The sequence below is a fragment of the Monodon monoceros genome, unplaced genomic scaffold, assembly GCF_005190385.1.
Source record: "Monodon monoceros isolate NGI ecotype Baffin Bay Population unplaced genomic scaffold, NGI_Narwhal_1 Super_Scaffold_10, whole genome shotgun sequence".
Classification (NCBI taxonomy): Eukaryota; Metazoa; Chordata; class Mammalia; order Artiodactyla; family Monodontidae; genus Monodon; species Monodon monoceros.
Genome location: NW_021703766.1, coordinates 53,005,058 through 53,128,904, shown reverse-complemented (window position 1 = coordinate 53,128,904; position 123,847 = coordinate 53,005,058). Strand labels below are relative to the sequence as shown.

Here is a 123,847-nt window from a genome sequence, read left to right as displayed (position 1 = left end):
ATTTTTCCAAAGGATCCTGCTGTGGTCTGTTTGTGTGCACTCAAAATTCAAATATTGAAACCGAACCCCCAAGGTGATGGTATGAGGAGATGGAGCCTTTGCCAGGTGATTAGGTCATTGAGGGCAGAGCCCTCATGAATGGGATTATAATGACCTTTCAAAAGAGGCCTGAGAGAGCCTTGCCCCCTTATGCCTTGTGAAGATACAACAAGAAGTCTGCAACCCAGAAGAGGGCCCTCACCTGACCATGCTGACACCTTCATCTCAGAATTCCAGCCTCCAGGAGATATAAATTGATGTTTATGAGCCACCCAGTCTGTGGACTTTTTTTTTTAATAGCAGCCCAAACAGACTGAGATAGACCCCCAACTACCTCATTGCTTTAGCGTCCCTCTGCAGTTGTGATAATGCACTAAGGTTGTTCGTTGTATGGCTCAGTCACTACCCTATCCTCATTGCCAAGACTTCCAAGAAATGTAAAGGGTGTAAGATTTTACCCCATTTGCAAACCAAGTTACTTGCCAGTTTCACAGATGCTGGCACAAGACGTGAGACGCCTGGGACTGAGACAGAATATTATTATTTGTGGCACAAAAGGCAGCAAGAGCTTCAAGTTCACACCTGTTCCCACTGCTCCCACAAGCCCCGTGGGGGCCATGCAAAGAGGTCCCAGTGGATGCTGCACACAAAGTGGGGTTTCGTGTCACAGATGGATAACATTATGCTTAAGAAATCCTTATCTTTTAATGTGGATTATAAGTACACCAACCAACCTTTCCCTCTGAGGAAGGCATTCTCTTTATTATATTAGTCAGGTAATGAATCTGCCCTTGCCCCCAAGACAGACACGACTGCTATCTTCCAAGGCTGTTATACAAAAACCCTTTCAAAATAGTCCAGAACAGAAGCTGATATAAGACATGAAAAAAAAAAAATTGAGAGGCTCATGGAGAACTGTCTCCTGATAAGGTGCACCTTCCCCTTCAACTTTTGGGAGGAAGTGAGTAAAAAGATTCATTGAAGATTTCTGATACCAAGACTGACCCTGGTTGTGTGGTGCTGTGCGATTGTTAAAAGACTGGACAAGTAAGAAAGAGACAGATTTATCAGGAGACTTTGTGGACGAGGTGACATTAACCTGGGTGAGCAGTGAGAGGTGAGAGCAAATGAAAAGAAAGAATAATGTCACATATTCTGAATAAACTGAAATTTGCTGGCTTATCAGAAGAATGTATGATTCACTGTCCACACATACAACAAGTCAATTCTGGATGGATTGCTGATCTAAATTTTAAAGCTAAATAAAAATTTTAAAGTAAAACAAAGGCAAACATCTCTTGTCGTCTTGGAATGGGAAAATATTTCTTAAACAGAATAATAAACATTATAAAGGAGGAAATACTAAGTTACATTAAAATTAAGGCTTTCTCCTCTTTGACACACACACACACGCACACAGGAAGACAGAGAGAACATGAGATAAAGGAAATCAAGAACGGCATCATGTCCAGCAGTTATATAGAACTACTACAAATCAATAAGAAGAAGGCAACACAATAGAAAAAAATGGATAAACTAAGCTAAAACATACATTTCAAAGAGGTTTCCCAGTAAAGAGAAATAAATATGTGAAAATATGCTCAACTTCCATAACAGTGAAGGAAATAAAATTACTACTTGATACCATCACATACCAATCAGAAGTCCAAAATAAAAATGAAAATAAAAAATTGGAAGTGTTGACAACGATGTGGGTAAACCAAGAATCTCCTACACTGCTGGTGAGTGTGGAAATTGGGCCATTTTCCAAACCTCTTTGGCACTGTCCCTAAAAGGTAAAGATGTAAATCTGTCACCCAACAATTCTGTTATTACATATATAGCCAACAGAAATTAGTATGCGCCTCATCAAAACATGTTCTCAATTTACATAGCAGCACTATTCCTAATAGTCCCAAACTGAAAACAACCCATATGCCAACTAACGGTGGAATGATTAAAGTAATCGTTTTATATTCACATGAGAGAATCCTACACAGCAATGCAAACGAATGATCAATAACAACACCCAGCAATAAATTCACAAACAGCATGAGAAATGACAAAAGCCAAATACAAAAAAAGTTTATGCTTCATCACTTATTTTACATAAAATGCAAACAATCTAAAGTGATGTATACTGTTGGATGTCAGAGCAGTGGTTACCCTGAGGAATAGTGAATAGGAAGGAAGAGCAGAGAGCTTCTGGGAGCCTGACAATATTCGATTTACAGATCTAGGTACTGAGTACCAAAATGTGTTCACTCTGAATTTTCATTGAGCTCTGCACGTATAAACTGTGCATGTGTCTTTACATTTTTAAAATACATATTGCCAATCAAAAAGATAGGATACACTGTCAGAATGACTATCATCAAAAAGATCACTCCTGGGCTTCCCTGGTGGCACAGTGGTTAAGAATTCGCCTGCCAATGCAGGGGACACGGGTTCGAGTCCTAGTCCGGGAAGATCCCACATGCCGCAGAGCAACTAAGTCGTGTGCCACAACTACTGAGCCCGTGTGCTGCAACTACTGAAGCCCCCAGGCCTAGAGCCCGTGCTCCACAAGGGAAGCCACCGCAGTGAGGAGCCCGCACACCACAACTAAGAGTAGCACCTGCTTGCCGTAACTAGAGAAAGCCTGTGGGCAGCAACGAAGACCCAACGCAGCCAAAAATAAATAAATAAATGAAATTTATTAAAAAAAAAAAATCACTCCTGGGTACATATCTGAGGAAAACGAAAACACTAATTCAAAAAGATATATGCACCTCAATGTTCATAGCAGCATTATTTAAATAGCCAAGGTACGGAAGCAAATTGAATTACCAACAGATGAATGGATAAAGAATATTGTGATATAGATATAGATATATATGTTCACACACACAATGGAATACTCCTCAGCAGTAAAAAATAATGAAATTTTGCCATTTGCAACAACACGGATGCACTTGGAGAGTATTATGCTTAGTAAATATGTCAGACAGAGAAAAAGAAATACTACATGATATAACTTATATGTGGAATCTAAAAAATAGAACAAACTAGTGAATATAACAAAAAAAAAAACAGGGACTTCCCTAGTGGCGCAGTGCTTAAGAATCTGCCTGTCAATGCAAGGGACACAGGTTCGAGCCCTGGTCTGGGAAGATCCCACATGCCATGGAGCAACTAAGCCCGTGCACCACAATTACTGAGCCTGCACTCTAGAGCCTGCAAGCCACCACTACTGAGCCCAAGTGCCACAACTACTGAAGCCCAAGTGCCACAACTACTGAAGCCCACACGCCTAGAGCCCATGCTCCGCAACAAGAGAAGCCACCACAAGGAGAAGCCCGGGCACCATAACAAAGAGGAGCCCCCGCTCACCACCACTAGAGAAAGCCTATGAGCAGTAACAAAGACCCAACGCAGCCAAAAATAAAACAAACAAATAGATTAAAAGAAAAAAAAAGAAACAGACTGAAAGATACAGAGGTTACCAGTGCGGAGAGGTAAAGGGGCAGAGGGTAGGGGATTAAGAGTTGCAAACCACTATGTATAAAATAAATAAGGTACAGGGATATATTGTACAGCACAGGAAATACAGCCAATATTTTATACTAACAATAACAGGAGTATAAATTTTAAATACAGTGAATCATTATGTTGTAGATCTGAAACTTATATAATATCATAAATATTACAGAATATACCTCAATTTAAAAAAAACTAAATTAAAAAAATAAAAAGTGGAAACAGTTAATAAGTAAATAAACAAGTAAACAAATAAATTCCTCTTTGGAGCCTTCTGAAAAAAAAGATGAGATACAGAAAATAGATTATTGTTGCAACATCCTCATATTGTAAAACTGGCACTGTGATTAGCTTCTAAATATATGCTGTAATTTCGGGGTAAAGCTAACAAATAATGAGTATACAACTTTTCAAAGAAAAGATATGAATTATAATGTAGAATTATATTTAAAAATTAATAGAAAAGAAGTTAGCATAGATAAACTAAGAAAATACCCTAGGGGGGACTTCCCTGGTGGTACAGTGGTAGAAAATCTGCCTTCCAATGCAGGGGACGCGGGTTCGATCCCTAGTCAGGGAACTAAGATCCCACATGCTGCAGGGCAACTAAGCCCGCGCGCCACAACTACTGAACTCGCGAGCCTCAACTAGAGCCCACGTGCTGCAAACTACAGAGTCCACATGCCCTGGAACCTGCGTGCCACAACTAGAGAAGAGAAAACCCGCAGGCCACAACTAGAGAGAACCTCGTGCACCGCAACAAAGGTCCCGCATGCGGCAACTGAGACCCAACACAGCCAAAAATAAATAAGATAAATTAATTTAAAAGAATACTCTAGGGCTTCCCTGGTGGCACAGTGGTTGAGAGTCCGCCTGCCGATGCAGGGGACACGGGTTTGTGCCCCGGTCCGGGAAGATCCCACATGCCGTGGAGCGGCTAGGCCCGTGAGCCATGGCCGCTGAGCCTACGCCTCTGGAGCCTGTGCTCCGCAACGGGAGAGGCCACAGCAGTGAGAGGCCCGGGTACCGCAAAAAAAAAAAAAAAAAAAAAAAAAAAGAATACTCTATTATTATACTATCAATTATAGTATTAAATTTACATAAACTAATTTTTAAATTTTATTATTTATTTATTTTATTTCTTTATTTTTGGCTGCACTGGGTGTTCGTTGCTACGCACGGGCTTTCTCTAGTTGCGGCGAGCGGGGGCTACTCTTCGTTGCGGTGCGCAAGCTTCTCATTGTGGTGGCTTCTCTTGTTGTGGAGCTCGGGCTCTAGGCATGTGGGCTTCAGTAGTTTTGGCTCGCGGGCCCAGTAGTTGTGGCTCATGGGCTCTAGAGCGCAGGCTCAGTAGCTGTGGCGCACGGACTTAGTTGCTCTGCGGCATGTGGGATCTTCCCGGACCAGAGCTTGAACCCGTGTCCCCTGCATTGGCAGGCGGATTCTTAACCACTGCGCCACCAAGGAAGCCCAGCATAAACTAATTTTTTAATCAAAAATTTTTATTATATTCTTGAATGTTTTTTCGAGATATGGCCAAATAATAGAATTAAAGTAGGAAAATGAAAAAACATTTCCTGGACTGTTAAGAAGCAACTAGCATGGCAATATACTCCTCAGATAACATACACTTTGAAATTTGTCATTGTAATTAGTACTATTTTAAATTTTTCTTAATGTACAACTTTCCAGTATACTGACTGATGGATAACAAACATGACTGACTTTATATGTGTATATATGTGTGTGTATATATATACACACACACATACATACATATATATATGTGGATCACAGACCCATATATACACATTTGTAGGTATGTGTCTACCTATATATTTTTCTTCTTCCTTTGTGATCTAGTTTCTGGTAAATATTTAAGTGTCTCATGTGAAATAAAAATATTGATTTCTCTCAGTGATACAAGGTTCAATCTATATATCAATCTGGTCAAAATAACTCTTTTGCTTTTCAACCTGTTGAATTCTCAATACTGTCATTGGCTTCAGAATATCAATACAGAGAAAACCATATAAAAATCTCTCCTAATTTTGAGGCAATATCCACATTGCTGATTTAAAATCAAGGAGCCCCAGGGAATTCCGTGGCAGTCCCATGGTTAGGGCTCTGCGTGTCTGCTGCAGGGAACCCGGGTTTGATCCCTGGTTGGGAAACTAAGATCCCACAAACTGAGTGGCGGGGCAAGAAAAAAATAATCAAGGAACCCCAAACTACAAATTCCACATACACAAAATGGATCCATGTCTTTCCCTTTCAAATGGTTCTTCCTGCAATGCTCTGAATTTAATGGAAGTCTCCAGCAGAAACTAATTTCATCGCTTTAGGGACACAAGCAATACCTATAAACCTCTTTCTTGACAACCTGCCCAAGTCATCTTCACAAAAGAGAAAAATGTGCCTTCTACAGATCCCAATTCCCTGCTATTCACATCTTTTTTAATTGTCACAATCACCCGATATTACTTCAAAATATGGTAAAATGCAATTTTATGCTCTCCTTTGCTGACTCCAGTTCAATCTGGTCATTTCTACCTGAGAATGTTTAAACATGCTCACCTCCCTATATAACGTATCATTTCAAATACATAACTGCCGTCTCTCTAAGGACATAATGGACAAAAACTCATGACCGGCTCCCAAAAGCTTGACTCAAGGACTGAATTTCCCCTCCAGCACTATTGTCTTCAGTTTCAGTAATGATCTGCCATACGCTCTTCCATTTTCACAGACGTTTTCTTAATATTCCGTGTCTACTACATTTTTCAGAAATGTGCTGTGATACATTTAAGTTACATACGCTCCTACACTTCTCCAAAAGATCCAGATTGTTTCAGGACCTGAGGTTTATTATTGCATAAATTCTGAGCTCCTCCAGTAAAAGTACTAGTAAAACTTCCATAAGTATTTACATGATAATTATACATTTAACTACAATTACTATTATAACATTGTTTACTTTGAAGAAGATGCTCCCATGTCCTGCTTACCATCCTCTGGTAAGCCACTCACAATGTCACTAAGGACTCTGAGAGAAGTGAGTGAATTACCAAATGAATACAGTCCAAATACACACATTTTTACATTTTTCTCATAGGATTAGGAGAATTTTTATTCCTTACCCCAGCAAAGCAGAGCCTGGACATTCTGGAGTCACAGCTCATGAGCTGAAAAGGTCTGACAGCTGGGAAACATGAACTATTTATTGCAGAGGTTTTCAAAAAGAAAAACTCAATACTGTTAAAAGAAAAGACAAAATAATATTATTGATGAAGGAAAGGGTGTTGAAATAGATAAGGTGCTCACCAGCAGAAGGACAGTTTTGGTGGCTCTGGACTCAAGGGAGGATACGGAGGAGACACTGATCCTATGAATGTTTTGGACCCTCTGCTTATGCCTGTACAGGATGAAAACCGTGGAGCCACTGGCCAGGATCATGAGCACAAAACATAAGACATCAGGGAAGGATAGCAATGCTGCATACAATGCATCTCTGGTTTGGTCGTGACAAACAGCAGAACAGTGTCTGAAACTTTTTCTGTTCGTGATGCTCTTGTTTCTCAATATTCTACTCATGTACATAGGATAAATGACATTTACCAACATGTTCAGGATCCAGCACAGGATAACTGGAGGAACAAAGCACCTGTGAGCGTTCACTTTAAGCTTTGCCCACCTGGAGGTCCGGGGACTGATCTGATGGCCTGGAAGACACTCAAGAGGCAGGTGGTGCCAATGGACATTCCCCTGCCCACCGCACGGACATACGGGAAAAATCTGCAAGTAAAATCACTGTCCATGTGGTGCCACCCAAAATTTCTCACTGTGGGATCCAGTAGAAAACAGAACGAAGATGTTGGCTGTTATCACATTCCTGACAATAAAATCTATGGTCCTCAGCCTACACCCAGTGCAATAAAGCAAGAAATAATGGTAAAGAATACAGAAATTCCCCAGGATTCCAAATATAGTCTGTAATAAAAAGGTCGTTCCTACTGCCAAATGCCTCGCAGCCATGCTGTCAGGTCTCAACGACTGATGCTTGTCTTCTGAGCTAGAGGATCCTGAATGAAAATATGAGGCGTGGACCACAGGTACCAGGACAACTGAAATCCAACATTCTCCACTTACCAATAATTCTTACTTTGAAGTAATTACTTAAGTTTTCCTGTCATGTAAATGCTTCCAAGGGTTGAACGTATATCCATTAAAGAACACTTGCAATGTACAGATCACTAGGATGAAACCACACATGCGTTAACTTCTTTATTCCTCACAAATTCACGAGTCAGACGCTATTATATTCCTTATACAGATGAGGCAAACTTCGGCACTGAAAGGTGAAGTGTGTCCTCTAAATTCACTCACTGGTTAGGGGCAGATGGTTAGTGGGGATTTGACCCTGGCTGGGGTGCACTGAATCCAGAATACACTCAAATACTGGTCACCTGTGTTCCTCCAATAAGCCAGATATAAATTTAGTTTTGCTTTTGCACCTTGTCATTTCAATTTATATTGGTGGCATTTTATTTTAAAATTTTGGTAGTGACATGTTTCCACGTATTGAAAAAGACTTACTCTATATGCAAATACAAACTCTGAAAAAAGCTTTAGAGATTCAACTAAATGTAAATGTACTGACTGCAGTATAACTGCAGGAACCTGCCCCCATGACAAGGTGGATTTAATGAATACAAGAATGGCTCAATATTAGGATGGAAACTGAAAGACTCATTTACTTTCATTCCTGGACGAAAGTACAATGGCACAAGTCACAGGAACTATGGGAAAGGAAACACTGATACCTGATAAATAAGTGCATGGTAGAAACAAAATTATCATTAATTTCAGATATGTATATATATTTATTAATACCTGAGTCAAATAAAAATATTAGCAGTACGGCAAGATTTGTGAAAGATATGAAACTACAAGACACATGCAAAATCGAATGTTATGGTGAGCCACTTGTGTACTGGATAAATGACATACATTTTTTTGATCGGTATTATAATATTTAAAAGCAGCACAAATATCACAAGATATTTCAGAGCCTAAAACTGGTATCTGAAACATATAAAGTTCCACTTCTCTTAAATTCTGCTTCCCTAACTTTACGTGGGAAGAGCCTCTCCATAATTAATAGAGACACAATTATTAAACCTACTCAGCACTTCATACAGCAGTAGTTACAGAAAACGTTTATAATATATTACAGCAACGGCTGCTAAACACATTGTTTTTGCAGAGGATCAGATGATTCCTACAGATTCATCCTACTCTTTGTTACAAGTCTAGAGTACTATGGCCGTACTTCTCAACCTAAAAACTATGTCTATGATTCCTGAAAAGTAGACTGAAACAGCAGATGGACTGGGGAAATACAGTCCTTAAGCACATGAAAAATCAGATGTCATTATCACTTGGATTAAACCACAAAAATCAGTTAGCGAGGATTACATACATTACATTAGGAGCCACCAGGGATTGGTGAAGGTCTAGGACACCGTCTCCGTCTACTATCTCAGTTCACACCTCAGGATTTATCCCACTTTCCTGCATGGCTTTGGTGCTGGACCAGGTTCATATACAGGACATTCCCTTTGTCCAATATGTTCACTTACCAGATTCCTGATACAAATCCTTCCTTTATAGATGCTACTTCTCATACGAGAAGTACAGAGAAAACTATCAACTTCTTCCTGCTGCCTGGATGGTGGGCTCAGTGCGAAGGTCAAAGCAATCAGTATACATGCAAGAGGGGTAGCTCCACCCTGAGATGAGTTTGTGATCCTGTGACCTCCCCTCCCCTCAGAACTGCAGTTACCACTTCACCTGGAGCAGTACTGGCAGGAACAGGCTTGGGAGCTGTGATTATTTTTGAAAACAGTTTCCCAGTTGCTAATTACCAAGGACAATTATAAGTTTCTAGCCAATATGTCTTAAGAGGCTGTCGGAGGATTTGTGACAAGCCACTTACTTTCCATGATCTCTGGAGGCAGACAGGGCGCACATGTAGGGAGCAGGAAGTACTTAGGTAAGAGACTGGCTGTAAGTATGTGTCTCAATGGAGGTTCTGCTTCACTGAGAAATTCTGCCCAAGAGAGTTCTTTCCTAATTTTATACAACTGAGCTAGCTGCACCATCAATTAACAAATCAGCAAAGAAATGGAATTTGTCCAAATATCTGAGAAGGTTTTCAAAACAGATACAAGTAAAAAAACAGATACAAGTAACAAGAAGTGCGATGCCAACACTCTACATTAGATATCACTGCACTTATTTGCACAACTCAGTATCAGTGAATATGTAAATTGTTAGGAAAATAAACTTCACTGATACTGAACTACAGTAGTTTTAGAAGCAGAAGTAGATAATATCCATAGAAGAAAGAGAGAAGGTTCCAGAAGAGACCCTTGCAAATAAAAGCACCAGCATCAGACGGTTTACCAGGGAGATTCCGCTATTCCCATAACTGTCAGATAACCCAATGCTACTCCCTTAATTCAACACCATCAAGAGGTCAATATGGTCCTCTACACTCACTGTTGTGCAAAATTTTCATTAGGGAACTGTGATTGCTTTTTTAATTAAGAAATACATTCCCGGACTTCCCTGGTGGTGCAGTGGTTAAGAATCCACCTGCCAATGCAGGGAACACGGGTTCGAGTCCTGGTCCAGAAGATCCCACGTGCCGCGGAGCAACTAAGCCCGCGTGCCACAACTACTGAGCCTGCACTCTAGAGCCTGCGAGCCACAACTACTGAAGACGGTGCGCCTAGAGCCCATGCTCAGCAACAAGAGAAGCCACCTCAATGAAAAGTCCTCACACCTCAACGAAGAGTAACCCCCGCTCACCACAAGTAGAGAAAGCCTGCGCGCAGCAACGAAGACACAATGCAGCCATAAATAAATAAATAAATAAATGTATTTTTTAAAAAAAGTTAAAAAAGAAATACATTCTGGAAGGGTCAAGGAAAAAATATTGATATGAGTTGAATTTAATTCTTTAGGTTTTACCTACACACAAGTCAACTCTTTGATCCAGGGTCACTATACATTCACTGCCAATTGTTAAGTCAGTTGTTAGAGCCATAATGGAGGACAACCCATCCTATACGCACACGCACACAAATTCATTTACACGCACATGCAGGGTCATTCACACACTCCAACATATAGTCACACACGTTCACATACTTATGCACATACACAATCACTCACGTCCTCATACAGTTTCAACTGCACATTCACAAGCATTAATGCACACACTGAACACATGAAATTTCCCTCTCATGTGTACAGATACTCATAAATATAAACACACACACAGAAACCCAGAATTATACTCTTTCACAAAAGCACAGTCAACATGCACGTGTGTGTGTGAATGACGTGATCTTACACAGAAAAATAGTTGTATCTCCAAACTTCTGGATGCCTGAAAGGGGGAGCCTTCCTACAATTTACATTTCTTCCAACCCTGCAACAATCACAAGGACAATATTTACTATAATGCATAGCACCTAAAATGTGCAGTGAACATTGCCACCTAATGTCAAGACACACTCCGGGAAACGTAGAGTCTTTGGGGGAGTGACTGTGTGAGGGTATGTGATAGAGTGGAGTATGAACAGGCCACAGGGAAAAGGAGCCATAAGGATAAGGGGGTGGTGAAGAGAGCCTGGGGGCAGAGGGTTATAGAGAGTGCAGGGGAAGAGAGAAAGCAGAGAGAAAAAAAAGCAGAGTTTTTAATGTTGGTTAAGTATTAAAGTGCAAGGCCAGGGATTAAAATAGAAGTGGGCAAAGTGGGCAAGGAAGTTAAGATACTGGGAATATGGGGACCTGCGGGATAAGGGGTACAGAGTCATGGGAACAAAAGTTCCAATGGGGATGAGAAGTTAATGGGCAAAAGTGAGCAAAGGTCAGTTGTGGGATGGGTTTCAAAAACACGGTGTACGGAGATGACTTCAGATGGGGTAGGCAGGTCCTGGTAGAAGCTAACAGTCCCAGTGAGATAGAGTGTGGGAAAGGGGATGGAGCCCAGGGGAAATAAGGGGCACAGGACATGAGACAACTGGATGGACAGTGGGCATTGAGTGAACCGAGGAGTCCAGGACAAAGGGTCAGGGACTACAGGGCTGAGGACAAAGGATGCAGCATGTGGACTGGGTCCATGGTGGTGACGATGAGAGGTGAGGGCCAAGGCAAACGAGAGTGCAGGCGCACAGAATGCACAGGGCATGGGATGAGATCTCTGAACTGGGTGCGGATGGACAGCAAGAGGAGGGAGGGCATGGACGATGGACTTTGCTGGGGTGATGCAGCTGAGGAGGGTTAGACTGAGGTCCCTAGAATAGTGGTCATGGAGGGGTGGACATCGAAAAGGTCCCAGAATGTAGGTAGAGAGTGCAATACGGAACCCTAAAGGAGGTGGATGGAGGTCGGAGAGCGGGAGGAAGTTGAGTGGAGGCCTAAACATCACAGGGTGGCGATGAAGGATGTAGCAGGGGGAAGACAGGTAGGGTGAGAGGATGGATGAGACAGGAGTGATGTAGGTGGCAGAGGGAGACTGGAGGCCTCTAACTGATTATGCCTTCCATCTAGTCCCTCATTTATGATCAAATCACAGCAGTCATCTATGGTTCCTTTTTTGTTTTTTTAATTTATTTTTGGCTGTGTTGGGTCTTCATTGCTGCGCACGGGCTTTCTCTAGTTGCGGTGAGCAGGGGCTACTCTTCGTTGTGTTGCACAGGCTTCTCATTGCGGTGGCTTCTCTTGTGGCGGAGCACGGGTTCTAGGCACACAGGCTTCAGTAGTCGTGGCTCTTGGGCTCAGTAGTTGTGGCACGTGGGCTTAGTTACTCAGCAGCATGTGGGATCTTCCCGGACCAGGGCTCGAACCCGTGTCCCCTGCATTGGCAGGCGGATCCTTAACCACTGTGTCACCAGGGAAGTCCTGGTTCCTTGTTTTAGTGACCTATATTTGACACATAACACTGTGTAAAGTTAAGGTGTACAATGTGTTGACTTCATGTCTTTATAAATTGTAATCTAATCACCACTGAGCGACAGCACCTGTATCACATAATGATCACTTCCTTTAGGTCATTAGAATGATTACATTGGATGAGTAAGACACAATATTGCGGACTAGGCTCACTATGCTGTGTGTTGGATCTCCAGGCCCTAGTTGCCTACTAATTTCAACTTTGTACCCTTAGACAACAACTCCCCTATTCTCCCACCTCCCACCCCTGGTAGCCACCATTTTACTCTGTTTTTATGAGTGTGGCTTCTTTAGATTCCACATATAAATGACATCACACAGTGTTTGTCTTTCTCTGTCTGAATAATCTCACTTAGCGTGTCCTCAAGATCCATCCTTGTTGTCTCGAATGGCAGGTTTTCCTTCTTTGTCATGACTGAATAATATTCCATTCCGTGTGTATATTATACAAATATATATTCAGTCATTCATTGCCAGACATTTAGGCTGTTTCCACATCTTGGAGGGGGTGAAAATGATGTAATAAACAAGGGCTTGCAGATACCTCTTCAATAAGCTGTTTTCGTTTCTTATGGTTTTTAATTTCAGCTCATGGGCAAAAACCTTGCTCAGATAAAATGCCCCTCAGTACCCTTCAATGGAACCTACAAGAGAGGACAGCATCTAAAATTCTGGGTGAAAAACACTCAACAGTATTTTCTCTTTTCTTTCAGGGTACCGTGTATCAGATCAAACACGGTGGGTCTGACAGGACAGGCAGGGTGACGGGGGAAACGGGGGCGTGCATGGCTCAAGGGAACTAGATATCCTTTTGAGGTTATGACAACGTTCTGGAACGAGGCAGTGGTGATGGTTGCGCAATACTGCGAATGTGCGCTAGGTCACTGAATTGTACCCCTGAGAATGGTGAACTGCACGGTATGTGTATTTTAACTCAATAATAATTTTTACAAAAAAATCCTGACAGGGTACAGCCAGGCTGAAGAATCTCCCAGTGGAAAAACCTGGGAAAATCTGAGCACCAAAATGGAAAATTACAGTAATATGATATCACTTCAAATGAAAAGGAATCCTTGAATCCACTATCAAAAGGTAAAAGAAAAACCTCTTCATTACCGAGCAGTGGCAATTAATAGACATATGAGATGGGAGGATGTTAAAAAATGACTTTCAGTCATCGTCTGACGATGCATTCAGATGAAGTATCTACAGTGGATGCTACAATAATCTGGTCAAAGTATTTAAGCTGTTCAGGCAACTTCAAGGTACCACTCCAGGGATCATTATCACTTACACAGGGAAAAGTCACCTCTAAAATAAGTAAACCTAGTATGCAGTCATAACCAAATAATCGAACCCATCACCAATAACAGAAAATATTCCTAATCTGTGCCTCCAAGGTGATGCAACAAGAAGGTTCCACCGTCATCTGGGTGTAGAAGTTTTACTCAAATGTTAAACCTGAGTCTCAAGATGAGGCACACGATCAGAGAAATCTACACTGAAGGGTGTTCTGCAAAACAGTGAGCGTGTATTCTTCAAAAGTGTATCACTGAAGAAAAAAAGAGCTGCAAGTATTCTAGATTAAAGAAACTAAAGAATCAAGACAATGGAATGCAATCCTCATACCATGACTGGATCCCAGATTTATGAGAGCGGATAGAAAACACACCATTGTCTCCCTGCGTGAAATCTGTTTATGGACTAGCTATTCAATGATGGTGTTACAATAGCGTTCATTTGTTAAGCATGATGGTTCTATTGTGTTAGATAAGAGAATGACCTCGAAATAAGGAGGTAAATATTCAGATATCAAGAGGCAAATTGTCAAAATGTGTACAAATTATTCGCACACGAAACAGCAAAAACAAACAGGTGAAAAAACTTGTGATAACAGTTATGTTTGCAAAAAATAGTAATGTTTGGTGAATCTAGATTGAGTATGCAGTAGGTTCAACGTTCTGTAGGTCTGTATTTCCTGCTGTATTTTTAAATTTCCACATGTTTAAATTTTTCAAAATGAAAAGTGATAATTAAATGAAAGGTGGGGGCTTCCCTGGTGGCGCAGTGGTTGAGAGTCCACCTGCTGATGCAGGGGACACGAGTTCGTGCCCCGGTCCAGGAAGATCCCACATGCCGCGGAGCAGCTGGGCCCGTGAGCCATGGCCGCTGAGCCTGCGCTTCCGGAACCTGTGCTCTGCAACGGGAGAGGCCACAACAGTGAGAGGCCCGTGTACCGCAAAAAGAAAAGAAAAAAAAAAAAAGAAAGGTGCAAGTATGTGGGTAAACAGATGGTAGGGTATTACATTTTACAGCCAGTTGCAAGAGCAATTTAGCAATTATGCACCCACAGTGAGATTGTGAATCATGTTGGTGAAGCAGTCCCATCCCTCAGAACCACTGAGATAATCCATGTGTGTACAAGGCAACACGGCCAACTAGCCACATCCCATGATGTGCCAGCTGACATTCAACTCTTTAAACGTATAAACAGGGAGTGTTTTGACAAAGATGTCTCATTAATAATCTCCACTGAGAAAACAGGAATCTCCAACACTGTTGGTGGGAATGTAAACTGGTGCAGCCACTATGGAAGACAGTATGGATGAGCCTTAAAAAATTAAAAATAGAGCTACCATATGATCCAGCAATCCCACTCATAAGCATATACCCAGAAAAAATGAAAACTCTAATTAGAAAGGATACATGCACCCAAATGTACACACCAGCACTATTTGCAACAGCCAAGACATGGAAGCAACCCAAGTTTCCATCAACAGACGACCAGCTTAAGAAGATGTGGTGGGCTCCCGTGGTGGCACAGTGGTTAAGAATCCGCCTGCCAACGCAGGGGACACGGGTTTGAGCCCTGGTCCAGGAAGATCCCACATGCCGCAGAGCAACTAAGCCTGTGCGCCACAACTACTGAGCCTGTGAGCCACAACTACTGAAGCCCGTGCGCCTAGAGCCTGTGCTCTGCCAACAAGAGAAGCCATCGCAATGAGAAGCCTGCGTACTGCAACAAAGAGTAGCCACCGCTTGTCGCAGCTAGAGAAAGCCCATGTGCAGCAATGAAGACCCAACACAGCCAAAAATAAATTAAAAAAATTTTTTTTTAAAAGATGTGGCATATATACAATGGAACATTGCTCAGGCATAAAAAAGAGTGAATTATTGCCATTTGCAGCAACATGGATGGCAGTGAAGTAAGTCAGACAGAGAAAGACAAACATTATATGATATCACTTACATGTGGAATCTAAAAATAATACAAATGAATCTATATATAAAACAAAAAGACTCACAGACTTAGAAAACAGATTTATGATTACCAAAGGGGAAAGTGGGGAGATGGATAAATTAGGAGTATGGGATTAACAGACAAACTATTATACATAAAATAGATAAGCAACAACGTTTTACTGTATGGCACAGGGAACTAAATCCAATATCTTGTAATAAATGACAATGACAAATAATCTGAAAAAATATACCTATATACATAACTGAATCACTTTGCTGTACACCTGAAACTAACACATTTTAAATCAACCAAACTTCAATTAAAAATAAAAATTAAATTGAAAAATAATCTCCATTGAGTAAATCGTGATGTTTCAGACAATATTGTAGATCTACTTATATTGGACTAAAAATATCTTCATCATAGATCAGTGACTGAGGAGAGCAACTGGAAAATAAGTCCAGTGTGACAATATATGTGTGAACACTGACCAAAACAGAATACTTTAAAAAATTCATTTTTATGCCATTTTAGATATAATATTAAGTATACTCTAAAACTACATTTTAAAAAAAGTAACCATAAAACTGAAGAAAACTGTTACACTTGAAGATCAAAATGGCATCAGTTGTGGGAGAATAAATGGGAATTTTACTTAACTTTATTGTTTTATTTATTTATTTATTTATATATTTTTTTCGGTACGTGGGCCTCTCACTGTTGTGGCCTCTCCCGTTGTGGAGCACAGGCTCCGGACGCGCAGGCTCAGCGGCCATGGCTCACGGGCCCAGCCGCTCCGCGGCATGTGGGATCTTCCCGGACCGGGGCATGAACCCGTGTCCCCTGCATTGGCAGGCGGACTCTCAGCCACTGCGCCACCAGGGAAGCCCTATTGTTTATTTTATTATTGTGTTGCTATGCGGACTGGATTTCTATTGTTGCTGAAACAAATTCCCATGATATTAGCAGCCCCAAACAACACTCATTCATTTTCTCACAGGTCAGTAAGGCAGAAGGCCAAAATCAAGTTGTCCGCTCTCCTGGGCTCTTAACGGGAGCCTCTGGGGGAGAATTCCTTCCAGGCTGATTCACGACTTCGGCAGAATCCTTCACAATCTCTATGCGGCTCCCTCTGTCTTGAAAGCCAGCGTCAGCACACTGACTCCCCCTCCTGTTTTCGATCTGTTCCTCTTCAGGTGCATCTAACGGGCCTTTCTCTTCTTTAGGGTCATGTGACTACACATGGCCTACCCAGATAATGCTCCCTATTTTAAAGTCAGTTGACTAGTAACCTTAGGTACATCTGCAAAGTCCCTTTTGCCTGTAATGTAATATAAACCACTAAGGGGTAACACCAGGGGATGCAGATCTGCCTACACCGCTAGGATATTTTTCCAATGAAAAGCATTTTTCATTGTGATCATATCCAGAAAACTACTGCCAGCGGTTTCACTTTAAGCTCTGCCCACCTGGAAGTCCTGGGACTGAACGTGATGGCCTGGAAGATACTCAGGAAGCAGGTGGTGGCAATGGACACACCCCTGCCCACTCTGCGAACATAGGGGAACATTTTGCATGCAAAAATCACTGTCCGTGTGGTGCCATCCATAATTTCTCACTGTATTGTGAAATCCATCCGAGAACAGAACCAAGATTTTGGCTACAATCAGGTTCTTGACAATCAAACCTATGGTCCTCAGCCTATACCCAGTGCAATAAGGGAAGAGATAACAGTAAAAAAGAGAAATTCTCTCCAAAGAAGATATACAGACTGCCAACAAACACATGAAAGGATGCTCAACACCACTAATCATTAGAGAAATGCAAATCAAAACTGCAATGAGGAATCACCTCACACTGGTCAGAATGGCCATCATCAAAACATCTACAAACAATAAATGCTGGAGAGGGTGTGGAGAAAAGGGAACCCTCTTGCACTGTTGGTGGGAATGTAACTTGATACAGCCACTATGGAGAACAGTATGAAGGTTCCTTAAAACACTAAAAATAGAACTACCATATGATCCAGCAATCCCATTACTGGGCATATACCCTGAGCAAACCATAATTCAAAAAGAGTCATGTACCACAATGTTCATTGCAGCACTATTTACAATAGTCAGGACATGGAAGCAACCTAAGTGTCCATTGACAGATGAATGGAAAAAGAAGATGTGGCACATATATACAATGGAATATTACTCAGCCATAAAAAGAAACGAAATTGAGTTATTTGTAGTGAGGTGGATGGACCTAGAGTCTGTCATACAGAGTGAAGTAAGTCAGAAAGAGAAAAACAAATACCATATGCTAACACATATATATGGATTCTAAAAAAAAAAAAAAGTCTGAAGAACCTAGCGGCAGGACAGGAATAAAGACGTAGATGTAGAGAATGGACTTGAGTACACAGGGAGGGGGAAGGGTAAGCTGGGACAAACTGAGAGAGTGGCATTGACATATATACACTACCAAATGTAAAATAGATAGCTAGTGGGAAGCAGCCGTGCTTTATGACCACCTAGAGGGGTGGGATAGGGAGGGTGGGAGGGAGACGCAAGAGGGAGGGGATATGGGGATTATATGTATACATATAGCTGATTCATTTTGTTATACAGCAGAAACTAACACAGTAATGTAAAGCAATTATACTCCAATAAAGATGTTTAAAAAAGAGAGAGAGAGAGAGAGAGGGAAATTCCCCAGCATTCCAAATACTGTCGGTAATAATAAGATCGATCCTGCTGCCAAATCCCTGACAGCCATGTTATCAGGTCTCACTGACTGACGCTTGTCTTCTGAGCTAGAAGATCCTGAATGCGAATATGAAGCATGGACCACATGTACCAGGTCAACTGAAATCCAACATTCGGCACTTAACCATAGCCTTACTTTGAAATATAGTCTTCCTGTCATGTCAAGGCATCCAAGGGTTGAACGTATAACCATTAAAGAACACTTAGAATGTATGACTCACTGCTATGAAAGCCACACATGTGGTAACATCTTTATTCCTCACAAATTCCTGAAGCAAACACTTATCTTCCTTATAAAGATGAGGCAAACACTGACATAGAGGTTAAGTGTTTCCTAATATTGAGCCATTCTTGCATTTATTAAATCCAAATTGTCATGGGTGGGTACCTGCAGTTTTATACTGCAGTCGGTGCATTTACTTTTTTTTTTTTTTAAGTTTTTTTTTTTAAGGTCTAAATTGACTCACTGGTTGGGAGAAGGTGGATAGTGGGATTTGACCCTGACTGGGCTGGTTACAAGGACAGTGCATTCAATCCAGAATATACTCAAATACTAGTCACCTGTGTTCTTCAAATAAACCAGATCTAGATTTAGTTTTGCTTTTACACCTTGTCATTTCAATTTAGGTTGTTGATATTTTATTTAAAAATGTAGTTAATAAATAAGTGGAAACTTGTCATTAAGACTTATCCTATTGCCAAATACAAACTTTGAATAAAGCTGTAGAAATCTTACTTAAATGTAAATGCACCGGGGGCTTCCCTGGTGGCGCAGTGGTTAAGAATCCACCTGCCAATGCAGGCGACACGGGTTCAAGCCCTGGTCCGGGAAGATCCCACACGCCTCGGAGCAACGAAGCCCACGTGCCACAACTACTGAGCCTGTGCTCTAGAACCCGCAAACCACAACTACTGAGCCCGCATGCCACAACTACTGAAGCCCACACGCCTAGAGCCCGTGCTCCGCAACAAGAGAAACCACCGCAATGAGAAACCCGCGGACCGCAACGAAGAGTAGCCCCCACTTGCCGCAACTAGAGAAGGCCCACGCATAGCAACAAAGACCCAACGCAGCCAAAAAATAGATAAAGAAAATAAAAATCTTAAAAAAAAATGTAACTGCACCGACTGCAGTATACAACTGCAGGTACCCACCCATGACAATTTGGATTTAATACATGCAAGAATGGCTCAATATTAGAATGGAAACAAAAAGATTCATTTACTTCCATTCCAGGACAAAAGTACAATGTCATAAGTCACTGGAACTATGGGACAGGAAACACCGATGCCTGATCAATAGTGCACAGTAGAAACAAATTATTACTGATTTCAGGTCACATGCATAACTATTTATTAATACCCAAGTCAAATAAAAGTATTAGCAGTAAGGCAAGATTTGTGAAAGATATGAAAATACAAGACACATGCAAAATCGAATGTTAAGGCGAGCAACTTGTGCACTGTATAAATGCCATACATTTTTTGGATCAGTATCATAATATTTAAAAGCAGCAGAAATATCACAGGACACATTTGAGCCTAAAAATGGTATCTGAAACTTACAAAGTTCTATTTTTCTTAAATGCTACTTCCCTAACTTTTAGTGAGAAGACTCTCTCCATAATCAATAAAGACACAATTATTAAATCCTCTGAGAGGGAGGCTCAAGAGGGAGGGGATATGGGGACACGTGTATGCACATGGCTGATTCACTGTGTTAGTACAACAGACACTAACACAGTATCGTGAAGCAATTATACTCCAATAAAGATTTTTTAAAATAAATAAATAAATCTGCTAAGCAATTCATACAGCCAGAGTTAGAGAACGCATTCACATTCCAACAATGGCTGCTAGACACACTGTTTCTGCACAGCATCAGCTGAGTCCTGTAGATTCATCCCAGTGTTTGTGACAAGTGTGGAGGTATTACGAGCTCACCTCTGAAACCTGAAATTTATGTCTGCAATTTTTGTAAAGTAGACTGAACAGCAGACTGAATTGGGAAATACAGTCCTTAAGCACATGAAAAATCAGACTTCATCATCACTTGTATTAAACCACAACCATCACTGTCAGCGAGAAATACATACATTACGTTAGGAGCCATCGGGGATTGGTGAAAGGTCTAGGACCCCATCTCTCTCGACTACCTCAGTTCATGCCTTAGGATTTATCCCACCGTCCTGTATGGTTTTGGTGCTGGACCAGGTTCATACACGGGAGATTCCCTTTAACCAATATGCTCACTTCCCAATTTCCTGCACAAATCCTTCCCTTATAGATTCCACCTCCCTAATGAATATAGAGAAAACCCACCGCCTTCTTCCTGCTGCCTGGATGGTGGGTTCAACACAAAGGTCAAAGCAATCAGTGCAAGAGGGGTAGCTCCACCCGGAGATATGAGTTTGTGATCCTGTGACCTCCCCTCCCCTCAGAACTGCAATTATCACTTCACCTGGAGCAGTACCGGCAGGAACAGGCTCGGGAGCTGTGATTATTTTTTAAAACATTTTCCCAGTTGCTAATTACCAAGACCAATGATCACTTTCTAGCTAATATGTCTTAAGAGACTATTGGCGCGTTTGTGACAGATGCTTACTTTTCTATGATCCCTGGAGGCAGACAGGGCTCATATGTAGGGAGCAGGAAGTACTTAGGTTTGACACGTAAGGGACTGGCTGCAAGTACATGTCTCAATGCAGGTTCTGCTTCACTGAGAAATTCTACCCAGGACAGTTCTTTCCTAATTTCATACACTGAGCTGGACCATCATCAATTAAGGTATGAACAATGAAATGGAATTCGTCCAAGTATATGAGAAGGATCTAAAAAGAGATACAAATAACAGAAACATGATGCCAATGTCTATATTAGATATCATTGCACTCATTTGTACAACTCAATATCAATGAATCTGTAAATTGTTAGGGAAATAAATTTTACTGACATTGACCCTCACTAACGATAGGAAGCAGAAGCAGACTAATATCAATAGAAGAAAGAGAGAAGGTTCTAAAAGAGACCCTTGGGGGGTGGGGTGGGTTGGGGGAAAAAAAAGTAATAAAAGAGACTCTTGCAAATAACCGCACCAGGATCAGATGGTTTAAGAGGGAGATTTTACTATTCCTGTTACTGCCAGATAAGTCAATGCTACTCACTTAATTCAAGACCATCAAATGGTCAACAAAGTCCTCCACACTTTTTTTTGTGCAAAACTTTGAGTAAGGAATTATGGTTACCCCTTAAATTAAGAAATATATATCTGATGAGTCAAGAAGGGAAAAAAATATATATTATGGTTGAAATTAATTCTTCAGGTTTTCCTACACACAAATCAACTCTTTGATCAAGGTTCACTATGCAGTGATTCCCCAACGTCAAGTCAGTTGCTAGAGCCAAAACAGTGGACAACCCATCCCCCCCAACTCATTTACACAGATGCAAACACACATGCACGCATACTCACACACTCTAACATACAGTCACACACATTCGCACACATATGCACACACACAATACACAATCACCCACGTGCTCATGTAATTTCAGCTGTACACTCACAGGCATTAATGCACACACTGAACACATAAAAATTCCCCCTCACATATAAAACACCCTCCCAGAGCCATAATAGGGAAGATCAAACCTGACTCCATATTAGATCTGTTCTTTTTTCACTTTAACCTTTGTGCTCTGTTGCCTGTCCTTAGTCATGCTGGCTCTGCACTTTTTGTAAAAGAATGTTACATATATCCTGAAATATACAAGATAGCCTATTCTCAAGACTCTGACCTTCAAGAGTCCATTCATATAGAGATAAAAACTGTCTTGTTGGAGGTTTCAGAAACATCTTGACCTGACCTACGTGGACAGTGGACAGCTACAAGAACCTACGTGGATTCTGACACCAAGAAGTTTGCAACAACTAACCATGCCCCTCCCTCACCTTGCCTTTAAAAGGGCTTTGCTGAAACTTTGAGGAATTGGGGGTTTTGGGGGCATGAGCCACATGTCTCCTTGCATGGCCCTGCAATAAACCTTTCTCTGCTCTGAACTCCGACGTTTCAGTTTGTTTGGCCTCACTGTGTGTTGGGCACATGAACTTGTGTTCAATAAGAGAACCAGACCTTGCTGTGGGCCCTGATGGAACTCCCTTGAACCATGGTGTTGAGCCCATGCATGAAGAAGGATGGGCAAGTAAAGAGTTATCAAATGCCCCAAAGGGGAGAAACAGGGTCTTGGATATTATTACCTAGACACAATTGCTGGCCCTGCCTGTTTCAACCCCCAGAAAGGGACATTTAAGTAATTCAGAGTTGGTGTTTCCAATGACCAAGACCTATGCAGAACCTGGTCTGCATGCAGAGCAGCCTCTCCCCACAGCATTGCTGATTTCAAGGAATCTTCTCCAAGATATAGGAGAGGGTAGCAGGAGTGAAAAGTTTGAGGTCCAGGGAAAGTCAGCTTGCTGAAGTGTAAGGCTGGTACTGTACATACACAAAACATACAACGTACAACATAAATGAACAAATTTCTGTCATGGAAGCTGTGATACATTTGGTCTTTGTCCCTGGTTTCTGACACAGAGCTGCTAAAACCCTTGTTATGTTTTGAATGATAGAGGTGAAAGGAGCCTCTTTTGTTATTTCTAACAAACCCCTTTCAACCACGTCTGAGGTTCTGTTAATGAGGTGACTCTTGGTGGGCCCCTAGAGAGCTTCAGGGTGGGAGCTGATTGCCAGAGGAACCGACCAGGAGACTAGAGGGTTGCAACTTTCAGGCTTAGCCCTGTGCTCCAGAAAGGGAAGAGGGGCCGGAGATTGAGCTTATTCACCAACTGCCAATGATTTCATCAATGATGCCCACAGGATGAAGCCTCCATAAAAACCTCTGAACAATGGGGCACAGAGAGCTTCAGGCAACACATCCACCTGCAGGGAGGGTGGTGTTACCCAACTCCATGGACACAGAAGCTCCTGCGCTTGGGCTCCTTCCAGAACGCACCCAATGTACTCCTTCATCTGGCCATTCCTTTGTATCCTTTATAATAAACTGGTGGTTTACGGAAAATGTTTTCGGGCATTTGTGAGCATTCTAGCAAATTATTGAACTTCAAGTGTGTGTGGGGAGGAGTGAGTGGAGGAACCCCTGATGTAACAGCAAAGTCAGACAGAAGAGTTGTTAGCCCGGGCACCCAACGCTTGAGACTCACATTTGAACTGAGGGCAGTCTTGTGGAGTCTGAACTTGACAATACGAAAGACAATCTACAGAATGGGAGAAAATATTTGCTAATGATATCACTGACAAGGGGTTAATATCCAAAATATATAAATAGCTCATATAAATCAGTATCAAAAAAACAAACAATCTAATCAAAACGTGGGCAGAGGACCTGAAGAGACATTTTTCCAAAGAAGACATACAAATGGCTAACCGGCACATGAAAAGATGCTCAACATCGCTAATTATTAAAGAAATGCAAATCAAAACAACAATGAGATATCATCTTACACCTGTTAGAATGGCCATCATTAAAAAACCTACAAACAACAAATGTTGGAGAGGGTGTAGAAAAAAGTGAACACTTGTACACTGTTGGTGGGAATGTAAATTGGTGCAGCCACTATGGAAAACAGTATAAAGTTTCTCAAAAAACTAAAAATAGAACTACCATATGATCCAGCAGTTCCACTCCTGGGTATATATCCGGAAAAAAATGAAAACACTAATTCAGAAAGACACGTTGACCCCAATGTTCATAGCAGCACTATTTACAATAGCCAAGATATGGAAGCAACCTGAGTGTCTGTCAACAGACATATTACATATATATATTATGTACATAATGGAATATTAGTCAGCCATAAAATAAGAATGAAATTGCCATTTGCAGCAACGTGGATGGACCTAGAGAATATTATGCTTAGTGAAATAAGTCAGAGAAAGACAAATACTGTATGATTTCACTTATACGTAAATCTAAAAAATACAAACAAACGAATGTATAATAACAAAACAGAAAGAGACTCAGAGATATAGAAAACAAACTAGTGGTTACCAGTGGGGAGTGGGGAGGGGCACATTAGGGATATGGGATTAAGAGATACAAACTGTTATGTATAAAATAAGTAAGCAACAAGGATATATTGTAGAGCATAGGGAATCATAGCCACTATCTTATAATAACTTTTAATGGAGTACAACCTGTAAAAATACTGAATCACAATGTTGTACACCTGAAACAAAAATAATATTGTTAATCAACTATACTTCAATTTTTTAAATAAATTGTCCAGAAAGTTTGAAATATTTTAAAAATATTTTTAAAATAAATTGTCCAGAAAAAGAAAACCACCAAGGTGATGATGAATGCCACGGAAGAAACAAGGAGATGGAATTGAGAGAAGCTGAGGGAAGTCAACTTTAGATAAACTGATCACCTCTGAGAGTGAAACATTTGAGCTAAGACCCATAAAAAGGTAGAGGGTGGGGCAGCAGTGTAAGAACTTGGGGGAAGGAAACTCCAGGCACAGGGAACGGCAAATGCAAAGGCCCTGAGTCAGGAATGGATTTGGCATATGGAGAAATGGAAAAAATACTTGTAAGAATGGAGGGGAAGACAAGTGATTGGGGTTTGGCTTAAGCACCCAGGGAGACTGCAGCGCTGTTTCAAACCTGGGGGATACTCAGAGAGGAACAGGTCTAGGGGAAGACGAGTGGAATCAAGAGCTTAACTTTGTACCTATCAAGATTGAGATATCTGTAGACATTCAAGTGAAGATGTAAAGAGAACAGTCTTTCAGATAAGACTAGAGATGAGCACAAAGTTCTAGGTTGGAAATGAACATTTGGGAGTCATTAGCCTTCAATATTACTTCAAGCCTAGAACAGAAAAAGGATGTTAGGTAAGAACTACAGTATGGCCTTTAGTTAAAGATAACGTATCAGGGCTTCCCCTGGTGGCGCAGTGGTTGAGAGTCCGCCTGCCGATGCAGGGGACGCAGGTTCGTGCCCCGGTCCGGGAAGATCCCACATGCCGCAGAGCGGCTGCGCCCGTGAGCCATGGCCGCTGAGCCTGTGCGTCCGGAGCCTGTGCTCCACAACGGGAGAGGCCACAACAGTGAGAGGCCCAAGTACCACAAAAAAAAAAAAAAAAAAGAGGAAGAAAAAAAGGAGCTATTTGGGAGAGAAGATAATTTCCATTTCTATTTCTGACATTTACACTGAAAGCAGAACATCACAGAGGAGGTATTCTGGAGGTAAGCAAATCTAGGGCTAGAGGTCAAATGTGAGAATATTTGCCAATCTGAGAAACACCAGCATAGAACCAATAGCTTAAGCTTTCAAATTACTGAAGGAGTTACAATAAAAGAACAGAAAGTAGAGAACAGAAACGTTGAAGATTCTTGGAGCATGAAGATCCAGAAACCGGGCAAGTAAAAAGTGAATCAGCGCAGAAGGATGTAGGTTAGTTAGGGTGGTGTTACCTGGACCCAGACAGGATTGGTTGTCAGGAAAGAAAAGGGACACTGTTAACAGGCAGGAAGGTGCTCTAGTCCATACAGAGAATGAAGTTATCAGCCTGGGCAGAGGCATGGAAGGAATGGAATTTTATACCAAGCAGGACCTCAGCTGTGGAGAGGAAAAGGAGTAAGAGGTAGGCCTGCTGCCTGTTTTTGTAAATAAAGCTTTATTGGAACACACACACACACACACACACACACACACACACACACACATGAAATAATTTCTAGTAATAGGCTAATGATGTGTAAGTTAATAAGCTAAACAAACAATATACATTATTTCCATCCTCCCCAATTATTCCTATTTTAAAACAGGTAGCTAGAATAGAAAGTAGAAAGATCACATATAAAACAATAGATCAAAAAAATATAAACAAAAAAATAAACAAAATAAAATAGACCTATTATCTTTGTTAGCCACTTTGCTAATTAGGATAACATAAATTCAACAGTATTTCTGGAAAACTTAAAGGGAACTTCCAGTAGATAAATATAAACAAGGTGTGCCTTCTAAACCACGGCATAAAAGCTAAAAAATACATAATCTATGTAAGAGGAACCATAAAGCAAATTAAACTACAAGGAAACAAAGAGAATTAAAAAAGAGTAAAACAGGAGTGAGAGACACACAGGACAGGGTTGAGGCAGCAAAGGCAAAAGTAAAACTCTCCAAGACAAGACAAAGCTGACTGGAATGAATAAAACGAAAACAAAATCCAGCGATTGGCTGGTTCTCAGAGACACCCACATCCTCAAACACCAGCCAGGGAAGACAAAATGTAAGAAACAAAGTATATCAGGACCAGGCAAATGTAGATAACGGAATCAGGAAGAGTAATAGTAACAGTAGCAGGTAAAAGAATTTAAGATGAGAGCCATTAAATGGGGTAAAGTAGAAATTTATAGAGTAACATGAGTTAGAAGTTATAGTGTGGCTGCTTTACATAGCAAATAGTAGGGAACTAAATCACATAAAACAAACGCTGTTTAAAAAGAAAGACAAAAACAAGGATGTGTGACAGAAACACCACTGAGAAGATATTAAAATACCACTAATTTTGTGACAAATAATATAGGAAAATATTATATATATGGCCTAAATATTAAAACTAATATTGACATCAGCAATATATCAAAGTAGATAAAAGATGTACATATTGAAAATATACATGGTTTTCAATTATTCATATTTGCCTTAAAAGAAAAGACCACACATGGTACCACAATGAAAAGCAGGATAAATTCCTCAAAATACAATTAGGAATAACAAGAAAGATAGCAACCAAAAAATTCCAAACAAATCATAAAATTAAAAATTATCCTAAATGTCTCTTACGTGAAGTAAGAATAGAATTGGCAATCACTGCATATTTGTAAAATGACAGTAAATATTTAAATGTGAAAAATTATGGTGAAGAAGCATGAATATAATCAGAATAATTGTGATTATTTCTATGATTACCAAGTGGAAACAAGAGAAGGATCATACCAAAGATATCACTTGCCTACATGAAAACTAAAAACATGTTCTGAGAAAGGATAATTGAACGTTTGATATATGTCTTATCTTCAGCAAGTAACATACAGTTTTAATGTAACATCAGACAAACTCTCTAGGCGTACCAGTTAAAAGTATTTTGTAAAACAATAGTTTGCATGATTCAACATTCACAACGTACAGCTGAGGTCCTTCCACCACCCAGTTCCTCTGTTCCTAATTTTGTGAATCCTCACAGTGATATTCTACAAATATACAAGCAAATATCAGTTTAGATTTCCTTAGGCTCTGATCATTTAAAAACACTTTAAATTTTTGTAGGGATGAGGTCAAAGCAAAGGAGGACGTGAGGGAATTTCCTGGTGGCGCAGTGGTTAAGAATCCGCCTGCCAACGCAGGGGACATGGGTTCGAGCCCTGGTCCAGGAAGATCCCACATGCTGTGCAGCAACTAAGCCCGTGCGCCACAACTACTGAGCCTGCGCCCTAGAGCTCGCAAGCCACGACTACTGAAGCCCACGCGCCACAACTACTGAAGCCTGTGTGCCTAGAGCCCGTGCTCCGCAACAAGAGAAACCACTGCAGTGAGAAGGCCACGCACTGAAACGAAGAGTAGCCTCCGCTCGCTGCAACTAGAGAAAGCCCGCGTGCAGCAACGAAGACCCAAAGCAGCCAAAACTAAATAAATTTATTTTTTTAAAAAGGGACATGAAGAGAAGAATGGGTTTGAGGAGTGCCTTGATGGGAACAGCTGGTAAGCTGTTGAGGAACTGGGAGGAATGTCACAATATGAAGCTCCATCTGGTTATAAAGGTTGGAAATAAAGGTTGGAAACTCAAATCAGGGATCTCCAGGGAGTCCCTCCCCAATTACTAACTCCACAGGTTTCCCAAATCAACAACTTCCATGAGCTCACCAGTCAGACACCAACTCCATTCCATGACCTGCCCCAATAATAGTCATAAACATTGACTCCTGTACCCATCAGTGACCCCTCCAAGCTCCTAATGTCCCCCAACGACTCCATCACTGCCCCCAATACCTCATCCTTGATTCCCCAAACCTCCACATTATTAATGCCCACAGACTCTCCCATAATTGACCTCAAGACGCCCCATTACTAACCCTACAGTCCTATCAATGACCACACAGGCTCCGCCAATTACCAGTTCTCACAGGCTTCCCAATCAGCGACCTCACAAACCTTCATCCCTTATTCTCCAGGCCATGAATTCTGAACCCCCAGATTCATCATGCCATAGCGGACCCCCCATTCCCTCCGTCACTGAACCACAGATTCGCCCAATTAAAAACTGCTCAGATCACCGATTTCAACAGACTCTCCGATTATGGACTAAACAAACGGCCTATCAACCCAATACACCTGCTTCCTTGACCCTCACAGACTCCTGCCACTGACCGCACCGACCCTAATCACTGATCCAACACTGCACCCCACAGAAGTCTCTCCTCTTACCGGGTCTTCTCACGACGTGGCTGGAACCACCACAGGCTTCCAAAGGCTACTTTCCAAAGCAGGTCGCCTGGCAACGCCACAGCGCCTCTGCTGCGCATACTCAGTACTACCTGTGAGCCGACAATGGCCACCGGTCACGTGAAGCACCTCCAGGGGCCTGGATTCTGCACGTGGGGTGGGCGGGAGTGGAATGGCTCTGCGGGGCAATATGGCGGCAGCTGTGGAGCAGCCGTTTTCCAAGTCGTGCTCTACAGAGAAGTAGCCTCTTCCACCGGACATCTCAGCTCTGGAGCGTCCGTCTCCCCAAATGCCATCAAAAGTGTGGCACACGTGCCGACTCTTGACAATGCAGCTTGGTCTTCTTCCCCGTCAGTTATGTGGGACCAAGACTTCAAACGGCCGTGGCCACTGAGTCTCTCGTCACAGGAGGTGGTGGCCGTCTTGAAGGAGGTGTACGTGTCCAACAGACTTTTATCCTTAGCAGAGAGAAGCCTGGTCGAGGAGGGGCAGACCGTGGGAATATTTTTGGCTGGAGAAAGCTCTAGAGAAAAGTACAGGGTTATGGAGGAGCTAAGGTGGTGAAACTGGGTCCCCCTAAAATTGAGGTCCTCTACTGAAGCCGAATCCAGCCTCTGTACCCAGACACCGAATTAATCTCGGAGACAGAGTTCCTGGTGAAGTAGAAAATAGCTCTACTGCTTTGCCAGGCAAAGGGCGATAGAGCAAGGCAACACCCTCAAAACTGTGAGTCCCTACGTGGAAGGGGTAGTGAGGACTTTTATAGGAATGGTTCTGAGAGGGCGTGGACCTTCTTTTGATTGGTCGGTGGTGAGGTAAGTGGGAATCAATTTCCGCAACCTGAATTCAACAGGTGGGGGGCCTCCGTGCCTGTGAGCAGCTTGCCTTAACTTCTCCCACCTGGAGGGGGTTTCAGTCTTTGCAAAACAGCTCAAAGACACTGCTAGGTGTAGCCCTTGAAGGGGAACAGGACTCTGCCCCAAGGCAGCACTATTGTTTCTAGACTATTCCTCCCTTGTCTCTGCATCTCCTCCCTTCCCTAATTAGCATCTGTTTAAACCTGTCCCTTGGAACTAAGGGAAGGTCCTGAAGTCTAAATGAAGCCTATTTTCTGTAAGCGAGAAGTGGGGGACACGGTTGGTGGTGCAGTGGTTAAGAATCCACCTGCCAGTGCAGGGAACACGGGTTCGAGCCCTGTTCCGGGAAGATCCCACGTGCCGCGGAGCAACTAAGCCCATGCCCCATAACTACTGAGCCTGTGCTCTAGAGCCCACAAGCCAGAACTACTGAAGCCCGCAAGCCCGTGCTCCACAACAAGAGAAGCCACCGCAACGAGAAGCTTGTGCGCAGCAACGAAGACCCAACACGGCCAGAAATAAATATTTTTTAATTAAAAAAAAAAAAGTGGGGGACACGGAAAGGCTTTTGTGCCCAGGAGCCCCGTCCTGCTTGGTGTGATACTGAGTTTATGATTAAGCTCTCTGTCCAGAACTTTATTCCCTTTCTTATACCCTCTGACCTCAGTCCTGAGCTAAGTGAACACTAATCCACCAGAGTCAAATGACTGAGATTGCTGTTGTCAATAACATCCTTAATGTAATAAAATTGCTGTTGTAGATATCATAATTAACATTAACTGAGGTTGTTGCTTCAGGGCAAAATGAGCTCAAAGACCCTCGGGCCATGGACCACCTGGCCAGAGAATCATAAACACATTCTGACTCCCAAAACCATGATTAAGAAATGTCACAGATATGTTACAAAATGATGATTAATCCTAGTTTCTTTGTTCTTCACCTTTACAACATCCCTAACACAAAGACCAAGATAGAGTGGATCTGAGACTCATCTCTGCCTCCCTTGCTTGGCGCCCTGCAAATAAACCATTACTTTGCTACAAACACCTGCTGTCAGAGTTTGGCTTTCAGCGCCTCAGGCACACAAGCCCTTGCTCAATTACAATGTGGCAACCCAAAGGTTCCTCTGAGACTAGTGCCTTTGGTCGGCTGACCCTCTGCCAGCGCAGGACTTTCCTTTTGAGGATCCAGCAGCTGCCCAGCCACTTTGGCCCAGGGATCTGGCCGGGGAATTCCCTTCTCAACCGCGCATCAGCAACCCTAGGCAATATTTCAGGCTTGCAATAAAGGAATGGTTTCTCGATAGGAAGACGTAAGCAACCGCACGATAGTGTCAGCCTAAAACTTTTATCCTTGTATACTGGTGCTCTCCTAGGCCCATTGCCCATATTGCAGGGATTGGGTTTAATAAAAGAGCCTAAGGTTGCTTTTGGAATTGGTTTGGCTTTAAAGCTTTTGAAACTGGTTTGACTTTAAATCTTTTGGAATTGATTTGGCTTCTGTCTTGTGTGTGCATGTGAGTGTATATTTGTGTTAAACAAGGTGCACTATTTTAATTGGTGGATATGGGGGGGTTCAGTTTCTAAAAATAGCCCTTTAGGATGCATCCTACAAAATGGGACCACCTTTAGTTCTGGTTCCATGACTAAAGCCAAAGTTTTGTTTGTTTGTTTGTTGTTTTGGTAACACTGCGTAGCCACATTCTTTAGACTGAAGAAAAATGCCCATGACAAGCCTCATTTGACAATCCAAAACTGGTTTTGCCAGTCTAAACATTTTTTTTTAGAATTCTGACCCTAAGGGAGCAAGTCCTTCTAGAACTTGCTTTTCTTTCCCTGTGAGATGTAAATGTCTTCCCAGGGCTCTCAGGAGGTCTATCTTATCTAGACCATCTCCAGTTCTTGAGATTGAAGGGAAAAAAGGGAAAAGAGGCCTTTTAAATTTAAATTATTCCAACTGTTAGTTATAAAGTAGTGAATTTTATATTATAATGCCTGATTCATGACTAAGTTTTAAAATGAAGCTAAGAGATTTCTGTCTGTTTGGATGTATGTATGTATGTAACATGTGCATTATAAATATATGTCTTTACCCTTACCAAAATTAATTTATAAATGAGCTCTATTTAATTGGCTTAAAGGAGGTTAAGTGCTTATATAAATTCTCAGAAATGTAAAAGAAACTAACCCAAATGAATTTCAGGTTTGTGTGATGTGGGAAATAGTCAATATTAAATTAATATCTGGTATTAAAGTTAGCTTAAGCTTGTTGGGTTAATATAGACATGTCTTTATTTTTATTTTTTAATTAAAAAATATTGCTTAAAAATGTAACCATGATCGGAGCTTTCAGTAAGTTGTACTCTTTCTGCTGATGGAGGGTTTGAAATATTGTGAGAATGACTAAAGTGCGATAGACACAAAATGAGCAAATGCTGTTGAAAACATGGTGCCAGTAGACTTGCTCAACAGTGTTGCCACAAACCTTCAATGCGTAAAAAACGCAATTTCTGCCAAATGCAATACAGTGAAGCACAATGATATGAGGTATGCCTGTGTTTGATTTCACAGCAATAGTGTGCTGTATATATTATCTGCACTTTGCAGATGGAGAAACTGAATCTCAGTGCAGTTAGGCAACTCAATCGAAGATAATTTTTTTAAACAGAAAGCAGTAAGTTGAAACAAATATGTAGAAAAACATTTAAACTTGCCCTGATAATTAAAGAAATGTAAGCTAAAACCTCAAACTACCATTTTTCACTTAAACATTTTTTTAAATTGAATTATAGTTGATTTACAATATTGTATTAGTTTCAGGTGTACGGCATCGTGATTCAGTATTTTTAGATTATACTCCACTTACAGTTATTACAAAATCATGGCTATAATTCCCTGTGCTATACAGTATATCCTTTGAGCTTATCTATTTTATACATAGTAGTTTGTATCTATTAATACCCCTAATTTGCCCCTCCCCTCTTCCCTCTCCCCTTTGGTAACCACTAGTTTGTTTTCTATATCTGTGAGTCTGTTTCTGTTTTGCATGTACATTCATTTGTGTTATTTTTTAGATTCCACATATAAGTGATATCATATTGTGTCTTTCTCTGACTTAATTCACTAAGCATAAATATTCTCTAGCTCCATCCACATTGCTGCAAATGGCAGAACTTCATTCTTTTTATGGCTGAGTAATATTCCATTGTATATATATACCACATCTTCTTTATCCATTTGTCTGTGGATGGCACTTGGGTTGCATCCATGTCTTAGCTATTGTAAATAGTGTTGCTATGAACATTGGGGTGCAGGTATCATTTCAAATGAGTGTTTTCGTTTTTGTCTGTATATATACCCAGGATCATATGGTAGTTCTGTTTTCAGATTTTGAGGAACCTCCATACTATTTCCCATAATGGCTACACCAATTTACATTCCCACCAACAGTGTACAAGGGTTCCCATTTCTCCACATCCTCTCCGATATTTGTTATTTGTAGACTTTTTCATGATAACCATTCTGACAGGTGTGCAGCACTAGATTCTTTAGCTAGAATCGTACAAGACAATACAGTTGCTTTAGATCATATTGTATATGTAGTGGCCAATAGCTCTTGTTATATGTTAATACCACATCAGAAGTTAAAACCTGCTTCGATAAAATTAAGCAACTGGCTACCTGGCTACACATCTCCCCAGAAGTGCCAGGTCCAGACTGGTTTTCAGGCTTATTCTCCTGAATTCCTCAAGGAATAAGATATATTTTCCAAGGTTTATTAAAGTTTGGGTTTCACTCCATCTCCTACATCTAATTGGGTCTGCTGCACCAGAACGGTGGACCAAGGGACTAAGCTTTTAGTCATGCAAGATTCGGGTCCACGACCTGGAACTTGGGAATGTTCCCAGCTCAATATGCAACATTTCCACTCCCCAAATTGAGGTGGGAAATAGAGCAGTCACTGCCCTGTTCCCTCAGAGATTTGGGGAAAGTTAAAACAGGAGTGAGGATGGAAACCAAGTCCCCCTAAAACTGAGTTCCCTTAGTGAGTTTATGATTCATCCCTCTGTCCAAAACTTTATTCCCTTTCTTGCCCACTCTGACCTCCATCCTGAGCCAGCTGAACACTCACCAGCCAGAGTCAGATTGTTGTCAGTAACATCCTTAATGTAATAAAACTGCTGTTGTAGACATCAACGGACAAACTCAGGTTGTTTCTCCAGGACAAGACGAACTTCAAGACCCCGAGCCATGGACCACCTGGCCAGAAAAACCATAAACCAGAGATATTCTGACTCCTGAAACCATGCTTAAGAAATGTCAGAAGACGACGATTAATCCCAGCCTCTTTTTTATTCCCCTTTAAAACTTGTCTCCCACTCCCCCGCGTGACACCCTGCAAATAAACCATTACTTTGCTGCAAACACCCGCTTTCTGTGCCGTGAGCACAGAAGACCCTGCTCGGTTACAGTAGTACAGAGGATGGGGAACAGGGGAAAAGAGGTGGCATGGTCTAGGTAGGAGTGTCAAAGGGAGCTGGGCCAAGAAAGATGAGGTAGGAGGAACGCCCCGTGGGAGGGTCCGTGTTGAGGGCAGGCCTTCTCATCTATATGGGCGGGGCCTCTGGCAGAAGCAGGGCTTTTCTGCCTCCAAGACTGGGAAATACCAGCAGCATCAGAAGCCAAAAGAGGTGGAGTGGAAGTTGGGGGATAAACTTTTTTCTACGTTCCATCCTGTAACTCTCTTGTATTATGACAAGCCTGCTCCCTTTGTTTACACGGCTTATGAAGCGAAGCTGCAGAGGGGTAAGGGACCCATGTAAGTCACACAATGAGTCAAAAAAAGAAAAATGGCTCATCCGCTGGGAGCCTCCTGCCCAGCGAGCAGTTGCCCAGCTGATTTAGTTTCCTCAGCCAATGACAGAGGGGAGCCCTAGGCGAGGAAGCACTTTCACCAACTGCTCCCACTGCTTCAACATCCGGCCAGATGCTCTCTAGTGCTGACCCCTCCCCTCCACACCTTCACATGACTACTACTCGGCCTCAGTCCCACCTGCTGAAATTAGTGTGTCCTTTATCCACACTCACCTCCAGCTCTCCAATGAAGACTGTGGAACCAAGAGGAAACCAGCTGCCGACCTGAAGACTGAAATTCCTCTCGTTCACCACCTGGTGGAGCTGGCTGTCAGTCAGTGGATGGGAAGGTTTGAGGAATCGATGAAATGGAAGGTCAGTACACGAAGGTCCCCGGGTAGCCTAGGATTGGTAGGCCTTTGTGTGTGTGTGTGGGGGGGGGGGGTCAGTCAAGAATAATCTGTAGAGGCCAGTGATGGGAAGGTCCTCGTGGACCACGACGGGTGCAATTCCAAGAGTCAGTTATTGGGAGTATGAGGATGTCATGGTTGAAAGCCAGTGGAAAGAGGGCTTTTGAAATGATCAGAATCCAACTATCTCCCCCAGATTATGTTCTTTAAATATTACCCTTCGAATTTAGGTCTCTGATCTATTGAGAATGGATATTGATATATAATGTGAGGAAGGGATCTAATTTCATCTTTTTCCATATCAATAATCAGTAATTCCAGCACCTTAAAGGGTTTTCCCTCTCCCCTCTTTACATGATTTCAGACTGTGTATTTGTCCCTAAAATAAGAATATAAAAAAACCGTACAAAACATACAAAACAGGTTATAGATTCTAGGGGCATAAACCATACTGGTGTTTTGGGTCATAAATGCCATCAGTTACTAACGACCCCCCCCCACCCCAACACACACACATAATGACTAGTAACTTTACTAACAGGTTGTCTTATACAGAGAAAATATTCAAGGACTGTTTAAATAAGTATCATTTTATTCACAAATATATTTTCAATCCGCACTTGTCTATACGTGGACTGTAAGATTTGTAAATTGCAGGGGCCAGGGGCACGCACCACAGCTAATCTCAATTGAAGTAGGTTGCTCGCCTGATTATTTAGCTATTGTCTCTCACCTCTCAACCTACTCTTCCACTGTCTGCTTTGTGATAGTGCAAACCAGATTCTCTTCTGCCAGCTTCACGTTAAGTTCTGCCAACATGGGCCACTAGAGAGAACGGGTAGGCAGAAGGAAAATGGAGATGGGACTTGCTTTTTCCTGTTTGCTTTCTCTTCTTGCTGCAGAGGAAACAGTTGGTTGCTGTTTTAAGTTTTCGTCCAGTCTTAGAATCATCTTCATTCCACGCCCTCAGGCATTCTAGCATCAGCCAGCCATGTTCTCTCCTCAGAGACTGGAGGAAGAGTTCCATGGCGGGGGAGCAGGGGACCGGGGGGGGGGGGGTCCATCCTGCAGGCTCCTAATTCCTTGCACCAGTCAGTCATTTGTCCTGTTCAAGCCAGCACAAAGCTTCAAGTGAATGACTGAGGAGCAGTGACTTCTAGCTAAATCACTTCTACATAAAAAACAGGGTGACATTTGTGAGATTTTCTTACCAACCAAGGGCCCTCTTACCATGAGACTGGGTATTCTCAATGGCACTGGAATGCTAGTATAACCTGGGGTCTTTACGAGTCTGTCATTTTTTTTAAAATCTGGGTACCAAATTTGAAGGAATAGTACAAATAAAAAAAACTTAAGTGGATGCTTTAGTACAACTTACAGAAAAGGTAAAGGAAAACCCAAAATGGATGCATTGTCATGGTAACCAGGGAAGTCACCCCCAGGGCCACTGGGAAGCCAGCCTGATGCTTAGCTCTCATCATCAGGGTGAGCCTGTCAGAGACACTCTGCCGTGCCAGATTCGGGGGCCCTCATCACGCACAAGTGGGTTATGTGGTCACCCAATTCTCTGACGTATTTCACCGGCTCATTCAGGTTGTCACACAAGCAGGGGTCATTTTTCGCAGTCGGCAATTTGTGCAGTTCCAGTAGTGACTGATTCGTGCCCTCTTCTGAGTGGAACACACATGCCTTGCCTTGAGCCCACTCTCCGAGTCATCCTGTTCTGCTTTCAGGATACACCAAAGATTTGGCCACCTAGCAGGTTCTGCATCTTCATCAGCTTCTCAGCATGTCCCCTCCCCTCATGAGACTGGTGAAGAGAACAACTGGCAAAGTTCTCCAAAGCCACATCGTGGCCATCAAAGTAGTGGGACACGGGCAGGTAAACGTCAGAGGCTCCCGGTGGATCTGGAAGTTATTTGTGGCCTCCAAGTCCTGGTGGTAGTGCTGCGGCACCTGTGAGGGGGACGTGGTAGTCACAGCAGTCACACTACTCCCACTCGCCTTGGGAGTGGTCCAAGGGTGCTGTGAGGAGGAGGCAGAAGGCTGGCTCTGCACGGGAGGTTGAGGGGGTGGGGTGGCGAGCGCCAGCTTCTGTTCAAGCACTGTTTAAGCAGGAAACCATGGCAACTCTCGGCAAAGAATGTCTTTTTCCCTGAAAATCATTATTCTGGTAGGCTGGCTCTAAGAAGGCCCTCAAAGATTCTCAACTCTCCCCTTGAGTGTGGGCTGGCCTAGGAACTTGCTTCTAAGAGAATACGGCAAAGATGATAAAGATTTAGATATAATAGGTACACTGTGACATGGACTGTAAACCATCTTCAAATGAGTTATGGAGTCATTCCCTAGCAATGAGAAAGAGTTCAAGACATTCTCTATCAAAATACACATTAAGGGGGCTTCCCTGGTGGCGCAGTGGTTGAGAGTCCGCCTGCCGATGCAGGGGACACGGGTTCGTGCCCCGGTCCGGGAAGATCCCACATGCCGCGGAGTGGCTGGGCCCGTGAGTCATGGCCGCTGAGCCTGTGCGTCTGGAGCCTGTGCTCCACAATGGGAGAGGCCACAACAGTGAGAGGCCCACGTACAGCCAAAAAAAAAAAAAAAAAAAAAAACACATTAAGGGTGTTAATCTGATGCAAAACGAGGGTAGACTTACGTCAGCAAGTTTCCAAATTTCCGTTGCAATCACCAGCTTATCTCCTTTGTGAGATCTCTGCCATCCTGCTAAAGGTTCAACACATTTGGTGTATCCATAGCCATTCCTTATTTCTGACACATGATGAGGAACCATATTACTGAAAACCTTGTCCTATTCACTGCTGTGCAAATTAGGGGCTGACTTGGCAAGTTTGGGGTGTTCAGACCCTGCACGTTCCAATGAAAGGAATGACCCTTGACTGGCACCTGAGAAGGAACCTCTAAGCCCTTGGAATATCCTGCCTGCCAAGAGCGTCTTTGTACACCTGGGGTTTCGGCCATGCCACATAGTTTACATTAGCAATATGATTTTTGGTGAACACCTGCTTTTGTTTGCCTGGGGCTCTGGGCAATTCTGTATCAGTTTGATCCTTAGGAGGCTGGAGTTTGAGAAGTTAAGGTCAGTCATGTGGTTTCTCCATGCCTCCATAACTAACCCCTTTACTGCCCCTCCCACCCCCTGGCACTAAGGCTCAGGTGAGTTTCTCTGGTTGGCACTATGCCATATGTGTTGTCAGGTCATTGCTGGAAGAATTAAACACTGTCCATACAACTCCACTGGGAGTACAACTGGATGCACCTGGTTTCTCCTAAAGTCTGCCTCATGCACCTTTTACATTTGCTAATTTTAATTTGTAACTCTTCACTGTCATAAACTGTAACAGTAAGTATAGCAGCTTTTATGAGTTTAGTGACTGCTTTTAGAGAATAATCAAATGTGAGGGTGGTCTTAGGGACTTGATACAACTGCGTTCCTAAAATTTCTTTCTGATGTGTATTGATGATCTTGAAGTCAAGCTCGTTACAATTCAACCTACTTAGAGCCATGGATACTTAATGAGGTGTATCTTCCCATTATCACTACATTCATTAGCATTCTCTCAGTGAAAGTTTTCAACTATATAAAAAGCTAAAACTTTGATCTACAAGCTTTTCCACACTGAACGTACCAAATCTTCCCTACACGTTTCCTGTGACATAAAATAAGACATAATTGGTAACTGAAGGCACTACCACATTTACTGCATTCATGAGGTTTCTCTCCTGTACAAATTCTCTGTTATTACCTGAGGGTACACATCTGGCAACAGGCTGTCCCACAAGGACTACATTCCCTTGGGCTAGGAACCCACTGATATTTAATGATGTCTGCATGGCCACAGAAGGCCCTTGCACTGTCATTGTTTCAACAGAGTTCTTCTCCTGTACGGGTTCTGTGGTGCATAATGAGCTGTGGTTCCCAAGAAAATCATTCTCCATCTTGACTGAATCCACATATTTCTCTTTCATATGAGTTTTCTTATGTTTAGTGAGGGAGGACTTGTGGCAGAAGGCTTTCCCACAATTGCTGCATCCATGGGGTTTCTCTCCTGTATGAACTCTCTGATGTCTACTGAGTATTGACTTCGTGGAGTAGCCTTTCCCACATACGTTGCATTTATAGCGTTTCTCTTCTGTATGACCTCTTTGATGTCTAATGAGACTCGACTTTTGAAAGTAAGCTCTTCCACATTCACTGCATACATAGGGAGGATTTCCAGTGTGAAATACCTGATGTGCAACGAGACATGGCTTATGACTGAAGGCTTTACCACATTCCTTGCATCCATAGGGCTTCTCTCCAGTATGAATTCGCTGATGTATAAGAAAATTACCCTTCTGGATGAAGCCTCTTCCACATTCACTGCATGTATAGGGTTTCTCTCCCGTATGAGTTTTCTGATGTACAAGGAGCTGAGATTTCCTGGAGAAGGTTTTCCCACACTCACTACATGCATGGGGTTTTATTCCTCTTTCCACTTGCATATGTATATTGAGCTCTGCTTTCCTACAGAAGGCTTTACCACATTTAAGGCATTTATATGGTTTCTCTCCTGTATGAGTTCTCTGATGTACAGTGAGTTGAGACTTTTTGATGAAGGTTTTACCACATTCAATACACTCATGTTTCTTTCGTTTTTCAGTCTGATGTATACTGAGTTTCGAATTGGTGCAGATGGTGTTTCCATATTTATTGCATTTAACTCCAGTGTAACGTTTTTCATGCTTAGTACGAAGAAACGATTTCTCATATTTATTAAACTTGTCAGGATTCTTCGCTACACAGCTTTTATTCTGGTTAACTAAATCTAAATTAGAGTTCAGTACATCAAACTTATCATGGCTTTGCCTTAAAGTAACAAGATTTCTGCGCAGATGAAACACATTTCCCGATGAACTGTGTTCACGGCCTCTTTCCATATTTTTACGCTTGTTTTGGATTTCCAAAGACCACTGCATATGATCACCAATTTCTCCAACTTCTAGAAAGAAAATTAATTCTTTCATAATCAGGTTATGGTAGTAAAACTGCTTCTAAATCAGGTAATAAAACTGCTTCTAAAATGCCACGGTTTGGGCTGGCTCTTTGTGACAATTCTGTCATATGAAGGACACCATCAAGTGTAAATTTACTTCTTGAATATGAGAGGAAACACAATGAAATAAAGCCATAACATCTTAAAAAAAAAACCCAGCTGATTCAGAATCAATGGTAGACAATTCTCAATTAGTAAAGTTTTTGCTGCTCTCCAAACAGATCCTCACAAAATGGGCAAAGAGGATGAAGTAGAAATGTGTCTCATTAACATAAGATAAAGTATGTTGGAGAGACATCTGATCTAGCATGATGGAGGATATAGCCATTCATTCCCCCAATGCTTATTGAATGTCTACTATGTATCATTCACTGTCCTAGCACTTGAATACAAATGCATCCCACTAGGCAGAAGAGAACAAAATGGAAGCAAAGAAATAAGACAACTTCAGACTGAAAACTGGTTCCTGGCATATGAAAAAGAACAGTGGGAGTTGGTCAACTTTAAATAGTTAAACACCTGTGAGAAAATAAAAGTTGAGCCAAGAAACCAGGAATAAAGAATAAGCAACCTCATGTAAAGAATTGCAAGTTTTCATTCAAGTACAACAGCAATGCAAAAGCCCTGAGACAGGAAAGGTTTTGGCCAGGTCAAGAAATAGAAAGGTAGCCAGTAGGCCCTGAGTGGAATAGCTATATAGGGAGAAGGAAGTGTTGAAGTTCAAAAGGTAGACAGAAGGCATATCACATAGATCTGGTAGGAAGAATCTGAATTTGACGCTAAGACTAGTGGCAAGCCACTGGAAGTTTTGAGAAGGTGGGGGGTTCTGATTTATATTTCCAAGAGGTTGCCAACTGCTACATGGATAGTGGTGGGAGAGGAAGGAGTGTAGGAGAGAGGAAGTTAATGAAGTAATCCAGGGAAGAGATAATGGTGGCTTGGTGTGGAGCAACAATAGTGTACGTGTGGAGAAGCGGATGAAATCAAGGTACATCTAGGAGAAGGAAAAAACAACATTCAGTGTTGAATTCAATGTAAGTAAAAGGGAGGAATCAAGGGTTTTCCCTAGGTGTTTGGCTTAAATGACTAGACGTACCAGCTAAGTTGTTGAGGAACATCAGGGAGACAGGTTTTGAATGTGGCAAAATCAGGTGTGTATTTTGACATAAACATTTTGAGATGGATATCTTGGTGCAGACATGAAGAACTCAACTGGAGAGAGGAATTTGGAGAAGACTTAGGCTAGAGGACAAATTTGGGATTATCTGTACAGGCATACCTTGGAGATATTCCAGGTTCAGTTCCAGACCACCACGATAAAGCAAATAGTGCAATAAAGCTAGTTACGTGAATTTTTTTGTTTCCCAGTGCATATAAAAGTTATATTTAGGGCTTCCCTGGTGGCGCAGTGGTTGAGAGTCCGCCTACCAATGCAGGGGACACGGGTTCATGTCCCGGTCTGGGAAGATCCCACATGCCGCGGAGCGGCTAGGCCCGTGAGCCATGGGCACTGAGACTGCACGTCTGGAGCCTGTGCTCTGCAACGGGAGAGGCCACAACAGTGAGAGGCCCGCGTACCGCCAAAAAAAAAAAAAAAAAGTTATGTTTACACAATACTGTAGTCTATTAAGTGTGCAATAGCATTGTGTCTAAAACAGTGTACATAGTGTACACTTAATTTAAAAATACTTTCTCACTAAAAAATGCTAACCATCGTCTGAGCCTTCAGCAAGTCATAGAAGTAACATCCAAGATCACTGATTACAAATCACCATAACAAATATAATAATAATAAAAGTTTGAAATATAGAGAGAATTATGAAAATGTGACGCAGACACAAAGTGAGCAAACGCTGTTGGGAAAAATGGTGCTGATAGACTTGCTTGACACGGGGCTGCCACAACCTTCAATTTGTTTTGTTTTGTTTTGTTCTGTTTGGTTGCGGGACCTTACTTCCCCGACCAGGGATCGAACCCGTGCCCCCTGTGGTGGAAGTGCAAAGTCCTAACCTCTGGACCACCAAGGAATTCCCCACAAACCTTCAGTTGCAAAAAACACACTATCTGCGAAGTACAATAAAGCAAAGCGCAATAAAGTGAGCTGAGCCTGTACAGAAATTCCCAGACAGGGAACTACCAGGCAGTCCAGTGGTTAGGACTCGGCACTTCCACTGCCAGGGCTGGTTCGGGGGACTGAACCTGCAAGCTGTGCGGCGTGGCCAAAACAAACAAACAAACAAAAACCCAAAAACATAAGCCAGATCATGTCACTCTTCTGCCCCAAACCATTCAATAACTGTCATTCTGGAAAAAAATCCTAAGTCCTTAAAATGGCCTGCAGTGCCCTGCATCGTGTGGGCCCCTTTCTCACCTCATGAGTATCACTTCCACTCTTGATCACTCTGCTCTCCCCACACAGGCTTCCTGGACAGTCCTCAAACACGCCAGGTACACCTCTGCCTCAGGACCACCACTGCTGGTACACTTTTCCCAGGCCTACCCATGGATCATCCCTCACTCCACTCAGCCACCCTAGCAGAGCAGAGAGGCGTTCCCTGTCCCTTGTGTATAAAACATCATGCCCTCCTATTGCTTGACATTCACTACCCCTTACATTGTTCTCCATGGTTCTAATTACCACCAGAAAAATCTGTATATTTCTTGTGTACCTCCCCCACTTAGAATGCAAGTTCTGTGAGAGTAATAACTTAGTCCCTTTTATTCTCTGCTGTAGCCACATAATATAAAGCACACTACAGAGCAGCACGTATTAGGCATTAAAAATACTTGTTGAGGGAATGAATCAATGAAACAATCATACGTGTAGCGGGCATTGTAGAGACTGGTTTAAATGAAGCTGACTTTGAATTTAGGGAATGGAAAGAAAATTCTATGTAAGCATCACATTGTATCTTGCAGTCCCTTGATCACAGAGGGATTTAAATATCCCATAGTTGGTAGTAGGGTTATAACTAGAATTGTTTAGACTCGGGAAATTAAACTGAGAGTAACTAAGATGAATCAAAATAAATACCTCATCCAGCAAATATACAGAGAAATCAGCAAAGTATGCATGAGGTTTATGGTTTGATTTCAGGTGGGGTCTAACATTGTGAATTTTCTGTTTTTGTTTTTTTATTTGAGTGAATTCCTTTATTTCAGTGTATGTGGGAGGCATAATTCACTCTGAAAATTACAATACTTATAGCTCTTCCCTTACCATTTTACTATAAAAATTTTCAAACAAACAAATTGAAAGAATTACACAGTGAACAGCCATATATCCACCTCTTTTGATTCTATAGTTAATGTTTTGCTACATTTGCTTTAGCTCATATTTGCCCAGTCAGAATAAGGAAACAGACAGATGCACATTAAAAGACCGGGTTACCATGGGAACACAGCACCCTGGGTGGGGCTGAATATTAGGAAGGAAATCACTATTACCCAAGGTTCAGTAGTCAGAAGACGATGGTGAATCTGAAGTTCTCTCTTTGCACAGAGGCGTGGAAGACTGAATTTTCAAAGCAAGGGAAGAGGAAGGAACAAGCAGTGATACTATGGCAGTCAATGAAGAAGGGAAACATTTGAGAATCCTAAGAAAAATATCTAAGCAAAACAAATCAAGATCCTAGATGAAATAAATCAGTATCAAATCCAGGGGTGAGAACACAGGAGTATTTTCCTCTAAATGCTTAAGCAATGAATGTTAACATAGGAGAGTAACACTCAGAGGCTCTGTTTAGATGCTGTCAAAAGGTTAGAAACCAGAAGATGAGGCACCTCAGCACTATTTCAAAGGTGTGAGGCCTCCACAAATCTAGGAATTTACTTCTTTTCTACCTGGATGTTTCTCATTCACTCACCTGGAAAGTTCTGACCGTGGATATTTTCCTTTTCTAACCATGGTTTGTCTCTTTGCTTCAACCTGAAGATTTGAATTGGTTTGGGACTTTGATACCCTATTCACGAAAAATAACAGAATATTTAGGAAAATAACTTTGGGCGTGAGATCTAAACATTGTTAAATGATACCTTTTATAGATTGTGTGACTGTACCTTGGAAAAGAGTTTTCCCCTTGGAGTAGGGAAAACATACTCCTCCCTCTATCTGAGGCCTGAGAGGAGACTGAGAATCTGTCACTTATAAAATTCAAGTCTTATGTAGGGGCCAGCAAACTATGGTCTGTGGCTGTAACTAAGGCATTTTTTTTACATTTTAAAAGCATTATTAATTCAGAATAAGGTGCTCTTACAAAACAGAGTATTCGAAAAGTGAGGGCAAACTTCTAACACATGATAGCAAAAGTGTTTTGTACCATTAAATTTGAAAAATTAAAACCATTTAAAAATATTTATCTCACTGATGTTTCATCCTTTTGACGTTTCTATTTTTAAGTATATTTTATAGTGCATATAATAAATTTAGTAGAATACTTATGTAATTGATAAATAAAAATATGTGTGTGCTGAAAAAACAAATAAAATAAAAGTGTTATTTAAGAGAAACCAGAATATAATTACAGAGACAGTAAGTAGCCCGAACAGCCTGCAGTATTTACTATCTGGCCCTTTGCAGAAAAAGTTCGACAATCTCTCTTACATCATTCACACTTCAGATACCTGCCCCCAAATCACTGCACAACTGAGAAAGGAAGGACTGCTGATTGGGTACCCTGAGTGGCACAGGGAAGCAGTTCTTACCCACGGACAGCAGGTTGCTATAGTTTTCTAGCATCACATTCTGGTACAGGTCCTTCTGAGCAGGGTCTAGTAGCCTCCACTCCTCCCGGGTGAACTCCACAGCTACATCTTCAAATAATAATGATTCCTGTAGTAATGAATCCTTCTTTAATCTGGGGTGATCATTTGATGGTTTGGAAGAGAAGTCTAGAAGTCTACTCTAATCATTTCTACTGTGTAGGTTGTATCTATATAGGTGATTTACATTATATAGTGTGGAAGAATGGAAAGTCTTATACAGATATCGTGCTGCTGTGATTCAGCCACCCACCCCCTCAATAATTCAGAAGGTTTTCTGAAATGCGGTCATTAAAACCTCTTGTTAACCTTGATAGATTTGCCATCTGTGGGCATATGTGCATGCACTGAACTACATGCAGGTGATATCAAAACAAACACATGTATTCTTGCTCTCAAGAAGCCTTCACTGTGCACAAGTTAAACAGAAACAATAAGCACTAGAATTAAACATGAAAAACCTGATGATGCTATTGTAAGACACAGAATATAAACAATGTTTAATATATGCAAAGGCATAACACAGTCTTAAAGATGAGTGAGCTAACTTGAAGAAACAAAGATGAATTCTCAAAACAAGAAATACAGTAATTGAAATTAGGAATTTCAATTTATAGATTGACTACCAATTTGATATGACATAGAGAGAATGGTGAACTAGACAACAGATCTGAAGTGCAAAAGACAATGATGGAAAATACAAAAGCGAGGTTGAGAGATATGAAGAGTAGCGTGAGAATGTTGAATTTACACCTATTCTGAGTCTGAGGGAAGAACAGAAAATATGAGGGAAGGTAATAACCAAAGATGTAAGGGCAGAGAATATTTTAGAGCTGGTAAAAGACACACAACCTCAGGATGAGAGAACCCCACAATTTCAAGCAGGATCAGGAAAAAGAGATCCACTCCTAGACACATGGAAGTAAAACTGCAGAACACCAAAACTCAAAGGGAAAATTCAAAAATATCCAAAGGGAAATGACATATACCTAACAAAAGAACAAATATGATTTATAGCCTCTAAGTTCTCAACAGCAGTGATGGAAGCCTGAAAAGGAATGAAATAGTATTTTCAAAGTGCCAAGTGAAATAACTTTCAATCAAGAATGTTATACTGGGAGTTGCCTCGTGAGCTGCTGCTGCCGCAGACCCTGAGGTCCCACAGTGTGGGGTCGGAGGTCTGGAGGTCCCACGCCGCAAGGATGTCGCCACGCCTAAAGCACCAAAGGGAAAAAGTGTAGGACAAGAAAAAAAAAGTCATCCATCCATATAGTAGAAAAGCAGCTCAAATTACGAGAGAGGCCCACAAACTAGAAAAAAAGGAAAAACTGAAGAATGAAAAGGCGTTGCATCTCAACCTTATTTGTGAAAAACTGCAGCGGTTTCAAAATTATCTTGATCCCCAAAACGTAGAACATTCAAAGAGAGACGCTTGTGAATTAACTGAAAGCTATTTAAATCAGTTCAGCAGTGAGCTGGAGCGGATTGAGTTACACAGCAGCACCAAGGTCAGGCAGGGCAGGCAGCACTTCTCCCGAGGCGGTCATCAAGCAGACCATGGAGCGAAAGCGGCAGCAGTGTGGGGGCTGCAGCCTTGAGATTCCAGACATTTTATTTTATTTTATTTTATTATTTATTTATTTATTTGCGGTACGAGGGCCTCTCACTGTTGTGGCCTCTCCCGTTGCGGAGCACAGGCTCCGGACGCGCAGGCTCAGCGGTCATGGCTCACGGGCCCAGCCGCTCCGCGGCATGCGGGATCCTCCCGGACCGGGGCCCGAACCCGTGTCCCCTGCATCGGCAGGCGGACTCTCAACCACTGCGCCACCAGGGAAGCCCGAGATTCCAGACGTTTTAAATGCAGGGAATGGGATTTTGATCTGAAGAAATTGCCAAACATTACAATGAGAAAAATCTGTGCTAATGATGCAGTGCCTAAGAAGTGTAAGAAGAAAACTGTGACAGCTGCAGACAGATTTAGGAGAATTGGACCTGAAAGTTGAATCAACGGACACAGACGAGGAACTGACTGCAGTGGCCCAGTTGTCTTTACTTGAGTTGAAAATAAATAATTTGAGAACTTCAAGTTACACTTGAATTGATTATGGTAAATAACTGTCTCTACACAAGAATTTGCTGTTTAGCTTATTCTCTTATATGATGAGAATCCCATTTTCAGTTTCAAAAACAGTGTTAATGATTTTTACTTAAAAATGAATGTTGCTTTTTGTTTACATTAAGTTGTTAGACTAGGTAGAAATGCTCTCCAAAATCCATTTAATCTGAATTTCTGGGGCTGGGAGAGCAGTATGAATGGGGACAAAAAATGTTGTAATTTTTTTCCTCATGCTTACTTAGAATCACCTAATCTCACGTTTTGGGGAATGGGCAGCAGCTGTTTGCTAGAAGGTTACTGTGGTACTTCTTGAGCAGTGACAATGGCAAAATTGCCTTTTAGTAATATGTTTTACTATTCTTCCTCTTACACATTAAAACTATTTTCTTTCCTTACAAAATAGGGAAAATATGATAGGAATTTATATACATTTATGGGTTGTACATTGCTGTTATTTATTAACTTTGAGCCAGAGTTAGTTAAATGGTTAAAAAAAAAACAGTAACTATTCTTGTTTTGTTGATCTCCTGCACTTAACCTATTATCCTGATAAAGGGGATAAATGATTTCAGGTTAGCTCTTTTGGTTTGTATATTATTTTTTGCTTTCTCATTGTGAAATGTGATAGGTTTTATTTGTGGAAACAGAACTAAAGATTAGAAAACTAGTGATTTCAATTGTCTTAGTTTTTCTTCTAAGAGATAGGTTAAATTGACATATCATATAACAGTATTTCCAGTATCATGAAAAACATGGATGTGGTTGAATGTTCTTCACAGAACTTGTTAAATGCAAGTATCTTCTGGTCTGTTTTCTAAAGAATGCAATGCAAGAGCATTTGAGTATTTTAAAGGAAAAAAAAAAAGCTGTATGAGGTAACTAGGTTATCAACTAAGTCTTGTTAACGGTTTTTTTACTTCAGAAAATTAAAAGTAAAACTTATTTCTATGAAAAAAAAGAATGTTATACTTATTAGTATATCTTAATATTATATATGCATTTCTCCTATTGTTTCTAATAAGCTTGTAGTGATTCTCAGATTTTTCCAAGTATGCAGCCAAATTACCTATATGGAAAATTTTAAATCCTCTTCTCCAAATTTATAGCTCTTTTATCTCTTTTCTTGACTAATATTTCCAAAGAGTGTGGTGTCACTGGACATCCTTGTCTTGTTCCAACTTTAGATGTCATATCAAAGACAGATACGGGACTTCCCTGGTTAAGAATCTGCCTGCCAATGCAGGGGACACAGGTATGAGCCCTGGTTGGGGAAGGTCTTACATGCTGCAGAGCAACTAAGCCCACAAGCCACAACTACTGAACCCCGCACACCTAGAGCCCATGTTCCACAACAAGAGAAGCCACCGCAATAAGAAGCCCGTGCACCACAACAAAGAGTAGTTCCCGCTTGCTGCAACTAGAGAAAGCCCTCATGCAGCAACAAAGACCCAATGCAGCCAAAATTAATTAATTAATTAATTAATTTTTAAAAAACCAAAGAGGCATATGAAAATTTGTGAGAATGTTTCAGACTGTCACACTGACCAGGTGCCTACTGTATTTAATGGTCAGGGACCAAGGGGGCTATATATCCTGTAAAGCATATGACAGTCCTACACAGGAAGAATTGTCAAGCTCAAAATGTTAATAGTACCCAAAGCCTCCCTCTCATTGAAAAACATAGGTATAGTAAATTATACTGTATCCCAGAATAAAACTGAAAAATATTTAAAAGAATAAAAGTCTATCACTCAACAATGAAAAATTTATAATGCCTGGTACTCAATCAAAATTACCAGATATGCAAAGACAGAAAATATGACTCATACAAAGAGAAAAGATCATCAACAGAAACAAAACCAGAAATGACATACATAATAAAATTAGTAGATAAGGATAGTAAAATACATATTATACATACATATGTTTAAAAAGGTGGAGGAAAGCATGAACGTGATATGGAGTAATATGGAAGATATCAAATTGACCCAATTCCAACTCTAGAAATGTCTGAGATGAACAATATACTCGTTGGATGTGATCAATAGCAGACTAGACACTGCAGAAGAAAAGATTAGTGAACTTGAAGATACAGGAATAGAAACTATTGATCATGAAACAGAAAAAAGACCTAAAGAGAAACATTTTAAAACAGCCAGAGAGGGGCTCCCCTCATGGCACAGTGGTTGAGAGTCTGCCTGCCAATGCAGGGGACATGGGTTCGTGCCCTGGTCTGGGAGGATCCCGCATGCCGCGGAGCGGCTGGGCCCATGAGCCATGGCCACTGAGCCTGTGCGTCCGGAGCCTGTGCTCCGCAACAGGAGAGGCCACAGCAGTGAGAGGCCCGCGTACCGCAAAAAAAGAAGGCAAAATGAAACCTTCTTCAGGTACGCAAAAGCTAAAGCAAGTCAGCAGCGGCATACATGTACTAGCAAAAATGTTAAAGGATGTCCTTCAGATAGAAATCTAGATCTACCCAAATGAACGAAGGGCTGCAGAAATGAAAAACCTATCAGTAATATAAAATCTTATTTTTTTATATACCTTTAGAAGATAACTGATTGTTTAAAGCAATGATAATAATGTATTGTGGGATTTCTAAAATACAAAGAAGTAAAATATAGGACAACAATAGCACAAAGGCTGGTAGAGAAGAAATGGAAGCACACTCTTTTAAGGTTCTTATACCATGAATGAAGTGGTATAATATTACTTGAAGATAGACTGTGATAGACCAATATGTAGAAATGAGTAGTTTACTACTCACATGAACTAGCATACTAACAATACCAACTAGAAAATGTCTTGCAAAAAACAGATAAAGATTAATATCCCTGAAACCTATTTTTTTTTTTTAGAGATCAGAGAAAACAAAATCAGCACAAAGGATTTGATTAGGCAATTCACAGAATACAAACAGTTAATAAATACATTAAAATATGTTCAAAGTCACTGATAATAATGCAAGTAAAAATAATAGTAAAACTAATTCTGATAGCACCTTTTTTTTTTTTTTTTTTTTTTTTGCGGTCCACGGGCCTCTCACTGTTGTGGCCTCTCCCGTTGTGGAGCACAGGCTCCGGACACACAGGCTCAGCGGCCATGGCTCACGGGCCCAGCCGCTCTGTGGCATGTGGGATCTTCCCGGACCAGGGCACGAACCCGTGTCCCCTGTATGGGCAGGCAGACTCTCAACCACTGTGCCACCAGGGAAGCCCTGATAGCACTTATTAAATAACAGGCAATGTTCTAAGATATGTCCTACATATCTATATACATATATACATAGATCAGTGGTTCTCAACTGGCCAACAATTATTTTACAACAGCAGACATATGACATTTTAGGTTATCACAACTTGGGGGTGGGAGGGTGCTACTGACATCCAATGGGTACTGACCAGGGAAACTGCTAAATATTCTATAATCCTGTGGTATCCCCTCAACAAAGAATTTGTTGTTCTGCCAAAAAAGTCAATAGTGCTGAGGTTGAAAAATTCTGATATATATTAACCTATTTAATCTTCAGAATAATCCTTTTATGTAAATTCTATTACAATTCCCATTTTTCAGATGAAGAAAGGACTGCAGAGAGGTTAAATAAACAGAATAAGATCAAGCAGGTAATTATAGACCAAGGCAAGATACGAATGAATGAATCTGACCACAGAATTTGTGCTCTTAAACTAAACACTAGGGGCTTCACGTGGTGGCGCAGTCATTAAGAATCTGCCCGCCAGTGCAGGGGACACAGGTTCAAGCCCTGGTCCGGGAAGATCCCACATTGCCATGAAGCAGTTAAGCCCATGCACCACAACTACTGAGCCTGTGCTCTAGAGCCCACAAGTCACAACTACTGAGCCCACGTGCCACAACTAGTGAAGCCCATGCGCCTAGAGCCCGTGCTCCGCAATGAGAAGCCACCGCAATGAGAAGCACACAAACCACAACGAAGAGTAGCCCCCGCTCACCGCAACCAGAGAAAAGCCCACGTGCAGCAATGAAGACCCAACACAGCCAGAAACAATAAATAAATAAAATAAAATAACAAAATAAAATTAATTAAAAAAAACTAAACACTAGGCTCTACAACCTTCAAAAAATTATATAGCTTTTATATTTCAGATTTGGAAGATTTAAAAACGGATACAATATTAAATAATAGCAAGAATGTGGGAAAAATAGAGACTTTCATAAACTCTGAGAGGAAGTGCTGAAGACTTTAAAAAAGGGCAATTTTGTAGCAACCATGAAAAATTTAAGTCCAGGTACCATTTGACTCATAGATTTCCCTTTTAGGAATCTAACCTAAAAAAAATTTCACACATATTCAGAGTGTGTATTGTGAAGAAATTTTATGGCTAAAATGTACTTTTAGGGACTTCCCTGGCAATCCAGTGGTTAAGACTCCATGCTTCCACCGCAGGGAATGAAGATCCCACATACTGCATGGCGGGCCAAAAAAAAAAAAGTACCTTTATATAAACAGAGTACATAAATTAAGGCATATACATGCTAGGAAATATCATGCAAACCTAAATGCAATGAAATAGATACATAAATACTTGAATGGAACGTTCTCCAGGACAGGTTGCTATAGGAATAAAGCAAGTAATGTGTTTATTATGATCTCAGTAATGCAAAAATATTTTCACAAAAAAATATGTGTAAAAAAAAAAAAAAAAAAAAAAAAATATGTGTATATGCACCTAAGTGTACATAATGTATGTATATCTACGTGCATATAAGTGTTAATAAAAACAGAATTATTTCTCTCCTAAGTGATGAGTAGAGAAGGGTTTGACAGGGCCACTTTCTTTTTTTGCTCTATTTATTTCCATATTGTTTCTGTATATTTCAGAAACAAATGATTTGTATATGACTCATTTGATAACAACAAAAGATGATAAAAGTGGAAGGTAGCAGGTTGGATGGTGGCCTCCTAAAAGATATGTCCACTTCCTAATCCCCAACCTGTAAATTTTACCTTGTCTGGATAAAGGGTCTTTGCAGATATAGTAATTAAGGATCTTAAAATGAGAAGATAGTCCCAGATAGTCTGGGTGGGCCCTAAACCCAATGACAAGTGTTTTTATAAGAGACAGACAGAAGGAGACAGAGAAACAGAAGAGGGGGAGGTAATGTGAAGACAGAGACAGAGATTGGAACGATAAGGCCACAAGCCACAGAATGCAGACAGCCACCAAAAGCTGGACGAGGCAAGGGACAGGAGGTCTGGAGGGAGCACAGCCTCACTGACAACCTGATTTCAGACTTCTGGGCTCCAGAACTGTGAGGACATACACTTCTGTCGTTCTAGCCTCCTACTTTGTGGTAATGTATTATGGCACCCACAGGAAACTAATACAAGGAGGTAGATAAAAACTGACAATGAATAATTCGGGAAGAATACTACATTTCTAAGGCTGGGATGCAGTGACAAAGACAACATCATGGATCCCTACATCCCAAGTCTTTAGCAGAGAATGTGATTTTAAACTCTGCTGGTAGGTCTGTACCCGGAATCCAATTCAGCAAAAATGGCTTGAGAGACCATTTAAACCATCCATTTGTCTAGATAAATCTAGATTTTTATATCTGAAGAAAGCCAGAATACCAGAAGGGTACTGAAGGAACCCTATAAGAAACAACCACAGGTGTACAACTGTGTAAAAATTCACTTTACTATATGTATGTTATGCCCCCATAAGAAAGTGTAAAAACACACACACACATGAAACAGAGAAATGGGAACCTCTTCTTGCATATACCAGAAGGCTGCTGTTAAGGCCACTGCGCCCTGCAGGAAAAGTCATCAAGAAATTTATTAAAACTTCAGTACCAGGAAATACTTACTTTTCTGAGGAAATGATCTACTTTCTCTGTACAAAAACACGAATCATGTAATGTTTTGTGTTTCCCTTGCTGGCACTGGCTACCAAAATTATTGGAGATAATCTGGTGGCTCAACATAAATAACCCCTCAGGTCTTACAGTTTTTTATTAATATTCTGACTTCAAAATTCTGAGCAGAATCTCTGACCTGCATTCCCACCATTCCTAGTTTACCATGACATCAACATTATGGTTGATATTTATTTGTCTTCAGATTCAGGCTCTTATCAATGTGTCATTTTCCAATTAATCAAGTCAATTTTTATAAGCCTCTACAAATACAACAGAAAAGGAGGGAATAAATAAATATGTAAAACTCACCTGGACCTTGGTCATTTTCTTCTGTTCTTAGAAAATGACTGGAACTGGGATTCTTCTTTTTTTACTTTTCTAGATTGTCACTCAAATTCTGGTCATAGTTCTCACATCTCAAATTAATGGCATCCCCAGAAGTGATGCTTTCCTGGTTCTGGAACTTCCTTCTCCTTACTTCACTTGATTCTAAGGACTCAAAAGAAAATTCGCTTTAATTTGTGCATTCCCCTCAGCCATACACCTTGTCGGTTGGGATTTGATGTTAGAGGACGCCTATATTAGTTTTTTTTTAATAAATTTATTTATTTATTGCGGTGGCATCCTGCAGTAAAGGTGCTGCAGTAGGCAGAATCATGGCCCTCACAAAGATATCTACGTTCTAATCCCTGGAAGCTGTGAATATGTTACATCACAAGGCAAAGGGGAATTGAGGCTGCTAATGAAATTACAGTTGCTAATCAGATGACCTAAAAATAGATTTCCTGGATTATTCAGGTAGGCCCAATGTAATCACAAGGATCCTTATACATGGAAGAAAGCAGAAGAGACCAGAGAGAGATGTGATGTGACAAGAACTCTACACACCATTGTTGGCTTTGGAGATGGGGGGAAAGGGAAACAGGAGCCAAGGAGTGTGGGCAGCTCTAGAAGCTGGAAAACACAAACAGATTCTCCCCCTAGAGCCTCTAGAAAATAACACACTCCTGCTGAGACCTTGATTTTAGCCCCGTAAGATCCATGTTGAACTTCTAACCTATAGAACTGTAAGGTAATAGACTTGTGTTGTTTAAGCCACTAATTTAGGTTACTTTATCACAGAACTAACAGAAAACTAATATGGGGGTTTCCCTGGTGGCGCAGTGGTTAAGAATTCGCCTGCCAACACAGAGGACATGGGTTCAAGCCCTGGTCTGGAAAGATCCCACATGCCGCGGAGCAACGAAGCCCATGCGCCACAACTACTGAGCCTGTGCTCTACAGCCCATGAGCTACAACTACTGAGCCCACATGACTAGAGCCTGTGCTTCGCAACAAGAAGAGCCACCACAATGAGAAGCTCGCGCACCGCAACGAAGAGTAGCCCTCACTCACCGCAACTAGAGAAAGCCCTCACGCAGCAACAAAGACCCATCACAGCCATAAATAAATAAATAAATAAATAAATAAATAAATAAATAAATAAAATAGGCATCCACTAACATCAAATCCCAATACTTAAGAGTTTTCTTTTGTTTAAAAAACCACAACATAGGGCTTCCCTGGTGGCGCAGTGATTGAGGGGACACGGGTTCGTGTCCCGGTCCGGGAAGATCCCACGTGCCACGGTGCGGCTGGGCCCGTGAGCCATGGCCGCTGAGCCTGCGCGTCTGGAGCCTGTGCTCCGCAACGGGAGAGGCCACAGCAGTGAGAGACCCGCGTACCGCAAAAAAAAAAAAATAAAATAAAAAATTTTTAAAAATAAAAATAAAACCCCACAACATCTGACCTCAAGGCAGAGCAAACATTATGAAGAGTAATGTGTTAAGCAAATCCTAAGCACTTTATTTAATCCTCACCACCAATCCAGAAGTATCAAATCACTAGAACGAAGGAAGTCGGCTTAAAACCCAGAGATACGTATCTTGTCCAGAGTCACATACTTTCTAAGAGGCAGGGCTAGAATTCAAGCCCAGGCCTTTTCTCTCCAAAGCTCATCACCTTAACCATTGTACCTTCTTAACCAGAAAACCTCTTTGTTTAGTTCTCTGTAGAACTGCCTGCAAAGTTTACTACTTTTCAGACAGTTTCATATCACACCAGAAGGTAGCACATAACCACAATGCATAAACTGGACTTCTGAAACAGCTCTTAGAACACTCAATGCATACACACAGACAGCAACCTTCTTCCACAAACAGAGAAATGGAAAAGGAGCAAGTTCCAATACTCACTCCAAAGCAGCAAATCAGAGAGACAAGGAGTCAGAAAGGCTCACATTATAAGGTCATTGATTCAGTGGGATTACTGTGAGTTTTTGTTTCCAATCCTTCTGGCCACAAATTTTTCTAAGATAATTTCCCGGTAGCTATTCTAAACCCCCAAACCCACCGACACCGCCCTGCCCCTACTGCAACTGTTCTTTGACCTCTGAGTACATGCAGTCCCCATCGGTCTCCAGCCTAGAATCAGTTTAGGCACCAGGACTAGAGATCTGCACAAGAGAAAGGGTATAAAACTATAGGACTATCTAGGACTATAAAACTATAGCTATAAAACTTCATGGGGGAGGAGAACATGAATGCAACATCTTGGCCACATCCCAATTTCATGACTCCTTGTCCATGAGCCCTCATGTCCCTGCTGATGATTTCTTGGCATTGCACCCATTCACTTTATGGAATCACTTGTGTTGCCCTAGAAGGGCCACCTGCCTTTCCAGAAATACACCTATGTGTAAATATAAAAAAAATAAAGCTTTACAGAGCAAAGTAGGCCATAGAAAGAAATTTTCGTAAGTTTCACAAGTCAATATCAAAGAGGCTTATTCCTTGACCACAATGCAACACAACTAGAAATCAACAGTAACGAGAAATTCAACACATTAATCAAAATGGAAACAAAATGTAAGGCCAACTGGCCCGAGGCAGGGGAACACAATCAGATTCACAGGTTGCATCAGACCGAAATTCTCCGGACCACCCAGTTCCAGAAAGTGCCCTGGAGACATTCCGGACCACCTAGTTCCAGGAACTGACCTGGGGACTTTGAACCCAGCCCAGCCTTCCCGCCTTTCGAGGGGCGGGACTAGCGGTCCCCCAGGATACCCGAAAAGACCACCAAATAAGGAATACCCTGCGCCCTCCCAGATTCACCACACCCCTTTCCCTTCTTCCCCTATAAAATCTTGCCCAACCCTCGCCCGGGTGCGACTTCTCTGGCCCCTTTCTCTCGGACCAGTGAACCACGCCCGGGAGCACTCCCTAATAAAGCTCACTTGAAGCTTTCCTCTGTTTCGTGGTGCCGTTTGTTAAGATCCGACCTTACACAAAACCCTGCACATCCAGGAAAAAAACCCAAGAAAAACCTACAAACTAAAAAGGCAATATAAATGAACACCCTGAATTATTCAGTACTAAATGGCAACAAATCCTGTGGGTGGGTGAGAGAACCTGGATAAGCATAGAATCATAACATGTTGCAGTAAAGTATAGATACATGTCAAGCCTGTCCAAATTAATGTACACGTACATTTAATGGGACTCTAGTAACCTCGTCACTGGTTCACCCACCTGATGTGACACTACTGCAGCCATTAAGAAAATCTGTAATCCTTTTATACTATGGAAGTGTTTATAATTAGAAATGAAGTGATAAAACCAAATTATATCTGTTATACAGGTCATTCCAAATGCAAAGGTAACAAAAAAATATTAAACATACACAATGGTTTGCACTGGAGATCAGCGTTTCAGGTAACAGAGATGTTTTCACTTGTGTAGCATGAACCTGAAAGGAAATATCCAAGAAAACTGTGGAGTAAAGTTGGAGGCAAGAATAATAAAACGTATCTTTTATAACACATCACTAGATCATATCTAACTACATTTTTGGTTGGGAAGACAATGACAAGAGTGTTTATGTGGCAAGACAAAAGAGTTTTTTTTTTTTTTTTTTTTGCGGTACGCAGGCCTCTCACTGTTGTGGCCTCTCCCGTTGCGGAGCACAGGCTCTAGACGCGCAGGTTCAGCGGCCATGGCTCACGGGCCCAGCCGCTCTGCAGCATGTGGGATCTTCCCGGACCAGGACACGAACCTGCGTCCCCTGCATCGGCAGGTGTACTCTCAACCACCGCGCCACCAGGGAAGCCCGACAAGAGAGTTTTTAATTAGCGCCTTGATGAAGGCATGGACTTGAAGGAGCGAACTGGATTTGGATCAGCTGAATGAATCTATCATCAAGTCTGTGCCCCGGAATCGCCATCTGAACCTCAACCTACCTACTCTCCAGGGACCCTGGGTCTCCAAAGCGCCAGCCTCATGCCCCTCCACATACACTAGCCTCCCCCACAAAACAACAACAACAAAAAATGACTCCAAGTTAAATCCGAAATCTGAACCAGAAACCCCCATTCATTAGCACCCGTCCCCCATCCCAGGCTTCTCCACGTCTGAGCCCCACAGTGAATCGCAGACCTGCATGAGACATCGAATTCACTGATCTACACCTACCACTCCAGGTCTTAATCACTGAGCTTCACGAGCAGAAGTTGCTACCAAACCAAACTTGGGTTGGCTCACCCGCTGAGCGGCAAAGCCAATTTACTGACACCGCGTTGGTGTGAAGGAAAGTCCAGCGTTTACTACAGGGCCCAGCAAGGAGACTCAACTCCCTGATGGCTTTCAGGGAAGGGTTTTTTTTTTTTTTTGCGGTACGCGGGCCTCTCACTGTTGCGGCCTCTCCCGCTGTGGAGCGCAGGCTCAGCAGCCATGGCTCACGGGCCCAGCCACACCGCGGCATGTGGGATCTTCCTAGACCAGGGCACGAACTCGTGTCCCCTCCATCGGCAGGCGGACTCTCAACCACTGCGCCACCAGGGAAGCCTTCAGGGGAGGGTTTTTAAAGGCAACATCTGTGGTGAAGGATGCAGGTGAGGGATGACTTTCTTCCGATTGGTTGTTGGTGAGGTAACAGAGTGTTTCAGGAACCTTAATCAACTTTCTGGTTCCAACCAGTCTGAGGTCTACATGCTTATGCTCAGCAAGTAGTCACCATCCTCCACCCTGGAAGGTGTCTTAGTTTCTGCAGAACAACTTAAAGGTATGCATCAGATCGTTATGCACATCCTTTGAGGAGGAACTAGGACTCTGTGAACTATTGTTTCTTGTCTGCTTTTTCCTGTTTCTATATTCCCTCACTTCCCTAATTAGTCTGATCTTTGGAACTCAGGGATACCCCAAGAGACCAAAGCCTTTTTCTACAAGCTAGAAATGGGGTGACACAGAAGGGCTTTTGTACCCAAGAGGTACTTCAGGGTCCTGCTCAGTTTCAATCTCCCCCTTTCTTTGATACTCCTCAATCCTGAGGGGAACAAGGGTGAGACAAAAAAAGAATAAAGTTTGGGATAGAGAGGTTAAATATAAAGTCAGCGGGGGAACTCAAATTTTAGGAGGGCTGGGTTTCAAAATACCCACATCGACAAAAACCCTCAGTCAGAGCCTCGGTCGTTTCTCTCTTCATACATTTAATAACACTGACCGCCAAAGGGCCTATTACTGAAGCGAAGCCTCCCCAGTGACTGAACCTAAAGACACCCCCAGAAGGCCTTTCACTGGCCTCACAGGCCCCTCACTCCGGACCCACGTGCAGACCCCGACCCACCTGCTGCTGAGATTCTCAAGGTTCCCGCCAGCTGCCAAAGACTGAATTCACTTCCAAAATGATTCCCACTCCTCCGCTGTCGCGCCCAAATCCCCTCGCTGGCTGTCGCTAGGGACGCCTCCGGCCCTGCCCGACCTCAGAGCCTTCCGGCGTGTTGGAGTTCGGGCCCCACAACCAGCTCTATGACGTAACGTGGCCACGCCCATCTCAGCGATCGGGGAGGAAACGGTCATGATGGAGGCTACGGCTCAGAGAGGGAAGAATTGAAATCACTTTTGGACACCTCCTTCCCTTTCCCTCCTCGTTGTCGGTCAGAGGCACTAGGCTGAATAATTTTTGAGAGGCTGGGTCCTATCCAAGGCCGTGGCGGCGCGAGCTGGATTCTATTTTGTCTTTTGGGCAAAACGAGAGAGATGGCGGCGCCCGTGAGCCACGACGGAGGAGCACCAAGGGGGCGGCCATCTTACAGGAAGTGCAGTCCGTTCGGCAGAGACCCGAGGAGCTAGTGTTAGGAGGAAACTTGGGACTGTCAAAGAAGTTTGTAGGAGTTGAGGCACGTTGTAAAGGCGGCGGTCAGGTCATGGACAAAACACGGAAACTTCGAGCGCTGGTGAAATTTGGGAAACAGTTAAAGCGGGGATGGGAATGAGTACGGCTGGTCTGAGACCTGTTGAAGGGGCGGGGCCGATGCTGAGAGCGGGGCTCTGTGAACACCGATGCCCATAGGGGCCTGGGAATGTGGCTGCCTCTGGTAGGGAAGGGTGAGGGGTGAGGCTTCACATGTATGCAAATGTTTCTTTAAAAAACGAAGGGCATTTCAGAGTAATTAAATGGTGAGCTGTGCTGTTATATTGTTTGGCATCATTCCCAAATAAACACACTTAAGAAATATTAGGCACTATTTTATGCAGGCAAAGGAGTAGTAGAGGATATTATCTATATATTCTTTCTAGAGGGCAATTTATTAGAATTATCTATATAATTTAAATTTTTCATTCTCGTTGATGTAGAAATTCCAATGCTAAGAATCTTTGTTAAAAACTTTATATTAACCACGGAAATTTTGGTAAATTTTTTAAAAACTAGGAATAACTTGAATGTACAATCAGCAGGTGAATAGTTTGGTAAATTAAACACATTCCTTCAACAGAACGGTTTATAGCCATTAAAAAGCCAATTATAGAATTACCAGTATTTTTTAAGTGACTTCAAAAGGATGAACAGTATTTATAATATGATCCTCACATGGCAAACATTAATAAATATATGCATTTCAAATTTTTGAATGGATTAAGTAAAACTTACAATTTCGATTATATTTGGGGTTTGGGCTTGGAGATGGACTCTTCACTAAGTACCCACTAAACTCAAAAGATTTTATTAACACAGCATCAAAACATACTGCCTGCTCCAGTCTCACAGTTCCTCAAACTACACAACTCTAAAATGGAAGTCCTTCTCCCTTCCAGACTGAATTTTCCCTTATTCTGTTTCTCATCTAGCAGTCACTATTACACAATAAATTAAGAATAGAGATGTTACCTGGATTGTAGGTTACTGGAGGTTGCTGTGAAAAGGTCAGAGGACGAAGCCAAAACAAAACTTATATGTCGTTGTCACACTGGCCACCAATTCCTGTTATGCCGTCACGGAAATAACTTCTGAATCACTCCCTGTACTCGCCCTCATTGCTTTAGTCCATTTATCTGAATTACTACTGAATTTGCCACCGCACTGGTCCCTTCTAAGAAGGTGTCTCTCCAGCCACCTCCTTTTTTCCCGTACCACACCATGTTTATTACCATACCCTCCATGAAGCTCTGAATTAGTATACTGATTACAGACTAAAGCAAGATCTCAAGAGAATTCTTTTAAGACTGTATACAAGCAAACATCAAACGGATTCTCCATTATCATCTTCCATTACACCTTGCCTTCCACTTCCCAATGCCCTGTGGTCTCATATGCTACCAGGAATTTGCAAATACTTTCCCTCCATTGAAGTCTTTGGCACACAGGAAGCAATGAGAGAATATTAGTTACTATGGCTGTTCTTTCATGAGTCATCTTAGATGTCACTTTTTCGGATAGCATTCTTGGACACCTTCCAGGTCAGTCTCAAAAACAATAATACAGTTATTATTAAATATAAAATTGCAGCTGTATCGTGGTGCTAACGATAGGAAGTATAAAAAGGCATCGAATAGAGAAAACATGTCTATACAAGGGATGACTGAAGATCATTTATCTTTCTAGACCATCATAATATGCTAATTTGACTGCCCTCCAAAATGTACTATGAGTTCCTCAGACAGAAACTCTGTAATATTTTTGTATCCACAGTGCTCAGAACAAAAAGTTGAACAGAAGTTTTCAATAACGGACTATTAAATGAATAACTGAATTTGGCTTGCAAGATACAGTATTCTCTTCGTCAAGGTTCTATGCTGCTCAGTGAAAATTAAATACAGCAAAGGTGCAAGAGAATGTATATATGTGCTGCTTTTTGAAAAGAAAAGGGACAAAAAGTAGTATCTACTTGCTTGTACTGCCAAAAACACACACACACACACTGGAGGGAGACACAATAAAACTTACCTGTGGGAGCCAGAAGGTCAAGGGAAAACAAACTGAGAACAGGGTAAAAGTGAGACTCATAAATGCACCTTTTTATATAGTTTTAAGTTTTGAACCACATGACTCTGTGACCTATTCAAACAATTTCAATCCAATCTTGATGGGGAATACACATCTAAATCCAGGAAAAATAAAACTGCAAGTCTATAAAGGGCTTATAAGGAGAGGAACATAGTTCTATGGAGGGCCAGAAATTGGGGAACCTGGCCAAGTGAGGGAAAGCTTCACTGAAGAAGTGATTGTTGAAGATGATGATGAATGAAGGAGGGACCCAGAAGATAAGAGGAAAGAAAGGAAAGTCCTCCCTCACTAGGACTAATGATAATACTGTTATTCATTGCATTTGGCAGGCACTATTTTAACTACATTTACTTCTCACAATAAACCTACCCAGGCAGATATTAAAGATAAACTGAGGTGAGTTGAGTAACTTGCTCAGAGGAACACAGCTCACGGCTGGCACGGCAGGATTCAAATCCGGCAGTATGGAACTTCCCTGGTGGTGCAGTGGTTAAGAATCCGCCTGCCAATGCAGGGAACACAGGTTCAAGTCCTGGGCCGGGAAGATCCCACATGCCACGGAGCAATGAAGCCCGTGCACCACAACTACTGAGCCTGTGCTCTAGAGCCTGGAGCCACAACTACTGAGCCCGCATGCCTGAAGCCTGTGCCCTGCAACAAGAGAAGCCACCGCGGTGAGAAGCTCGCACACCGCAACAAAGAGTAGCCCCCGATCACCGCAACTAGAGAAAGCCCGGGCACAGCAACAAAGACCCAATGCAGTCAAAAATAAATAAATGAATTTATTTTTTAAAAATCAGGCAGTATGACTTCATTGCCCACTTCTAACCACTGTTTGAGGTGAAGGATGATCTTTATTGAAATCATAAGGATCCTGGGTGTGGAAGCAGGCTTAGGCATGCACTGGGCCTCCTTTACCTGGGGATGCCAAGTTCTGAAAGGTAAGCTCAGCACGTGGCCCTCAGAGCTCAGGGCAGCCCAGCCAGCCCGTCCCAGGCCCCAACTGATCAGTTCCAGGAGTGAGCCCGCCTGACCATGCCTTGGCTGGAAGTGGAGAGTCACAGGACAGGAAGTGGAGGGAAGCTGAGGGTCAGGTTGCTGGAGCCCTCGTGACTGATTCTTTGCTGGAGACTCTCTGTCCTGAATCCATCCCATTACAATGTGAGGGTGGTGATGGGGACCATAGCCCAGGATTTAGGACAAATATGTTCAAAATTAGGTGTGCGTCAGGCCTTGTTAAAAATGCAGAGTCCGGGACTCCAGCCCCAGAGGTTCTGGTTTAGGAGGTGTGGGGTGTGACTCAGGAATTGCATTAAGTTTCTCAGAGAATCTGAGGCAGGAAGTTTGTCATAGACAATTATTACAAACAGTCCTGGAATGTTCTCTGGTTACAAATATTCTGAAGGGTGAGTCCCCTCAGTACTTCGGTTTTGGCTCAAATTATATCCAGAAAAGCCTTTCATTGGGGAGGGGGAAATCTCCCTCATTACTACCTACAGCTTACTATAAATTACTATCTATTATTAGACTTCATTTCTCCTCATAGGATTTATCACTTCCTGACATTTTGTAATCTCACCATCTCTCTCCTTTACTAGATTATATGGTCCACCATAAAGGCTGTTCCTTTGCCTGTTTTGCTCACTGATGTTTTCTCACTGTGTAAAACAGTGATTTGCACAGTGATGGTGCTTTAAAACGTTTCTGGAGGAGTAAATTACCCAGACCCAGGATTTTGGTTGAATTCTGAGTGGGCCACAGCACGGCAAATTTCCATGTCTTTTATGAGTAGGACTGTTTTGTAATTGGGATCTTATATCCTCATGGGATCATGGGAGAGAAATCTGGATAAAGGAGAAAGCAAAGGCCCCACTTTGAGGACAGCCGGAAGGAATAAGGGAGATAGAAGACACCTGTCTCAATTCAGCAGGTCACAGAGGAGCCAGGATCTTTAAATGGCAACTCTTCACAGGTGTTAGACCTGTGGACAAATCTCAGGATTCATTTCCAAGACATTCCAAGAAGATCTCACCTCTTCCCACTCCCTATACACTCCACCATTCTTAAAGACTAAGGCTCTCATTTTGCATTTGTTCTATTTATTCTAGGAATCATTTTCCTTTTCTGCTTTGTCCCTTTATAATCAGTTAAGTCTCTCTAACCTCAAACAGTTTGGGGTGTCAATTTTGGTCTTTAGAACTGTCTTTCCCTTGAGTGACAGAATACATTTTGATTAGCCCATTAGTTTATTCATTCACTTTCCAAATCTAGAGCTGATAAGAATTATTTTTCCCCCCTCTGTGCTGGGAAACCGAAAATCATGGAAACCAGCACCCTCCAATATAACTTTCTGGTACAATGGAAGTGACGGTAGAGCATCTTCCTATTGTCTCACCACTTTGCTGTCTGTGCTGTTCAATTCTATTGCCACGAGTCACATGACTGTTGAGCACTTGAAATGTGACTAGTGTAACTGAAGAACTGATTTTTCATCTTATTTGTTTTCAATTTTTTTTAACATTAAAATTTAAAGAAAGCCACTAAAATTAAGGAATTTGTAATTTCCTCGTGGAGATAACAAATAGGCATAAAAAAAATAACTTATTTGGGGAATTCCCTGGTGATCCAGTGGTTAGGACTCCACACTTTCACTGCTGAGGGCCCTGGTTCAATCCCTGTTCAGGGAACTAAGATCCCACAAGCCGTGTGATGTGGCCAAATAAATACATAAATAAAAATAAAAAATAACTTACTTGAAACAACGGGGTCCTACTGTATAGCACAGGGGACTATACTCATTATTCTGTGATAAACCATAATGAAAAAAATATGAAAAAGAATATATATATACATACATATAACTGAGTCACTTTGCTGTACAGCAGAAATTAACATTGTACATCAACTATACTTCAATAAAATAAATTTTAAAAAAACTTATTTGTGTTCTATGGTGCTTAAATACCATTATTAACTCCTTCCCCAACCCCCAAATGATATGCTCCTTCAACAACAAATTGTCATATTCCCTTGAGCCAATTACTCCAGGTCCATTTCACTTACTATGGATACTTACATCCTCTCATTAAATTAGCTTGAGTGTAGAGATGCCACTTAAAGATAATCCGACTACCTCAATGGTCTCTCTAGGGGACCATGAGCTTTCTCTATTCTGATCACCAAAATATCCTCAGCTTTTGGAACAGAACCATATACCAAGGACGTATTTGACAAATACTCTGTGAAAGACCAAACTGACTCAGTCTAAGGCTGTTGTTTCATTAGCCCCTCTGCATAATATAACCTTCTGAAAGTTTAAGGAAGACATCCCAGTTTCAGATTCATTGTTCACCTTGGCCTGGGGAAACTGAATTGATATATACACACCCCATATCCCACGAATCCAATATTAGCCCTCCTGTGATTTTTCCTCCATAGCAACCTTCCAGAAACAAATTATATGTTTAAAAAATTCACCTCCTTATTTCCTCCACTTAGTTGAACACAGGCTTCCTTCATTTATTTAACTGACACAACAGAGCAACTGACGTTTGTGTGTTCGGGTTAACATCAGATTATGCCTCTGTATCAAGGCATATACGTAATTGGATGAGTAGGTCACATGCTCCCAGTCTCAGCATTTATACAGTTTCTCTCAGTGTATACTTTTCAGCCACCATATGAACTAGAAATTTTCACTCAACCCTTTTCCTCAGAGAATGTCTTAATTTTTTCTCTACTGGTTTTCTGTGACATAAAATAAAATATAATTGACCACTGAAGGCACAACCACATTCACTGCATTCATAAGGGTTCTCTCCTGTGCCAACCCTCTGCTTTCTCCTGCGGGTGCACATCTGGCCACAGGCTGTCCCACTATGACTACATTCCTGTTTGCTAGGAGCCCACTGATGTTGACTGATGTCTGAGGGACCACAGAAGGTACTTGCATTGTCACTGTATTCAGGTTTTTCTCTTGGAGGACAACACTGCTCTGTGAGGACCTGTGACCCTCTGAGGGAGGATTTTCCACCTTGACTGAGTGAGTTTTCTGATGTTTATTAAGGACTGACTTCCCTCTGAATGATTTCCCACATTCACTACATCTATAGGGTTTCTCCCCTGTATGGATTCTCTGATGGATAACGAGCTGCGGCTTCTCGATAAAGCCTTTCCCACAATCGCTGCATTCAAAGGGTTTCTCTCCTGTGTGAGTCCTTTGGTGTTTAATGAGACCTGTCTTCTGGGAAAGGGTTTTTCCACATTCCCCGCACACAAAGGGAGTCGTTCCTGTGTGAAATCTCTGGTGTGCTGTGAGGCACGTCTTTTGGCTGAAGCCTTTTCCACATTCATTGCATATATATGGTTTCTCGCCTGTGTGAATCCGTTGATGCACCATAAGATTTCCCTTCTGGATGAAGCCCTTTCCGCATTCACTGCATATAAATGGTTTCTCCCCGGTATGGGTTTTCTGATGGACACTGAGCCCTGATTTCTTGAGGAAGGCTTTGCCACATTCAGTGCATTCATAAGGTTTCTCTCCTGTATGCGTTCTCTGATGTTCAGTGAGCTTGAACTTTCTGAAGAAGGCTTTCCCACATAGATTACATCGATGGGGCTTCTCTCCTGTATGAAGATTCTGGTGATCAGTGAGCCAAGACTTTTTGATGAAAGCTTTCCCACATTCACCACATACATGAGATTTCTTTATTTTTTGAGTCTTCTGATGCTTGATGAATTGGGACTTAGTGCTGATGAGTTTTTGGCTTTTGGGGAATTTAATTTCAGTATGAAACTGTTCATTGTCAGCATGGAGACAGGATCTGACTTCTCCAGTAAACTCAGCAGGGCTCTTTATTTCATAGCTCCTGCTCTTGGAAAGTAAAGTTAAATTTGATTTCATACTTTTTCCATGTAAGTCAAACATACCATGATTTTGCCTGAACAGAAAATGAGCTCTGCTCCGATGAACAGAATATTCCAGTGGGTTCTGTTCATGCCATTGTTCTAGTCTCTTCTCCATGCTCTCATTTTGTAAGTGCTCCAGCAGGTGATTATCAACTTTCCAGACTTCTAGGAAAGAGAAGAAGAATGAATTCCTCCATCTTTCAGATTTGGAATAAAGGTATTTTTAAAAATACTTTGATGTGAGGTGTCTTTTTAGTGATGACCCTATGGTATGAATGTTAATAAAACTCCATGTTTAATGTTCTTTATACATTGGAAAAAAACAGTCATAATGAATAAATACAGATTTGGTTACTTTCTAAATACTGTAAAATACGAGCAATTTCCTGTGAGCAGGAGACCACAGGTTGCAGGGCCACCTCATCCAAACTGGGGAGGGATGGACTCATTCATTCCATAGATTCTTACTGATCACCTCTGTGTACCAGGAATGGTGCTAGTGTTGGAGATTCGCAAACATACTCCTTGTGTTCAAGGAGCCTATACTGTAGGTGGGTAAAACCACTTTACAGGGCAGAGATAGACACAAGGAAAACAGCTGCAGGTTGGAAAACCTGGCGGGAAGGAACGATGGAGAGGAAGAGAGGTGGAGGAAACCAGGGCTCATTCTGGAGGAAGACAGGCCTCCCCAAGGATCCATTGTTCTGGTCTGCATGAGGGGAATGAAGAATATGACACAGCAGAAAAAGAAAAAACTAGAAGACAAAAAGAAAAAAAAAAAAGAAAAGAAAATGATGCAGTAGAGAACTCCAAGCACATTTAACTTACAAGGCGCACCTCAGAGAGATCCATTATGCAACTTAATTCCATCATGGCACTTTTCACCCCCTAGACATATTATTTATTTTAAATTTTTATTAAATTGATGTCTCGTCCTCTTAGAATGAAAGCTCTTGGTCTATTTGTTTTTTCAACTGCTGTTACCTTCCAGCTTACACTAGACTATCAAAACAATAATTCACAGAGGAATGAATCAAGGAAGCAATCACATGTATGGAACAGATTGGGAGGTTTAGGAAAGAAGATGGAAATCTCCGTGTGAACAAGATGATATGTCATGGTGATCACTAAAAGAAGAATTTTTGTGTCATGTGACAGGTAACATGGTTACCTAGGACTTTTTTTTTTGGCTGTGCCACATGGCACATGGGATCTTAGCTCCCCGAACAGGGATTGAACCCACGCGCCCTGCAGTGGAAACGTGGGGTCTTAACAAGTGGGCTGCCAGGGAAGTCCCTACCTGGGACTTAATGTTTTCAGAAGATGAGGGGAAAGAAATGAAAGCTTTCAGGAAGTGAATACAATGGTAAGGTCTACAGTGAATGAGAAGAAAGTTCAAAATCAGTAAATACACAAAGGAATTAATTCGAAGTAGCCAAGAGTTATGGTCTGGTTGAGGCTGGAACTGAGAATGTAGGATGTTAAAATAACTTTCCTAGTTAAAAATTCATCATGAACAGCAGACCCCTTAACAGAAAAGAGCTCTGCAGGTGGGGGACATTTGAGGTAATGCCTGAATGGCCAGGATGGAGGATGCACAGGAGTAAGGCAAAACCTAAACTTCTGGGTTTCCTGGGAGGGAAGATGATCTTAGGTCCTTGCAGTTACTGGGAACTCAGGAGAGCTGCCATCAAGATAAGTTATATAGAAGCCAAGTCTGTGGTGGAGCACACTGGGGAGAGATCAATTTGGGAGTCTTCTCCAGTGACCCTAAGGAGCTTAGCTTATTACGATGAAGAAAACTTTGAAGGTTAAAAGATCATCAGAGAAAATGGAAAACAAAACCTTTGGAGAACCTCAGAGCGGGAATAAGGCACAGTGAAGACCAGTCTACCTTGGGGCCCGGCATCCAAGATGGGGTGGATGTGACAAAGGAAATCAACATTACTCGTGGAGCAGAAAGGCGCAGTAGTCAGAAGACAGTGAGGAATTCAAAGTTTTCTCTTTGGAGAGAGGCCTTGGAAGGTGGAATTTCATAGAAAACGAGGTAGAAGTGTACGAAGAAGAAGGAAAAGATATGAGAATCCAGGGAAAAGAAAACTATGTAAACAAAAATCAAGATGGGGGTAAAATAAAGAAGAAACAGATCCCAGAAAAGATAAGAGTCTTCCCTAAGAAGGGATATATTTTTCTCTAAACTCCTACAAAGAAAAAGAGGTCTGACATCGGGAGAGAGATGCATGGAGGCATTGCTTACCCAGCGTCCAACCCCCTCACAGCTGTGACTCTTTTCTGATCAACTACAGTGTGATTTCCACGCCTGTCACCTTGCTGGTCTCTCACTCACCTGAATGGGTTCGACAGTGGATTTCATCTTCCATCGTCCATGGTTCTCCTTGATCCAACTTGGAGAGTATGTCTGGTTTGCTGGCTTGAAAACCTATTCGTGGGAAATGACAGCAGATTTAGACCCAGTGAACTGGGCTTGGGATCTGTGAAGACAGCAGAGTGTTACATTTGAGGACAAAACAATGTTACAACCTACAAGGTAAAGGCTTTTCTCTCAGAAGGGAGAATATACCCACGTATCTGGGTAAGGGGCTAAGAATCTATTGCTTCAGAGCATCACAGACACTCCAGAGCTTTCAGAAGCTGAGAAAGGAAAGGCCACTGATTGGGGACCCTCTAAGGGACCCAGGGGAGCCATCCTCACCTACAGATAGCAGGTTACTATAGTTCTCCAGCATCACGTCCCGGTACAGGTCCTTCTGAGGAGGGGCCAGGAACTGCCACTCCTCCCACGTGAAGTCCACGGCCACATCATCAAATGTCAGGGTTTCCTGGAATAACAGTGGTGTTTAATGAAGTGATGTCCTTTTGATGATATGGAAGAAATGTTAAAGTTTTTCTGCTCATTTCCACTTTATAGGCTGCATCGAGATATCTAGCAGGGTTTTTATTTTAATAAACTATTGAAGAAGCAAATGTCTAATAAAATATTGTCTAATTGTGTAGTCAGCCACCCATCCATTTATCCAATTAGAAGTTTCTATAATGTGTAGAAGTTAAATCTTCTTGTTAAGCTAGAAACGCCACATTCTCATATACATATATATATATATATATATATATATATATATATATATATGAAAAGAAAGGGAAAAGAAAACTCTGCAAACAAAAACTAGATGGGGTAAAATAAAGAGGAAACAGATCCCAGAAAAGAAAAGTCTTCCCTAAGAAGGGATATATTTTTCTCTAAACTCCTACAAAGAAAAAGAGGTCTGACATATATATATATATATATATATGAATGACAGACAAAAGATACACATATTTATACTTTACAGAATAATGGAAGTGATTTTTTACAGGCCTCTACAAATCCATCAGGGAACAAAGGAAAGAATAAAACAGAACAAAAGTCACCTGGGCCTTGATCATTTTCTTCTGTTTTCTGAAAACAGCTGGCAACAGGGAGGTTCTGTCGCTGTGTCTTCTGGATCTGCTCTAAATTCTGTTCTGTCTTCAATCAAGTGTGTCCCAAGAAATGCTGATACCAAGTTGTATAACTTCTTCCTCCTTCTACTGATTCTTTTGCTCCTGGAGAGTCAGGACCTGTGGGTTGAGGAGAAAATTCAAACTGAGGGTACATTTCTTCTGGGCTCAGGTGCTAACGCTGCTCCTGGGCACTCACCTTAGCCCAATGCCCACAGCATTGCTGAGTGTCCCCAGAAGATTGTTGCCCCAGAAGACTTTATTCCTCTGACCAAAAAGCCTAAGCTTCTGACTGTGGTGGGGGTATTCCTTTATTCCATGAAGTTGAAGTGCCGTGACTGTCAAAGGAGATGAGGGAAACAAGATCCATCCCAGCAGCAGCCCTCAGGAGCAGGAGACTCTCAGGCAGCTCAATTATACAAAAGGGACCGTATGGGAGGAGAGGCGCTGGGCACTGCTTTCCTTTAAACCGTGTGCGCTCAGGAACCTCCTCAAACGTTTTTATACACCCTGTGAGTACACACACTTCAGTTTAAAAACCAATGTACTGGGCAAACCAGAAACACTGTCTTGTAAGCAATAATGGTAATATCTTGGGAGGTTTTAAATACATAAAAAACTAAAATACAAAATAACAGTACATAAATTAGAAGGTGGTAAATGAAGTTGAGGTGCTCTAAGACTACTGTATTGTCAGAGGAAAGTGCAGAAGTACTAATTAACGTAAGAATTTTACAAAGAATAATTACATGTGATGTGTAATCTCTAGTGTCATAATGAACATTAATAATTTTCTTAAAGTACGTAATTTGCAGTGCTACCAGAAGAGGGAAATGTAACAACAAGAAACTCATCCAGAAGAAGGTACGATTCTGACACCAATTTGAATATGTGTGTTTTTTGAACACACCACCAAGCAATGCTACAACACTGGCTGGGTGTCCTACAGTTCATCTCAATTCGGTCGCTATGTACCTGGAGATAATATCATAACTCACCGGTTGAAGGCTCAGTCCTATGAGACTGGCTTCTACCTCCTACTTCATGTGCAAACACAAGTCCAGGTTGTCACGTGTGCTTCTAAGCAACCAGCCACAGATGGCAGGTTCCAATGACCCCCCTCCTTGGGTTGATTAATTTGCTAGAGCAGGGAATTCCCTGGTGGTCCAGTGGTTAGGACTCTGTGCTTCCACTGCAGGGGGCATGGATTTGATCCCTGGTCGGGGAACTAAGATCCCACATGCCGCGCAGCATGACCTAAAAAACAAACAAAAAAAACGAAACACAAAACAAAAACCAAAAATTTTCCAGAACGGTTCACAGAACTCAGAGAAACATTTTAGTTATTATATTTACTTATTATAAAAGGATGTAACTCAGGAACAGCCAGATGGAAGAGATGCCTAGGGCAGGGTATGTGTGTAAGGGCAAGGAGTGACCCCTATAGGAGCGTCACTCTCCCTGCATCTCCACATGTTTACCAAGCCAGAAGCAATTTCACTGAGAATACATCTAAGAAATACATCCCTCCCAAAATATGGGCATATTTGAACCAGCAGACACGCTCAGTAATTTCCATAGCACCATTACTCATAATAAACCAAAATGCAAACAACACAAGTTTAATAAATACTAGGAAAAACCAAATATTCAAACAATGGAATGCTGTGGAAAAACTACAGTCTTTGCACAGCTTTCAAGCTAAGAATGACTTTTTTGTTTTTAAAGGACGTAAAACAAAAATAAAGAAGTATATGTGAGAGAACTGTGGCTTACAAATCCTAAAATATTTACTGTGTGGATATTTATATATTTGTCTGACCCTTGTTACAGAGGGAAAAAAAAAAGTACACCTATGTGCAAAAACGTGAATAATTCTCAGAAATACTGAGCCTGACATAAAAAATGCATGATGTGGAGAAAACTCTAATTTGAAGAGATACATGCACCCCAATGTTCATAGCAGCACTATTTACAATAGCCAAGACGTGGATGCAACCCAAGTGTCCATCAATAGATGGATGGAGGGCTTCCCTGGTGGCACAGTGGTTGAGAGTCCGCCTGCCGATGCAGGGGACACGGGTTCGTGCCCCGGTCCGGGAAGATCCCACATGCCGTGGAGCGGCTGGGCCCATGAGCCATGGCTGCTGAGCCTGCACGTCCAGAGCCTGTGCTCTGCAACGGGAGAGGCCACAACAGTGAGAGGCCCATGTACTGCAAAAAAACCCAAAAAAAGATGAATGGATAAAGAAGATGTGGTATGTATACATACAATGGAATATTACTCAGCCATAAAAAAGAAGGAAATAACACCATCTGCAGCAACATGGATGGACTTAGAGATGATCATATTAAGTGAAGTCAGAAAAAGACAAATATCATATGGTATCACTTATATGTGGAATCTAAAAAACTGATATAAATGAACTTATTTACAAAACAGAAATAGACTCACAGACATAGAAAACCAACTTATGGTTACCAGAGGGGATGGGGGGTGGGTAGATAAATTAACAGTTTGGGATGAACATGTACACACTACTGTGTATAAAAGAGACAAACAATAAGGACCTACTGCATAGCACAGGGAATTACACTCAATGTCTTATAACATATAATGGAAAAGAATCTGAAAAAGATTATATATCTGTATAACTGAATCACTTTGCTGTACACCTGAGGCTAACACACACTGTAAATCAACTACACTTCAGTTTTTCTTTTTCTCTTTTTTTTTTTTTTTGCGGTACGCGGGCCTCTCACTGTTGTTGCCTCTCCCGTTGCGGAGCACAGGCTCTGGACGCGCAGGCTCAGCGGCCATGGCTCACGGGCCCAGCCGCTCCGCGGCATGTGGGATCTTCCCGGACCGGGGCACGAACCCGTGTCCCCTGCATCGGCAGGCGGACTCTCAACCACTGCGCCACCAGGGAAGCCCTACACTTCAGTTTTTAAAAATGGTTTTAAAAATGCATGATGTATAATTACATTGAAACACAGTTGAAAATACGCAAAACTAAATAAACCATAATGATGAGGAATGAGTGATTATGTTATAACACCATAAAGAAAAGCCTGAAAGTGCTTGCTAATAGAGAAGATGGTATTCACCTTCGGGTGTGAGGATGTAATATAATTGGGAAGAGGTTCACAGAACACCACTGGGGTGCTGGCAATGCTCTGTTTTCGATGTAGGTAATGTCTGTATATATGTATATATTCCTCTTTTTTTTTTTTTTTGGCCATGCTGTGTGGCATGTGAGATCTTAGTTCCATGACCAGGGATTGAACCTTCACGTCCTGCAGTAGAAGCGCACAGTCTTAACCACTGGACCGCCAGGAAAGTCCCTATATGTATATACTCCTTTTATACTGACTCACTTGTAGAGCTTTTAATTTAACAAAGAAATGGAAGAGCTCAAAAATACTAAAAGCCTGTTGTTTGAAAAGACCAATAATATATAAATATTTAGATTCAAAACAGAAAGTGCAAATAAAGGACAGAAGGAATTAATGGGAGGGACTCCCATGGTGGTCCAGTGGTTAAGACTCTGCACTTCCACTGCAGGGGGCACGGGTTTGATCCCTGGTCGGGGAACTAAGATCCCACATGCTACACGTGGGGAAAAAAAAAAAAAAAGAAAGAAAAGAAAAAGAAAAAGGAATTAATGGGAGTTATGACTCAGATAAAATACAGATTTTTTTTTGCCTGAAAGAATACTATGAATACCTTCATGTCATTAAATTTGAAATACTAGATTTACCCTCTTGAAAACATGTTGACTTCAGACAATATAGCAAGTGAATTTATAAGTAAGCAACAAGACAAAAATGTCCATTACCACCCCACTTTTCAATTTTGTATTGCAGAGTTGAGCCAATGCATTGAAATAAGAATAAGGTAACATTAGAAAATAGGGCAGAAAATTTTCAGCAGTATCATTATCAACACGAAAAAAGAGATTCAAGGCATTACTTATTTAAAAGAGAAAATGGTCCCCCAGAAACCCCAAAGCAGATTTTTACATACACAGTTGGCTAGAAATGCCCCATATACCTAAGCTCATTTCTTAGTACTAATTCAATCACTAGCAATGGGAACTTGAACCACATGACTGACTAAGACCAACCGGGACTTACTAATAAACTGGGATAAAGGTCACCATGCCATAGGGATATATAATTAAACAAAATGGAGATTCTGTTAGCAAACAACAAAGTGTTCATGTATGTCAGGGAAGCAAGTAACGGTGCCGTTACAATATATCAATATTAGAAGGTGAGTGCAGGTGTTGGCAAACATTTTCTGCAAAGAGAACAGACACAGATTTTCAAATTTGCAGGCCAAAATGTCTCTGTCACGACTATATTCTGCCTTTGCTGTGCGAAAGCATCAGAGACGATGCAAAACAGATTGAAATTGCTGGTTTAGTCTCTCAGTCTGTAATCAACTCCTTGATTAAAAGCTAAAAGCCCAGGATAAACAACAAGGCCCTACTGTATAGTACAGGGATGTTCAATATCCTGTGATAAATCATAATGGAAAAGAATACGAAAAGGAATGCACATATATGTATAACTGAATTACTTTGCTGTACAGTAGAAATTAACACAACATTGTAAATCAACTGTACTTCAATAAAACGTATTAAAAAAGAAAAAACCCACACACAAAAAAGCTGAAAACCAGATGGTTTCGAACTACTGCCCTGGGCTGTACCGTCTTCCGTCCCAGCAGCCGAAGTTGGAACCTCAACACAAAAACTACAGCCAGGGGTCCTCGGCGTCCAAAGCCCCAGCCCTCACAGCCTCTCTGTACCACAGACACTGACTACACACTTCCTTATTAATCTGAAACCTGGGCCAGACACCCTCATATGATGACCATCCAGCCAGGCCTCAACACCACTGAGCCCCAAATTAAATCCCCAGCCTGAACCCGACACTGCGATCATCGTCAATGCCACTCGTAAGCCCTGCAAGCGGAGTGATCTGCAGAACCGCAAGCCCTGACAGCTGGAAGAGCAATGATCTCTACAGAATCTAATCATACTGACTCCCAGGACACTCCCCAACATAAACCATAGACAAAACCCGCGTCCGGTTCCCTTCAAATACCTCAAAGCAGGTACTCTCCTGGTTCGCATTAAATACATCCACCTCCGCACTTCTACCCTCCCCCTCTGCCATCCGGCAAAAATCTCATGGGTCCAGATTGCACCAAGTTCACGCGTCACCCTTGGGCGAAACAAAACCACCACTGTGACAAAGGAAAAAAAAAATAATCCAGGGACAAAACCACACACTAACCTGATTTCCCCAACCTACAAGGAGCCTAAACGTCGTACTTCTGTGAACTGCTTTGACGTCCAGACCTGGCAGGCTCCGTCTACGGCAGCCGAAGTGGATATGCGGTGTTTGAGGAAAGGAGGACGACCGGATTTCCGGGATTTCCTAGAGAGGCAATATGTCCGCGCCCAGCTGTCCGCGGCCCCAGGGGGAGGCCATGTTGGGACACCAGACGTACAGAAAGCCAAGGGGCGGGTTTGGGTACCAGGAGCCAGGGATGGCCGGGAAGGTGAGAAGCCAGTGAAGTTATCTAATTTCCTGGTACTTCGACTCCTGCAGAAAATAGGTAAATTTTCAGTCTCAAGCTTCGCGAGGCAAAAATGATGCAGGCTAAGTTGCTTTCAGCAGACTAGGCAGACAAGTAATACGGCCGCGGCGTGTATTATCTACTTTGTATTTAAAAAAAAAAAAAAGTTTCCAAACGGACAAGTATGAGTTGTTGGCATGGCAGCGGAGAACGCACGCCTAGAAAGGGAAAAGATAATAACCTCCGGTAAATGGACGCCACGGAAAGCTTCTGACCGGAAAATAGTTTGTAGAAAGCTGTTTTTAATAACAGAAAAAGGGCTTCCCTGGTGGCGCAGTGGTTGAGAGTCCGCCTGCGGATGCAGGGGACACGGGTGCGTGTCCCGGTCCGGGAAGATCCCACATGCCGCGGAGCGGCTGGGCCCGTGAGCCATGGCCGCTGAGCCTGCGCGTCCGGAGCCTTTGCTCCGCAACGGGAGAGGCCACAACAGTGAGAGGCCCGCGTACCGCAAAAAAAAAAAAAAAGAAAAAAAAAAAGAATGTCACCTCCCATCTCCTATTCTCTCCTCCATTCTTAGAGACTAAGATTCCTATCCTTTGTATTCTATGTATTCTGAGGATCCTTTTTCCTTTTTTGCTTTGCCCAGTTTATATTGTTATTGGGTCTCTAATCACATACAATTTGGGGAAGACAGCTGTGTTCTTTAGGACTGCCTTCCAATGGCTCATTCCTTTCAATGACAGAACACTCGGATTAGTCCACTAGCTCATTCATTCACTTTCCAAATCAATAGATAATTGGTTTTTATTTTTCTGTGCTGGGAAATATAAAATCATGTAAACCAGGGCTCTCCAGTATAACTTTCTAGGATGATGGAAATGATGACAGATTTCTCAGTATATACTTTTCGGCCACATAGTCAGCTACAAAGTTTTGCTCATTGTCTGTGCTGTCCAATGTGGTACCCACTAGTCACATTGTGACCACCTGAAATGTGGTTTAGGGCAACTGAGGAACAGACTGTTGTTAAAACTTTAACATTTAAATAGCAAAATCAAGGGATTTTTAATCTACTGCGGGGATAAGACTTGGGCATTAAAAAAATAACTTGTATCCTGAAGTGCTTAAAGTCCGTTAAGAGTAGCCCTTGCCGTCCCTCAAAATAATATACAACTTAAACAAGAAATTATCATAACCCCTTGAACCAATACTCCATATCTGCTAAGGACTGAATGTTTATGCCTCCCAAAATTCATATTTGGAGGCCTAATCCAAAATATGATGGTATTCAAAGGGGAAATGTGGGGGGGTGGGAGGGATAAATCAGGAGCTTGGGATGAACATACACACACTACTATAAATAAGATAGATAACCAACAAGGACCTATTGTATAGCACAGGGAACTCTACTCAATATTCTGTGACAACTTATAGAAGAAAAGAATCTAAAAAAGAATGAATATATGTATATGTATAACTGAATCACTTTGCTGTACACCTGAAACTAACACAGCATTGTAAATCAACTATACTCCAATAAAATTAAAATATTAAAAACAAAACCCAAAATATGATGGTATTAAGAAGTGGGGCCTTTGAGAGGTGACTGGTTCAAGAGGGTGGAGCCCTCATGACTGGATTAGTGCCTTTATAAAAGACATCCCAGACAGCTCCTTTGCCCTTTCCCCTATGTGAGGATACAGTGGGATGACTGTCTTCTATGAACCAGGAACCCTCATTAGATACCGAATCTGCTGGCACCTTAATCTGGGACTTTGTAGCTTCCAGAACTGTGAGAAATAAATTTCTGTTTTTATAAGCTACCCAGGCTATGGTATTCTCTTATAGTAACCAGAAGGGACTAAGAAAATGTCTATTTCACCTTGTGTACCTATTTACATCCTCTTACTAGATTACCTGGTGTGTAAAGGTACCACTTAAAGATAATCCAGTTACCTCAAAGCTCTCTCCAGGAGACCATGGGCTTTTTCTGGTTTGGTCACCACTGTATCCTCAGCTCCTAGAGCAGGACCCAGTAAAAAGGAAGTATTCGACAAATACTCAGTAAATGAACAAAATGACTCAATCTGAGACTCAATCAAACTGGCTCAATCTATTTGCACAATGTAAATTTCTCAGAGTTTAAGATAGACATCCCAGTTTTCAATTAATGCTTCACCTTGGCCTTCCAGAAACTGAATTGATATATACACGCCCAGTATCCCACCAGTCCAATATTAGCCCTGTTGTTTTTTATTTTTCATAGCAACCTTCCACATACAAATTATGTGTTTAAAAACAACTATTTTCTCCACTTAGTTGAACTCAGCCTTCCTTCATTCATTCGACTGACACAACAGAGCAATTGATGTGTATGTGTTTGGGTTAACATCAGATTATGTCTCTGTATCAATGCATGTATCTAATTGGATGAGTACATCATGCGTTCCCAGTCTCAGCATTTATACAATTTCTCTCAGTATATACTTTTTCAGCCACCATATAAGCTAACATTTTTTGCTCAATAATTTATATCTTTTTCACATAGTATGTCTCTGAGGTTTTTTTCCTACTGGTTTTCTGTGACATAAAATAAGATGTAATTGACGACTGAAGGCACAACTACATTCAATGCATTCATAAGGGTTCTCTCCTGTGCAAGACCTCTGTTATCTCCTGTGGGTGCACATCTGGCCACAGGTTGTCCCACTATGACTACATTCCTATTTGCTAGGAGTTCACTTATGTTTACTGATGTCTGAGGGGCCACTGAAGGCACCTGCATAGTCACTGAATTTACAGGGGTTTTCTCCTGCATAACATCACTAGTCTGTGAGGAGCTGTGACTCTCTGAGGGATGATTTTCCACCTTGGCTGAAGCTCCACGTTTCTCTCTTGTGTGTATTATCTTATGTTTAACAAGGCAAGACATGTAGGCAAAAGCTTTCCCACACTCATTGCAGATATAGGGTCTCTCTCCTGTATGAGTTCTTTGATGAACAATGAGCTTTTGCTTTGTAGTGAAGGCTTTCCCACATTCACTGCATTCAAAGGGTTTCTCTCCTGTGTGAATTCTTTGATGTTTAATGAGACCCGACTTCTGGGAACAAGATTTTCCACATTCATTGCACACAAAAGGAGTCTTTCCTGTGTGAAATCTCTGATGTGCAATGAGGCAAGTCTTCTGGATGAAGCCTTTTCCACATTCATTGCATATGTAAGGTTTCTCGCCTGTGTGAATTCGCTGATGTACAATGAGATTTCCCTTCTGGATGAAGCCTTTCCCACAGTCACTGCATATATACGGTTTCTCTCCGGTATGGGTCTTCTGATGTATATTGAGCCGTGATTTCTTGAGGAAGGCTTTGCCACATTCAGTGCATTCATAAGGTTTCTCTCCTGTATGTGTTCTCTGATGTTCAGTGAGCATGAACTTTCTAGAGAATGCTTTCCCACACATGTTACATCGATGGGGCTTCTCTCCTGTATGAATTATCTGGTGATCAGTGAGCCAAGACTTTTTGATGAAAGCTTTCCCACATTCACCACATACATGAGGCTTCTCTATTTTTTGGGTTTTCTGATGCTTGCTGAATTGGGTCTTAGAGCTGATGGGTTTTTGGCTTTTGGGAGATTTAATTTCAGTATGAAATTGTTCATTGTCAGCATGGAGATAGGATTTCCCATCGCCAGTAAACTCAGCAGGGATCTTTATTTCATAGCTCCTGCTCTGGGGAAGTAAAGTTAAATTTGATTTCATACTTTTTCCATGTAAGTCAAACACATCATGATTTTGCCTGAACAGAAAATGAGTTCTGCTCTGATGAACAAAATATTCCAGTGGGTTCTGTTCATGCCATTTTTCTAGTCTCTTCTCCATGCTCTCATTTTGTAAGTGCTCCAGCAGGTGATCATCAACTTTCCAGATTTCTAGGAAAGAGAAGAACAATGAATTTCTTAAAAATACCTTGATGCAGGGCTTCCCTGGTGGTGCAGTGGTTAAGAATCCTCCTGCCAACGCAGGAGACACAGGTTCAATTCCTGGTCTGGGAAAATCCCATATGCCACGGAGCAGCTAAGCCCATGCGCCACAACTACCAAGCCTGCACTCTGGAGCCTGCGAGCCACAACTACTGAGCCCATGGGCCACAACCGCTGAAGGCTGTGCACCTATAGCCCATGCTCTGCAGCAAGAGAAGACACTGTAAATGAACAAAAACCAAATATAAGAAGCCCTCACACTGCAATGAAGAGTAGCCCCCACTAGCCGCAAATAAGAAAGCCCACACACAGCAACGAAGACCCAACACAGCCAAAAATAAATTAATTAATTAATTTAAAAAAAAAAAAACTTGATGCGAGGAGTCGTTTTAGTGATGTTCCTATTATATAAGTGTAAATAAAATTCCATGTTTAATGTTCCCTGCACATTGGAACAAACAATACAAACCAACCAAAAGGTAAACGTAGTTTGTGTAAAACACAGGGTTGGATAGTTCAAAATGAATAAATATAGATTTGAATACTTTCTAAATACTAGCCTTGCAAAACATGGAGAGACTGTAAAATACAAGCAATTTCCTGTGAGCAGGAGACCACAGGTTGCAGGGCCACCTCATCCAAACTGGGGAGGGCTGGACTCATTCATTCCACAGATCCTTACTGATCACCTCTGTGTACAGGAACGGTGCTACTGTTGGGGACTCGCAAACGTGCTCCTCGTGTTCACGGAGCCTATACTATAGATGGGTAAAAGCACTTTACAGGGCAGAGATAGACACAAGGAAAACAGCTGCAGGTTGGAAAACCTGGTGGGAAGGAGCAATGGAGAGGAAGAGAGGTGGAGGAAACCAGGGCTCATTTTGGAGGGAGACAGGCCTCCCCATAGATCCATTGTTGTGGTCTCCAAGAGGGGAATGAAGAAAATGACACAGCGCAGAACTCCAAGCACATCTAACTTACAATCTCCAAAACAGAACTGGTTTCCCAGGCTAGGTCTCCTCCACCTGTCACCTCCGGCACAGTCACTGCCAACTCCACTCTTCTCCTTCACCACGACAAAACTCAGCATTTGTTTCTCTCGCTCACACACAATATCCAGCACAATGATCAATCCTGCCTGCCCTCCTTTAAGATATACCCAGAATGGGACAGGCACCCACTCCTTCCACCCTCACGAAACCAATCACTCTCTCTCACACCACAGCTGTAGCCTCCTCCCTGGCTTTCCTGTCCCTCCCCTGCCAGTGCCTGTCTATTTTCTACACATTAGCCAAACGGAACCTTTTAGCACCAATTATATCACATCAAGCCTCCTCTACTCAAAACTCCCTAATCTTTTCTCATCTCATTATGAATAAAATCAAGGTCTTGACATAGACAACAAACTATGGTTACCAAAGGGGAAAGGTGGGGGGAAGGGATAAATTAGGAATTTGGGAGTAACATATACACACTACGACATATAAAATAGATAAACAACAAGGACCTACTGTACAGCACAGGGAACGATAGTCAATATTTTGTAATAACCTATAAAGGAAAAGAATCTGAAAAAGAATATAGATAGATCGACAGATAGCTGAATTGCTTTGCTGTACACCTGAAACTAACACAACATTGTAAATCAACTATACTCCAATAAAAAATAAATTAATTTGTTAAAAAATGAAGGTCTTGATGTATCCTTGAAAGGCCCTTACGTGACCTGCTCCCCAGCCCCCAGCCTCTACCCCACTGACCCTATGTCTCCAGTCATGCTCTCTATGTTCCATCCAAACAGGCTTCCGAAAGTTCTTCAGACACGCTCTTGCTTCAAGCCTTTGAACTTCCCAGGTTTATTTTGGAACACTCCTCCCCCAGGGAAACTACTGCTTGCATCCCCCATCAACCTGCTCAACTCACCTTAACAAACAAGATTTTAGGGAGGGATGGATTGGGAGTCTGGGATTAGCAGATGCAAACTATTACATATAGAATGGATAAACCACAAGGTCCTACCGTATAGCACAGGGAACTATATTCAATATCCTGTGATAGGGACTTCCCTGATGGTGCAGTGGTTAAGAATCCGCCTGCCAATGCAGGGGACACGGGTTCGAGCCCTGGTCCGGGAAGACCCCCACATGCCGCGGAGCAACTAAGCCTGTAAGCCACAACTACTGAGCCTGCACTCTAGAGCCCGCGAGGCACAACTACTGAAGCCTGCGCGCCTAGAGCCCGAGCTCCTCAACAAGAGAAGACACTGCAATGAGAAGCCTGCGCACTGCAATGAAGAGTAGCCCCTGCTCGCTGCAATAGAGAAAGCCCGCGTACAGCAACCAAAACCCAACACAGCCAAAAATTAAAATTAAAATTAAAAAATTAAATAAATTAATAAAAAAAGAAATTAATACAAATCAACCATACTTCAATTTAAAAAAAAAATCAAGACTTCTTATTCCTAAAGCACAGGGCCAAGTCCAAGCACTCATGATGTAGTCATGCTGCTTTACATCCCTGAAAGTAATTTTGACCCCAAAACCTTAACATCAACCTTCATCCGTTTTTTCCGCTCAGCCCATATTTATTTAAATGTCAACTCTGATTTGCCCTCTATAAGCAGCATATCCAGAATCCAACCAACACTCACCCCTCCACCCATGCTGCAGTCAACCATTCTCCCTGTCACCATGTTTTTTGCAATAGCCTCCTACAAGGCTTTCCTGCTTGCCCCCTGCCCGCTATGGTCTGCTTTCTACACAGAAGCCAAAGGGATTCCTTGAAAAATGTAAATTATTTCATGTCATTCCAGTACTCAAGAACTCCTCGTGTTTTCTCATCTTATTAGGAATAAAATCTCGATTCCTTGAAATTGAGTACATGACCAACCTTATCCACCACCCCCCGCCCCTGCCCGTCCCCACTGCTACCGCCTCTTCGGCTTATTCCCATCACGTTCCTGAAAGCACACTCTGCTCTGTCCACATGGGCTCCTTAATGTCTCTTAAACTCATTCGTGGCGTGGCCTTTTAAGTTTGCTAGCCACTCTACTTGGAAAACTCCTAACCCGGCAGCCTACTAACTTCCCGCATTTCTTGGCTCAGAGGCACCTTACCTGAGAGGTGTTCCCTGCCTAAAAGAGGAGCCCCAGCATCAACTCTTCCATAATGCTGACTAAAGTTTTATCACAGCACTTTTCACCCCCTAGGTATATTATTTGTTTATTGTTATCAATTCCTCAACTCCTTTCACATAGACTAAAAACTCGTGATCATTTGTATACTTTTTTCCACTGTTCTTACCTTCCAGCATGCACTAGGCTATCAGAAAATATAGAGGAATGAAAAAAAGAAAAGAAAAAAGATTTTGAAAAATAGAGGAATGAATCAAAGAAGCAATTACATGTATGGAACACATTGGGGAGAATTTAGGAAAGAAGATGGAAATCTATCTCTTTCTGACCAAGATGATATCATATCATGGAGATCATGGAAAGAAAAATTTTAACTGCCAGATAATGTGGTTAGTGGAGACTAAATGTCATCAGGATCCAGTGGGAAGAAAAATGAAAACTTTAGGGAAATGAAGGCAATAGTAATGTCAACAATCAACGAGAAGAAAGTTCAAAATCAGTAAATACACAAAGGAATTAATAATTCAAAGTAGACAAGAGTTATGATTGTGTTGAGGTTGGAACTGAGAACACAGGATGTTAAAATAACATTTCTAGTTAAAAATTCATCATGGGGCTTCCCTGGTGGCGCAGTGGTTGAGAGTCCGCCTGCCGATGCAGGGGACGCGGGTTCATGCCCCGGTCCGGGAGGATCCCACATGCCGTGGAGCAGCTGGGCCCCGTGAGCCATGGCCGCTGAGCCTGCGCGTCTGGAGCCTGTGCTCCGCAACGGGAGAGCCACAACAGTGAGAGACCCGTGTACTACAAAAAAAAAAAAAAAAATTCATCATGAACAGCAGACCCCTTAACAGAAGAGAGCTCTGCTGGTGGGGAACATGTGAGGTAATGCCTGAATGGCCAGGATGGAGGACGCACAGGAATAAGGGAGAACCTAAACCTCTAGGGTTTCCTGGGAGGGAAGATTATCTTAGGTCCTTGCAGTTACTGGAAACTCAGGAGAGCTGCCATAGAGATGAGTAAATTATATAGAAGCCAAGTCTGTGGTGGAGAACATGGGGGAGAGATCAATTTGGGAGTCTTATCCAGGGAACCGAAGGAGTTTATTAGCTTGTTAGAATGAAGAAAACTTGGAAGGTTAGGAGATCATTGAGTAAAATGGAAAACAAAACCTTTGGAAAACCTCAGAGCGGGGACAAGGCACAGTGAAGACCAGTTTACTTTGGGGATCGGCATCCAAGATGGGGTGGATGTGAGGAAGGAAATCAACATTACCAGTGGGGCAGAAAGGTGCAGTAACCAGAAGACATTGAGGAATTCAAAAGTTTTCTCTTTGGAAAGAGGCCTTGGAAGGTGGAATTTCATAGAAAAGGAGGTGGAAGTGTATGAAGAAGAAGGAAAAGATATGAGAATCCGGGGACTTCCCTGGTGGTGCATTGGTCAAGGATCCGCCTGCCAATGCAGGGAACACGGGTTCAAGCCCCAGTCCGAGAAGATCCCACATGCCACAGAGCAACTAAGACCGTGCGCCACAACTACTGAGCCTGTGCTCTAGAGCCCGCGAACCACAACTACTGAGTCTGTGTGCCACAACTACTGAAGCCCACGTGCCTAGAGCCCGTGCTCCGCAACAAGAGAAGCCACTGAAATGAGAAGCACATGCACTGCAACGAAGAGTAACCCCCACTCACCGCAACTAGAGAAACCCTGCATGAAGCAACGAAGCGTAGCTCCCACTTGCCGCAACTAGAGAAACCCTGCATGCAGCAACGAAGATCCAGTGCAGCCAAAAAATAAATAAATTTATTTTAAAAAAAAAGATATGAGAACACTAGGAAAAAGAAAACTATGCAAACAAAAAACAAGATGGGGGTAAAATAAAGAAGAAACAAATCCCAGAAAAGATAGAATCTTCCCTAAGATGGGATACATTTTTCTCTAAACTCCTACAAAGAAAAAGAGGTCTGGCACCGGGATTTCCACGGCCTGTCACCTTGCTGGTCTCTCACTCACCTGAACGGGTTTGACAGTGGATTTCATCTTCCATCGTCCATGGTTCTCCTTGACCCAACTTGGACAGTACATTTGGTTTGCTGGCTTGAAAACCTATTCATGGAAAATGATACAAGATTTAGACGCAGTGAATGGCGCATGGGGTCCATGAAAACCACAGGATCCTACCTCTGAGGACAATACGGTTTTCACATTTTGAAGGAAAAACACACCCTTCTGTGAGTCTCCTCTCCTGTCAATCCTTCTACTTCACTTCTGACACCAGATATGTGGGTTTTCCACACATCAAGGAATTCTGCAACACCAAGTGACACTGACAGGGTGTCCTCCGATTTAATTCAATTCTGACACGATCTACCTGGTGATAGGGTCAGATAATACAGGTTAGGGGTACACTCCCATAAGACTTCGGCTCCGCTCCTGCATTTCTGGCACCAACTGTAAATTCAGGCTGTTTCCTGGGCTTCTGATCAACCATGAGTAGATCAGAGGTTCCCATGACTCCCTTTCTCAGGTTCGATTAATTCACTAAAACAGCAGACAGAACTCAAGAAGACAGTTTACTTACTAGGTCACCAGTTTATTATAAAAGGATACACAGGGAGCTCAGCTCGGTGCTCTGTGATGACCTATATGTGGTGAGGGAGGGGGGGAGGTCCAAGCGGGAGGGGATATAGGTATACACAGTGCTGATTCACTTCATTGTACAGCAGAAACTAACACAACATTGTAAAGCAATTCTACTACAATAAAAAAAATAAATAAAAATTAAAAACTTAAAAATAAATCAATAAAAAAATAAAAGGATACAACTCAGGAACAGCCAGATGGAAGAGAATACAGTACAAGGCATGTGGGAAAGGCCACAGAGCTTCCATGCTCTCTCTGGGGGCACCCCTCCCCTGGCACCGCCAAATTGCCACCAATCTGAAAGCTCTCCGAGACTGTCCCTGTGGAGTTTCATAGAGGCTTCACTATATAGCCGTGACGGATTAAATCGTGAGGCTTTGAAATATTTCCAGACATTGTCAAATGTCCCCTGGGAAACAAATTGGCCCCAGTTGAGAACCACTGACCTAATGGGGGAGAGAGCTGGAAAATGGTAAATGCACAGAGAAGATGGGTGTGACAAGAGACCCTCACAGTTGCTGCTGAATTTTTAATTATAAATGACTGATTGTTTAGTAGAAACTCTATATGTTGCAGCAGATATGGAAATTATTCATTATTGTAGTTAAAATGGTACAAGCTGTGGTCATTGTGTTAATCATTTTTAAAGTATTGTTGTTTGCAGTATGCATATACAGGTACGCAGAGAAGAGTCAAACTCCTCTGACCAAGGACTTATAAAACTATGTTCTAATTGTCAAAAAAACAAAACAAAACAAAAAACCATCGGGCTTTGGTGATTATGATTTAATCTCCAGCCACTTTGTTCTCCCCAGAGGCGGGGTGGAGGCGGGACTGAAAGTTGCAACACTCTAAATCGTGGGTGGTGAGCTCAGCGACCAGCCCGCAATCTTAGGTTATCGAGTGGCCTTCCCAAAACCACCTCATTAACATAAACTCACATGCCGTGGTAAGGGTCCCTTATATTAATAACAAAAGACACCCATTTCTCCTTTACCCTCTTATAACTTCGGAAATTCCATGGATTTTAGGAGCTCTGTGCCAGAATTGGGGATGAAGACCAAATATATATATTTCTTAATATAAATCACAGCATTATACACAGCTACAAAATAAAGGCGTTTCTCTCAAGAGAAAGGAGAATATACCCACTTCTCTTGGGCCAGAGACAGGACGGAGAATCTACTGCTTCAGAGAATCACAGACAATCCAAAGCTTTCAGAAGCTGAGAAAGGAAACCCCACTGACTGGGGACCCTCTCAGGGACCCAGGGGAGCCGTCCTCACCCACGGACAGCAGGTTGCTATAGTTCTCCAGCATCACATCCCGATACAGGTCCTTCTGAGGAGGGGCCAGGAGCTGCCACTCCTCCCACGTGAAGTCCACTGCCACATCCTCAAATGTCAGAGTTTCCTGTAATAACAGTGGTGTTTAATGAACTGATCTCTTTTTGATGATATGGAAGAAATGTTAAAGTTTGTCTTCTCATTTCCACTTTATAGGCTAGATCTGTATATCTAGACACATGGAAGAAGCAAAAGCCTAATAAAATACTAGGATTCAACTAACTGTAATTGTGTAGTCAGTCATCCATCCATTTATCATTAGCCATTTCTTCTTTTTTTTTTGGCCGCGTCGCGTGGCTTGCGGGATCTTATTTCCCCAACCAGGGATCGAACCTGTGCTCCCTACAGTAGAAGCACAGAGTCTTAACCACTGGACCACCAGTGAAGTCCCTCATAGACGTTTCTATAATATGTAGAAGTTAAATCTTCTTGTTAACCTAGAAAACACCACATTCATACATATATATGTGTGTATATATATGTATGGGACAAACATATATGCCAGTGGAATCGGGATGACTGTGTCTTTAGAGCCAGTCAATCAGAATCTTCTGGGAAGCAACTCAAGAAGCCAGAATTATAAGAAACTAAATGTTTAATAAGCATGTTTAAAGTGTATGAAGAAGAAACTTATTTTTTGATATGTGTACTTTGTTATGATTTCAGCCTTTAAATATATTCTTAAGTCAGTTGTGTAATGAACAAAAAAAAATGCAATATATTGATTTTGCCAGGAAATAAACTGCCAGGAATTCCCTGGCAGTCCAGTAGTTAGGACTCCACACTTCCACTGCAGGGGGTACCAGTTCCAACCCTGGTCAGGGAACTAAGATCTGCAAGCCATGTGGTGTGGGGAAAAAAGAAAAGAAAAGAAAAGAAAACTGTAGATTAAGAATTCAGATTTGGGGACTTCCCTGGTGGCACAGTGGTTAACAATCTGCCTGTCAATGCAGGGAACACAGGTTCGAGCCCTGGTCCGGGAAGATCCCACATGCTGCGGAGCAGCTAAGCCTGTGTGCCACAACTACTGAGCCTGCACTCTAGAGCCCGCTAGCCACAACTACTGAGCCCGCGTGCCACAACTACTGCAGCCCGTGCACCTAGAGCCCGTGCTCCGCAACAGAGAAGCCACCGCAATGAGAAGCCCGCGTGCAGCAACGAAGACCCAACGCAGCCAAAAATAAATACATAAATAAATAAATCAATTAATTAAAAAGAAAGAATTCGGATTCAAACATGGAAATCAAGAGTCAGACATACTGCAAAGCCTGAGAAAACAGTCCCCATAGAACTGCTCTCGCTTCAGACACCGGCTGCAATTTCTGGGATCCCCTGGATCACCCTCACTTCAGAAGCAGGCTACAAAGACACCCAGGGTCCCCAAGACAACCTTACATGCAATAATTACCTAGAATGACTCAGACAACTAACAAACCCATTCGGGAACAAAGGAAAGAATAAAACAAACCAAAAGTCACCTGGGCCTGGATCATTTTCTTCTGTTTTCTGAAAACAGCTGGCAACAAGGAGGCTCTGTCGCTGTGTCTTCTGGATCTGCTCTAAATTCTGTTCTGTCTTCAATCAAGCATGTCCCCAGTAATGCTGATACCAAATCCTGTAACTTCTTCCTCCTTCTACTGATTCTTTTGCTCCTGGGGAGTCAGGACCTGTGGGTTGAGGAGAAAATTCAAGCTGAGGGTACATTTCCTCTAGGCCCAGATGCTAACGCTGCTCCTGGGCGCTCACCTTAGCCCAATGCCCACAGCACTGCTGAGTGTCCCATTTTTACCCCAGACGACTTTATTCCTCTGGCCAAAAAGGCTAAGATTCTGACTGTGGTGGGGGTATTCCTTTATTCCGTGAAGTTGAAGTGGGGTGACTGTCAGAGGGAATGAGGGAAACGAGATTCATCCCAGCAGCAGGCCTCAGGAGCAGGAGACTCTCAGGCAGCTCAATTATACAAAAGGGAGCGTATGGGAGGAGAGGCGCTGGGCACTGCTTTCCTTTAAACCGTGTGCGCTCAGGAACCTCCTCAAGCGTTTTTATACACCCTGTGAGTACACACACTTCAGTTTGAAAACCAATGTACTGGGCAAACCGGAAACACTGTCTTATAAACAATAACGATAATATCTTAGGTTTTAAATACATTTTTTAAAGCACACAATATTGTAAATAAATTGGAAACTGGTAAATAAAGTTGAGATGCTTAAGACCCCTGTCAGAGAAGAGTGTAAAAGTACTAATCAACGTAAACATTTGACAAAGAAAGCTTCCATGCTGTATGTAATTTCTAGTGTCATGGTGAAAACTGACAATTGTCTCAAAGTACATAGTTTCCAACCTAATGGAAGGGGGAAAAAAATGAGAAGAAATTCATTCAAAACAAGGCAAAAAAAGAGAAGAAGGAATAGAGAACTAGTGGGGCAAATACAGTACACTTAGATGACTATTTTAAAACAAAACATACTAAGAATTATATTCAGTATAAATAGAACAAGGAATCTAGTTAATTACGCAAAACCCAAAAACATGCTACTCTAGGTGACATGTATGAAACATATGATATGGAAAGCTAGAGGATAAAAGGTTAGAAAAAGATAAACCATGGAAAGAGTAACCACAGACACTCTGGTGTATTCTCAGACAAAATGGACCAGAAAGCCCAAAAATTACTACAGAGAAAGAAAAATGCTTGCTAGTAAGAGGTTCAATTCAGCACATTATAGAAATTTGCAATTTCTATGCACCTAATAATATTGCTTTGAAATATATACAGCAAAAATGGACCTAAAAAACCAAGAAGAAATAAATCCAGACTGGACCCAAAAAGCCAAGAAGAAATAAATCCAAACTAACGGTTGAAGACTTAACACGTTTATCCCATTAACTGACAGAACAAATAGGTCACCAACAAACAAAGTTTATAAACAAAATCATTTTGAAGAATATAAAAAATATATGATAAGTAGGAATACTGACAGAAATTTTAACAGACTTAAATAAATGGAATGATGAACTATGAATACGATTCAGAAAACCAAGCATTTTAAAGACGTCATGTCAACCCACGCACCTATGGTCAATTAATCTATGACAAAGGAGGCAAGAATATATAATGGAAAAAAGACAGTCTTTCAATAAGTGGTGCTGGGAAAACTAGATACTACATGTAGAAGAATGAAATTAGAACATTCTCTAACACCATACACAAAAATGAACTCAAAATGGATCAAAGACCTAAATGTAAGGCCGGACACTATAAAACTCTTAGAGGAAAATACAGGCAGCACACTCTGTCATAAATTGCAGCAATATATTTTTTGATCCACCTCCTAGAGTAAAGAAAATAAAAACAAAAATAAACAAATGGGACCTAGTAAGACTTAAAAGTGTCTGCACAGCAAAGGAAGCCATAATCAAAAAGAAAAGACAATCCACAGAATGGGAGAAAATATTTGCAAACCAAGTGACCAACAAGGTATTAATCTCCGAAATATACAAACAGCTCATGCAGCTCTATGTCAAAAAAAAAAACCCAAACAACATAATCAAAAAATGGTCAGGGGCTTCCCTGGTGACACAGTGGTTGAGAGTCCGCCTGCCGATGCAGGGGACACGGGTTCGTGCCCTGGTCCAGGAAGATCCCACATGCCACAGAGCGGCTAGGCCCGTGAGCCATGGCCGCTGACCCTGCGCGTCCGGAGCCTGTGCTCCACAACGGGAGAGGCCACAACAGTGAGAGCCCCGCGTGCCGCAAAAAAAAAAAAAAAAAAAGGTCAGAATGGGGCTTCCTGGTGGTGCAGTGGTTAAGAATCCACCTGCCAGTTTAGGGGATACAGGTTTGATCCCTGGTCTGGGAAGATACCACGTGTTGCGGAGCAACTAAGCCCATGCACCAGAACTACTAAGCTTGCGCTCTAGAGCCCGTGAGCCACAACTACTGAGCCTGTGTGCCACAACTACTGAAGCCCACGCACATAGACCTGTGCTCCACAAGAAGAGAAGCCACCGCAATGAGAAGCCCGTGCACCACAACAAAGAGTAGCCACTGCTCACTGCACCACTCGCTGCAACCAGAGAAAGCCTGTGCGCAGCAATGAAGACCCAACGCGACCAAAAATAAATAAATAAGTTGAAAAAAAATCAGTGTATTTTTAAAAAATGGGCAGAAGATCTAAATAGACATTTCTCCAAAGAAGACATACAGATGGCCAAAAAGCACATGAAAAGATGCACAACATCACTAGTTATCAGAGAAATGCAAATCAAAACTACAATGAGGTATCACCACACACTGGTCAGAATGGCCATCATCAAAAATTCTACAAACAATAAAAGCTGGAGAGGGTGTGGTGAAAAGGGAACCCTCCTACACTGTTGGTGGTAATGTAAATTGGTACAACCACTATGGAGAACAACAGTATGTTCTCTTTTTAGATTTTTTAAAGAGAACAACCATGTGACCCAGCAATCCCACTCCTGGGCATATATCCAGAAAAAACCATAATACAAAAAGATACACGCACCCCAATGTTCATTGCAGCACTATTTACAATAGCCAAGACATGGAAGCAACCCAAATGTCCATTGACAGTGGCACGCATAAAGATGTGGTATATAGATACAATGGAATAGTACTAAGCCATGAAAAAGAAGGAAATAATGCCATTTGCAGCAACATGGATGGACTTAGAGATTATCATACTAAGTGAAGTAAGGCAGACAGAGAAAGACAAATACCATATTGTATCACTCATATGTGGAATCTAATTTTTTAAAAATGATACAAATGAACTTATTTACAAAACAGAAACACACTCACAGATTTTGAAAACAAATTTATGGTTACCAAAGGAGAAACGTAGAGGGGAGGGATAAATTAGGAGCTTGGGATTAACATACACACACTACTATATATAAAATAGATAACCAACAAGGACCTACTGTATAGCACAGGGAACTCAACTCAGTATTCTGTGACAACCTATATGGGAAAAGAATCTGAAAAAGGATCAATATATGTATATGTATAACTGAATCACTTTGTTGTACCCCTGAAACTAATACAACATTGTAAATCAACTGTACTCCAATAAAACTTTTTAAAAAATAAAAATAAAGATGTCATGTTTCCCATATATATATATAAATCCAATGAAACCTCAATCAAAATCCTAAGCTGATAACTATATCCATCTATCAATTATGAGGACTTAAAATTACTTTAGTTATGACAGTACAATATTAGTACAATGATAGACAAATGGAACAAAATCAAATGCTTATAAACAGACATGCATATATAGAGACTTGATAACAAAAGTAGCATTACAGAGAAGAGGGTAAGGATGTTTCTTTTTAAAAATGGTGCTGGGGGGGGGCTTCCCTGGTGGAGCAGTGGTTGGGAGTCCGCCTGCCGATCCAGGGGACGCAGGTTTGTGCCCCGGTCCGGGAGGATCCCGCGTGCCGCGGAGCGGCTGGGCCCGTGAGCCATGGCTGCTGAGCCTGCGCGTCCGGAGCCTGTGCTCCACAATGGGAGAGGCCACAACAGTGGGAGGCCAGCAAACTCAAAAAAAAAAAAAAATGAAGCACACCATAATGCAAATTATATATTCCTTCCGCTGGAGGAACTGGATAGCCACTTCGGAAAACATTTTGGCATCATCCATTTAGGCTGAAGTTATACACATCCTAAGACACAGAAATCTCACTCTGAGTATACATCTAAGTTATATATCTATCCCCCACTAAAATAAGGACACATTTGAACCAGAAGATATGTACAAGAATTTTCACAGCAACATTATTCATAACAACCCAAACTGCAAGCATTACAAGTTTAATTAATAGTAGAAAAAACCGACATATATTCAAACTATGGAATGCTATTAAAAAACAACCTTTACCCAGCTTGCAAGCTAAGAATACTTTCTACATTTTCAAAGGACTGTAAAACAAAACCAAAAAGCAACGTGAGAGACCTTCTGTGTCCTGCAACTCCTAAAATGTTTACTGTATAGATATTCATACAATATGTTTGCCTGACCCTTGTTATAGAGGTAAAAAAAAAAAAAAACAAAAGCAAAAAACTAAATAAAACCAAACCACAAAAAAACCTCTGTGCAAAAGCATGAATAATTCTTTAAAATATTGAGTAAAAGAAGACTGACAGTTAAAAAAATCTGTATAGTAACACTGACATGTAGTTAAAAATAGGCACAACTAAATAAAATATAATGATTAGGAATTATTAATTTTTTATATGATACAACTATAAAGAAAAGACTTAAACTGCTTGGTATCTCGAACCGGATGGTAATTACCTTTGAGTGTGAAGATGTAATATAATTGCGAAGTGGCTCACAGAACACCACTGGGGTGCTGGTAGTGTTCTGTTTCTCAAGCTGGGCAATAATTTTATACTGATTAACTTGTAGATCTTTTAAATTAACAAATAAGTGAGGACTTCCCTGGTGGTGCAGTGGTTAAGATTCTGTGCTCCCAATGCAGGGGGCCTGGGTTCCATCCATGTTCAGGGAACTAGATCCCACACGCATGCTGCAACTAAGAGTTTGCATGCCACAACTAAGGAGCCCGTGAGCCACAACTAACGAGCCCACCTGCTGCAACTAAGACCCAGTGCAACCAAAATAAATAAGTATTAAAAAATATATAAATGGAAGAGTTGAAAAAGCCTGTTCTTTACACAGAGAACAGATTTGTGGTTGCCCTAGAGGAGGGAGACTAGAAGAGGGATGGATTGGGAGTTTGGGATTAGCAAATGCAAACTATTATACATAGAATGAATAAACAACAAGGTGCTGCTGTATAGCACAGGGGACTATATTATCCTGTGATAAACCATAATGGAAAAGAATATGAAAAAGAATGTATATATATATGTATCGCTGAATCACTTTGCTGTACAGCAGAAATTAACACAACATTGTAAATCAATTATACTTCAATAAAATAAACTTTTTGAAAAAGCCTGTTCTTTAAAAAGTCCAACAACACATATCCATTTGTAGTGAGATAGAAAGAAACCTGGTGCAAATAAAAAAATATAAGGAATTAATAGGGGACATAACTCAGATAAAATAGACATTTTTTTTTGCCCTGAAAGAATACAATGAATATTTTTATTTCATTAAATTTGAAATCTTGGATGAACTCATAATTTTATGATCCTTCCATCCTGGAAACATGTTAACTCCAGACCATCTAGCAGGTGAATTTTAGGGTAGGCAACAGGAAGGACACAGATGTCCACTACCACCCCATTCACTTTCCTTCTTTGTACTGGAGAGTAGAGACAATGCATTGAGATAAGAATGAATTATAAACATTAGAAACTGGACAGAAAATTAAGGTTATATTCAGACAACATCATCATCGACATGGAAAAAGAGACACAAGGAATTACTTACGTAAAAGACAAAACGTTCCCCCCATAAATCCCAAGCAGATTTTCACATATACTGCTGGCTAGAACTGCACTATATACCTAAGCTCATTTCATACTAATTGATCACTAGAAACGGGAACTGAAACCACCATGATTAACTAAGACCAACCAGTACTGGCATATGGGTCACCCTACCAGAAGGATGGATAACTAAAAACAGAGATTCTATTAGCAAAGAAGGAGGGAATGTTTGTCAGGCAAAAAATCAACAGTGTCCACTGCTATATATTAAGTGGTGAGTGCAGGCGTTGGCAAACATTTTCTACAAAGTGATAGATACTATACATTTCTGCTTTGAAGGTTAAGATCTGTCACAACGTTTCAATTCTGCCTTCTCATTGCGAAAGCAGCCATAGACGATACGTAACAGACGGGTGTGGCTGGATTAGTCCCTCGGTCTGCAGTTACTCATCCCCCTGGATAAAAGCCTAAAAAGCAGAAGGTTTCGAACTCCTGTCCTGGGCTGCACCACCTTCCTTCCCAGCGGTGGACGCTGGAACCTCAACGAAACCACCAGCCAGGCGTCCAAAGCTTCAGCCCTCACAAGCCTCTTTGTACCACAGACACTACACACTTCTTTATTAATCCGAAACCTGGACCAGACATCCCCACATGATGCCCGTCCACCCTGGCCTCAAATCACTGAGCCCCATATTAATTCCCAAACCTGAAGCTGTTAACCATCGTAAATACCACCTGCATCCTTTACAGAATGATCCGCAAAGACCCCCATACCTTGCCAGTCAGGACACGGTCGCTGATCTCTACAGATTCTTAACCGTTTTAACGACTCCCCACCAAAGTACCCCAACCACAGATAGACGTGCCAGACTCTGCTGGTTCCTCCCAAATACCTCCACCTTGGCGTTTCCCACCAGACCCTCCAATAATTCCGTGAGTCCACACTACGCCATTTGCACCCTGTAGGAGTCACGTCACGCTGTCACAGACACACCTCTCATGAGAAAACACACACACACACACAAAACTTCAAGGGACAAGTGCACACACTGACCCGATTTTCCCCAGCCCACAAGGAGAGTCTAAACGTAACCTTCCGCGAACCGCTTCTACTTCTGGACCCGTCGCCCAGATTTTTCGCCTGCCTACGGCGGCCGAAGACGGTCTGAGGCGTTTCAAGAAAGGCGGATGAGCGGATTCCGGTATTTCCCAGAGAGACAATATGTCTGCGCCCAGCTCTCCGCGGCCCCACGGGGCGGCCATGTTGGGACACCTGACGTACAGAAGGCCAAGGGGCGGGTTTGGGGCCGGGAGCCCTGGATGGTCCGGGAGGTGAGAAGGCACTGATGATATCTCATTTCCTGGCACTTCGACTCTTCAGAAAATTCGCAGATTTTCAGAGACTCGAGGTCTGCGAGGCAAATATGGAGCTACCTAAACTGCGTTCGACGGACTGGGCAGGAAAGTAATATCACCGCGGCCTTTATTTTACACCTTGTATTAAAAAAGTAGGAGGACGGGTTTCCAAATGGACCAAGAGTTCCGCTGTCGGTATAGCAGCAGAGAACGAATTCCCGGAAAGAGAAACGGCAATACATCCAGTAATCGGACATCCCCAGAAAGCTTTGGAGGACCATATCTTGCAGGAAGTGGCTTTTAGGACAGAATACGATTTCGAGAAACAGGCACAGTATGGCACAGGTCATCAGGTCCAGAAGAAACGAACTGCTGGGATGAAGCCTAAATTTTGACTGGGATTAGAGCCTCGGGGAAAGGCCACTAAAAATGAGGCCAGTAAAGGTCTGGAGCCAATGAAAAAGGCACAACCACAATTGAGAGTCCAAAAGTGTTAAGATCAATAGCTATTTGATCAAGACACTAAGATACTTCCATGGGGGTAAGTCTTCTCAACAAAAGAGGCTGGGATAATTGTATACCTATTTGCAGAAAAATAACTTAAGACCCATAACTCTAAGCATACACAAAAGTTAACTGGAAATAGATCACAGACCTAAATATAAGAGGTAAAAGTATGAAACTTAGGAGACAATCTCCATGAACCTAAGTTTAAGTTAGCCAAAGAGTTCTGCAGCAAGACAATAAAGGTTGAGACATAAAAGGAAAAATAATAAATTGGACTTAATTAAAATGAAAAACGTTTGTATTTTTAAGCACAGCTTTAAGAAAAGTAATGAGTGGAGCCACAGATTGGGAGAAAGTATTGACACATTTAACATGTGATAAAAGGACTTATATGCAGAACAAAGAGTTCTCAAAACTCAACAATTCAACTATCCAGTTACTTTTCTTTTTATATAGAATTTTATTTTATCTTATTTTAATTTTAATTGGAGTATAGTTGCTTTACAGTATCGTGTTTACACTGTACAGCAAGGTGAATCAGCTATATGTATACATATATCCCCTGTTTTTTGGATTTCCTTCTCCTTTAGGTCACAACAGAGCATTGAGTAGAGTTCCCTATGCTATACGGTAGATTCTCATTATACCCAGTTTACTTTTTGGGGTTACGAAAATTTCTAAATATTAGATCATGGTGATGGCACAACTCTATAAACTTGCTAAATGTCATTGTATTATATACCCTTGCTACTGGTAAGTGTTATATGTAAATTATGACCATAAAGCTGTTAAAATGAATTGCTGTTCTATACTACAAAATTTATAGGGTATGAATATTTTTTAAAACACAACTAAAATTGCAAAATTATAAGCTACCTGGATTAAAAATAAATGGAGATATCTGGGACATACAAGAAAAACAGTACAACAAATCTTGTAGTGATAATGTAAGAATCTGGATAATGAGAGGATCATAATATAAACTGAACATAACTGAATCAGTTACATTTTTCAAGTATACCCACTTTAATGCATAACTTTTATATGTGACTCCAGTTACCATCCTATTATACTGTTACAGCCATATTATTACACCTGTGATATTATTACAGCCACGTAATATTAATTATATATATACAAGAACATTTTATAATATGGAAATGTTTATAATAAGAGATTAAGTGATGAAACTAGATCAAACTTTTTTTTTTTTTAATTTACTGGCTGGGTCGCTAGTTCCTGGACCAGGGAGCAAACCCAAAACCCCTGTATTGGAAGGACAGAGTCTTAACCACTGGACTGCAAGGGAAGTCCCTAGATCAAACCTATTTTTTACTACTTTATTGAGATATAATTGATATAGATTATACCTATTTTATTTTTTAAATATTTATTTTCTTTAATTTTTTGGGGGGGGTTGAATCGGGTCTTAGCTGTGCCATGCGGAATCTTTGTTGAGGCACGTGGGACATTTTGTTGTGGCACACACGCTTCTTTCTAGTTGTGGCATGTGGGTTTTCTCTCTCTAGTTGTGGCACGCGGGCTTAGTTGCCCCATGACATGTGGGATCTTAGTTCCCCTACCAGGAATTGAACCCATGTCCCCTGCATTGGAAGGTGGATTCTTTACCACTGGACCACCAAGGAAGTCCTGATTATACCTATTTTAAATAAACTTTTATTTGGAGAAAATATTAGATTTACACAAAAGTCACAAAGTACTACAAAGAGTGCACATATACCTTCATTTGACTTCCTCTCATGTGAATATTTTATATAACCATGGTACATTTGTCAAATTGAGATATTAACATTGGTATGACACAACTAAATTACAGATTCTATTTGGATTTCACAAAGTTTTCCACTACTGTCCTTTTCCTGTCTCAGGATTCAAACCAGGGAAGAATACTGCCTTTAGAAATCAGGTTTCTTTGAATTCTTCTGCTCCATGACCATTCCTCGGTCTTTTCTTTTTCATGTCCTCAATTATTTTGAGGAGTACTGGTCAGGTTTTTTTTTTTTTGGCTGCGTTGGGTCTTCATTGGTGTGCGTGGGCTTTCTCTAGTTATGGCGAGCGGGGGCTACTCTTGGTTGCGGGGGGCAGGCTTCTTATTACGGTGGCTTCTCTTATTGCGGAGCACAGGCTCTAGGCATGTGGGCTTCAGTAGTTGCAGCACACTGACTCAGTAGTTGCGGCACGCAGGCTTTTTTAGAAGTTGTGGCACGTGGGCTCAGTAGTTGTGGCTCACGGGCTCTAGAGCACAGGCTCAGTAGCTGTGGTGCATGGGCTTAGTTTCTTCGTGGCATGTGGGGTCTTCCTGGACCAGGGATTGAACCCGTGTCCCCTGCATTGGCAGGCAGATTCCCAACCACTGCGCCACCAGGGAAGTTCCAGGTATTTTGTATATTGACCTTCTCTTCCTCATTAAACAGGGGTTATGCATTTTGGAAAAGACACCTCTGAATTGAAGTCCCTTTCTAATATCATATATAGGGGTATAGAAAATCAAAGTGACAAAATTGTTCTACTGGAAAAGGTAATATTTGCCAGGTATCTCCACTGAAAATAGCAAAACAATTTCTGACCAAAAAGAACCATCATATAGAGCTATTATCAACAGATTTCAAGACTTATAGACCTTTAATAGTATTGGTGAAAGGACAAACACATAGATCAATGGAACAGAACAGAGATCCCAGAAAAAGACCCACATAAGTCAAGTATATTCAAGTGTTTGATGGAGGTACAAAGGTTATTCAAAGGAGAAAGATAGACTTTTCAGGGACTTCCCTGGTGGTCCAGTGCTTAAGAACCCGCCTTCCAATGCAGCAGACGTGGGTTTGATCCCTGGTTGGGGAACTAAGATACCACATGCCATGGGGCAACTAAGCCCACACGCCTCAACTAGAGAGCCTGCGTGCTGCAAACTACAGAGCGCACACGCTCTGAAGCCCGTGCCCACAACGAAGAGCCCACGCGCCACAACTAATACCTGACTCAGCCAAAAATAAATTAAAAAATAGAGTTTTTAACAAATGATGCTGGAACACTTAGTGGTCCATTGGCAAAAAAAAAAAAAAGGATCTCAAAAGTATCTCAACGCTTTCATCCCATAAGTCCTATACTGGTAAAGCACTGATACCCAGAACATAGAAAGAATCCTTAAAAGTCAAAAATAAGGGACTTCCCTGGTGGCGCAGTGGTTAAGCATCTGCCTGCCAATGCAGGGACATGGGTTCAAGCCCTTGTCCGGGAAGATCCCACATGCTGCGGAGCAACTAAGTCCATGCGCCACAACTACCGAGCCTGTGCTCTAGAGCCCACGAGCCACAAATCCTGAGCCCACGTGCCACAACTCCTGAAGCCTGCGCGCCTAGAGCCCGTGCCCCACAACAAGAAATGCCACTGCAATGAGAAGCCCACACACCGCAACGAAGAGTAGCCCCTGCTCATCTCAACTAGAGAAAGCCTGCGCACAGCAACGAAAACCCAACCCAGCCAAAAATAAATTAAAAATAAATAAATTTATTTTTTAAAAAGTCAACAATAAGAAACCTCAATTTTAAAAATGGGCAAAGACTTTGAACAGACACTTGATCAAAGATAACAGATGGCAAACAAGCATATGAAAAAATGGTCTACATCATTTGTTATTATGGAGATGCAAATTAAAACAGCTATATGAGGGCTTCCCTGGTGGTGCAGTGGTTGAGAGTCCGCCTGCCAATGCAGGGTACACGGGTTCGTGCCCCGGTCTGGGAAGATCCCACATGCTGCGGAGCAGCTAGGCCCGTGAGCCATGGCCGCTGAGCCTGCGCGTCCGGAGCCTGTGCTCTGCAACAGGAGAGGCCACAACAGTGAGAGGCCTGCATACCGCAAAAAACAAAACAAACAAAAAAACAGCTATATGATACAAATACCCAACTATCAGACTTGCTGAAATTCAAAAACCTGAAAATATGAAATACTGGTTATAAGATGAAATAACGTGAACTTTTATTATTTGCAAGACACAATGCAAAAAATACAGCCTAGAAGATAGCTAGATTCTTGAATGTATGTTTATACAGATGATCCCAGGTTTTAGAACGGTAGTCTGAAAAAAATTTTTTTCAATGAAATGGCTCTCATTGAGGAGTAGAATTCAGGAAAATGGTTGTTCTTACTTGTGTCAAACAAATCTGAAAGGAAATGTCCAAGAGTAAATTTTGCAGTAAAATGAACAAATATCCTGTCTTTATTCCACCACTTGACCACGGTGCATTATTCTGATTTTTGTGGGGACAATGAGAAGAGTGTATGTAGGAGACAAATTTTTAACAGGAACCTTGGGGAAGGATCCAAACATTGAGCCTCTAAACACCCACTAGCCTGGGACTATGGGTCTCAAAACTTCCCGACTCCTGTGCTCTCAAACACAGACAAACTCTGTACTCCCTAAACAACACTAACCTCAAATTGAATCTGAAATTTACCACAGACACTCTTTCCCATTGACACTCCTCCCCCAATTCCAGGCTTCTCCATATCATGAGCTGGATATTAAATCGCTAACCTAGGGGAGAGGCAGTGCTCATTGGTTTCACACCTTCCATCCAGTTTTCAATTACCGAATCTTGCAGACCTAACATATAGACCCTAAACTCTGACCAACAGGACCTTCAATCATTAAACACTTCAGATTAAGCCTTAATTTAAGGCTCCATCACTAACGCCCAGATTCCTCAGTGACTCAACCCAAATAGACCCCAAACACAGTCACTGACACGCATTCCTCTTCACCGACCCCAAAGGCCCCTCACTGGGGATCCTCACCCAGAATCAGGCTCAGCATATCTTGAGCCTCTGAAGACTCCTCTGGAAGCTGCCAAAGGCTGAACCCGGCCTAAAACCACTTCTGATTGTGATGTGTTCTCCCTGAAGTGCTTCTGTAGCTGTTGCTAGGGAAGCCAAGCGCCTGGGAGGAGTGTGTCTGGCGAGGGCTCTGGGTTAGCTTCAGAAGTCCGAGTTCTGGCCGTGCACAGGTCCTATGACATCACATGGCTCCATGACCTCACAGAGGTTTTGGCATTTAGGACGGGAGCAGCTTTAACGGCTGCTATCACTTGGCTGGGTGGGAAGACACAGAAATGTCTTATGGGCACCCCACTGCCTTCCTGTCTTTGCAAGAAATGGTCACAGGCATAGAGCTAAATTAAATTTTCAGAGGCCGGCACCTATCCAAGGCCAACGTGGTATGAGATGCATTTCAGTCATCAGTTTCAGCAAAACCAGCAAACTGATGGTGCCCTTGAACCCTTAGGCAGGAATACCTTGGGTACGGCCAGTTGCATGAACTCTGATATTCTTGTGGCAGAAAGGATGTGCAGAGAGCTTCTGGATGGATCCAAGGTTGAATTTACTTGAGGTCTATAGTAGAAAAATCCATAGTTGTATTTCTTTTACTCGTGCTACTGCCACACTTGCAACACTTCTGACACGTCTGCCACCAAATATCGGGGTGGGGCGTTTAACCACACCAAGCAATTCTTCACTACACCAACTGGGTCCTTAACTGTGACTCAGTTCTAACACTGTCTACTTGGAGATAGTGTCAGATCCCACAGGTTAAGGGCTCAGTCCCATAAGACTGCTTCCACCCCACTTCAGATGTCAATCACACGCAGCAGGTGCCCAAGTTACCTACAACTTGTCTGACTTGGCTACAAACCGGAGATTCCCAAAACCTCTTCTTTGGGTTCAATTAGTTTTGCTAAATGGCTCACAGAACTCAGGGAAACACTTGCGTTTATCAGTTTATTAAAGGATATGATAAAGGATACAGATGAACAGCTAAATGACAAAAATAGGGCAAGATGTGGGAGGGTCCCAAGCACAGGAGCTTCTGTCCCTGTGCTGTGGTGTGTTACTCTCCCCATACCTGAATGTGTTCACCGATGTAGAAGCTCTCCAAAGTTCCTACTATTGGGATTTTATGGAGACTTCCTTACATAGGCATGATTAATTAGTAACTCCAGTTCTATCTCCTCTCCCTTCTCTGGAAGATGGGGAGTGGGCTGAAAAGTCCAAGCTTCTAATCATGGCTGGATCTCTCTGGTGACCAACCCCCATCCAGGAGCCCACCTAGAATCACATCAATAGAGTAAGAGATGCTCCACACACTCTTATGTAGAAATTTACAAGGGTTTCAGAAGCTCTGTGCCAGAAACTAGGGGCAGAGACCAATATGTCTATTTTCTACAATTTCACAAGGTCAAACAGTCAACCTCAAAAGGATACATCCTAAATGATTTTTTTTTTTTTTTTTTGCAGTACGCGGGCCTCTCACTGCTGTGGCCTCTCCCGTTGCGGAGCACAGGCTCTGGACGCGCAGGCTCAGCAGCCATGGCTCACGGGCCCAGCCGCTCCGCGCACGTGGGATCTTCCCGGACCGGGGCACGAACCCGTGTCCCCTGCATCGGCAGGTGGACTCTCAACCACTGCGCCACCAGGGAGGCCCTATTTTTCTAATATTCTATAAATGACAAAATTATGGATACAAAAAGATCTGTGATGTCAAGGGTTAGTGTCGGGGAAAGGATGTGACTATGAGGATGTAGCATGAGGGAGTTTGTGTTGACAAAGCATTCTAAATTTTTACTGGGGTGTTGGTTACAGGAACCTACATATGTGATGAAGTTTCTTAAGGAGATATATAAAAACCAAACAAAAACTACTACATGTTAAAACTGGTGCAATCGAAATAAACCCTGTAGTTAACAGCACTGTTAACAATTTCACTTTCCTCTATTTGACATTATATAACCACACGGTAAACTGTGTGGTTATTATAAGATTTTACCTTTGGGAGTAGTGGGCTGAAGGGCATTTAGGAAATCTCTGGAATATTTGTTTTTGTGATTCTAAACTTACTTCAAAATTAAAAGTTATAAAAACATCACATTTATATTAATTTTATAAACCCCCTGATGGTACTTACAAACTTGGTTAAACACATCCAGATCTGTTGTTATACTTAAGAAACGAGTACATTTTTCATTTTGAAGTACTTCAAATATTCTGAAATAACACAAACTTGGAACCAAAGAAATGCAGAAGTTAAATAATGAAAATTCAATCCATGTTGAGAGTAACTGCCACTATGTAAAATTTATAAGATCAATGACAAGGAAACTAGAAATATGGCTGAAGGTATCCTTCAGTTGCTTGTGAGGTGTAGTATCCCTTAAGACTTGTAACAGAATGCTCTCATTCATCATTTCCCCAAGGCTTCTTTCCTTCATTAAGTTGTCTGATATTTTGTTAACGTCCACCATATAGAATGGGTTTCTGCACGGATTTCCTGGCAAATGATAAAGCAATATTTACTACTGCAAACCCTGCCATATTCATTGCCACAGGAAAGTATTTCTCTAGTGATAACGGACATCTGTTGAGGTATTACTTCTGGGCAAAGGCTTTCCCACAATTATACTTCTACCAATTAGAAACATTCATTCATTCATGATCTATGATGATCACATATGATAGGGTTTATTTTCACTGAAGGCTTTCCTAGTCTTTCACACTCATAGGCTTTATCTCAGTATATACTTTTTAGACATAGAATGTCCTAAAATATTTTCACCAAGGCTGATTGTATCCGAGTAGTTTTGTAAATTTTTTCATCAATATAAAATATGAGGTACTTGATCACTAAAGATAATACCACATTCTTTGCATTGTGATTCTTCTCTGCATACTATTATCTTGAGGGTCTACAACCGGCAACAGCCTTCCCCAAAGTGACTACCTGTGAATTCTCTTATGTTTGTCAAGGATTGACAAGTGGGCAAAAGCTTTCTCACACTCACTGCATCCATAGGGCCTCTCTCCTGTATGTTTTCTTTGGTGAACACTGAGCCCTGACTTTGTGGTGAAGGTTTTCCCACATTCACTGCATTCATATGGCTTCTCTCCTGTGTGAATTCTCTGACGGGTAATGAGATCATTTTTGCACAAAGAGAATTTTCCACATTCAGTACATGCAAAGAAGTCTTTCCTGAGTGAACTCTCTGATGTTGTACGAGGCATGTCTTCTTCCTAAAGGCTTTACCACACTCGTTGCATTTGTACGGTTTCTCTCCAGTGTGAGTTTGCTGATGTGTACCAAGAGTACTCTTCACGGTGAAGCCCTTGCCACATTCATTGCATATATATGGTTTCTCTCCAGTATGAGTTCGCAGATGTGCAACGAGCTTCCTTTTCGCGGATAAGCCTTTGCCACATTCGTTGCATACATAGGGTTTCTCTCCTGTGTGAGTTCGCTGATGTACTATGAGATTGCCCTTCTGAATGAAGCCTTTTCCACAATCACTGCATACATAGGGTTTCTCTCCTGTGTGTGTTCGCTGATGTCCAATCAGGCGGGCCTTGGCTGGAAAGCCTTTTCCGCATTCACTGCACACGTAGGGTTTCTCTCCGGTATGAGTTCGCTCATGTACAATCAGTTGGCTCTTCACAGTGAAGCCTTTCCCACAGTCACTGCATATAAATGGCTTCTCTGCAATATGAGTTCGCTGATGTACAACGAGATCACCCTTCATGGTGAAGCCTTTTCCACATACAATACATACATAGGGTTTCTCTCCTGTATGAGTTCGCTGATGTCTGATGAGAGGGCTCTTCAAGGTGAAGCCTTTTCCACAATCATTGCATGTATAGGGTTTCTCTCCAGTATGAGTTCGCTGATGTGGAATAAGACTCTTCTTCAAGGTGAAACTTTTCCCACATTCACTGCATACAAAGGGTTTCTCACCAGTATGAGTTCGACAGTGTGCAATAAGACGCCTCTTCTCGATGAAGCCTTTTCCACATTCACTGCATATGTAAGGTTTCTCTCCTGTATGAGTTTTCTGATGTGTAGTGAGACTGAACTTTGTAGAGAAGGCTTTTCCACACAGACTGCATCCATGGGGCTTCTCCCCTGTATGAGTTCGCTGATGATAAATGAGCAGACACTTTGTGGTGAATGCTTTCCCACATTCACTACATGTGTAAGGTTTCTCTCCCATATGACTTTTCTGATGTTTATTGAACTGCGATTTCTTGAAGAAGGTTTTATTGCATTCAGTGCACTCATAATGTTTCAGTCCGATATGAGTTCTTTGATGTTCAGTGAGCCTGGATTTTCTGGAGAATGCTTTCCCACACAGACTGCATCCATGAGGTTTTTCTCTAGTATGAACTCTCTGATGATCAAAGAGCTGAGACATCTTGAAGAAGGCTTTCCCACACTCACTGCATACGTGGGCTTTCTCTATGTTGTGAGTTCTCTGTTGCTTAGTGGACAGGGAGTTATTGCTGATGGGTTTTGCACTTACAGGAAATTTAATTTCAGTAAAAGATTGCTCATGGTTAGCATGGAGAAGGGATTTCCCATCTCCATTAAACTCAGCAGAGTTCTTTAAGTTACAGCTTCTCTTCTGGTTTTCAAAACTTATATTTGATTTTAAAGGTTTTTCAGTTAAGTCAAACATATCACAATTTTGCTTTAACAGGAAATGACTTTCGCTCTGATTTACAATATTTGCAAATGTATTATGTTCGCAGCATTGTTCCACAGTATTTTGAATGCTGTGATTTGTCAAGTGATGCTGCAGAAGGTCATCAACTTTCCTGATTTCTAGGAAAGAAGAGAACAAGGAATCATTCCGCAATCTCTCATAATCTTAATTTGGAAGAAAACTGTTTCAAAAATTGCCTTCATGTGAAGTAACTATTTAGTGACAATTCTATGTGTGGTATAAAAAGAAATATATTTGGTCTTCCTCCACAGGGCTCCTAAAGCCTTGTAATTTCCTAAGTGTTTAGGATGCTAATGAGGTGACTTAGCATAGGGTTCCTACATAACCTCAGGATGGGACTGACCACCAGAAAGACTAAGTGATTAGAAGGTTGGAACTTTCAGCTCCACCCACTGGCCTCTGAGAAAGGAGAGAGGGCCTAGATATTAAAGCTCTATAAGAACTCTTAACAAAATTTGCTCAACCTTTGGATGGGTGAACACATCCATGTGCCAGGAGGGTGGTGATCCCCAGTTCTGGGGAAAGAAGCTCCCGCATTCAGGAATCCTTCAGACCTTGCCTTCTTGTACCTCTTCATTTCAGACCTTGTACCTCTTCACTTGGTTATAAACATAAGTAAATGTTTCTCAGTTCTCAGAGCCACCCTTGGAAATTAACTGAACCCAAGAAGCAGGTCATGGGAACCTCCAACTTACAGCCAGTTGGTCAGAAGCACAGGTAACAATCTGGACTTGCAATTGACATCTGACATTGGGACAACCATGTGGGACTGAACCCTTAACTTGTAGAATCTGACACTATTTCCACATAGATAGTATCAGAAATGAGTCAAAATTTAGGACACCCTGGTTTAATTCTATGTACAGACCACTGAAGCAAAGGAATAAAGAAGGCAATTGCAGCCTGTGAATCACGGTTAAAGGAGCAATGAATATGTAAGAGGTGGAGGAAATCAGGATATGTTCAAAGAAAAGACAAGGTTCACTGATGGACTTAATGGGAGAAGCACGGAAGAGGTTAAGACTCAAGGATTATTTCAAGAATTATGTGGTTTCAGCCACTGGGTAGGTGGAATGCCTCTTAATAACGTGAGGAATATTACTGAAGTCCAGAATGAGAGGAAAATCTAGCACGCATTGTGAAACAAAGTTTAAGATGACTATTACAGGGACTTCCTTGGGGGTGCAGTGGTTAAGAATCCGCCTGCCAATGCAGGGAACATGGGTTCAAGTCCTGGTCTGGGAAGATCCGAATGCCACAGAGCAACTAAGCCCATGTGCCACAACTACTGAAGCATGTGCCTATAGCCTCTGCTCCATAACAAAAGAGGCCCGTGCACCGCAGCGAAGAGTCGACCCCGCTTTCTGCAACTACAGAAAGCCCACACGCAGCAACGAAGACCCAACACAGCCAAAAATAAATTAATTAATTAAAAAAAAAGATGACTATTACATACCCAAGTACTATATAAACATGAACAGGTTGAATATATAAATCTTTAAAAAGGTTTTATCTGAAAATAGCAATGTGGATATCATCAATATAGATTATTCAAAGATAGAGAACTGGATGAGACTGTGTTTAGAAACATGTAGAATAAGGTGAAGGCACAGGGCCAAGGCTTTAGCCATTCCAACATGTAGAGTTTGGAATCCAATTAAGCCTACCTAAGAGAACCGAACATTGAGTATTGTGATCACGGGTACCCTGAAGATCCAGGTATATAGAACAAAATACAATGATGAGTAAGATGTGGATCTCAGCATCTGATTTCAAGGTAAGTGTGACAGACTACTGAAAGACTGGTTATCATAGTCTAACATCTTGCCATCCTTCTTCATTCTGTAGACCACCATTCACCTAACTCTACCAAAGCACTAATTTGAATATTTTAGAATTTCTCTTATTGAAGTGTAGCTGATTTAAAATATTGTATTAGTTTCTGGTGTACAGCAAAGTCATTCATTTATACATACATAAATATATATATTTATATTCTTATCCATTATGGTTTACTACAGGATACTGAATATAATTCCCTGTGCTATACAATAGTACTGTATTGTTTATTCAATTCTACATAAAATAGTTTGCATCTGCTAATCCCAACTAACCTCAAATTTAGAAGAAAGCTTCTGTAACCAAGATTCCAACTAATAGTCTAGCTGGAACATACCCTATGTTCCTATGTAAAAAGGGAACGTTGGTATGCAGTTACTCCATCCCTGCATCTTGCAAAGAAATGAGTGGCCATGACTGATGACTGGAAGATAGCCTCTGAGTCCCTGATATGCTGCCTAATAAGAGTGTCTTTTTAGACATGAGGTCTGAAGCCATAACATACCGTTTATACTAACAATGTGATTTGTGGTAGATGCCCGTTTTTTGTATGCCTGAGGCTTTGGACAACACTAACATTCTGATTCTGGGGTCTAGAGACAGCAGGCTTGGGTGAGCTTCCCTGGTTGGCAACACTTCACACGTGTTATCAAACATTCAAACATCATTGCTGGGAAAATTCAGCACTGTTCACATGACTCCACTGGTAGAGGACAACCGGGAACCTTATGTGCAGCCTCTCCTGGAGTCTTTCCCATGCACATTTGATCTTTGATGACTTCAATCTGTATTATTTTATTGTCACACATTGTAACCAAGAGTATAAAACTACATTCCCCTCCCAAATAATGCCTACTTTCTATAAAGTAGGCAAAGTGATCCACTTTAAAAATTGTATAATGCCACTCTTCTACTCAAAATCCTGTTTTCTCAAATTATTCAGAAAAGAATCAAGGTCTTGAATGCCCTTGATAGGCAGTTTGTGACCTATGTACCAAAACCCGCAGCTACTACCCTGTTACCCTTAACTCTAGTCATTTTCCCTCTTGTTCACTCCCTTCTACCCATGTAAGTTTCCCCGAAGTTCCTCAAACACATTCCAGATTCGGGTCTTTCAACTTCCCACTGTCTCACATTTGGAAAACTCCTCACCAAGGAAGATTAGTCATATCCCTCATCCGTGTGCTCAAAGGCACCTTATCAGATTGCCACTCCCATTCCTAAAAGGGCAGTTCCAAGCCCCAACACCCACTCTTCCATTAGCTACTTTAATTTTCCTTACAGCAATTTTTACACTAAGACATGTTAGTTATGCATTTGTTTATTATTCATTATAGAGTATTTCAATTTAGAACGTACTCTGTGTGAAGGGACAAGATATATTTTTTTTTCCTGTTTTGTATTGCTATTAGCTTCAAAACTATTATGCTATTAGGCTCTCAAAATGCAAGTTTTAAAGGAGTAAAGCTAGCACATCAATTGCAGAAGGCAATCATATGTATGGAACATATTAAGAATACTTAGGGGACTTCCCTTGTGGTCCAGTGGTAAAGAATCCACCTTCCAATACAGGCGACGCGGGTTCGATCCATGGTCGGGGAACTAAGATCCCACATGCAACTAAGCCCACGCACCACAACTACTGAGCTCAAGCGCCACAACTAGAGAGCACGCGTGCCACAAACTACAGAGCCCACACGCTCTGGAGCCCACGTGCCACAATCAGAGAAGAGAAAACCTGCACGCCACAACTAGAGAGAAGCCGTGTGCCGCAATGAAAGATCCACATGCCTTAAGGAAAATCCTGCATGCCGCAGCTACAAACCAACGCAGCCAAAAAAAAAAAAAAGAGGACAAAAACTCTTTACTCTTTATGAGTAAGATGATATCATATCACGGGATCATTGAAAGAGAAAGTGTAATCACATATGGCAGGAAACAGGGTTAACTGGGACTAAATGTCATCAGAATATGACAAGAAATTAATCAATTTTATTTCTACATTCTAGCAATGAATAATCTAAAAATGCAATCAAGAAACAATTCCGTTTACTATAATATATAAAAGAATACCAATTTATTTAGGAATAAATTTAAGAAAGGAAATACAAAACTTATATTCTGAAAGTTAAAAAAACATTGTGGAAGACATTAAAGGCCTAATTAGATTTTAAAAGATTCAATGATCATGGAACAGAATGCTAAATATGGTTAAGATGGAATGACTCCCCAAATTGACATACAGTTCAATATAATCCCTATCAAAATCCCAGGCAAATTTTTTTTTCTGCAGAATTTCACAAGCTGATTCGAAAATTCAGATGGAAATTCAAAGGCTCCACAATACTCAAAATAGGCTTGAAAAAGTTGGAGGATTTACATTTTCCAATTTCAAAGCTTACGGCAAAGCTATAATAATAAAGGCTACTAGAAGGATATATACATATAAAATACTCCAAAACTGATGGTGGTGATGGTTGCACAACTATGTGAATATAATAAAACACCACTGAATTATATAACTTAAATGGATAAATTGTTTGATATTATATGAATTAAATCTAAATAAAACTGTTAAAAAATATAGAGTGAGAACAGAAGCTTTAGGAAAATAAATACAATGATAACATCTAAGAACTACAGGAGAATCTGAATTAGCAAAACTATGAAGGAAATTATTTGAAGCAGACAGAAGTTATGACCTAGTTCTAACATGTAGCATGGTAAAAACATCTTTTCTAGCATCCGAGGTGGGGTTGGATGTTATGGTGGGAAATCATTATTTCCTAGCTGGGCAGGAAGAAGGTACAGTAGTAAGAAGAGTGATAAATTCAAAGTTCGCTCTTTCCAGAGAGGCCTGGAAAGTGGAATTTCACAGCAAGACAAGTGGTAACACAGAGATCCTGTGATGGTGAATGAAGAAGAGGGAGATTTGAAAATCCTAGGAAGAGGAAAACTATTTAAAGAAAAACAAGATGCATATGAAATAAACAGGGATCAGATCTCAAAAGAGAACAAAGGGATATATTTTCCTCTTAACTTCTACAAGGAAAAAGAGTTCTTACACTGGAAGAGAGGCACGTGGTAGGGCTGCTTATGTTTCCTCAGACACTATCACAGCTCCGACGCCTTCTCTCCTGACCAGAGTACGACTTCCCTGGCTGCCCACCTTGCTGGGTCTCACCCACTCACCTGGACAGATTCGACCGTGGCAGTCATCTTCTACTGGCCATCTTCCTCGTTCCAACCTGGAGACAGCATCTGGTTTGCTGGCTTGATACCCTGTTCATGAAAAATGATAGAAGACTTAGACATATTGAACTGGGCTGGGATACGGCAGGAAAGGATAATGGTACATGGAGGGAATAAACAGTTTTCACATCTGTAACCTCAAGGCTTTTCTGTCAAGAGAGGGGCTATTATACCCTCTAGTCTGGGGCAAGAGAAGGATCTGAGACTCGACCATTGCAGACGAATGCAGTTAGTCTGAAGAGTTGAGGCTGAGAATGGAACGGCCACTGACGGGCACCCTCTGAGGGACCCAGGGGAGCCGTCCTCACCCACAGACAGCAGGTTGCTATAGTTCTCCAGCATCACATCCCGGCACAGGTCCTTCTGATCAGGGTCCAGGAGCTGCCACTCCTCCCATGTGAACTTCATAGCCACATCGTCATGTCAGGGATTCCTGTCATAACATGGTCTTATTTAGCGAAGTGATGTCCTTTGGGTAATATGGAAAAATGTAAAGGAAATTATTCTGCTCACTTTTGCCATATGGGAAATTAGTGGGGTTTTTTCCTTCACACGGTGTGATAGAGTAAGAAAGCTAGTAAGATATTACGTTACTGTGCAGTCTTCCATTCATTCAACTAAAGTTGAAAATTCAAAGAAGTTTCGGCAATGTACCGTTAATTCCTCTAGCTGATGTAAAAACATGTGCAATCTCTATATATGTGAGCATTTGTAAAGGAAAAACCCAGTTTCGTTTCCTTCTTGTGTAGTGAAAAACCCAGTTCTTCTCCACTGTGTGCTTCTTCCCTGCGAGTCTCCTTTATTACCCACACAGAACATTTCGTTTCTGACCCTTCTGGTCACCAAATGTGTGGAGACTTTTTCCCCAGAACAAGCAATTCTCTGCCCTACCAGCTGGGTATCCTATAATTTAAATCAATTCTGACACTATCTACCCAGAGATAGCGCCAGATCCCACAGGTTATGGGCTCAGTTCCGTAAGACTTCGCAACCCCCACTTCAGACACCAATCACAAATCCAGGTTATCACCTGTGCTTCTAACCAGCCAGCTATAGATCAGAGGTTCCAATAACACCCTCCTCGGGTTCAATTCACTTGCTAGAGGGGCTCATAGAACTCTGAAGATCTTATGTTTACCACTTTATTAAAGGCTATGATAAAGGATACGGGTGAATATCTAGATGGAAGAGATGTGTAGGGAAGGATATGTGGGAAGGGGTGCCATGCTTCCACACCATCTTAGGGCACGTCCACATGTTCGCCAACCCAGAAGTTCTCTGAACATCATAGTTTGGGGATTTCATGGAGTCTTCATCATGTAAGCATGATCAATCAGTAACTCCATTTTCAACCCTTCTCCCTTCTCAAGAGAACAGGGTGTGGGGATAAAAAGGACAAGCTTCTCACCATGGCTTGGTCATTCTGGTGACCAGCCCTCATCCAGTAGCCCACTCAGAGTCACCTTGCTGGAACAAAGTTACTCCTGTCACCCAGGAAATGACAAGAGTTTCAGGAGCCCTGTGTCAGGAACAGAGGTCAAAGGCCAATATTAAAACAAGAGATGTTCCTAGTGTTCTAATCACTTAGGGAATCACAAGGTTTTAGGAGCTCTGTGCCAGAAACGGGGCAGAGACCAATACATACTTTCTATTACCTCATAAGCATCTATTTACTAATACTGAACTCTATGATTCTTATAAGTACATGAATAATACAGATTCCTAAATTCACCATTAGCATTTGAGCCAATACCAAAACCAGTAATGAAGAGATTCCAGATGCCAGAATCACAATACATGCTAATTTCAGTAGTTAATATACTAAATGAAACAAAAGAAACTGTATAAAACATGTATAGAGCACAATAGGTTATTAGATGATCAAATCTGTAAAGAAATTATTCTTTAAAGAATATATATGGACACATATGGACACAGACTGATGCATGTGTGTAGATTAGGCAGGATTAATATCATATTAGATAAAATGAAGAAACAGCTGTAGGAAACATGTTTTTACATTTTTGAGAAGGACAGTTAGGGACTGCAGTTAAGGACCTCACTCACCACATCACCTCTATGGAGAACCATCAAAGTCCTATGTGAACTTGAGACCCACGTGAACTTGAGACCCATGTGCCATGAAACGTTAACATCCCTTGAGGAACTGCTCTGCTTTTGTAATAGGGAAGAACAAATCTGACTCCATATCAGATCTGTTCCTTTTACTTTAACCTCACTTTAACCGTCGTGCTCTGTTGCCTGTACTTAGTCATGCTGGCTCTGTACATTTTGTAAAAGAATGCTGCCTATAGCTTAAAATATACAAGAACATCCGTGACCTGACCTGAACAGAGAATAACATTTGTCTTGTTCAAGGTTTACAAAAAGATGGTGACCTGACCATGACCTGACCTACATGACAGCTGCAAGAACAAAGAATCCAACACCACCAAGAAGTGTGCAATAACTACCCAGGTCCCTCCCTCACCTTGCCTTTAAAAGGGCTTTGCTGAAAGCCTTCAAGGAGTTCCAGACTTTTTAAGGCATGAGCCACCTGACTCCTGGCACAGTCAGGCAGTAAACCCTTCTCTGCTCCCAACTCCGACGTTTCAGTATTTGACCTCACTGTGCTTCAGGCACACGGTCTTGCATTCAGTATCAACCGTACCAACAATCTTCATCCATTTTTTCCTCTCCCAGCCTGTATTTACGTAATGTCAAATCTCATTTGCCCTCTACATGCAGCATATCCAGAACCTCATCAACACTGAACCCTCCACACATGCTGCAGCCAACCATTCTCGCAGTCACCATGTTTTTTGCAATAGCCTCCTACAAGGCTTTCTTGTTTGCCGCCCTGCCCACTACTGTCTGCTTTCTACACAGAAGCCAAAAGGATTCCTTGAAAAATGTAAATTATTTCATGTCATTCCAGTACTCAAGAACTCCTCGTGTTTTTTTTTAATTAATCAATTAATTAATTTATTTTGGGGTGCGCTGGGTCTTTGTTGCTGCGTGCAGGCTTCCTCTAGTTGCGGCGAGCAGGGGCTATTCTTCCTTGTGGTGCGCGGGCTTCTCATTGCGGTGGCTTCTCTTGTTGCGGAGCATGGACTCTAGGCACGTGGGCTTCCGTAGTTGTGGCTTGCGGGCTCTAGAATGCAGGCTCAGTAGTTGTGGCGCACGAGTTTAGTTGTTCCATGGCATGTGGGATCTTCCTGGACCAGGGCTCAAACCTGTGTCCCCTGCATTGGCAGGCGGATTCTTAACCACTGTACCACCAGGGAAGTCCTCTCCTCGTGTTTTCTCATCTTACTAGGGAATAAAATCACGCTTCCTTGAAATGGAATACGTGACCAATCTTACCCCCACCCCCACCCTGCCCCCACTGTTACTGCCTCTTTGGCCTTATACCCATCACTTTCCAGAAAACACACTCTGCTCTGTCCACACAGGCTCCTTAATGTTTCTCAAACTCATTCGTGGCTCAGCCTTTTAAACCCGCTAACCTCTCTGCTTGGAAAACTCCTAACCCGGCAGCCTACTAACTTCCCACATTTCTTGGCTCAGAGGCACCTTATCTGAGAGGTGTTCCCAGCCTAAAGAGGAGCCCCAGCACCTACTCGTCTGTTATGCTGACTAAAGTTTTGTTTCTTTAAGTTTTAGAGAAATATAGTTGATATACAATGTTGTGCTAATTTCTTCTGTGTAGCAAGGTGATTCAGGTATGTGCATATATTCTTATTCATGTTCTTTCGCATTATGGTTTATCACAGATATTGAATATAGTTCTCTGTGCTACACATTAGGACCCTGTTGTTTACCCATTTCACATGTAATAGCTTACATATGCTAACCCCAATCTCCCATTCCATCCCTCCCCCACCACTCCTCCCCCTTGGCAACCACAAGTCTGTTCTCTATGTCTGTGAGTCTGTTTCTGCTTTGTAGATATGCTGATTTGTGTCATATTTTAGATTTCACCTATAATTGATATAATATGGTATTTGCCTTTCTCTTTGACTTATTTCGCTTAGTATGATAATCTCTAGGTCCATCCACTTTGCTTCAAATGGCATTATTTCATTCTTTCTTTGTGGCTGAGTAGTATTCCACTGTGTATATGTACCACATCTTGTTTATCCATTCATCTCTCAATGGACATTTAGGTTGTTTCCATGTCTTAGCTATTGTGAACAGTGCTGCTATGAACATAGGAGTACATGTATCTTTTTGAATTATAGTTTTGTCTGGATATATGCCCAGGAGTGGGATTGCTGTATCATATGGTGACTCTGTTTTTAGTTTTTTGAGGAACCTCCATACTGTTTTCCATAGTGGCTGCACCAATTTACACTCCCACCAACGGCGTAGAAGGGTTCCCTTTTCTCCACACCTCCTCCAGCGTTTGGTAATTGTAGACATTTTTTCTTTGGCCACCCCACAAGCTTGTGAGATCTTAGTTCCCCGACCAGGGATTGAACCCGGGGCCTTGGCAGTGAGAGCATGGAGTCCTAATCACTGGACCGCCAGGGAATTCCCTGTAGACTTTTTCATGATGGCTATTCTGACTGGTGTGAGGTGGTACCTAAATATAGTTTTGATTTGCATTTCTCTAATAATTTATGTTCCTTAATCTTTATCACAGCACTTTTCACCCCTTAGATATATTATTTGTTTATTTTTATCCCACACCACCAGCCCCCAAAACACTTGATTAATTTCTTGACTCCTTTCTCTTAGACTAAAACTTGTGATCTATATGTATACTGTTTTTCACTGGTCTTACCTTCCAGCATACAACAGGCTATCAAAAAAATGTAGAGGAATGAATCAAAATATCAATCACATGTATGGAACACATTAGGGAGAATTTAAGAAAGAGGGTGGAAATATATCTCTTTGTGAGCATGATGATGTCATATCATGGAGTTCATGGACAGAAGAAGAATTTTAACTGCCAAGTAACTTGATTAGCTGGCATAAATGTCATCAGAATACAATGGAAAGAAAAATGAAAATTTTAGGGAAATGAAGACAGTAAGGTCTACAATCAACGAGAAGAAAGTTCAAAACTAATAAATACACAAAGGAATTAATTTGAAATAAGCAAGAGTTATGATCAGGTTGAGACCGGAACTGAGAACGTAGGATGCTAAGATAACGTCCCTAGTTAAAAATTCATCACGAACAGCAGACGCATTTATATAAGAGAGCTCTGCAGATGGGGAACATATGAGGTAATGCCTGAATGGCCAGGATGGAGGCTGCATAAGAGTAAGGGAGAATGTAAACTTATAGTGGTTTTCTGGGAGGGAAGATGATCCTGGGTCCTGGCAGTTATTCAGAACCCAGGAGAGCTGCCATCAAGATGAGTAAGTTATATAGATCCCAAGTCTGTAGTGGAGCACACTGGGGACAGATGAATTTGGGAGTCTTCTCCAGTGACCCTAAGGAGCTTAGCTTATGACAATGAAGAAAACTTTGAAGGTTAGGAGATCATTGGAAAAAATGGAAAACAAAACCTTTGGAGAACCTCAGAGCGGGGACAAGGCACAGTGAAGACCAGTTTACTTTTGGGACCGGCAGCCAACATGGGGTGAATGTGACAAAGGAAATCAACATTACCAGTGGGACAGAAAGGTGCAGCAGCTAGAACACAGTGAGGAATTCAAAGTTTTCTCTTTGGAGAGAGGCCTTGGAAGGTGGAGTTTCATAGAAAAGGAGGTGGAAGTGTATGAAGAAGAAGGAAAAGATATGAGAATCCTAGGGAAAAGAAAACTATGTAAACAAAAATCAAGATGGGGGTAAAATAAAGAAGAAACAGATCCCGGAAAAGACAAGAGTCTTCCCTAAGAAGGGATATATTTTTCTCTAAACTCCTACAAAGAAAAAGAGGTCTGACATCGGGAGAGAGATGCATGGAGGCACTGCTTACCCAGCGTCCAACCCCCTCACAGCTGTGACTCTTCTCTGACCAACTATAGTGTGATTTCCACGTCTGTCACCTTGCTGGTCTCTCACTCACCTGAATGGATTCGACAGTGGATTTCATCTTCCATCATCCATGGTTCTCCGTGATCCAAATTAGAGAGTACGTCTGGCTTTCTGGCTTGATAACCTATTCACCAGAAATGATAGAATATTTAGACCCAGTGAATTGGGCTTGGGGTCTGTGAAGACAGAATGCTACAGATGAGGACAAAACGATTTCACGACCTACAGAGTAAATGCTGTGCTCTCAGGAGAAGGGAGAATACCCACTTCTCATGGGCCAGAGAGGGGACTGAAAATCTACCGCTTCAGAGCATCATAGACACTCCAGAGCTTTCAGAAGCCGAGAAAGGAAACACCACTGACTGGGGACCCTCTGAAGGGCACAGGGGAGCCGTCCTCACCCACAGACAGCAGGTTGCTATAGTTCTCCAGCATCACCTCTTGGTACAGGTCCTTCTGAGGAGGGGTCAGGAGCTGCCACTCCTCCCACGTGAAGTCCACAGTCACATCGTCAAACGTCAGGGTTTCCTATAGTAACAGTGGTGTTTAATGAAGTGATGTCCTTTTGATGATATGGAAGAAATGTTAAAAGTTTTTCTTCTCATTTCTACTTTATAGGCTGGATCTATATATCTAGGGGGTTGTTTTTGTTGTTGTTTATTGATTGATTGATTGATTGGCTGCGTTGGGTCTTCACTGCTGTGCACGGACTTCCTCTAGTTGCGGCGAGCAGGGGTTATTCTTCATTGCGGTGCGCGGGCTTCTCATTGCGGTGGCCTATCCTGTTGCAGAGCATGGGCTCCAGGCACACGGGTCTCACAGTTGTGGCACGCGGGCTCAGTAGCTGTGGTGCACAGGCTTAGCTGCTCCACGGCATGTGGGATCTTCCCAGACCAGTGAACGAACCCGTGTCCCCTGCATTGGCAGGCGGATTCTTAACCACTGCGCCACCAGGGAAGCCCCGGGTTGTTTGTTTTTAATGCACAGGGAACAAGCAAAAGCCTAATAAAATACAAGGATCCAACTAAATATAACTGTGCAGTCAGTCATCCATCCATTTATCATTAGACGTTCTATAACGTATAAAAGTTAAACCTTCTTAACCTAGAAACACCACATTCATATATATATATATATATATATATATATATATATATATATGTAACACATAAGTCAATGAAATTGGGATGACTAAATCTTTATAGGCAGTTAATCAGAATCTTCTGGGAAGTGACTCAAGAAGCCAGAATTATAAGAAACTAAATGTTTAATAAGCATGTTTAAAGTGTATGAAGAAGAAACTCATTTTTTGATATGTGTACTTTGTTATGATTTCAGCCTTTAAATATATCCTTAAGTCAGCTGTGTAATGAACAAAAATAAAAGCAATATAAGAAAAAAGGTAGATTAAGAATCCAGATTTGAACATGGAAACCAAGAGTCAGTCATATTGCAAAGCCTGAGGAAACAGTTCCCATAGAACTGCCCTCGCTTCAGACACTGGCTGCAATTTCTAGGGTCCCCTGGATCACCCTCACTTCAGAAGCAGGCTACAAAGACACCCAGGGTCCCCAAGACACCCTTACATGCAATAATTACCTAGAATGACTCAGACAACTAACAAACCCATTCGGGAACAAAGAAAAGAATAAAACAAACCAAAAGTCACCTGGGCCTGGATCATTTTTTTCCGTTCTCTAAAAACAGCTGGCAGTAAGGAGGCTCTGTCGCTGTGTCTTCTGGATCTGCTCTAAATTTCTGTTCTGATACCTGTCTTCAATCAAGCATGTCCCCAGTAATGCTGATACCAAATCCTGTAACTTCTTCCTCCTTCTACTGATTCTTTTGCTCCTGGGGAGTCAGGACCTGTGGGTTGAGGAGAAAATTCAAGCTGAGGGTACATTTCCTCTGGGCCCAGATGCTAACGCTGCTCCCGGGCACTCACCTTAACCCAATGCCCACAGCATTGCCAAGTGTCCCATTTTTACCCCAGACGACTTTATTCCTCTGGCCAAAAAGGCTAAGATTCTGACTGTGGTGGGGGTATTCCTTTATTCCGTGAAGTTGAAGTGGGGTGACTGTCAAAGGAGTTGAAGGAGACTTCCCTGGTGGCGCAGTGGTTAAGAATCCACCTGCCAATGCAAGGGACGTGGCTTCGAGCCCTGGTCCAGGAAGATCCCACATGTCACAGAGCAACTAAGCCCGTGCACCACAACTACTGATCCTGCGCTCTAGAGCCTGCAAGCCACAACTACTGAGCCCACGTGCCACAACTACTGAAGCCTGCGTGCCTAGACCCCGTGCTCCACAACAAGGGAAGCCACCGCAATGAGAAGCCCACGCACCGCAACGAAGAGTAGCCCCCGCTCGCCGCAACTAGAGGAAGCCCACGCGCGGCAACGAAGACCCAACACAGCCAAAATAAATAAATTAATTTAAAAAAATAGTCTAAGATTAAAAAAAAAAAAAGGAGGTGAGAGAAACGAGATCCATCCCAGCAGCAGGCCTCAGGAGCAGGAGACTCTCAGGCAGCTCAATTATACAAAAGGGAGCGTATGGGAGGAGAGGCGCTGGGCACTGCTTTCCTTTAAACCGTGTGTGCTCAGGAACCTCCTCAAGCGTTTTTATACACCCTGTGAGTACACACACTTCAGTTTGAAAACCAATGTACTGGGCAAACCAGAAACACTGTCTTATAAACAATAACGATAATATCTTAGGTTTTAAATACATTTTTTAAAGCACACAATATTGTAAATAAATTGGAAAGTGGTAAATTGAGTTGAGATGCTCTAAGACGCCTGTATTGTTAGAGAAGAGTGTAAAAGTACTAACATAAGAATTTGACAAAGAAAGCTTCCATACTGTATGTAATCTCTAGTGTCATGATGAAAACTAACAATTATCTTAAAGTATATAATTTCCATCCTAACAGAAGGGGGAAACAGAATAAGAAGAAATTCATTCAAAACATGGCAAAAAAGAGAATAAGGAATAGAGAACAAATGGGGCAAATACCGTGCACTTATAAGACTGTTTTAAAACAAAACACTAAGAATTATATTAAGTATATTAAATCAACTATACTCCAATAAAACAAACTTTTTAATGAATTATATTCAGTATAAACAGAACAAAGATTCCAGTTAATTACATCAAATACAAATGCCTCGAAACTGTCAGACTGGATTAAAATTTAAAACCCAGGACTTCACCGGCAGTCCAGTGGTTAAAACTCCACACTTCCAATACAGGGGGCCTGGGTTTGATCCCTGGTCAGGGAACTAAGATCCCACATGCTGTCCAGTGTGGCCAAACAATAATAATAATAAAATAAAATAAAACCCAAGAACATGCTACTCTAGGTGACATGCCTGAAACATAGTGATATGGACAGCTGGAGAATAAAAGGTTAGAAAAAGATAAACCATGGAAAGAGTAACCACAGATAATCTATATTCTCTGAAAAAATGCACCAGAAAGCTCAAAAATTACTACAGAGAAAGAGAAACAAAGCTTACTAGTAAGAGGTTCAATTCACCACATTTTAAGAAATTTGCCATTTCTAGGTACCTAACAATATAGCCTTGAAACATATACAGCAAGGGAATTCTCTGGGAGTCCAGTGGTTAGGACTCCAGGCTTCCACTGCAGGGGGCACAGGATCAATCCCTGGTGGGGAAACTAAGTTTCCTGCACGCCATTAGGTGGCAGCCAAAAAATTTTTTTTCTAATTAAAAAAAAAGGAATGAATTATAAACATTAGAAACTGGACAGAAAATTAAGGTTATATTCAGACAATATCATCCTTGACATGGAAAGAGAGATTCAAAGAATTATAATACTTATTTAAAAATTTTCACTCAGAAACCCCCAAGCAGATTTTCACATATATTGCTGGCTAGAACTGCACCACGTACCTAAACTCATTTCGTACTAATTCAATCACTAGCAACGGGAACTGGAACCACCAGGATTAACTAAGACCAACCAGTATTGGGATATGGGTCACTCTGTCAGAAGGATGGATAACTAAACAAAACGGCGATTCTGTTAGCAAAGAAGAAAGTGGGAACGCATGTCAGACAAAAAAGCAAGTGTCCACTGCCGCTGGTGAGAGCAAGCCTTGACAAACATTTTCTGCAAATGTGAGACAGGCTGGGACCTGGAACCCTTTGCTGCAGTGCTTGCATCTGGACACACCTCTCCTCCAGCAACACAATACAAAGAAACTATAAGGGACTAAAAATAACTTTGTGCATGCACAGAGGAGCCAAATTCTGGACAACAAGATACAAAGAAATCAAGAAACCCAACCGCCACTTCTGAAGAACCAAGAGCAAAAGCAGGGGATCCGGAGCAAAAGTAGGGTACTGCCATGCCCCTTGCACACAACACCACCTAAAGCATGGGCAAACCATCTAAGCCGTCCCTCCGGCCCAACCCCCGGACATACCCCTACCCTCACCGCATATAAGGAACTAGATGCCCCCCCCCAAACCCACCTCAGAGAGCGAACAAGCAAGGGAAACTCTTACTTGTTCTCGCTCCCCCCTGCTGCAGCAGGGACCCCAATAAAGCCTGGCCTGAATTTCTTATCTGGCCTTTGATCAATTTCTATGGACCAAGGAGGCCAAGAGCCCTGGTAGGTAACAAAGGGATAGATACTATACATTTCTGCTTTGAGGGTTAAGATATGTCACAAGGACTCAATTCTGCCTTTGCAGTGCGAAAACAGCGATACACGATACACAACACATAGAGGAGGCTGGGTTAGTCCCTCGGTCTGCAGATAAAAGCCTAAAAAGCAGAAGGTTTAGAACTACACTACCGTCCCGGGCTGCACCACCTTCCTTCCCAGCCTACTAGGTTGGAATCTCAACGCAACCACCAGCCAGGCCTCCTAGGGGACCAAAGCCTCAGCCCTCACAAGACTCTCTGTACCACAGACACTGACTACACATTTCCTTATTAATCCGAAACCTGGGCCAGATACCCTCATATGATGACCATCCAGCCAGGCCCCAACATCTCTGAGCGCCATATTAATTCCCGAATCTGAATCTCTTACCATCGTAAATACCACCTGCATCCTTTAGAAATAGAGTGAGCCGCAAACCCCCATATCAGGCCAGTCCGGTCACGATCGTTGATCTCTACAGATTTTTGGGGGGGGGGGGCGCCGCGTGGCTTGCGGGATCTTAGTTCCCTGACCAGGGAGTGAACCCGGGCCACTACAGTGAAAGCGCCGAATCCGCCAGGGAATTCCCTCTACAGATTCTTAATCGTTCTAACGAACAGCTCCCAAAGTACCCCAACGACAGGTACGCGCGTCACAAACGCTCCTGGTTCCTCTCAAATACCTCCACATCAGTGCTTCCCACCAGACCCTCAATAATTCCGTTAAGTCCACACTACACCATTCCACCCTGTGGACGACACGTCCACAGGGACAAACCTCCTATGGGACAAAACCACAAAACTTCAAGGAACAAATGCACACACTGACCCTATTTTCTCCAGTCCACAAGCAGAGCCTAAAACGTAACACTTCCACGAACCGCTTCTACTTCTGCCCCTGTCGCCCAGATTTTTCGTCGGTCTACGGCGGCCGAAGACGGTCTGAAGCATTTGAAGAAACGCGGACTGGATTTCTGGTATTACCTTGAAAGGCAATATGTCCGCGCCCAGCTCTCCGCGGCCCCACGGGGCGGCCATGTTGGGACACCTGACGTACAGAAGGCCAAGGGGCGGGTTTGGGGCCGGGAGCCCTGGATGGTCCGGGAGGTGAGAAGCCACTGAAATTATTTCATTACCTGTCACTTCAACTCTTCAGAAAATTCGCAGATTTTCAGAGACTCGAGGTTTGCGAGGCAAATATGGAGCTACCTAAACGGCGTTCGACGCACTGGGGAGACAAGTAACATCGCCGAGGCCTTTATTTAAAAAGGAGGGGGGCGGGTTTCGAAAAGGAACAAGGGTTCAGGTGTCGGTATAGCAGCAGACAACGAACTCCTGGAATGAGAAACGGCAGTACATCCGGTAATCGGACATCTCCCCAAAAACTTTGGAGGAACATTTCTCGCAGGAAGCGGCTTTTAAGGACCGAATAAGATTTCGAGAAACTGGCACAGTGTGAAACAGGCCATCACGTTCAAGAGGAAAAGAGCGGCAGGGATGAAGCCTAAATTTTGATTGGGATTGGAGCCTCGGGGAAAGGCCGCTTTAAAAATGAGGCCAGTAAAGGTCTGGAACCAATGAGAAAGGCACAACCAGAATGGAGTCCAAAAGTATTAAGGTCAATATCTATTTGGTCAAGACACTAAGATAATTCCATGGGGTTAGTTGTTTCAGCAAATGATGCTGGAAAAATTGTATACCTATTTGCAAAAACATAAATTAAGACCCATAACTCTAACCATATACAAAATTAACTCGAAATAGATCACAGACCTAAATTTAAGAGGTAGAAGAAGTATGAAACTTAGAGAAGCGAAGAGGAACCTAAGTTAGCCAAAGAGTTCTGTGACAAGACAAAGTATGAGCCATAAAAGGAAAAATAATAAATTGGACTTTATTAAAATTAAAAACTTTTGTATTTCTAAGCACAGCTTTAATAAAGTATTGAGTAGAGCCAGCGACTGGGAGAAAATATTGACACATTTAACATCTATTGATAAAGACTTGTATTCAGAATATATCAAGAGTTCTCAAAACTTAATGACAAAACAACTATCCAGTTACTTCTTGTGGGTTATGAAAATTTCTAAATATTACATCGTGGTGATAGTGGCACAACTCTATGAACTTGCTAAATGTCACTGAGTTGTACGCTTACTACTGGTAAATGTTATATGTAAATTATGACCATAAAGCTGTTAAAATGAATTTCTGTTGTGTACACAATTTATAGCATATGGATTTTTTTAAAGACATCAAATATAATTGCAAAATTATAAACTATCTAGGATTAAAAGTAAATGGAGATGTCTGGGACTTATAAGAAAAACAGTATAACAAATCTTGGAGTGAGAATTTCAATAATGAGAGGATCATAATAAAAAGTGAACATAGTTGAATATGTTATGTTTTTCAAGCGTACCCCACTTTAATGCATACCTTTTATATGTGACTCAAGTTACCATCCTACTAGTTCACCCATGATATTATTACAGCCACTTAATATTAATTATATAGAGATACACAAAACATTTTATAATATGGAAATATTTATGAGAATGTAAGTGATAAAATTAGATTAGCGTCTTTTTTTTTTTTACAGACTTACCGAGATATAACTGACATAGATTATACCTATTTTAAATAAACTTTTTATTTTGGGGAAATTTTAGATTTACACGAAAGTGAAAGTACTACAAAGAGTGCACATATACCTTCATTTGACTTC

At 41.8% G+C, this 123,847-nt stretch overlaps 3 protein-coding genes and 2 pseudogenes across 9 annotated transcripts; 1 reads left to right on the top strand and 4 right to left on the bottom strand.

The window, feature by feature from the left end:
• Positions 1-35,825: 35,825 nt before the first annotated feature.
• LOC114903483 lies at positions 35,826-38,756 on the bottom strand (annotated as a pseudogene).
• On the bottom strand, positions 37,857-58,890 carry LOC114907399 (zinc finger protein 350-like). Of its 3 annotated transcripts, none has more exons than XM_029243011.1 (5): positions 58,731-58,890; positions 53,379-53,558; positions 44,990-45,116; positions 44,152-44,247; positions 37,857-40,231 (listed from the first exon to the last, which is right to left on the bottom strand). In XM_029243011.1, exons 2-5 carry the CDS (start codon positions 53,391-53,393, stop codon positions 38,889-38,891), a joined length of 1,581 nt encoding a protein of 526 aa, XP_029098844.1. In that variant the 5' UTR covers positions 53,394-53,558; positions 58,731-58,890; the 3' UTR covers positions 37,857-38,888. The 3 variants fall into 3 exon arrangements, with proteins under 3 accessions (XP_029098844.1, XP_029098853.1, XP_029098861.1); XM_029243020.1 differs by lacking the exon at positions 58,731-58,890 and adding an exon at positions 56,793-56,852 and having other exon boundaries at positions 53,379-53,565; XM_029243028.1 differs by lacking the exons at positions 44,152-44,247; positions 44,990-45,116.
• LOC114885091 lies at positions 45,831-47,176 on the top strand (annotated as a pseudogene).
• Positions 58,891-64,259: 5,369 nt separating the features above from the next.
• Positions 64,260-75,271, bottom strand: LOC114907412 (zinc finger protein 350-like). 5 transcript variants are annotated; one of them, XM_029243059.1, is made up of 7 exons: positions 75,102-75,271; positions 70,793-71,051; positions 69,994-70,304; positions 69,726-69,914; positions 69,010-69,136; positions 68,644-68,736; positions 64,261-66,461 (listed from the first exon to the last, which is right to left on the bottom strand). In XM_029243059.1, the coding sequence occupies exons 4-7, from the start codon at positions 69,738-69,740 to the stop codon at positions 65,125-65,127; spliced, it is 1,572 nt and encodes a 523-aa protein (XP_029098892.1). In that variant the 5' UTR covers positions 69,741-69,914; positions 69,994-70,304; positions 70,793-71,051; positions 75,102-75,271; the 3' UTR covers positions 64,261-65,124. The 5 variants fall into 5 exon arrangements, with proteins under 5 accessions (XP_029098908.1, XP_029098892.1, XP_029098900.1 ...); XM_029243067.1 differs by having other exon boundaries at positions 69,726-69,899; XM_029243075.1 differs by having other exon boundaries at positions 64,260-66,458; positions 69,726-70,304.
• A 2,210-nt stretch (positions 75,272-77,481) lies between these two features.
• Positions 77,482-118,633, bottom strand: LOC114903474 (zinc finger protein 717-like). Its single transcript, XM_029236292.1, has 14 exons — positions 118,385-118,633; positions 118,109-118,305; positions 116,841-116,967; positions 116,471-116,563; positions 110,383-110,472; positions 103,547-105,449; positions 100,843-100,894; positions 94,974-95,084; positions 94,813-94,879; positions 88,234-88,366; positions 87,966-87,993; positions 86,428-86,554; positions 84,512-84,604; positions 77,482-79,317 (listed from the first exon to the last, which is right to left on the bottom strand). The coding sequence occupies exons 2-14, from the start codon at positions 118,121-118,123 to the stop codon at positions 77,957-77,959; spliced, it is 4,200 nt and encodes a 1,399-aa protein (XP_029092125.1). The 5' UTR covers positions 118,124-118,305; positions 118,385-118,633; the 3' UTR covers positions 77,482-77,956.
• Positions 118,634-123,847: the final 5,214 nt, after the last annotated feature.

Excerpts from the sequence above, each read along its gene's own strand:
- LOC114907399 (XM_029243011.1), bottom strand. Across the intron at positions 44,248-44,989 it reads TAGCAACCTGCTGTCCGTGG|GGTATCAAAGTCCCAAACCA; the intron begins GTAAGAACTGCT and ends TTTCGTGAATAG. Across the intron at positions 40,232-44,151 it reads CCACGGTCAGAACTTTCCAG|AAGTTGGAGAAATTGGTGAT; the intron begins GTGAGTGAATGA and ends TTTTCTTTCTAG.
- LOC114907412 (XM_029243040.1), bottom strand. Across the intron at positions 68,737-69,009 it reads TAGTAACCTGCTATCTGTAG|GTTTTCAAGCCAGCAAACCA; the intron begins GTGAGGATGGCT and ends TCCCACGAATAG. Across the intron at positions 66,462-68,643 it reads CCACTGTCGAACCCATTCAG|AAGTCTGGAAAGTTGATAAT; the intron begins GTGAGTGAGAGA and ends TCTCTTTCCTAG.
- LOC114903474 (XM_029236292.1), bottom strand. Across the intron at positions 95,085-100,842 it reads TCCTAAATGCCAAAACCTCT|ACCGTCTTCGGCCGCCGTAG; the intron begins GTGAGGTCATGG and ends GAAACGCCTCAG. Across the intron at positions 88,367-94,812 it reads TGGGAAACGCCAAGGTGGAG|TCACCCCACTTCAACTTCAC; the intron begins GTATTTGGGAGG and ends TCCCTCTGACAG.